The 144179-nt window shown below is 36.3% G+C and overlaps 1 protein-coding gene across 2 annotated transcripts; it reads left to right on the forward strand.

The window, feature by feature from the left end:
• The first annotated feature begins 13776 nt into the window (after window positions 1-13776).
• KIF20B (kinesin family member 20B) lies at window positions 13777-116702 on the forward strand. Of its 2 annotated transcripts, XM_036928789.2 has the most exons (33): window positions 13777-14113; window positions 17005-17152; window positions 22277-22363; window positions 22472-22588; window positions 23043-23181; window positions 23742-23926; window positions 25636-25672; window positions 26155-26382; window positions 27323-27434; window positions 28383-28457; window positions 28550-28696; window positions 29358-29520; window positions 30073-30360; window positions 36114-36253; window positions 36545-36683; window positions 37720-37828; window positions 38692-38744; window positions 44220-44370; window positions 47329-48562; window positions 48905-49043; window positions 52824-52943; window positions 54560-54620; window positions 66748-66873; window positions 67548-67675; window positions 69206-69361; window positions 87478-87654; window positions 89189-89299; window positions 91217-91414; window positions 92206-92274; window positions 93699-93800; window positions 94193-94343; window positions 97507-97649; window positions 116456-116702. In XM_036928789.2, exons 2-33 carry the CDS (start codon window positions 17006-17008, stop codon window positions 116531-116533), a joined length of 5310 nt encoding a protein of 1769 aa, XP_036784684.2. In that variant the 5' UTR covers window positions 13777-14113; window position 17005; the 3' UTR covers window positions 116534-116702. The 2 variants fall into 2 exon arrangements, with proteins under 2 accessions (XP_036784684.2, XP_036784685.2); XM_036928790.2 differs by lacking the exon at window positions 92206-92274.
• Window positions 116703-144179: the final 27477 nt, after the last annotated feature.

The following is a 144179-nucleotide window of genomic DNA, read 5'->3' on the forward strand; positions in this document are numbered from 1 at the left end:
AACTGAAAGCTTTTCCTCTAAGATCGGGAACAAGACAGGGATGCCCTCTCTCCCCACTGTTATTCAACATAGTACTGGAGGTCCTAGCCACAGCAATTAGACAAAACAAAGAAATACAAGGAATGCAGATGGGTAAAGAAGAAGTTAAACTGTGACTATTTGCAGATGACATGATATTGTAAATAAAAAAACCTAAAGACTCCACTCCAAAACTACTAGAACTAATATTGGAATTCAGCAAAGTTGCAAGATACAAAATTAATACACAGAAATCTGTGGCTTTCCTATACAGTAACTATGAAATAACAGAAAGACAAATCAGGAAAACAATTCCATCACAATTGCATCAAAAAGAATAAAATACCTAGGAATAAACCTAACCAAAGAAGTGAAAGACCTATACCATGAAAACTACAAGATACTCTTAAGAGAAATTAAAGAGGACACAAACAAATGGAAACTCATCCCTTGCTCTTGGCTAGGAAGAATGAATATCATCAAAATGGCCATCCTGCCCAAAGCAATCTACAGATTCGATGCAATCCCTTTCAAATTACCAACAGCATTCTTCAACGAACTGGAACAAATAGTTCAAAAATTCATATGGAACCACCAAAGACCCCAAATAGTCAAAACAATCCTGAGAAGGAAGAATAAGGTGGGGGGGGGTTCTCGCTCCCCAACTGCAAGCTCTACTACAAAGCCACAGTAATCAAGACAATTTGGTACTGGCACAAGAACAGACCCACAGACCAGTGGAACAGATTAGAGAGCCCAGATAGAAACCCAAACATATATGGTCAATTAGTATACAATAAAGGAACATGGTTATACAATGGGGAAATGACAGCCTTTTCAACAACTTGTGTTGGCAAAACTGGACAGCTACATACATGCAAGAAAATGAAACTGGAGTACTGTCTATCCCCACACACAAAAGTAAACTCGAAACCTGAATGTAAGTCATGAAACCATAAAACTCTTAGAAGACAACATAGGCAAAAATCTCCTGAATATAAACATGATCAATATTTTTCTGAACGCATCTCCTCCGGCAAGGGAAACAAAAGCAAAAACGAACAAATGGGTCTACATCAAGCTAAGAAGCTTCTGTACAGCAAAGGACACCATCAGCAGACCAAAAATGCTTCCTACAGTATGGGAGAATGTATTTCTAAACTATTTATCTGACAAGAGGTTAATATCCAAAATATATAAAGAATTCACACATCTCAACACCCAAAAAGCAAATAACCCTATTAAAAAATGGGCAGAGGATATGAACTGACAATTCACTGAAGAAATTCAGATGGCCAACAGGCACATGAAAAGATGCTCCACATCACTAATTATCAGGGAAATGCACATTAAAACCACAGTGAGATATCACCTCACACCAGTTAGGACGGCTAACATAGAAAAGACTAGGAACAACAAATGCTGGCGAGGATCGGAGAATGCGGAACCCTCCTACACTGCTGGTGTGAATGTATACTAGTTTAACCTTGTGGAAAGCAATATGGAGGTTCCTCAAAAAAAGTAAAAATAGAAATACCATTTGACCCAGGAATTCCCCTTGTAGGAATTTACCCAAAGAAAACAACTTCTCAGATTCAAAAAGACTTATGCACTCCTGTTTATTGCAGCACTGTTTATTACAATAGACAGGTAAGTGTCCATCAGTAGATGAATAGATAAAGAAGATGTGGTATATATACACAATGGAATACTATTCAGCCATAAGAAACAAACAAATCCTACCATTTGCAACAACAAGAATGGAGCTAGAGGGTATTATGCTCAGTGAAGTAAGTCAGGCAGAGAAAGACAAATACCAAATGATTTCCCTCATTTGTGGAGTATAACAACAAAGCAAAACTGAGAGAACAAAACAGCAGGAGACTCACAGACTCCAAGAAGGGACCAGTGGTTACCAAAGGGGACGGGTGGGGGAAGGCAAGTGGGGAGGGAGGGAGGTGGGGGGAAAAGAAAGGGGGCACTATGATTAGCATGTATAATGTGGGGGGGGCACAGGATGGGCTGTGCAACACAGAGAAGACAAGTAGTGATTCTACAGCATCTTACTACGCTGATGGACAGTGACTGTAATGGGGTTTGTGGGGGGGACTTGGTGAAGGGGGTAGCCTAGTAAACATAATGTTCCTCATGTAATTGTAGATTAATGATACCAAAATAAAAATAAATAAATAAACCTATCTAATCCTTGCTTTTCTTCCACATATTTCTGTTAAGGGCAAACTGTTGCTTTAGAACCAAGGTATTTGGCCTGTGTTGGTATTTTCTGAATTAAATAGAATGGGCAGTGGGGGCAACCGCCTCTGCCCTTTCTGGACTACTATCAAAGAATGCAATGCTCTTGAGAGAGATTTCTATGATAGCAAAGCAAAGACAGCTTTAAAAAAACTAAAGGAAAGCAAGTCTTTTCAGCTTTTAAAAAAAGGACTCATCCTAGCACTTGTCTTTAGCTGGAAAGAAGGGTGCCTCCAAAGAGCCTAAATAGCAGAAGTAGCAATTCTGTTTATTTTTTAGTGTAACTAGAATGTTTTCTAGGAATACCAACGTTTTCAAGAGACACTGGTTAACACTCACAGATAAAAATTTTACAGCATTAGTTGTACATCATCCAATAAGGTGGTTAAAAACTGTTTATTAAATCAGATCATGAAATATTTTTTCTGATTATAGTTGACTCCCATTTTATTTCATATTCTGAGTTACTTAATTCTTACTATCTCCCAGTAACAACAAATTAGTTTGCTAGCTACTGGACCAATTAGTTATTGGCTATATGACAGGTATTGGCTATATGCTCACTAGCCAGGCTTCTTCTTCTTAAGTGTGCAGGAAAACCACATATTCCATTCTCCCTTGCAGTTAGATTGGATTTCTACCAAAGGAATATGAACACAAGGAATGCACACCACTTGCGATCCTAGTTATGAACCCTTCTGCACAGTTACTGAAGCTCCCTCTTTCCCTTCTGCTAGCTTCATGGAGGTCAATATTGCAGATTCACGGTTGAAAGGAACAAAGCCACTGTTTTGAAGGTAGCTGCCTTGGAGAGTCACCCTATTCACTCTGGGGCTATGAAATGAATGAGAAATAAAACAGTGTGGAGGTGTTGTGTGGAGCAGCTAGCTTTAATTACCCTGATTAATATAAATACTATAATATATACCTTTATCTTTTATTAAACACATAGGAAAAATTTGGGTTATGATGTCTAATGCAATTAATGACTTTATCTCTGATTTTTAAGTATGCTTTTTGTTACATCAAAAATTTAATATCTAAGTTCAAATTATATGTGTGTATTTCCTGAAGAATATCACACCTATAATTCATAGGTCTTGCTTCATAAATAACTTCTTCTTTTAGCTGGATACTACATTGCACTATATTGCAAATTAAGTAATGAAAAATGTATTACTGTTTTAATTAACTAGTGTAAAGTTAATTACATTAAAGCTATACCATTTTAATCTTGCTTTTAGAAATATACAACATGGGTTCCATTACAACTTATTTCTCAGTGTTTTTGATACTAGTCCTTAAAATAAATATTAACATATTTATTTGAACTGAAAAATTAGACTTTTTCTGATAGAAGAAAACACGTCTTACTTTTTATTGCTTAGTTTGACAATGAAGACTGGCTTTGCCAATTTTATAAGGTAACATTTTCTCCATAAATTCAATAAATGAAACCCAGATTTTGACAAAAATGTATTTAAAACATATAATAAAAGAAATTAAAAAATATATTGTATTAGCACAGATACTGAAATTAACAGTTCCAATTTTTTCTGGGTATATTGATTTAAATGAAGTGTCAGTGGATAAGAGTGAAAGGTATAATTAAGTCTTTTGTTAATCCTTGAGAAAGCCTTTTTGGTGTGACTTCAGCGATTGCGACGCTAATGTCTGTGTAGTAAAACTCTTTATAAGTCAGATGGTTTCTTTCATAGCTTTAACAAAATTAAAAAGAGGACCTAATTGAATTGTTAGCTGAAACCTTAAAAAATAATTTCAGATAATAAAGCACTGTTGTTTTTGGCACTTAATTTTTGAAAGAAGTTCAAAGAATTTGGTGACATTATTATAATTAAATTATTTCTATTCATGTATTATTGTTTTTGTGTATAAGGTAACATTATGCTTACATATATAAAAATTAAAAACAGCAACAGAAGTGGTACTGTGCCCTATTTTTGACGTATTCTTCCATGAGTACATGAACTACTGGATAAATGAATACCCATTAATCTCAATAAGAGGTACATTGCTGAAAATTTCTGCTTAGATGTTCAGTAAGTATAAAAACTATTTAATATATTTATATTACCTTAACTACTTGTATGATAGTTGTCATGACAATTACAGAAGTGTGTTTTTAACTTAGAGGGAATTTAAAAAAATTAAAATCTGTGTAAGTATTTCTGAAAGACATAGGTGATCTTTATTAAAGCCTTTGAACACAAGTGCTTCTACATTAGGGTAAAAAGATTTTATTAGGGTAAAATTCCAAAGGGCATGGAATGAAAATCAGCTCAAGAAGTAAAAAGAAACACTGCAATTTTCTGATTGCAAAAGGATTGTTCTATGTATTTTTTTTTTAAATGATGAGTGCATGGGCATGTCACTAAAATTTTCCAGAACCTTGGTTTTCTCTCTACTATAAAATAAGTTGAACCAGATGATTAGGCCTCCTTATTTCCCCAATATCGTATGCCTCTGTGACTAAAGATTCAGAACTATTCCTTTAGATGACTAAAAGCAAAAAGTATCTAAATATGCATTTCTTTTCCTTTTTCTTCTTTCTCATTTTCCTTCTTAACTCCCTCTTGTCCTCTATCCCAACAATATTAAGGCCCTGCTGGGATACAGCACAGATCGTATTTCTTGAGGGGTTTATTTAAATTGGTCTCATTTAGCAATTAATTACAGTAATTCAATGGCTTCCCTTAACTAAAAATAATCAAACTATTCATGACATCATTATTTTCACTAGGAAATTAAATCTGAAAAGCACCCAAAAAGATAGTATTTTCTAAAATAAAAAGACCATATTGGCATACCCCTTACTTCCTCCTTCTGAGGAAACTAGAATCTTAAGATAGCTCATCAGAAATAAAATCCTTTGGATTAGATAAATTCCCCAGAAAGTCTATAATTGTAGAATATGTATGAGAAATCCACTAGCACTGCCAAGTGTTATTTACAAAACAATGCAAGAGATGATCTATAAATAGTTCCATTTTGGTTTTAAACAGTTCCATTTTGGTAATAGAATGTGTGGTTTTTTGTTAAAGCAGTGAGAAAAGATCTTGAAATGTTAGTGCTGTGGGTTTCTTTCTTGCCCCACACTTCTAAGCAGTTAAATCCATTAGGTTGATTTTGGGAGAATAGTGATTGTTAGATCAGGGATACAAAGAGAAACAAAGTTAAGTTCGGGTGGTTGCTGGCCAGCCCTGGAGAGCTACTGACAGGCAGGCCAGTGACTGCAGACCATCCCTGCCATCTGAGTGAGCATGCCACCTTTTGTGTAGGTGCTGTTGGCATCACTGTCAGGTCATTCTAGCACCTGTACTCAGCTTCCTGGATCATCCAGGTGAATGATGTCCACTTGTACCCTAAGACTTTGCTAGGCTCCCACTTGAACTGCTCTCTGTTCTGAACCGAGTCAACAGGGCATTCTTTTCAAAAGTGTGAGGTCCTTCACCCCTAGAGAACACTGACGATGAAGGAGCAGCAAGGGACCCAGTCTGGCACTTGGAAGGGTTTGGATGGACAGTGGGAAACCCATTCCTGGTTACATATGCATATATTTATACTAGATAAGTACTAGGGTTTTAAGTACTGGTTACCTTTGTACTATAAGATGAGATGGCATATAAAATAAAAAGACCATATTGGCATGACCCTTACTTCAGTATTCATTTATAAATTTAGTAATAAACTTTTCTTGAATACCTACTGAATATTATATTAGCTCATATTTTGAACCAGACCCTGGGGAATAAAAAGAAAAAGAAGCTATCATCATTGTCCTCAAGATCATAGGATGCTAGAGGTGTGTATGATACCTGCAAGACTTCATTCACTAACAAACATTTATTGAGCACCTTTTATGTGCCAGTCACTGTTCTGGGTACTAGGGATATCAGTGGTGAATAAGATGGATGAGGTCCCTTTCTTGTAAGCTTATGTTGTGGTGGGGAAGACATAGTGTAAATAAATAAATAAGGTAACTTCGGTTATTATATGTTATGAAGAAAGTAAAATAGGCCAGTGCGATTGGAAGTGACTGGTTGGGGGAGAAAAGGGAGCAACTTCAGGTGGCAAGACAACCTTGTTGGGGAGGGTATGTTTAAGATGAACACTGAATAATGAGGAGTTAGTCATGCAAAGAAAGACCTTTGGAAAGAACAGACACAACGGAAAGTGGAGAAGTCCTCAGGCAAGTACCAGTTTAGCGTGTTCTAGAAAGATGGCCAATGATGCAATCTCTGTAGGCTCAGGAGTGGGGGCCTCCTTCATTAAGGAGGTGATGGGGTCTTACAGCTTGACACACAGTGAGTGCTTAATAAAGGAAAGTTTTTTTTCTCTGACCTATTACATTTAAAAATATTTATTGCCAAGTTTATACACTCTCATTCCTACTTCCAAGAGGCAACTACTCTTATTTATTTTTAGTCTTTTTTGGCAGTTACTATACATATCTTAGAACAGAATGGTCCTAAAGTTATTTCTTCATGTATCAACTACAGGTATTATCTATTCACTTACTACAATGACAGATAAGCATTTGGCTCAAGAGTTATGGTTATTTTTTCTTTCTCTACTGGTTACCTTTGTATCTATAAATAATGTACTTAAACTTCAATGTCCTGTTCCTTCAACTATTGACTCTCACATTGTAAGATTGAGATATTCTAGACCCAATCCTTCATGTTGCTTCTCCTCCTCCACTTCTCTGCTGGACACAACCTCCTATGCCTCACAGAACATTATTCCAACTCTTTCTAGCATGTCATACAGGGCCCTTTATTATCTAGGCCCTGCCTATGTTTTCATTTCCTGGCATTATCCACGTTAGCTATACTCACAGTCATAATGAACTATGTACTTAATAGTTTCTAGAAACTTTTGTGCGCTCTTGTGTTTTTTCTCATTGACTCATATGTTTTCATTGCCTGGAATGGTCTCCCTCTGCCAATTCATTGTTAAATCCCATTCATTTATCTTAGCCTACATGACATTTTAAGGAATCTCTGGTAGATGCCATCCATTAAATAAAAATATATTTATTGAATGGCTGGTATGTTCAAGGTATCCTGGACATCGTGGTCCAAGACAGATACTTATGAGTTTGCTTAATAAGCAGACAATAAAAATAACCACCATTATGAAACCTACCATATGTCAGGACTATACTAAATAACTCACATACGCTATTTTAATCCTCACAATTTTGTGAGACTTAAAGAAGTTAAATGTTCTACCTGAGGTTACTTCCTGCAAGTGGCTAAGCTTTATATTCAAATTCAAATATGACTTCAGAGCTGTTACTCTTAAACTACACTCACTCTGCTTCTATTATCCTTGTAACATTTGTCACATTGTTTTGAAATTGTGCATGAAGTTCCCCATGTAAATCACAGAATATAAAAAAAATTGTGTGGCTATTTCTTCAGGTTGGTATATGAGGAGTACAATTCTAGATGCGCAGGAGAGAAATTAATGTACTATATGTAGTGGGTGGCTTAAGGAATTAAGGATTCTCTATTGAAATCTCAGATTGAAAAAGGCTTGTGTTAGACTGAAGTGTTCTTTAGGGTAGAGACATGTGCGACATAGTGGGTACTTCATAAATTTTTGTTGCACCTGTAACTTAAACGTTTGTAATTAATACCTACTCAGTTTTGGGACTGAAAAAACTAATTACGTTAGTCCTGCTTTTGAAGGTAGCTTTGCAGCAGAAGTTAGGTTCTGTCTTCTTTTAATAGCATTCAAGGAACGTTGGGCCAAAACTTTGAATGGTGGTAGAATGCAGTGGTTAATTGCACAGACTTGGAGCCAGACTGCCCAGATTCCAACTTCAATTCCATTGTTCACTATTTTACAAATTTAGGAAGTTATTATTTAACATATGCAAGGCACTTTTATAAGTACTTTACAAAAATTATCTGAATTAAACTTAACACCCCTATGTAGTAGATACCTTCGCTATTCCTTAATAATTCCATGCCTCAGTTTTCTCCTCTGTTGAGTGGGGATAATAATAACAAAAATACCTCAAGAGGATTAATGTTAGGATTCAATGAATGTAATGTGCTTAGAAAAGTATCTGGTCCATAGAAGGTTACTATCAGCAGAGGCTGTGGTCAGGGCAGGAAATCATTTGGATGTAACTTAACAATTTTTTCATTTTATGTTAATGTTCACTTCAAAAGGACAGTTAGAATTATCCAGAAAGGGATCTAAATCTTAAGCATCTCTGGGTCAAATTGGCTCTGTATGTCTAAGGGAAAATTCAGTGACTGGTGCTGAAATGGAAAATGTAGGGAAAACTTCCTTTGAAATCCTTCCAGTTTTCTGCATCTGCTTTGCCATCTCTCAAGTCCACATTATTGTTATCTCTTGCCGGGATGGTTGCAATAGCCTTCTAAGTTGTTCAACAGCATCCTCCTTGGCTGACTCTGTTCTGTTCCATGAGATGGACCCTTTCAAAACACAGAGACAAATTGGATTGCACTATGCTCCTGCTTAACACAGTCCATTGGTTTCTCATTGTTCTTAGAATAAGGACCCAAATCAGTTAACTTAGATGACCAAGTCTTATAGGATCTGGCCTCGGCTCATCCCTCCCCACAGTCTTCACCCCAGCCACATCAGCCTTCATTCATTTTTCAACCAATACTTATTTGATCACCACGTACTTACAGAATCATTGAGAATACATCAGTGACCAAGAGAAACACAGTTCTTGTACTCACAGAGCTTACATTTTAGGACGTAGGGGAACAACAGCAATGACAACAAAAATCAGACAAATATAATACTTGTTGGTTCCAATAAGTATGAAAACGGAATAGAGCCTGCAAATAAAAAAGAGGGCCCATGTGAGATAAGGTGGGCAGGAAGTTTTCTCTATGAAGGTAATATTATAGATGAGATCTAAAGGAGGAAGAGAAGTGATCCATACAATGAATGGAGAGCAGAGAATCCAAGTGGAGGGAACCACCTCTGCAAAGGATAATATTCTGGAAATTCTGGTGTGTTTGAGGTTCCCAGAGCAGATCAACTTACTGCACAAGGTAAAATAAGAGGGAGTGAGTTTGAACGGTGACTGATCCTGCAGGGCCAGAAGCTCATTGTAAAGAATGAGAAAAATTTTCCCTCTTTTTTTTTTTAATTTTAGAAAATCTCAGTTATTTAAAAAAGCTGAAAGAGGTACAATGTACCTTTCATCTAGATCTACCTACCAATCACTAACTTTTTTCCTCATTTGCTTTTTTTGTTCTATTCTTTTGTTTTCTCTCACGTTCTGGGTAAGCCAAGACACTGTAACAATTTGCTACTAAATACTGAAGCAAGTATCTTCTCAAAACAAAACGTTCTTCTACATCGGCACAAATTATCACATGCAAAAAATTTAATACTGATTCAGTATCATCTAGAATGTAATCCATAATTACATTTCTTCAATTGTCCACAAAATATCTTTCAGTTTTTTTTTTAAATCTATAAACCAATCAGGATACATGAACTTCATTTAGCAACAGTTGCTTCTCCACTAAAGCAATCTTCCACTTTGGATTTATTTTCCAAAGAAGAGCCTAGGCCTGTTGTCCTGTAAAAGGTTTTACCTTCTTTTTTCTCCCTAGTGTTTCCTCATGATTAGATTTAGGTTAAACACTGCTGGCACAAATAGTAGCAGGTGATAGACTGTCCCATTATCAGTGATGATGTTTCCTCATTTGGTTAAGGGATGTCAAATAAATCTCTGCATACTAAAATTATCCTTTTCCTTTAGAATTAAGAATTAATCTTCAGGGTGATTCTTTGGGATAGTGTTAACACCCTGTTCCCTGGCAACCTTACAGCCAACGGTGTTAGCATCTGTTGTTTGAGCTACTTGATAATCCTTACCTATGTCAATTTTCACACTGAGAGCTGCAAAATGAGGATTTTCTATTTATTAGAATCCCTCCTGCACTCATTTAACTGGCATTCTTGTGTACAGAACAGCTTTTCATTTTTATTTTTTCTCCCTTGCTCTCTTATGGAAAGGACTTTAAAAGAATATAAATGTTTGGATCTACTACTATCATTACTCTTTTTGATGTTCAAATTGTTCCAAATATGGTCAGTGGAAGACCTGTTAGGCCAGATCCAATGTCCTTTTGATTTGACTCCATTAATCTCTAAGGACTTCTTTGCTTTCTGACAAGAATGTTCCAGGCTCACTTCCTAATCTCCCTGTTTCAGACCTGCAAGCAGCCTTCCCTCTATGGTGCACTGGTTTCTTTTAGTGATAAATAGTATTTAGAAAACATTTGGGTGGCTTGGTGCTGGGTCAGGTATCAAGGTTTCTTGGACTCTAGGCCCTTTTGATGGGCCCAATTAAGATAAAAAAAAATCACGACTGCATTCTACTACCTTCAATTCAAATAAACACCATGGAGTTCTTCCTTACCTTTTATCATTCAATATTTATCTCCCTTCTCCCACAGTGAGAACCTTTCAAACAACATGGCTATATTTACTCATTTGTTTTTACCTATAACACATGCACAATAATTTCAAAAGTACTACATTTTTCACATCAAACCTACGCAGTTACTGATTTCTTTGCACTTCTTTATGCTCTTCCATTGTATCCTACAGCTCTGAACTCCAGTATATAGAGTACTGTGCTCAAGTTAATTGAACAACTCTTTTTCTTAGTACGGTTAAGTTAGCAATTTGACATACAAGTAGGTTCATTTCTTTCTGGTATTAAATTTCAGGGCTTGCTCTTATTTCCATTCTTTTAGATTTACATTTTTGAAAGGGCAAAACTATATTTTTAAAAAGTTTACTCAGAGAAGACACATGCCATCCCCAATCCTTGAAAAACATTCCCACCCCTTATTGGCAACAATTTTTAACTAATTTTGATTTATAGTTTCTGTATTTATAAAAAGTAAACCAAAAAAAGTGTGGTATATATATACATACATATTAATGTATATATATACATATACACATATAATTTCTCATTTATTATACAAGTCAGTGTTCTTTATATATTCTTTCACACCTTTTCCCTTCACTTAACAGTATAAATACCATTTTATTCTAAATTGAAAGGCTTTAAGTCAGGGAGTGCTGTGATCCTTTCCATTTTGAGATTAGTTTGGTAGCTTTATAAAGAACATTCTGGAGGGCAGCAGGACCTTAAGCTGACAGAGAAGCAGGGAGGCTGAGGTGGTCTGGTAATGAAGTGGGGAAGGGATATTGATTTCACTTACATCAGTAAAGCAGATGTATTTGCATGCATTTATTTATGAAATGGATGATGGTGAGGGAAAAGGATTCAAAGATGATTTTTTAATTCATTTTTAGTAGCTGGGCAGATACATGGTGGTGTCATTTCCCCAAAATGGAGATTAGGGAGGAGAGGATCTGGGTTTTCAAGTAAAGAATCAAGGTCCCACAGTGAATACATTAAGTCAGAGATGTCTGCTACACATCCAAGTGGCTACTTATTTGCATCTGGTTGGAGTTCAGAGGAGATGTCTGGGGAGGATTAGGAGTTTAGCAGTCATCAGTATAAAGGCATTTATATGGGAGTTGATGAGGTTGCCAAGGAAGGAGACTGGAGAGAAAAAGGGTGGATCAGGACCATGTTCTAAGGACTCCCACAATTTAGAACTCAGAAGTATTTCAAAATTGAAGGTTTTAACTGTGTGTATGTAACATTCAACTGTGTGGAATGCTTCTGGGAGCTAGAATAAAATGAGAGAGAATCTGTTGGATTTTGTGTTTATCCCTGTGTGTGGTATATGTTTCCTATGCTGGGATGCAACACCTTTTTTTTTTTTAAACCTAGTTAATTCCTAATGACCCTTGGAGATTCAGATCAAATGTATAGTACTGTTGGAATTTCTCAATTATTTGTATTTTTTAACTCGTCTATTCCGTTAGACTGTAGGGTCCTTGAGGTTTGGTCTCTTTTTTGCTCACTGTCCTCCACTGTTCCCTTAAGTCCTAACCTAGTATTTGGCATGTCGCAAGTTTTCAAAAATATCTATTGAACATTAAGTGTAGAACCTGATCGATTTAAGAGCTGGAAATCAGTAACACGTAGTAAAAAGCAATTAAGAGGTATGACAGAAAACTCAAGTTTAGGGGTATGAAGCGCCAATGAAGGAGCAAAGGAAACTGACATGGACACTAAAAGACTTGAGTTCCAGCCTGGGCAGGAAAAGTTATTGTCTTTCTTCCTCTTTTCCCTTTTACATCTGCTTTCCTTGTTCACTGTTACTCCCAGCCCTGCATCCTCTTCTCAACTCCAAACTAGACGACCTCAAATAAGATTATTTTGTGGGGGGAGAAGGCCAACTGAATGAGGAGACGGGGAAGTTAGTGAGAGAAGCAGGAGTCACAGGAGATACACAGAATAAGGGAAGGAAGATAGCAAGCTCACCAAACAAGGTATTCTACAAATGCTACTAACCATGTAAAACAATCAGATAAAAACCACATGTAAGAGGATGGGTCTTTAAATCATGCAGCTGAGTTTCAATTCCAGCTCCGCCATTAACAGCCATACACCTTTGAGCAAATGACTTAACCATGTGAATTGTTTCCTCGGAATTTATAAAATGGAGAAAGTAATAGGACCTACCTCAAAGAACTGTTCTCAGGATCAGTAAGAATCCATTCTATAAGCTTAGCATCATCTGGCACAAAGTAAATGCTCAATTAACGTTAGCAGTTATTTCTTTTTAAAATGAGTACAGTAAATGCTTGTCGTATGAGTGTAATAGCACCAACTCAAAAGAACCACTTTCAAAGCAGAGGATATACTGGCACTTAAATTTTGGGCAAGACCTCTGCTAATGCATGGAATTAAGACTGCCACACTACAGCGCCTTGCAGCGGTAGCTACTTTATATTTTCAAAAAGGCAGAAAAAAAAAAAAAGAAAATGCTTATAAAAATCAATTTTGGGAAAAATTCATTTCGTCTCTTGAGGGCTGTGGACGACAGGCAGGGTCGTGCAGCGAGGGAAGCGACCGCAGCGCTGGTTCTAAGAGAATCTCGGGTACGGAGCCTGTTCGCGCACGCAGGGACAGGCAGCTCAAGTGACTAGCTCCCCATTCCTCGGCTCGTCCCTAGGGCAGTCGCGGACTAAGTGTGGCGGCATTGGCCTCACCTGGGGCCTTCGCTACGTCTTTATTGTCTCCAGAATGGTATCCGAGATGGGCGCCCCAGTCAACAGAGGAAAGTAGCCATCCCAGCTGCGCGAGTTGTAACCACCCCCGCGCGGCGCACAGAGCACCCAGCAAGAGGCTCGGACCGTCCGCAGGCGGGCCGCCCACTAACTCCTCCGCCCATTGGTCGCTGGGCGTTCCAAGACCCGCCTCCCAGATTTGAAAGGTACTTCCGGGAGCAGGTGAGAATCCCACAGCGCGAGCCCTCCGCGCTCCCGGGAGTCTTTACGGAGGCTCCGCCCACTCCCAGCGTTCAGTGCGGTGCCCTGGCCGCCATTGTTTGAATTTAAAAATGTAAACCTCGCGGTGCTGCTCACGGGTTGGGCAGGCCGAGCAACGCTTCCTCGCGGGTGGGGAGGCGGCCCACGTGAAGGTGCGAGGGAGGAGGTTGGGTGCGTGCGCCCAAACCAGGTCTGAGGCGGGGAAGCGGTTCCGGCAGTGAGAGGTGGCACCTTCCGACCGGGCTTGTGAAGCCACTGTTACTCTGGACCTGGGCTGCGGAGCGGTGGGGCGCTTGAGGCAGCTCGAGCATGTGGAAGTGTTGAGCCACACTACTGGGGTCAGGGTTTCAGTCTCGAACTCACCGCGTATTAGCTGAGACGCAAGGCAAGTATTACATCTCTCTGGGGCCTTAGCTTTCTCATCTGTTAAAGAGGGTAGTAGTAGTGTGTATCTCTTACAGGCGCTTGTGAAGATAATATGTAATCTTGTTTAGAAACAATGCGGGTTTATAGTAGGCACTAAGTGTTTGCAATCAATATTTTTATAATTGTTTCTGTTGTCATTGTGGCGCAGGCTGCTATTGTCAAGCCTAGACTCCTGAATCCCGTAGGAGAGCAGTTTGCTTGGCCCGTGACATGGACTCTTTCGGGGAGCCCTAATGTGGCCTTTGGTGTGTTTATTTCCTGGCTGCTGCTGGTGTCAAGGGCTTGCCCTTCTTGGGCTTGGCAGTGGCAAGCGGAAGGGTGTGTGTGTGTGGAGAGTGCAATGACTACTGTCATCTGCCCATTGAGGTTTTCCCCATCTCATGCCACTTTTCGCATCAGTGATTCCTGCTTGGCGCAACTCAGATATATTCTTTGCTGAAGGACTGGTTGACACAAGTTAATGCTGTAAACAATCCTTGCTTAAGGTGGTCAAATTCACGTTTATTTTTGTTTATAAAAGGTAGTATTTTTACTTAGAAGCAGCGTAGCAGTTTATATATTTTATTAGATGTCCAAGACCCAAGACTGCAAGCTGTAAAATAATACAAAGGCTTTATCAATTAGTTGTAAAGACTTTTTGAGGCTGTATTTTGTGGATGCCATTCAGAAACCTGACTCAGTAAAAGATCTGGTTATTTTTCACCAGTCTGCAACAATGGAACGTCGAGGGAAAGATGCAGTTTCTCAGTCGTAGAAACAACCCTCTGAAATGAGAAATGAGGTTTTGAACCCTGCTGTTGCTATAGATAATATTACTGAAAGAGTAGGAACATTTTCGGGGAGGACGGTATAGAGGATTTATTGCCATTTTATATAAGTCACTAGACGGAGATTTTATCACTCATCTCTGAATTTGTTGTAGAGGATACAGGTAATATAAGAGAAGGTCCTTGCCCTCAAGAAATTTCTAGTCAAGTTAGGGAGGCCACACATAAATAGAAGTTAACTAAAAGTACAGGAAGTGACTACATCTCAACAGTTCTGTAAGTGTTTAGAGGCAGAAGTAGCTCATTGAAACCGAACATAAGAACAAGTATAAACTACTATAACCTTACTTTTTTAAAGGAGGTGCAAATATTCATTTTAATTTAGTAATTTTATGTAAGATTTATCATAAAAAAAATTAATTGAGGTAAAAGAATGAAGCTCACCTTCCAGTTTCATCGGTATTTCCTTGAAATCTGAGTTATGAAATGTTAATGTCAGTACTTCAGTGTTTTGCAAACTATTCTTTCATGTTCTAGATCAGTGGTTATTTTTTTACTCTATCAGATACTCTTTTTCTTAATTTTCACTCATAAATTGCATGTTTGAAATATTCTGTCAAACTGCATTTAAGTAATTTTCCCATTTTCATTACATGGATTATGCAAAAAAAGAAATAAAGTTAAACTGGTTTAACTGTCGTTTACTGGGTTTTGTTGAAGTAAATGTATAATTTCCTTAGTCTTGCAATTTAGATAAAAAGAAAAAAACCCCACAACTCTGTTGTATTTGAGTTTGGAGGTTTCAGGGCTGATCAAGGAAAAAGACAGGACCACAGGTGGCAGTAGCACCCAAGGAACTTAATAGGGGTGGCATTTGACAGGATTGCACGTGGAAGTCCCCCAAAGACTGAGACCTTCCGGAGGCTAGAGAGAAGGGCTACCAAGTAGAGGGGGAAGAGAGGGAGAGAAGGGAGAATCAGAGAGGGGCCTTAGATATGGAAGTGATGTTGCTCAGCAGCACAGCTGCAAGTCCTTGGGTCAGAGGACTCCAGAGGGCAGCAGTGACTTGGGTTCTCTATAGCCCTGGGTGTCATCTGTGGCTAGCTGGTGTTGGGCACAGTCTCATGGGATGTGCAAACCATTTAGGCTCTAAATGGCTAAAAATAAGCTTATTTGGGCTATATTCAAAGCAAATGGATATGTAAACATTTGATTTTTGGTTCTTAAGTGGGTTTTTGAACTGATGTTCCTGGCCTGTGAAGAAGAAAGCAGGGGCTGTCTTTGGCTCATTGATATAACACCTGTGATTACCCATTGCTGCTTTCCTGAACCTAGTTTGGGAGTCACTGTTCTGGATCTTTCATAACATTGTCAAAGAGTGTGGCAGCAAGTTCTCTTTCTTTCTGGTATTCTCAGTAAATAATTTGAGTGTTAATATTTTTTCAGTTAATATTGCTCCTAAGTTTACCTTTTTGACTTCATGTTTAATTTAGTTTTAATAGTTTGATGTGTTAATCCATATTCACTTGAGTTGTTAAGACCTACGATGTGTCATGTTTTGAATATGTTGACATGTATTGCTTCACTTCTCATTTGCATTATTTGAAAGAATTTAGTTGAAAGTAATTATACAAATAACTGAGTTTAACTCCTAAATGCTAAAACATTACAAAGTCTATAAGTAACATTCTTCAGAAGACATTAAATAACAAATAACACAAGGGTATAATTATTCAGCCCTTACTATTTGATTTCTGAAAGGGTTTCAGGCAGAGATGGAATGTTTTGTACACTCTTTATGAATTATCTTAACAAAATCTCTTTGGATGAATCTACACATAGGATGGATCATGAATAAAAGTGGTAGTTGTTTCCAACATTATTTGATTCAGAGTCTGTAAATAATTTGATCTTTTGTGTTTTTCATAGATCATCACGTTATACGTGAAGCAGTCTAAACATTTTCCTTCTCTGAAAGTCAAGTAATATAGGGGAAAGTAGTGGGCTGGACTCAAGACTTTTTTAAACGGTGGATGTGCTGATTTGTTAAGATTGTCTAAAGAAATTGCTGTTATTCTTGCAGAATGGAATCTCATTTCAATCAAGAGGGAGTGCCTAGACTGTCATATGTTTTTAGTGCTGACCCAGTTGCCAGACCTTCAGAAATAAATTTTGATGGCATAAAGCTTGACCTCTCTCAGGAATTTTCTTTAGTTGCTTCAAGCGGGAAGGTAAGTACAAAAATGGTATGTTGACTATCATGATTGAGTGGAAATGTGAGTGGCACACACACACCTGCAGATAGGTACAACTAGAGCTTTCCAAACTTTGTGGATTCAAGGCAACCTTCTATCAGTAGTATTTTCATGGCATCTTAAATACATAATAGCTCCTTTTTAAGCACTAGGTCCAAACAACTTAGTAACTTTGCCCTCTTAATAGCCATTTGAATTAACTTAAATGAAAAAATAATTTTTAATGTAACTCATCCTTTTCTATGGTTGTTACTAATGGGATATGTGTGCCTTTTGGACAACTCACAACTTTTCAAGCTTTGGAATCAGATTACCCTCTTTTCCTTTTCCTCATTGCTTTGAGGTAGTATTTGCTGTGTATCACAGCAACCACTAAAAAATCCAGCTTCATGAAGATAACATGTCAAAAGAAATAGTGTAATATGATGTTGAAACTATGAGCTTATAGTTCATGGTGTTCATCATATGTCAATTACTGCTGTGATTCCCTCAAAAATTGTAAAATAACCCACTCTGTACCTAGGGAATTGCAGGCTTTTGTTTTATAATCATACAAATGTTTAAAAATTAAAATAACCCAGTAGTGTTTATTTAAGAAGTTAAAGTCATCACTCTACCTTCTGCCACTATAATGTTTGCTGTGTGGCTTTATAGACTTTTTCTTATTCTTTTATTTTTCAATCCATTTATATTCTATTTTACATTTTATGTTATTAATTTTGATGCTTTAGAAAGGTGGACTAATGCATTTTATAAAGAATGATGGAAGGGGAAAGGGGAATACAGGGAAATAGAAAAGAAGAATAATACTTAATACACATCATGTGCTGGGCTCTTCTACTTTAGCTCAATTAATCCTAAAGAAAGAAAAAGAAGTACTTCTTGGTATATAAGTGGAATCATACATTTTGTAGACTTTTGTGTCTGCATTCTTTAACACAAGGGTGGGTAAATAATGGTCTGTTTTTTGAATTGCTCATAAACTAAGAATGGTTTTTACCTTTTTAAATGGTTGAAGTAAAATCAGAAGAATAATGTTTCATGACTTGTGAAAATTAATGAAATTCAGACTTAACTATCCATAAATAATGTTTTTTTGCTTCATAGCCATATTCATGGGTTTACTTATTTTCTAGGTCTCCTTTTGCATGGCGGAATTGTAGTTGTGGCAGACTATAGGGCCCTTGGAGCCTCAAATATTATCTAGCTCTTTACAGAGGAAATTTCCTGACCTCTGACTTAGCATGATATTTTTGAGATTCATCATGGGTCATGAATCAGTAATTTGCTACTTTTTATCACTAAGTGGTAGTCCATTGTGCAGTTATGCCACAATTCCATTTACTATTTGATGGTTATTTGGGTAATTTCCATTTTTGGACCATTACAAATAATGCTGCTGTGAACATTTGTGTGCAAGACTTTCTGTGAATTTGTTCTTTCATTTCTCTTGGTTAAATACTTAGGAATAGAAATGTGGGTTGAATGGTAAGTGCAAATTTAACTTCATTACAAGCTGCTAAATTGTTTTCCAAACTGGCTGTATCAGCACCAGAAATGTATGCATGTTCCAGTTCCTCTGCCTCTTTGCCAGCATTTGGTGCTGTTGTGTGTGTAGTAGTACCTTATTGTGGTTCTAGTCTGCATTTGCCTAGTGAGCATTTTTTCAAGTATTTCTTGGCCATTCCTATCCTTCTTACATAAAATGTCTCCTCAAATCGTTTCCTCATTTAAAAAAATAGGTTTTTCTAAATGGTTTGTGATATATCTTTATGAATTGTGGCTATATAACCATTATTAGATTCATGATATCTTGATTAGCAGAGGTTTTAATTTTAAAGAAGTCCAGTTTAATTTTTTTTTCTTTTATGATGCTGCTCTTCTGTGTTCTCTTTAAGAAATCTTTGCCCACAGTTGTAAAGCTTTTTGGTACATGTTCTTCTAGAAGTGGTTATAGCTTTTAATGGTTATATTTGTTGTCCATCTTGAATTAGTTTTTGTGTGTAGTTGATGTAGGGTTCATTGATTTTTTTTTAACCTCAATTTATCTAGTTATTTCAGCATTTTGTGTTGAAAAGACTTTCTTTTCCTCATTAAATTGTTTTAGTGCTTGTACTTACAGTCAGGTGATTGGTGTATCTATGTGTGGATCTATTACTGGATTATTCTCTTCCATTGACCCATTTGTCTATCCTTATGCCTATACTTCACTCTCTGTTTCAGGAGCTTTATAATTCTTGAAATCAGGTAGTGTGAATTCTACAACTTTGCTTTTCTTTTTTAGGGATATTTTCTGAGGAAGTGTATTTAGATGCTTTGTATATTCATAAATTTTAGAATTGATTTACCAGTTTCTACAAAACAGTCTATTGGGATTTTTGACTAGGATTGCATTGAATCTATAAATCAACTTGGAGAGATTTGACATTTTAATAATACTATTTTAATCCATAAACATAGTATGTTTCTCCATATATTTAGGTCTTTAAATTCTTAGCCATGTTTTATACATCCTTTCACATCTTTTGTTAAATGTATTTGTATATATTTCATGGTATTTTAAGCTGTTGTAAATTACATTTTTAACAGCTTTATTGCAATATAATTAAGATGTAAAGATACAATAAAAAGTGTCATTTGACAAGTTTTGACATATGCATGTACTCCTGAGACCATCACTAGAATCAAGATAGTGGATATCTCCATCATTCTTAAAAGATTCCCTGTATGTTCTTGTAATCCCTCCCTCCCATCATACCTCCAAGTAAACCACTGTTCAACATTCTGTCAGTATACATTAGTTTTGTACTTTCTAGAATTTTTCTAGAAATGGAAACATAAAGTATGTGTTCTCATTTTTTGGTGGGAAGACCTGGTTTTCATTTACTCAGCATGCTTATTTTGAGTTTCCTCCATGTTGTGTCTATCAGTAGGTCATTCCTTTTTGTCCATTGTATGGATATGAAGTGATTTGTTCACAGTTGATGGACATTTATATTTACAGCTTTTGGCTATTAAAAACAAAGCTCCTAAGAACATTTATATACAAATCTTGGTATGGACATGTATTTCCTTTTTTTTCCATGGGTAAATATCTAGGGATGGAATGGCTGGATCATTCTTGAGAAATTACTTAACTTTTCCAAAGTGATAATACCATTTTATACTCCAGCAGCAGTGTATGGAAGTTATAGTTTTCCACATCCTCACCAATATTTGGTATGTCAATCTTACTTATTTATTTTTAAATAGACTTTATTTTTTAGAGAGATTTTATATTCACAGCAAAATTGAGCAGAAGGTACACACAGATTTCTCTTACAACCTCTGCTCTCACACATGCATAGCCTCCCCTGTTATCAACATTCTCTACCAGAGTGGTACATTTGTTAACAATTGATGAACCTATGTTAATATATCATTATCACCCAAAAGTCCAAAATTTATATTAAGGTTCACTCTTGATGTACATTCTGTGGTTTTGGACAAAGGCATGGGGATAGGTATCTGCCATTATGGTATCATACAGAGCATTTTCACTGCCCTAAAAATCCACTGTGTTCCACCTATTCATTCCCTTTCCCATCTCTACCAAACAGTGATCTTTTAACAGCCTCAATAGTTTTGCCTTTTGATTATCATATAGTTGGAATCATAATATGCAGACTTTTCAGATCGGCTTCTTTCACTGTAATATTCACTTAACTTTCCTCCATGTCTTGACATGGCTTGATAGCTCATTTCTTTTTAGCACTGAATAATATTCCTTTTTATGGGCGTACTGCAGTTTATTTATCCATTCACTTACTGCAGGACATCTTGATTGCTTCCAAGTTTTGGCAGTTAGGAATAAAACTGCATTAAACATCTATGTGCAGGATTTTGTGTGGACAGAAGTTTTCAGTTACTTTGGGTAAATAACAAGGAGCATGATTGCTGGATCATATGGCAAGGTTATGTTTAGTTTTGTAAGAAACTGCTAAACTGTCTTCCGAAATGTCTGTGTACCATTTTACATTCTCACCACCAATGAATGAGATTTTCTATTGCTCTATATCCTCATCAGCATTTAGTATTTTTGTCAGTGTTTCAGATTTTCGCCATTCTAACAGGTATGTAGTGCTGTGTTGTTGTTTTAATTTGAATGTCCCTGATGACATAATAATTTGGGGCATTTTTTCGTATCCTTGTTTGCCATCTGAATATCTTAATTGGTGAGGAGGTGCCTCTTAAGGTCTTTGGTCCTTTTTTTTAAATAAGGTTTTTATGTTCTTGTTGAGTTTTAAGAGTTCTTTGTGTATTTTGGATAATAGTCTTTTATTTGATATGTTTTTTACACAGAAATTCAGTTTCTCATGTCAAAATTGTTTAGAAGTATTCTCTGCCTGTTTTCTTAAAGAGTTTATCTATGATTGTATCCTTGTATGGTTATTGTATGATTATATCCTTAAATGAGAGAATTTGCCAATGAGTTAGCAGGGGATGGAGGATTTTTTTTGGTGGGTTTATTTTGAATGTAAATTGAATTTCTTTGATAATAGGGCTATTCAAATTTTCTAGTTTTAGTGTTTTTTGTAGTGTGTTTTTCAATAATTGTTTCCTTTTTGCTATTAAAAATTATTTTAACATTTCTTTAAAATTATTTTTTGAAAAATTGAGCTAGGCTCATTTCTTCCCCAAAGGAAGAGGTAAAGAGAATGCTATATAGCAAAAAAATCCTAATGCATTATGGAATGGAGCATTTGGGTTAGTAGACTATTCTGATTACTTTACTTGTGATTTTTTTCTAGAGTTCTATGTTCTAGTGACATAGAACTTGTTATATGTATTTAGTTATAAAGGTTAAGATTTTATTGAAAAAAGCTTTTGTAAACTTCAGCTATAAATATAGAAGATAGAGGAAATGGAATCATGTGGTATGTTATTTTTGACATTTGTTTTTCTTCAAACATACAAAATGGTTAAAAACAGAAGAATCACTTTGCTTAGAGGGTCTGTATAATTTCAATTGGTAACAATCAGCCATTTAAAAAAATCAATCTGTGAAAAGCTGTATTTTTAATTTCTTAAATACAACTATTTTGTTATCTTTTTTAAAAGGTAAATGGTTTGGAATCCAAAGATTATCTGCAGGTTTGTCTTCGAGTAAGACCATTCACACAGTCAGAAAAAGAACATGAGTCTGAGGTTCGTGTTGAATTTAATTGGGTTTTAGTATTTTACTTTCATTAAATGGGCAGAATACCATTGTTTTTATTTATTGTGGATTTACATATGTAAATATATGTGTTCTAGGGCTGTGTGTATATTCTGGATTCACAAACAATTCTGCTTAAAGATCCTCAAAGCATCTTTGGTCAGTTAAGTGAAAAAGGCTCTGGGCAGACTGCACAGAAATTCAGTTTTTCCAAGGTAAGTACCTATGTGAAACTAGAGATTTTCGTTTTAAGAAAAGGGGGCTTGGCACAGGCTAAACCGCTACATAATTGTATTTAATGAACTATGTACAATACTATGCTTATAGAACTTATATCTTAGGTGCTGTTTTTTTTTTTCTCTCAGTGATTTCACAATTGAAAGTGAATAAAATTACTGTACAGTTCTTATAATTCTTTTTTTTTTTAAATGTTCTTTTCAGAATTTACATTAAAACTTGATTAACTGGGTCTCATTTTTATCTTGAAAACTTACTGGCAGTAGTTTTCATAGCCGATCATTTAAATGTATTTGTGGCAGTTGGGGATATGGCAACTTTTAAAAATAAATCTTATAAAACAAAACTTTTTAATTTTTAAAACATGAAATAGAGGTTAAAACTCATTGTGAATTTTCTAAGAAGACTTGTTTTTAAAAAATGCTTATTTAGGTTTTTGGCCCAGAAATTACACAGAAGGAGTTCTTCCAGGGTTGCATTCTGCAGCCAGTAAAAGACCTCTTGAAAGGACAAAGTCGGCTGATTTTCACTTATGGACTAACCAATTCAGGAAAAACATACACATTTCAAGGTATGTTGTTTTTGGGAAAGAAATAAGCACTAATATTTGCTCATTTTCATAATACCTTCATGTAGTTATGCTTTCATTACCTAGTACATTTGATTCGTTTTTAATAGTAAGAATAGCACATTGAATGTGCCTTGTTGATGGCTTTTGATTCTGATTGATTTAATTCATTTGTGAAACTAATTTGCTTGTATGGTAGAGAATTAGATAATAAAAATTCAGGAAAAGGATTGATGTGACATAGTGAATTAAGCCTGGATAACCAGGTAAACACTTTATATTTCATTTTACTTTTATACTTTGTGATTATGGGTGATTGCAATCTTATGGCTTGATCTGAATGTAAAATTTCAAGTTTGGCATCAGAATAATAGTTGATAAAATGTGGGTTATACAATGAAGACCACAGTCATGGAAAACTGAGTAATTCTTCAACTTCTCTTACTTTTGTCTCAGCTGTTTACTGTTGCCTGTTGGTGGCATAAGAGGAGTCTTGGTAGGCCAGGAATGTTTCTGCTTTCCTAATACTCTGAGAGAGTATAAAACAAAAATTCTTTTCACAGGTACCGAAGAAAATATAGGCATTCTGCCTCGAACTTTGAATGTATTATTTAATAGTCTTCAGGAAAGACTATATACGAAGATGAACCTTAAACCGCATAGATCCAGAGAATACTTAAGGTTATCACCAGGCGAAGAGAAAGGAGAAGTTGCTAGCAAAAGTGCATTGCTTCGGCAGATTAAAGAGGTGTGGAAGTATTTTAGTATGTAAAATTTATACAAGTAATGACCTTTTATAAGCTCTTTAGTTTGTTTCAGCCTAAATTGGGATGTTTTGTGGTGATCGTTGTAGTTCTTTTTGAGAAAAATATTTAAAGTTTGTTTGAAGACATCTCTTCTTATTTTATATTGAACAAATAGCAGAACTGCCTAAACAATGCAAATGTAAATGGTTCTGAAATCTTTTTTGGTTATTGTAGAAATAACATTGTGCTTTCTATATAATGGTTAAAGATTTTTTTTTAATTGTAAAAGTAGTATGTAGACAAAAAATTTAAAACATGGGAATGTGAAAAATTGTAATTCCATTTCCAAAGAGAAACCACCATTAACAGATTGGGAAGTATACTTTTTGATCTTTTTTTTCTCTATATAAAATCTATGTATGGAGCTTTCTAAATAGGTCTGCATACACATATAAGCAGTCATATGTGTATCTGCATGTATTTCATATCTTTGTATGTAGGATATAGTCTTTTAAAAACAAAAATGAGATTTTACTGTACATACATTCTGTAACTTGCTCTTTTATTTAATACATATTAAGTCTCTTACTACCTTAATTCATGTGTGTTTTATCTGTTGATTATGTATTTACATATTTTTCTTTTTTTAAATTATTTTTTCATGAAACAAATTTTTATGAAGTTATACTTGTCTATTTATTCCTCCTGTTGCTTCTAGATTTTGTACTTTCAGACATTTATCCTATTAAAGATTGTTAAAACTATTAACACTTTTTATAGATATTTTCCAAATATTGATGATATTTTGTTTTTTTTAAGACCTTTAGAAATCAGGTTTCCACATAATAAAAAGTTACTCAGTGTAGTTGAAAGTTCAGATTCCATGATTATGGTCTCTGGAAGTAAAATAGTATTTTAACAAAAATTACAGAGATTAATGGATAATTGCATAGATAATTCTTAGAGGAAAGAATTAATACTGATTAATAATGAAAAGGTTTCTCAAGGTGTCCAGTTAAAATGTTATTTTGCCTATGAAATTATTCAAAAATTTCAAAAATGAGATATACACTTTCATACATTGTAAAATGTGTTTCTAGAAAGCAATTTGACAATACTGTATTAAGAGTGAGAACTGAGTTTCCTATCTTTCTACCTACCAGTACAGATTTAGGTATATATACTAAGGAAATAATTAGAATGCAGAAGAAGAGATAATATATTAAGGTGTTTATTGTAGGATTTTTTATATTAGTGTTATTTTTACTGACAAAACTTTGTAAATCTACATGTTCAAGAATAAGAGAATAATTCACTTCACATCTGTTCAGTTGTGCAGCCACCAAGTGTTTACAAATAATTTTTAATTATAGAAAGATAAAGCTTATAATGTAGTAAGTGTGGGGAAAGAGTAGAAGGGAATATATTGAAATACTGTTATTAATTGCCTCTAAGTGGCATGGATTATATGTGATGATAGTCTTTTCAATATTCTTCTGTAGTTCCCTAAATTTTCTATTATGAGAATTATTATATAATGAGGAAAAAATTAAAGAAGTTATTGAATTGAGTAGATGAAAAGTTGTGGTTTGGTGACTTATATAGATGGGTAATTTATATATATATATATATATATATACACACACACACACACACAAGGTAATAAATCTTAAGAATGATTTTTAACTTAAAAAAAATCCTTCTTTTTTAGGTTGTTACTCATCATGATAGTTATGATACTCTTTATGGTAAGTTTTCCTTTCTTGCCTTTTAAATGTTGATTGCATGAGATATATTGAAAAGCTTTTAATTTTTGAATCCTAGTTATTTAATTTCTTTAATGACTTAGTATTGTTTGGAAAATGGCACATAACTATATGAAATGTCAGTCACTCTAAAGTTTTATTTGGATTTAATAACACAGGTATCCCTTTGACTGTTTATAACTTTCATGCTGAATTCAAGAGAGATTCTGATTTTTCTTTGTCCTTTACATTTAATTTCAATTTGATTCATTAGTATATTTTCAGAAAGAAAAAAGATAAGAGCCATACTTTGATTAATGCAAATAGTATTTACATTGCTTTGGTCCAAAAAGTGTTTAAAGGACTGGTTAGAATATTAAGGATACTTACTTTGTTTTTCAAGTCCAAGGAGTCTTGACCTGTCCTGGTGTCTCATTTTTAGTCAGTTGCTTAATTTTATAATTATCCTTTTTTATTTCTTGCAGGAAGTTTAACAAGCTCTTTGAATAACCCAGAGTTTGAAGAATCCATGAAAGATTGTGAACAAGCTAGTTTGAATATGGTTAATAATATAAAATTTTCTGTGTGGGTTTCTTTTTTTGAGATTTACAATGAGTGCATATATGACTTGTTTGTTCCTGTATCATCTAAATTCCAAAAGAGAAAGATGCTACGCCTTTCCCAAGATGTAAAGGGCTATTCTTTTATAAAAGGTATACTACTGAGTATTTTTTATTATATTGCTCTGAAGTTTCTTTCTAAGTTTTATTGTAACTATTGGAGAGTGAGCTAGTAATTGAAAACTTTTATGCTAATTATTAACATCAAGATAATAAGAGAAATTTGTGCTTTGGAAGTATGTTTTGGTATGTTAATTAAACCTGAATATAGAGGGGTCTATTATAGTATTGAGTTTGTTTGAGTATCATTTGTTAGATTTTGGGGGACAGGGAAAGCTCTGTATGTTGATACATCATTCTCCTGCATTTTAACAGTGTCCACTGAGATATTTAAAACAGATTTTTGGAGCTATGGGAATGTTTTTTTTCCCCATGGTGGTGTTTTTTCATCCATTTTACACCCTATTCACAGAAATACATACATGTTAGTAACATCATGACCTGGTGCCTGCATATGTATGTATGTTTGTGCATATATATTTACAATTCGACAGTTTAATTTTACTCTCCCTACTACAAAGGATGCACTTTGATGTTTTCTATAGTCTATTCATTTTTATAAAATGATGAATATGACTCAATTTTATTTTATGATTCAGTAATGAATTGCAATGTCTTAGAGCTAGGTAATTTTAGGCTTAATTTGTATTGTGTTTTGTCTCCCCCCAATCCCCACATGTCTAATTCTAAGGAATCTTACTATTTTTAATTTTCCCTTTGGCTGACTGTTGAAGAACATTTACTTTGTGTGTTTGTTTAACTTAAATACTGGAAAATCATAATTTCCTCTTTTGTGTACTTCTTTTTTAGTGGAACATGGAATAATTGAGTTGACTCCACCTAGGGCATGTTACTGAAAGAAAAATTTTGTTATATGTCTTCAGGAAAAGAGATTACAAATATTCAAAAACTTACATTGTACAACAAATGCTGTGTGTTTAAAAATTGATATGTGTCCTCTTTATTTTTAAAGATCTACAATGGATTCATGTATCTGATTCCAAAGAAGCATATAGACTTTTAAAACTAGGAATAAAGCACCAGAGTGTTGCCTTCACGAAACTGAACAATGCTTCTAGCAGAAGGTAAGCTCTGTGGCCTAAGCTGGAAGCACCTAGGGTATTCTATGTTAATTTAAATACAACTATTCTAAGATTAAAGTGGACAGTAGGTTCTCTGATAGGTTAAGTGAATTCACAGACATAGAAATATTCTGTAAACTGAAGAGCACTAAGCACATAAGATTATCAGGACTATTTCTTGTTCTAACATAAGATTTACTAGTTTTGCACAGTCTCTGAGATATGTTTACTCTTTATGTGGATATCTAAGCTTGGTATTTTAAGAGTTGCCTACAATGATGGACGACGTTTCTCTGTGTCTTTCTCACCCGATGAACACAGACACTATATGCATACTGAGTGAGGCTAAAAAATCAAGGGGTTAAGGGAAGATATTTTTCATGTAAGGGATTGGAGGATGAGAGCAAGAAGAAATACATTTAAGCAGTGAAATATTTAAAACAGATTTTTTTTTTTTAAGGGGGAAAGAGCCCTGTTTCCTATACTCAGTATGGCATGAGGATAATATATGATCCACATAAACCTATATTTAGGCCAGATGTTTTGCTTTAGTTATTTATTAAAAGATTACCTGTACATAACACCAATTAAAAAATAATATAATCTTTATTCAAAGAATTTTACCTGTAAATAATACCATTTTAACAAATAATGTGTTCTTTATAAGCAAATTGAAACTTTTTAATAAATGATTCCATTAATAGAAGTTGGAATGCTAAGAGGAGTTGACTTGAGGTATTTGGCATTTAGTGAAAGATACTGTAGTTGGTTTAAGGCAGTGAGGTAGGTAGATGATGTAGAACACTGGATTTAAGTATCTTGCAGCTAGTTGGAAAACGCATTGTTGGAACTATAACTAGTATTAGGATATAAGTAAGTGTTGATTTAGATGTTTGCTTACTATTTGGAATGCATAAATAAAATGATAACATTTGATTTTGTGTATTTCAGTCATAGCATATTCACTATTAGAATATTACAGATTGAAGAAGATTCTGAAATGCCTCGTGTAATTAGAGTCAGTGAGTAAGTTGAACATTCTTTAAGTTGTAATTAATTTTGAATTGTTTTGTTTTAAAGAACTTTTAAAGCCCCCCCTTTTTTTTTGGTTAATTCAGATTGTCTTTATGTGATCTTGCTGGTTCAGAACGAAGCATGAAGACACAAAACGAAGGTGAGAGGTTAAGAGAGACGGGGAACATCAACACTTCTTTATTGACTCTGGGAAAATGTATTAATGTTTTGAAGAACAGTGAAAAATCAAAGTAAGTGTTGCTAAAAGTGTTAATAGCATATTAAGATACTTGAACTTTCAACTTGGCTAGTTTTATTTAGAAAGTTCTTTTTTGTTCTTAACCTGCTCATTATGTAATGACTACATATGGATTACAATGAAAATACTTATAGGATTAAAAAAAAAAGTTAGTTGATACCAGTGACTCATTAAGTATAACACAGTATTTTCCACAGCAAATATATACCAGCAGACTTTAGATAATAAACTTCTTGTGATACTGCTTTAGCATTTAAAACCACTTTATTCCTACTAATGAATTGTGTTCTTTAGATGTGATAGATTTCTGCATTAATTAGCATTTTAGGCTGAGTAAATCATAAATCTGCCTTCATCTAATTAAGGTGTTTCATAACATGTTGTATAATTGCTCTGCATTAGAGAATGCAACCCAATTCAATGTGGTTTGCTTACTAACATTTTGCCTACTGGATTATTGTTAGTAGTAGTAATAGCATAGTAATTAAAGCAACATAAATAAATAGAAAATGAGAATTACAGGTGTAACTAATCACTAACCTAGAATTTAAGTCTGTGATTGTGAGATTAATTATTTCTTTGTAAAATTTATTAGTATCCTGACTTCATGAGATTTGTTTTAACTTAAAATTTTTAAAAATCTTTTTCCATAGGTTTCAACAGCATGTGCCTTTCCGGGAAAGTAAACTGACCCACTATTTTCAAAGTTTTTTTAATGGTAAAGGGAAAATATGTATGATTGTCAACATCAGCCAGTGTTGTTTTGCCTATGATGAAACACTCAGTGTGTTGAAGTTCTCAGCCATTGCACAAAAAGTAAATATATTGAAACTTATGCAGAATTTATTGAGCCTCTTATTAGAATATTAGTGATTTTTTTTGGAGTAGGTAATACATTTTGCACTTACAAATGTAGACCTAGGAAATAATTGAAAATTAAAAATGTAGATATTTGTCCAAGTAGGAGGACATGGGAAAAGATTGAAAGTTACCTCTGCTAGGATTAAAATGACACAGTAATGAGTGTTAATAGTGAATACCCATTATAAATTATGAGTATCCTTAATTAATTGTCTGCTCTGCCATTTGTCTGGTTCATCTAGTGGCATCTGTCTAGTTCATGGGGAAGACCCCTACTAGGAGTAGTACTAAGAATTTAGCCCAGTAAAGTAAATTTACTTGTACTATACATGTGTAATTAGCTTTTTTCTTATTGGAATGTTAATTTAAGGATGCTAGTTCCTTATTCTTTGTTGGTTTGTGTAGGTTTTTTTTTTTCACACAAATTGTCTTAAATTTACGAAACTGTTTTTTAGTGGACAGCTCTTGCCTTTTCTGCTTTAAAAGTCACATTGGATATTTTAACAGGTTTGTGTTCCAGATGCATTAAATTCCTCTCAAGAGAAATCATTTGGACCTGTCAGATCTTCTCAAGATGTATCACTAGACAATAGTTCAGATAATAAAATACTAAATGTAAAAAGGTCCATGATTTCATGGGAAAGTGGTCTAGAAGATCTGGTGGAAAATGAAGATTTGGTTGAGGATATAGAAAAAGCTGAAGAAAACCAAAATGTGGAAACTGAACCTACTGATGAAGATCTAGATAAAACATTAGAGGAAGATAAGGCTTTCATTAGCCATGAGGAGAAGAAAGTATGTATTAACAACTCATTTCTAAGCTTGACTTATTAGTATTCTGAAGTTAGGGTTAACAGTTTTTTTTTTTTGAGAGGGCATCTCTCATATTTATTGATCAAATGGTTGTTAACAACAATAAAATTCTGTATAGGGGACTCAATGCACATTCATTAATCAACCCCAAGCCTAACTCTCAACAGTCTCCAATCTTCTGAAGCATAACGAACAAATTCTTACATGGTGAACAAGTGCTTACATAGTGAATAAGTTCTTCCATGGTGAACAGTGCAAGGGCAGTCATATCACAGAAACTGTCGGTTTTGATCACGCATCATAAACTATAAACAATCAAGTCAGATATGATTATTCATTTGATTTTTATACTTCATTTATATGTGAATCCCACATTTCTCCCTTATTTTTTATTTTTATTTTTTTAAATAAAATGCTGAAGTGGTAGGTAGATGCAAGATAAAGGTAGAAAACATAATTTAGTTCTGTAAGAGGGCAAGTGTAGATGATCGGGTTAACAGTTCTTAAGGCTCTCTCACTTCCACCTTTCTTAACAGTACATGAAATCTTTTATATTTCAACTTTGTATTTTGAAAAATTTTAACATAGAGAAACTAGGACAATGAACACTCATTCACACTTCATCTGGATTTGCCTTGTTGACATTTTACCATATTTACTTTAATTCTTTTTCTGAGTATGTAAATACACATTTTTTTGCCTGTACCATTTGAAAACACAATGTAGACATAATGACACCTTATAACTGCTTCAGCTTATATTTAAAAAGAACAAGGACCTTTTCTTCAAGATCACAAGATGTTTTTCATACCTAAGCAATGTAACATTGATACAGTAATGCCATCTGTTATACTGTCTATGTTGAGGTTTTGCCAGTAGTCCCAGTCTGTCCTTTGTAGCCACTTTGTTTTTGATAGACAGCCAGAGTTAACACATTGATTTTGATTGTCATGTTTCTTTGGTTAGCTCTAATCTAGCTTAGATATTTTTGAAAAGTTGAAGCTAGTTGTAGAGAATAGCCTCAATCTGGATTTGTCTGATTATTTCCTCATAATTCAGTATTTTTTTTCTTCAGTGAGCTAACTTAAAAAAAAATTTATTAAAGTATCATTGATATACAATCTTATGATGGTTTCATATAAACAACACAGTTGTTTCAAATTCACCCTTATTATCAAGTCCTCATCCCCTCTATTGTGGTCACTGTCAGCATAGTAAGATGTGATGAGTCATTGTGTTTTCTGGGTTGTACTGCCCTCCCTTTGACCTACCTATATTGTGTTTGTGAATTACAGTGCCCCTTAATCCCTTTCTCCCTCCCCTCCCACCATCTCCATCCCCTCCCCTTTGGTAACCACTAGTCCCATCTCAGTGTCTTAATATCCACTGCTATTTTACCAGGTAGAGTAGTCTTTGTTGGAGACCCTTCTGTGTCATTACATTAAATATATCATGCTACTCCCTTCTGGCCTGTAAGGTTTCTGCTGAGAAGTCTGCTGATAGTCTGATGGGGTTTCCTTTATAAGTGATATTTTTTCCCTCTCAGGCTGCTTTCAGTACTTTCTCCTTGTCCTTGATCTTTGCCATTTTAATTATTGTATGTCTTGGTGCTGTCTTCCTAGGGTTCCCTGTGTTGGGAGATCTCCGCACTTCCATGACCTGAGTGACTATTGCTTTCCCCAGAGTGGGGAAGTTTTCAACAATTATTTCCTCAAAGAGACTTTCTATCCCTTTGTCTCTCTCTTCTGGTACCCCTGTAATACAAATATTGTTCCATTTGGATTGGCCACACAGTTCTTTCAATATTCTTTTATTTCTAGAGATTCTTCTTTCTCTCTGTTCCTCGGCTTCTTTGTTTTACTGGTCTCTAATTTCCATTTCATTCTTCTCTATATCATTTAATCTACTTTTAAATCCCTCCATTGTATGTTTCATTTCAGATAATGTATTTTTCAAAGTTTCTGTCTCTTTGTTGAAACCCTGCCTGAGATCTTGAATATTTTTCTGTAGCTCCGTGAGCATGTTTACGACTTTTATTTTGAAATCTATCAGGAAGATTGGTGATTTCAGTTTCACTGAGTCCTCTTTCTAGCGTTTTTACTTGTAATTTTGTTTGGACCAAATTCCTTCGCTACTTCATTTTTTTTAGTGTTTCCTATGGAATAATAGCCTTGTGTAGGCGGCGACCTCTAGTGCACAGAAGCTCAATTCCCTGTGCGGGAGCCCCAGCTACTGAAGAGCAATGGTTGTGGTGCCTTTCTGCATTGCTTGTAGTAAGCTTTTTGGGGCATCAGCTGATTGAGCGTGCGGGGGGAATACTCTGGAGCTGCCGTGTGCCTGTAGCAGTGGTGGGGGTCACAGGCGAGTGAACCAGTGCCTGCTGGAAGGAAAGAGCTTGGCAGGGAGGGTTTCCTGCCATTGCAGCTGTAACGCCTGCCTCCACTGCTAGGTCAAGTGGGCTGTGCACGCAGGGAGGAGGCACTGTGCTATGCTCCTGTAGCTGCCATGGGTGGGGCCACCCTTCAGCAGGCCTGGTGTGATGGCAGGGGTGGCAGGTGAGTGGGACTGGCGCCTACTGGGAAGAAGGAGCAGTAGGCTTCATACTATAGCTGGGGGACTCGGTGCTGCATTGCCAGCTGGGGATGGAGCGTCTGAAGCCGGTGAGAGTTCCCAACCTGCTGGGGTGAGCATGCTGGGAAGGTTTTGTCTGCCTGCCCTTTGTCCTGAGCAGAGAGCTCTATGTAATCTTTCCCCCTTTAATACTCCTCTTGCTGCTGGGAAGTCCTTCAAATTGCCCACCTTTCTTTTGTCCCAGGGGGCCGGTAGTGCATACCTGTTTTCCACAAGTGGCTAGAATCTCAGCCTCTCCAAGTGTTCTGCCCATCTTTGCTTTCCAGCCTCACCAATCTCCAGAGCACCATGTAATGTGGGTTTGTGCTCGCAGAGCAGATCATCAGGGCCAGGTGTTTAGGGGCCCTTGGCTTCTATTCCCTCCCTGGTCCACTCCTCTTTCTGTCAACCTGTGGACTGGGGTGTGGAAAGGGCTTGGGTCCTGTTGGATTGCGGCTTTGCCAATTTACCCTTTTCTGTGAGGTCTTCTCTTTCCCAGATTTAGGTGGACTGTCTGTAATCTTCAGGTCTCTTTTTCAGGATTAGTTGTATTTGCTGTATTTTTGTGTTTTATGTGATTTTGGGAGGAGGTTTCTGCCTTGCTTCTCACAGTGCCATCTTTTTCCATGCCAGTTCCCAGTGAGCTCCCTCATAATTCAGGTTCAACACTTTAAGCAAGCCCATTAGGTAAATTTGTGAATTTCCCATTGTATCACCTCAGGAAACATGATGTCTGATTTCTCCATTCTTGGTGTATTAAAAGTTTCTACTCACTGGTTAAGGTGTTGTGTTTTCAGATCTCTCTTTGTTGTAAAGCATATCATCTGTGGGATGATATTTTGAGACCATGTGAATATTTATTCCACAGTATCCTTTCACCCAGTGATTTTAGCATACTCTACCAGACTTTTACTTTGCAGTGTTAAGTACAAGTGTTCAAAATATCTACCTAGTACCAATTATTTTATTTCTTCAAAGATAGGAATTGCTTGTTCATCTTATAAAATTTATGGTAAATTAGTAAGATCAACAGTGGTTCTTTTAGCCCGTGTCCAAATACATTTCACACATATATTTAAGTTGTATTTATCCTGAAATTTAGATCATGCCTGCATTAACTGGCCATGAGGGGATCCTCATGGAGCCTTCTTACTGATGTTCTAGGAACACTAGTAACCCTGTGCTCACAGACGGTGCTGTATATCATATTATTTTTTTGATAAAAAGTGATAAAAGTGATAAAAGTCTAAACAGATTGATGATGTATTGGGTTAAATACTCTAATTTTAGTAATTTACTTAAGTGTCTCTGAAAGTCATCATTATACCTGTATTGTTAGGAAATAAGAATGAAGGCTTCATATGCTACTAGTCCCAGTTTATTTGGTTTCTGTGTGATTGGACCTTGTTTACCTTGGGTCTCTAATATAGTACTTCCCTCAGTAACAGATGGGGCCATTAATCATCTTATTTTGTTTTGTACTGGTCTTCTTAAAGCTGAAGTTTATATATAATGTCAAACTTGAAATGTTAGTAAAGTTCCTGAATTTGCTAGGGAAAAATAATGCTGCCATTTGTAATGGATTGCATGTATAAATGTGTATCTTCTTATAATATTGACTAGGTATTTAAAAAATTTCATCAATGTTTTTTCTAATATTTGACTTTTAAAAACAAAAATGATAAGCTTTGCATACTTTATTTTAGCATTTTAATTGGAGAATAAGGAGTATTAAAAATCATTATGAAATAAAATTTCATATTTATACTTAAAATTCATTTAGCTAGAATAACCAACTAGACTTTTTTCAGCAAGAACTTTATCAGATGCTAACAATGATAAAGTAATTGTTTGAGGACTTTAAACAAAATCATGAAGATTTCTCCCAAGTCTCCCACAGCTCTTCTTTAGTTGTTACTTTTTATTATTTTAAACAGTGGGTGAGTATGTGGTGGTTTAAAGTTATAAAAATATTATATAATCAGTGAAATCTGGGTAAAGGAAAAGAGGGGAAAAATTAAATATAAAGATCTCCCATTTTAATGGATTTCACTACACATTACTGTTTTGTAACTTAATTTTTTTCATTTAACAATAAACTGAAAAGTATGTATTACTAATATAAATCATTATTCATTGCAGTAGTTTATGATAGTATTATAATTGAACAAATCTCTTATGTTTGACTATTGAATTAGGGCTCTTTTTCTTTATTTAAATATAACCACTACCACCAAATAACAACACTGTAATAACCATTCTTACAGTGAAAACACTGTGTCCTGTTATATTATTATTTCCTCAGTATAAATTCCTCAAAGTAGAATTCAAAGTCAGCATATCTTAGAAATATTTTCAAATATTAAACTGAGACATTGAAAGATCTGTCACTTTAAGAGAGTCTACTGGTTTAATTATTGTTGAGAAACTTTCATCAGAAACCTTTAAAAAGGATACCAGGCTGTTACCTTAATACTTGAACTTATTTTATTACAAATCTATACTAACCATGTCAAGTGTTAATTGCTTTATTTATTCATTGTCCATATTACATGATTATGTATTTTCAAAAGCTATAAAGTTCATATTGGGTAGTTATAAAAGTTCAGTAAGTTAATGTAACATCTCTGTCATTTTGTTAAGTGTTTGGGGGTTCTTAGTAAGTATTTTGTGTACTTAGGCTTTAGATTTTTGACAGAGTAATTTAAAACTCAACCTTAAACATTTACCACATACCTGGTCCCTACTTTCCCCTCCTAAGAAATGTGGGTGCCACTACCAAGGTCGCAGAAGATTGTGTGGATTGCATGAAATCAAATATGAACTCCCCAAAGTAGTCTCTGTTGGATAAATAGGTGCTTAAATTTTTCTTTCTTTATTTCTTAGTGTAGCTAGACAGCAAGACATTTTATCTTCTGTAAGTCTGTTTCTAAAATGTAGAGCCTCACCTGATTTTTCAGTTTGATGAATTTCTGCAAATACATAATTTTCAGTGAGAATATTATCAGTTTTAAAAGGATGCATAATTATAATCAACTTAATGAAAAGAGTTACTTTTGAACATTTGGACAGTATTTTTCTTGATATGTTTACTCTTATTAGAATTTTAATTTTATATGTTCTAGAAACTGTTGAATTTAATAGAAGATTTGAAAGAAAAACTGATAAATGAAAGAAAAGGAAAGTTAGCATTGGAATTTAAAATTCGTGAAGAGGTTACACAGGAGTTTACTCAATATTTGGCTCAAAGGGAAGCTGATTTTAAGTAAGTTACTTCTTTCATGTCCTGGGAAAAAATTGAGTATTTTATTTACTTGTTTTATTTTTTTAAACTTGTTTACTTATTTTATACTAGGTGGCCTTTGAATTTGCTGACCTCTTTTTCAGAATACAGGCTTGATAATAGCTGTTTCTAATCTCTGTGGTGATTCTGAATTATATTTGAATGATTATTAAAATCTGCTTTTAATTTGTAATGTGTTTAATCTTAGAAATTTACAACAAAAACACAAAGTAGTGCTTTTTCTGTTTCCTAATGGATTAATTTGTTATGAAGGGAAACTCTTCGTGAGGAACGAGAGAGATTAGAAGAAAATGCTGAATGTCGTTTGGCTATCTTCAAGGATTTGGTTGGTAAATGCAACACTCAGGAAGAACCAGCAAGGGAAGATCATGCCGTGAATGTTGAAACCAAAGTAGGTTAACTGAAGTATTAACTTCAGTGAGGTGTCTGCTACCAGGATTTAGTGTACCCATCAGTGATGAGAAACATTAATATGCTTTAGAATTAAAAAAAAAACTTACTGTGTATCTTTATTATAATTAAGCATGCTTTGTTAGGAATGTAAGCACAGGTAGTTTAAATATAGCTATTGGACTTGAAAAATGTGTCTCTCTGTTGCATTTATATCTTACTTTGGTGTTACTTGAGTCATATTGATTATAGGCAGACAGATTCCTTTTTGTCCGGTTATGGGATAGCCCTGTCAGATTTATCTTAAACTTACTAAATAATTTTAATGGTATAAGGGACCTAAAGGGTTATTTACTTCCTGCTCTGATTAAGATAAAAATATTTATATATAAAAAAGGATTGTTCTTGCTAGGTGACTGACCATTCCCTACTGGTGAGGAAACATCTTTTTCTGCTGCTTCCACTAAAGCTGAAGTTGATCATGTCTTTTTGGGGTTACTGCTTGTTTTTTGTATTTTAATTACTCAGCTGAGGATGGTGATGTCCAGGTTCTTGCTTTCAGACATGGTTTGGTTCTTGGTCTGAGTTGTGAAAATGGAGGTTTGTTTCCTCTTGCTTGCCTTTTAAGACACATTATATAACTGAAAGCATACTTGAGCTTGATAATCATAATTGTTCTGTAATGACTTATCATAGTTTATGACTTCTTTTAAAATGTGGAAATATGTCTCATTTTCATAAAATAGAAAATGTGTAATGGAACGCCATACTTTCTATATTATTTATTTAAAAATTTTTCAAGTTGTGAATTTTTTTGCTTTGTGTTTTTTAAACTGTCTAAATGAGATGGTACCACTGTATGAGTGTGAAAGCCACTGTTAATATTAGGCATGTAGTTTTTGCTATTTTTAGGAAGCACATAATTATGTAGGAATTGAAGATATTATTGATTTTCTTCAAGATGATATCACGTCACTGGTATTAAGAAACAGGCTGAAATTGCTCACTTATATATTGCATCTCTTGCTGACCCCCAGGAAGCGATTGCTTATTTAGAAATAAAGTTTAATCAAGTTAAAGCTGAATTAGCTACAACCAAAGAAGAATTAATCAAAACCCAGGAAGAGTTAAAAAAGAGAGAAAATGGTAAGTAGACATATTTACCCATAATTAGATATTATAAATGCATAAAAATATAGTTGGTGAGCATAAGATTAATGCAGCTTATTTATCATAGTGACCATAAAATTCTTTGATCTAGGTATCATTTTTATGGCTTTTTAGTAATTTACTATTTTTTTATAAGTATTTTTTTGCCTTCATTTATTTTTAAACTAGTATTTTTAGGAAATGGATTTCTCAAAAATAAAACCAAACAAACCAAGTTAAGTATTAGCTTTATCAGCAAATTAAGCAGTCTCCTAGGAAATTATAAAGCTATAAATTTTGTTCTGTATTCTGTATGAACTCACCTAGTGTAGTAGATTCTGCCCTGGGCTTGCAAGTTTGGGACAGAGTGATTCCTGTGGAGTGGTCTTGAGAAGTCTGTTAGATTGGTGCTTCATTCTGGCTCCAAGAGCATTACATATATATGTATATATACACATGTGTATCATCCCATTTGTGCTTAAGAGAGTTGGAAGAAATACTCTGCTCTTTTCTGTGTGAGATGAAATGGGTAGATAATAGCAGGTAGGTGGTGCATCTACATTATGGAGTGGATTAGAAGGGTACTAGCTCCTTTTCTTCTCTGAAGTTATACCAGAAAAATTTTGACTATTTAGTATACAGTATTCATTTTTCCCCTGAGTGTCAAAAGTGGCTTTTTCAGGAGCATTACCCCCTCTCGTGGTAGTATTAGTAGCTAAGTGCTGTCAAAAAATCCTTCTTCCTGAATGTTAACACTAGTTAAAAGTTATCTGCTATAGTAGCTCATGTTTCGTGATTATTCAATGGTGTATTTTTTTAGATGCTTACATATTTATTTTCAATATTCTTATTTTTTTCAGAATCAGAAATTAAGTTAAATTCATTGGTTCAAGAGCTTGCGAAATCTAATAAGGTAATATGTTAAGCTTTATTTTGTCTTGATAAGAAACTTAAGTAAGTGAAGGGGCATGAATTATAACAGTGTACATTTATTTTTAAAATTATTAAAGAGTAATAAAGGAATGTGATTTTAAAAATATTGAAAAATATAAGAGCCTTCAGCCTTACACCTCTTTTCAGTGATGGCTATTGGGAAATTTCCTCAGTCCTCCAGAAAATATTTATTTATACAGTTCAGTCTTGAACAACATGAGTTTGAACTTCACAGTCCACTTATATATGGGTTTTTTCACTAAATATATTGGAAAAATTTTTGGAGATTCGTGACAATTGAAAATTATTTCCTCTAGCTTTATTGTAAGAATATAGTATATAATACATATAACATACAAAAAAATATGTTAATTGACTTTATGTTATTGGTAAGGCTTCTGGTCAGTAGTAGGCTATTAGTAGTTAAGTTTCTGGGGAGCCAAAACTTATATGTGGATTTTCTACTGCTCACAGGGATCACTGTCCCTAACTCTTGGATTGTTCAAGGGTCAGCTATATATAGACAATGCATACACACATATATATACCCTTTAAAAAGTTTTGCAAAAGTAATTGTAGTTCTGTCTTGCTTTCTTCCCTCAGAAGAGGGAATTCTACATCAGCACATACAGATCTATGTTATTTTTTTTACTAGATGTATGGTGTCAATTAGATATATTTAAATGGTGTTTATTTTATCTGAAATTACTGACTTTCAGAATATGAAATACTGCCTTAACAGTGTGCTGATCAGAGTTCTGAGATCTCTGGTACCTTGTACCTTTGATCAGATAATTATTCCAAATGTTTGTAGATCAATTTGACATTGATACAGTTATAAATATAAAACTTCAAATGTACATAGGGGCGATATGAATTTAGCCCTCTAAACTTACTATTTTTCCTGACCTTCTCTGGCATGAATCTTCTTATTTTAACTTGTATTTATTCTTCTAAAGAGCTAAGTATTTTAAAATATGATCAGATATAAATAATTCAAGATCTTATATCTATTATTCAATATTTAAAGAAGTAACTAAAATAATGTACTTAGCAGAGGACTCTACAGCTACTCTTTAGACAATTCCTAATTGTTTCCTTTATTTTTTCTAGTTATTCAAATAGTAGGTGCTAGTTGTAAAAATTCAGTTATATTAAACTATGTAAATCAGAAAATGAGTACCCTGTAATCTTCCTCCTAAATTAAAGTGAAAATCAACAAATTAGTTTGGTAGCTCTTTTATTTACTTCATATATATTTATGTTTATAGAATACTTGCTATGTACTCTTCTAAGTGATTTACATATATGAACTCATTTAAATCTCAACAGCTTTGTAATATATGTTATTATTTTTTATTTTTACAGAGAGGTAAATAACTTGCTCAGGGTCACAGCTTTAAGGTAGAGTAGCTAGGATTCAAAGCCAGACTGTGATTCCAGGGTCCTCTTACCCAGTATGCTATATTGCTTCTCTTTCCTTTGTTTATATAAGCATGTTAATTTTTAAACAAAGGTAAGGTTATGCAATGCAAAGTGTTTTACTGCCTGTATTTTTGCTTAGTCTTAAAATGTGAAGGAATTCTAAAACTGCATCACATTTACATTTTAGTTATTTTAAAATATATTTACTAAACATTGCTATTTTTCTTCTTTCTCAAGAAAATAATTATGCAGAATCAAATAATTCAAGAGTTGATAGGTATAATTGATCAAAAAGGATACTGTCAACACATTTCAGAAACTAAAGATTTGTATGGAAAGTACATTTAAAAGCAGTGGAAGAATTTAACTTTGCATTACAAATTATATTACAAGGTCTATTTTTGTTCAAAATAAGATAATTTAAAATAGATTATATAATTTAAGATTAATTTACTAAGCATGTTGGATTATTCTGGTGTGAAATTCAATTTACTGTTGTGCAAATCTGGATTCTTAAGAATTTACAGGAGGGCATTTGATGTCTTTGAACATAACCCACAAACTATGCTGACAGTGCTTTTCACATAAGAGGGAGGAGAAAATGTAGTCTTTGGAAGGTTAAGCTTCAGCTGATTGGAAGGGGGCCTCTGGGTGAAGGGAACTTAGATGTGCTTAGGTATCCACAGATCATAAAGCTATCTATCTGTCCATATCCATATAGAATTATAAATGAAATTGAGTGGAATTAGATTTTCTTCTTCAGAGGCTTGTTTATTATATGCATTTGTGTCACTATTCACATGCTTTTAGTATACTTAATAGACTGGATTTTTTTTTAGATTACATTATGTACTGTGGCATGTAAAGCCTTTAAGCGTTTCATAAATGCAGATCTAAGTAATTTCGTATTTATTTGGTTTAGGATGATCAGTGCATCTTTAAACAATGGTTTCTGGTTTCCTTGTTTTTATTGTAAACTCGTTTAAATCATTTTTTGAAGTAGAAATGGTAAACACATGGCAATAACAAGAGTTTGAGTAAACTGATAACCAATCCTCTTCACTTTCTTTAGAGGTGATTTTGTTTATCTTTTCTCTGCACCAGAAGCAGCAAGAATGGTATCTTGTATAAAATGACTGTTGACCTTTCTTTTTTGTAGCTTGACAGTCAAACTGCAATACACCAATTCTGATGATTCTCTGAACCATCTCAACATTAGATGGCTTTTGATACTACAGGGGTAAATAAGAAACATTCTAGAAGAATAGCTTATCCTTTGGGTTTTTTTTTTTTCTTTTTTTAGTTAACTTTTGTTTAATTTCTGGTAGCAGACCTCTCTTTGGACATTTACTAGATGTGTTATTCAGTCTGTCTGACTTTTTTGTACCCGAACTGGGAGAACCACCCTTGTAATAAAGGTAGAGAGTAAGGATGAGAAGCGTGAAATAGTTTATTTCAGTCATTTCATTGAGTGTCTGCCATGTTGCCAGGTACTGTGCTAGATAGATTCTGGGAGTTACATGAATTAATAAAAACTAGTTCCCTTAAGAACTCCCCAGTAAGAGAGAAACCACTTTGACATAATTATAATGAAATAATGTGGTGGTAGTCAGTATATGCAAGAAGCTGAGAATAGGAGGGAATTTAGGGGACACTTTCTGGAGATGGAAATGATTAAGTTGAGCCTTAAAGGGTGATTAAAACTTAGCCAATTGAAAGTATGGGGAGAGGGTAGTTCGAAGATGTGAGGGACAAAAAAGATACTCTGTTCTTCCAGGTATAGGAATCATAATGCACAGTCATGGAAATGAGAAGCCTTTCATTCAGTGTAGTCAGTGTAGGAAAGTACAAGCAATTTGTTGTTCAAGAAGAAAGTCTGAAGCAAGGAGAGGTGAGAAAATGAAGTAGGGAATAAAGAGGTTGGGGTACAATGGTGGAAGGCCTTAAATACTGCATTAAAAAGTTTGGATTTTATTCTGCAGGCAGTGAGAAGTCATTACTTTTAGGGAGAGGAGTACTAGAGTTGAGTTTTTATTTTGTGTGGTTGTTTTTGGAGACTTGGAGGATGGGATTGAGATGGAATTACACTGGAGGAAGAGAGACCAGTTAGGAGCTTCTTGGAAGAGTTCAGGTGATAGTTGATGAGGACTTTGATTTAGGGTAGTTGGATGGTGGTGCTGGAGATTAAGAAAAGCAAATTGATTTCTGAAATAAGGAGAGAGAAGACTTTTTTGAGACTTGGGGTTGACTTTTGCCAGTAACTGAATTGCTGGGCCTCCAGTCCCTCTGCACTTTTATTTGGTTATTCACTCCATTCTCTGATAACTTGATTTGGATTTTAAGTCTGGCCTTTGGTTTGGTAAAAATGAGGAAAAGAAAAGCTAGAGACAGATCACTCTGGTGACTACAACTTCAAAGAAAATTGTTGGAAATACAACAAGGAATTATATTTATTTTTGTAGTATGTTTGCATACTGTAACGTGTTAGTAACGTTTAAGTAAGCAATAGTAAAAAAGCAATATCCATTAGGCAGTATACCTAGTGTAATGGTCCTTGCTTATAAATAAACTTTTTACATAGGCTCTAGACCTTACTGTCAGCTAACTTAAAACTGTACGAAATTGAATTGTACACATAAACAACTGTGAGATAACTTGGAACTTAACCTGACTGTGCTGATTAACTGTTGGTCTAGGCTGATTAACTGTTGGTCTAGCAGATTCTTTCTAATGATGAAAAAGTTTATTTTGAATGGTGGTTCTTTATTGTCCTTCTAACCAAGCATACCTTAGAGGCAGAAACATTCCTTTTAGTAACTGTGAGTTGTGGAGGATAGATTTTTTTTGTTTTTGAAGATTGTATAGTTTGAAGGAGGAAAGTATTATCAGGTCATTCTGAGAGGTCTAAGAGTGGCGAAGGAGACAACTTGAACCTGTCATGGAGTGTTTGAAAGTTCTCACGCTCTATCAGAGGTGTGATCTGCCTATCCCAGGATTTTGTCATTTATTGAATGACACCTAGGGAATAACTGTAAGAAAACATGGAGTTTGTTCTTCCTGACATCCTCCATCTAATACCTAAAAAAACTTACTAATAACCCATTATTTTATGACTTAAAAAAGTCATTTCTCCTATATCTCCTAAGAATGAAACATTTGCTGATTTTATAATGTATAATGGCATTTTGTTTTTGCATACAATTTTTTTTTCTCCAAAATGGATTGCTTCCAGTATGCAGAAAGTTAAATAATCTCTGTATTAAAAAAATCCCTGCCTTTACCATACCTTTGATTACTCCATAGACTTACACTTACCTGCTGAGTTTCACCTTTACCCTTTCTGGATAATACTATATATTGTACCTTTTTTCTGTTTGCCTTTTAGGGAGACATAGTATTTGCCTTAAAACTTAAAAATCTAAATGATTTTTGTTACTTAGATAAACAATTTTAAAGCTGTATGTAAACTGTGTATCTTTGAATATATACGTAGGCTAGAAGCTAAAGTTAAAACTTTTTCTGAAAGTTGTTAAAATATAAGATGATGCCACTTATTTTTGAGAGGCTTTGGTCACAGAAGAGTTGCTGAGTTTCTAGAGTGGGACCTCAAGATTTTAAGTAAAAATATTTATAAGAAACAGTGTCGTTGCAGTGTTTTTGTATTTCTCTTTCCAAAACCCATTTTGAATGTAACTTAGAGTTAAGTATTTATTTTTCTGCGGTTATATTCAAACAAGTCTCTAACCTACGTGATCACCTTAGGAAACTTAATATGAATTTATTTTTGGGTATCAGGCTGAAGCTACATGCTTGACTGATTTTAGGACAAGTTTTTTTGTTTTCCTTAGTGAGTGTACAAATTAGTTAATATCACTCATTTGCCAGAGCCATCAGTTATTTTGTGGGGAGACATAAACAACTTAGAAAAGGTTTCAATAAATTTTTATGATACACTACTGAAATAAAATTTATGTAGTTTTTACATTTCCTATAGCTTTCTATATGTGAATTAATCTTTGTTTTACTTTAGGATGGGGCCGGTACATCTTTAATAATAAACAGTGAGTTGACTTGTAATCAAACAGTTGAAATGCCTGAGGACAACAAAGCTAAAGCATATTCAGGAAGAAAAAGATTAAGTGAAAATGAACTTCAACAAGATGAACCCCCAGCAAAGAAAGGTGCTACTTCATTTGCCAGCAGGAGACCTTAAGAAAGCTAATTCCTAAAGCAGTAAATAAAAAAGTTACAAGTAGGAGAAAATTTACTGTCTGAGGAAAAACCTGACGAAATCTAAACAGAACTGATTCTTATTCTAACATGTGATCAACTGTCCAGAGGATGGGCATATTTAGAGCTGTCCTTTGTTTTGATAAATATGTTTTTAGATATTGTGCTTTTATCACTTTTGCATGCCTATAATTCTTTTTACTTCTGTGCTTATAATGGTTATAACTTCCCACTTCAATTTTCATAATTATAGTAAAATTTTCATAATTTTTCTGTAAAAGTCTCTCCACACTGTTTTCTTCCTCTGAATTCTGTATTCACTGGGAGACAAGGACATTTGCAGGTAAGACTTTGAGCTGAGCATTACTAAAGACAAATGTGCTTGAGTTGTGTTTACCACAGAATTACTAAAACAAGTGGATGTATATGCTGTATCTCCCTATTTATGTGGAAGAAATACCAACTTTTACATTCTAAATTATTCATTATTTCTTTTGAAAGACTTCTGTGGCCAGATAAAGGGAGATAGGGCTTTCTAACATAAAGATATATTAGCTTTAGAAACCCGTCTAGCTGCTTAACCTTGAAAAATGGATGTTGTAAATTACTGAATAGTAATTTTACTAAAATAAATACCTGCCTCGTGAGGTTGTGAAGGATGAAAACAATTGGGTACTGCACCCATAAGCACCGTAGAACTTGAGTAAAATAATATTTTCAGAAGTAGATGCCTTAAAGGATAGTATAGCATTAGATACATGGTTCGTGGAATGTACAGTGCTTGTGTGAGCTAATGGATTGAGACTAATATGCATATGCCTTCTGTCATCCATTGAAGGAGGGGTGTCTTTGCTCCTGGGAGGATAACCCTGCTGTGATTTCAGTAGCATTGTCCCTCTCTTTCCCCTTGGTTATTGCCATAGATTAGTTGAGAATATAGGGTCAGTAGATCACTAGGAAGTGGAATTGGCTGGGAGCAAGTGATGTACACAGTGTGACTAATCCTAAGGGTACCCATTCATGAAGATGATTATTTAAGAACTATAGTTGTTAGCTGTAAATAATTGGAAGTGGGAAGATAAAAGTAAGTTTAAGTAAAAAAATTCTGCTTAAATTGACAACCACTTTGGCTATTTCTCAGTGATTCATGTTATTAGAGCCTAGAGATTACATATGGGATCATGTGGAAATTATAAATATAATTATCCTCTTTCCCGTCTACCTACTATTAAAAAATCTCTGGAACAAAGTATGTGACTCCTATAAGCACTGGGATAGGATCAGAGTTTTGATAGTTATCGTAGGATGCATGTTTTCTTAAAAGAGGGTACAAAGCCATTGCTATGGACTAACACTTTAATTTCTCCCTGACAAGGCTGTCCTGAATATGTTCTATAAAACTTTAGACACAGTAAAAATCTGTGAAAAAATTGTATGAATATCTGAAAAAATCAGGTACAAAAAAGATGGATTTACCTTGTATTATATAATTATTTACTATGAAATACAGTAAATTATGAGAAGATTTCTTGATCAAAAAGTTCTGTTGAACTTTCTGTGTTGACTTAGGGGTTTAGGGGCTATGTCTATATAATATGCATGACTCAGATTTCTTCACTCAAGAAATTCAGGGTCTATTTGTGAGCCCTGAATTTGTGATTGTTGTTTTTAACTTGCTGAGTTCTTAATCTCTCTCATTGAGATTCAGACATTTTTATAACTTGTCTTTTCAAAAGGCAAGAGGATTCTTCTTCTCTTTTTTTTTTAACATTTTTAAGTTACAAAAAAAATCAAGGACTCTTTTAACATCACTGTGTAGTTTTCTCGATTAGTCATTTCCATGATGAAGTCATAGGTGTGAGAATAGCGTCCTAAGTAGAGAATTGCATTTGGAAAGTAGAACAGGAATCTGAACCAGTGGAGAAGACTGGGTTATTCGACAAATAACCCAGTTATGAGGTGAGTTCATTTGTCAAATGAACGTTAACAATTAAGTTTTAGTAGTGCATCTATTCTGGGCATAGCTTAATCTATACCAACTATAATTGTTAAAGTTCTTATATTTGTATAACATTTACAAAATGCTTTAACATATATATTAGCCAGTTGGGCCTCTTAACACTATCCTGTAGGGAAGGTAGAAATACCTTATTCTAGAAATGTAGATACTGAGCCTGAAAAAGGCAAAATTTTACTTAGTTTTAATAGCTGAACTCTTCTGTAAATATTTTTAGGTTCTAATAATGCCTAACTACATCTCGTGCCCAATTTTCTAAACTCATTTATCATTTTGATATTCACAGTAACTTTGAGATAGGTGATATTATGTCCATTTTACATTTGAGGAAGTATTTATAGGGTTAATCAGTTTATTGACAGTTAATACAGCTAGTGAAGGGTAAAGCTACGTTAGACTTACCAGAATTTCAACCATTTTCCTCCTAATTTTACCTATGAAAATTTTAAGGTACTCAGTTTTCAAATTACTAATTTAGTATATCTGTAATAATTGTACTTTTAAACTGTTTTTTAGGATTTGGGATTCTTGCCTTGGGGTGTCTCAGTGAATATGATCTTCCCTCTGCCCCGTATTGTAATGATAATAAAGATTTATGGTAGAAAATTCACATGATACTGAGTTATGAAAAGAAAGTAGAAATAACTGGTAATCCTACTCAGAGGCAGCTACCATCACTTTGGTGTTCTGCCGCTTGCTAACTCTGCATTAACTTATGGAGCTATAATTTTAAATGGGCTTATGTCATGTGTTTTGCAATGTATTTTTTCTTTTTTACTTTATATCGGTTTTTCACTGAAAGTTTGCTGTCATATGTTTGACAATTGGCATGTATGGTAGCTTTTTGGTTTTACTAAGGATCGCCAAATTAATAATTTTCTTATTTTTAAAGGACCTATACATGATAGTCCAGCTATCACTGAAGACCAGATGAAAAATGAAGAAATGCAACAGAGCATCTCAGAAGATAAGGAAGACAGAGTTTTACAAGAAACTAATGAAGAGTCAAAAACATGTTTACTCATTGCTGAGAGTGAACTTAAAAATGAAAAGGAAGAAAAAGCAGAATTAAATAAAAAGATTGTTACTTTGCAGCAGGAACTTTCTTTTTCTGAAAAAAAGAGTGTGGCTTTAAGTATAGAGGTCCAAAATATTCAGTCAAATTATGATAAAATAATTTCTGAATTACATGTGCAGAGAAGTATAAATCAAGACCAGGGGGAGGAGATCATGAAATTGTCAAAGGAACTAGAAACAGCTAGAAGAAACATCACAAATAAAGTTTCACAAATAAAATTAATGCAAGCAAAAATAGATGAACTGCGTATGCTTGATTCAGCTTCTCAGATCTCAAACATAGATTTACTCAATCTCAGGGATCTGTCAGGTGGTTCTCAGGAGGATAACTTGCCAAAAACACAGTTACACCTTTTGGATAATGATTATTTGGTAAATAAGCAAGTTCAAGACTATCGTATTCAGGAACTCAGTAGGGAGAGTGCTTTCCACACTAGTATTGAAGCTATTTGGGAAGAATGTAAGGAGATTGTAAAGGCCTCCTCCAAAAAAAGTCGCCAGATCCAAGAACTGGAACAACAAATTGGAAAATTACAGGCAGAAGTAAAAGGCTATAAGGATGAAAACAGTAGACTAAAAACACAGGAGAGGGAGGAGAAAAATCAAGGTGACCTACTAAAAGAAAAAGAAAGTCTTATACAGCAGCTGGAAGAAGAGCTGCAAGAAAAAAACATTAGTCTTGAGGTTCAAATGCAGCATGTAGTTGAAGGAAAGAGAGCACTTTCAGAACTTATCCAAGATGTTACTTCCTATAAGGTGAAAATAAAGGAACTTGAGGCAACCTTAGAAACTCAGAAAGGTGACTGTAGTCATTTGGCCAAGTTAGAAAAAGAAATTTTGGAAAAGGAATCTATCATTTTAAACCTAGAAAGAAATCTGAAGGAATTTCAAGCAAATCTTCAGGATTCTGTCAAAAGCACCAAAGATTTATGTGACAGGGAAGTTAAGTTGAAAGAAGAAATTGCACAATTAACAAATAATTTGCAAGATGCAAAACGTTTACTTCAGTTAAAGGAAGAAGAAGAAACCAATTGGCAAGAAACAGAAAAGTAAGATAAATATTAATTAAAATGTTCTAAAATATGCAAAAGCATGTCATTGATTTTCCTGAGTAACTTAAATAATTTAGGTGGGCATAACTTAATCTGTTAAAGTGTAACATGTATGATGAGTAAAGAACTTGAACTTTGTGCATGTAAACCTTTGGAACCAAAAGATAGATGCAAAGATCTATTTATAAAAACATACGAAGTCCTCTCTGAAGGATTCATTTATGGCTTAGACATTTTGAATTTGTGATAGGTAACAGTTTTGGAGATTGGTAATAGTTTACACAGGTGATCCTGAGTGATTTGGTGTCTTAATATAGAAAAGTGATTTGTGACTTCTAGATTGAAAGAGGAGCTCTCTGCAAGCTCTGCTGTTAACCAGAATCTGAAAGCAGATCTTCAGAGGAAGGAAGAAGATTATGCTGAGCTCAGAGAGAAACTGGCTGATGCCAAAAAGCAGATTGAACAAGTACAGAAAGAGGTAGGTTATTTGAAAAATTGTGTGGCCAATTTAAACAACAAATACTGTTTTCCTTATGTATCAAGTTTAGATACTAATTTTAGGACTGAACAGAACATTTGTCAACTCCATTATTTTTCTTAAAATGAGAAGCTACTTCACAAAAGAAAATTTAGCCAGTGTAAAAAAACTGAAGACTTTCCAACATTAAGAATAATATGTGCCTCCTCTTGCAGTGTTAGAATCTTTTCTTTCTTTGACAGACTGCCAGGTTCAAGTTCCCCCCAAAAATTAAAAAGCAAACTTTTGTTTGCAGATAGTATTTAGGAAAGTATGCTGTGCAGTTTGAACAAGTTTTTATTATAGTTTAATTTTAAAATAGGAAATAAAATCACATGATTCCAAATTAAAAATATATAAAAGTTTATTTAGTGAGGAAAAAAACTCCCACCCCTGTCAGCCATCAAGTTTCCCTCCAAGGCATCAAATGTTACCAATTATTTTCTCTTCTTTGTCCTCTCTATCCTTTCTCTTTCTTCCTATTAAAAAATGGAAACACCCTGTGAACACTGTTGTGAATCTTGTTTATAGTATGTCTTGGCTGTTATTTGATATCAGGATAAAAGGAGACTCCAAAATGGGCTATTTGATGACTGAAATGTATTTACCATTAGTTTAATTTATCTCCTGTTTGTTGGACAGTTCAGAAAGTTTCCAGTCTTCTACTGATTGAAATTATGCAGCAATATCACTTTGCACATTTATAAGTCATTCTTTGATATAAATTGCTGTAAGTAGAATTTTTGGGTCTTTAGTTTGTACATTTGTGATTTTGGTATTCTCCTTAGATGTTATGCCAGTTTACATGCCAAAGTAGTGTATGATTGTTAAGAGTTTTTTCTGTACCCTTATCTACGAAGTAGTATTTTATCATACTTTTTTGATATTTGCTAATTTGACAGATTGTATATTTCACTGTAAGTCTAACTTGCATTTCTCTAAGTAATCGTTTTGTTTAAAAACCGTTTGTATTTTTTTTTCCTGTGAACTTCATATTCTTTTCCTTTGCCTTTTTAGTTTGGGTTGTGGAGGTTTTTTTTTTTTTTCATTGCTTAATAGGACCTTATTACATATTCAGGAAATTAGCCTTTTAAGGATATAAATTGCATAACTCTCTTCCCCCATTGCCAATTTTCTTGACTTTGATTAGAGATCTTTTTTTGCCTTGGAGCAAATTTTGATTTTCATAAATTTAAATTTATTTTTCTTTTATGGCTTCTTGATTTTATATTGTACTTAGACTTTTTCTAAAAGTTGAAATAGTATTAAGGAATTATTTTTTATTACTTTGAGATAGTTCCAAAAAAATACTTAAATGGGTATAGTCTGAAAAAATTGATACAACTGCATGTGGGGCTAGTCCCACAGCAGTTACTCTACTGAATGTTTTATGTATCTTTTTCTTAACTTTTAAAAATATAATTTAAAGCATGTTTGTCATTTATCTCCAATCAGTATATTGTATTCTTCAGAGATTTTTATTTTTCATATCATATTCCCAAGATTCATTTATATTTAGTTGTAATCAATTTCACTGCTGTATAATATTCCATTGTGTATACTAAAATTTATCCATTCTCCTGTTGACTACTTAGATTTTTTTTTTATCTTATTGTGTTCCTGTCTTACACATGCCTGTGGTACACTTGCACAAGAGTTCATATTCCAAGGGGTGGACGTACTGGGTCAGAGGATGTGAAAAGGGCTATCTCATTGTGACTTGAAATAGCATTCTTCTGATTACTAATGAAATGCAGCATCTATTTGTTTTTATTGGCTATTTGTCTATTCTAGTTCCACTGTGTAAAATCCTTTTGTTCTTATCTTCTCTTTATTTTGCTATCCTTTTTTTAAATTTTTTTATTAGTGTGTAGGATTTCTTAATTCTTGATTTGAATTCTTCATCAGTTAAATATGTTACAAAGGCCAGGTGACAAATATTTTAAGGGTAGATTAGATTAGAAATATAAGCTGGCAAAGCTGACCTACACTATAATTAGGCAATAGGAAAATTTTTAGTCAAAGCAGCAAGTTAAAAGCAGTGCTGCATAATTTGGAAAAAGCAGTTGTTTATCACTCAGAAGACTTGGATTGTTTGCTTTCTAGGCATGTAACTTCCAGGTTTAAGATACTGTTTCTGAGCACCATGATTATCAGTAATTATTATCAAGCATGGTGTAACTGACTTCCGTTCACATGGATCCAGTTACTCAGTTCTTAAATAATTGCTTCTTTTTCCAATAAAAACTTTTTATTGTAATGCATTAGGAAATGTTTTTTAAGGAATGAAGATACAGGTGAAAAACCTCTTCCCAATCTCATTTCTTTCTTTTTTAAAAATATAACCACTCTTGACAGTCCATCTCTGTTCTACATCTTTTTATATGCTTTAACATAATAAATGTATATAAACAATTACTGTATATATTTGTGTTTTTAATTTTTATAAATGGGATTATATATACAATTGTTGCTTATTAATTTATGCTATTTTAAATATTTTTTCATACCACTATTGATAGAGGTATCTAAGTTTTATTATAGAGATAACCAACATTACTCTGGTGTTATTAGGAGTATTTTCTTTTTCTCAAAATAAGCAACGTGTAGTGTCAATAACAATAATAACAATAGTAGTTTACTCTGGGTCAGTTATTCTGAGTTTACATGTATCATCTCATTTAATTCTCAGACGACTATTAGAGGTAGGCATTATTTCTAACTTCCACTTTATGGTTAAGGAAACAAGGTACACCTTGTCCAAGTACACATAGCTGATAAATGGTAGAGCCAGGATGGAAACTTGAAGAGCCCTTAAGTGCATCTCTTGGTGTGATGGAGTCTCTATTATTGGCTGAGTTTATATCTGTAAAATTGATGAGGATGGTATTTTTTACTGAAAGTCTCATATTTTAAAACAAAGTAAGCAGATCAATGTAGATTTTATTAATGAATAATTATAAAAAATATATATTTATTGTAAATTTTGAACATAAAGTCTAAAAAGGAATCTAACAATCCCCTGAAACCAAGAACTACTATTATATGGCACTTCATAGCTTTTATGATGGGGAACTTTTTCAAATAATTTCCTTTTGGTTTTGAGATCTCTAGGGTTTTGTATGATGAAAACTGGCTTAAAGATGTCCATAGATTACCTTTCCTTATTTTTTAATTTTTTTTCATTGGTGAAGATTTGCATACTAGTTTGCAGTGTTTTTGATTTCTCTAACAAGTTTGTGGAATTAGGTTACCAGTAACCACCCGAATCAGTTGGCCTTTGCCCTTTGATCTTATAATTGTTCCATTTTCATCCTCTACATGCTGTTATTAGCTTTTAAAGTGTTTCTTGTTTTACTAGATCACATCACTTCATAAACCTTAGAATTCTGAGCCAGTGTTTTCCCCTTAGCCATATTTCTATTGATTTTCCCATGATCATGATTTTGCTGTTCATGCAAGGTACTTTGTTGATTCTTTTTTGAGAGCACTTACAGAGTTCAGGATTCTTAAAATACTGGAAGAAGAAAGTGATCTCTTCATATGCATTCTCCTTTAGAGTATATAAGGAAGTTTTCTGACACTTTGAAGCCTTACCATATAGTATGTTAGACTCTCTAGTTTTTCTAATGGGTTTTAAAGGATATGAATCTTTGGACCAGTGCCCATGAATTTTAAACAATAAAAAGCAATTAGTATTTTAAAAAATACTTAACTTGTTTTACAAACATTACTTTGTAGGTATCTGTAATGCGTGATGAGGATAAATTATTAAGGATTAAAATTAATGAACTGGAGAAAAAGAAAAACCAGTGTTCTCAGGAAATAGATATGAAACAGCGAACAATTCAGCAACTCAAGGTAACAGTTTTGTTTCTAAAAGTGGTTTAAGTAGATTCTGTTGGTATATTTCAGTGTCTAATTAAATGAGTTCTTTATAACAAACCCTCTTTTGACCTTTCTAGAATCTAAAAATAAATAGCATAAAATTAAATAAGGCCATAGTGATTTGCATCTAATGAGTAAAGAGCAACTTTACAATGGAGAAACCTGGCAGATATTACCTTAACCAGGTGTTTAAAAATAGTAGCATCACCAGTAGTAAGTGATATTGATGCTACATACTTCCTAATTTGATGTGACCAGAAGGGCACATATCTTCTGTACACAGTATTCTTCCCCCAAGTTCATAACCATAGTGTCATAGTGAAAACAACAGACAAAACCAAACTGAGGATATTAAAGTGTCAGGGCTATTAAAGAAAAGGATTACTGAGCAACTGTCATAGATTGGAGGAGATTAAGGCGAGATGATAACTAAATGCAGTGTTGTATCCTGTATGGGACCCTGGAACAGAAAAAAGGACATCTGTGGAAAAACTGGTAAATCCAAATATAGTCAGTAGTGTTATTAATAGTATTATACCAATGCTAATTTCCTTTTTCCATATAAAGATGATTATTTCCATGTTCTAAATAACAGCTACTAGACTCAACTGCTAATTTTTCTGTGTCCAATGTTAGTTTCTTGATTTTTAAATAAATAATACCATGGTAATATAAAACGTTAACATTAGGGTAAGCTAAGTGGAGATTATACAGGAAATCTCTGCCATCCTTGCAAGTCCTTTGTGGATCTAAAATCATTTCAAAATAAAAAGTAGAAAAAATGAAGCTCAGGTCTTATAAAATTGTGTTTTTAAAAGGATACTTAAAAACTACAATCTCTTTATAAGTGTTTATATTTTGCTTGACATTAATTAAATGGATTAGGCACCAATGAAAAAAATAATAATTTCCTGTATTCTTTGCATGTTTGCTTTTAAATGAAACAAACTAATGTATACTCACATGTAAACATATGATTTTAATTTCAAACTGAAAATGTTCTTAATAAAACAATCTATACTTTCTTAATACAATTCCAAGATTTCTAGGTTGTGTAATGATTCATTCTAAGGTTTACAAAGTGAGGGGATAAAAAGTGAAGTTAGATGAGATAGGGAGTGAAGGTGGATTGCCTGGCAGGTTAAAGCTAGAAGTGGAGGAGTTTCAGTGCCCATAATTTAATGCTGCCACTTAAGACTCCTGTTATTTTTTTCAAACCTCCCAATTACTTTCTATGTAGAGGGGATGGAGGGCCCCCTTTTTTTTTTTTTTTCATTTTAAGTTTACTGATGGTGAACTTTAAGGTTTTCTTTGTTCTTTCTATGTTGGACAGATAGTAAATCTCCATTTCTCCATTTCTGCTTTTTGTCATGTGTAAGAGAATGTGGTAACTTAAAATACTGAGTAAGTGAAATGACCGGACCGTAACTTTTAGGTAGATTAAAGCTATAACGTTGATACTAGTAATCAGCCTTGTAAGGATTTAGATTTCAAAGCTGATATTAAACTCTGTTTTTAGGTACCACTATTAAATATTGCTGTGTGTTTAAGTTATATTTGCATTTAACTCATATTCTTTCATTTTTCAGGAGCAGTTAAATAATCAGAAAGTGGAAGAAACTATAAAGCTGTATGAGAGAGTATGCAAAGGTCAGGGACAAACCTCTATTTTCAATACTAAAATGACTGCAAAATAGGTAGTTGCAATAACAATTGGGTTAGCATTTTCCTTTGAAAATTATAAAGGTCAACAAAAGGTGTGACTTTATCAGAAGAGAAAAGCATTGATTCTAGTGAGTAACTTAGCAACATCAAGTTTATTCTTAGAAAAATAACACATTAACAAATCCTCAGTCATTGATTTCCAGGTAATGACCATTATTTTGTGAAAAATAAAGTCAAAGTTACATAGGTCACAATGAGTGAAATAAATTTCTAAACAAAATCATGTGAAGAAAATACATCAAGTAGAATATTTTAACATTATTAAAAAATATTTTTTTTTAATTAAAAAAAATACTAAAGGCTCAAATCTTGTGCTAAATTATGCTTTTTTTAAAGTCAAATTGTATTGATATTTTGAAATATAAAATTACATTTGTACATAAACTATACATACTTCTGTTCATAAAATTATGCATATTCCTCTCCTCCCTCTCATTCACCCTTTAATTTCTTAGTTGAGTAGTAGAGCTGGGATTTGAACCCACTCTTAAGTTTCAGACTTTCCTCACTAATTCATGCTATTTGTACTCGGCCAACTAAGACAATCAGATTATTTATTTAAATAACTTGGACATTTGTGGGATTAACTTGGATGTGAAAAGTATATCTCTACATACAGTCCTACTTTCTCCTGCTTTTCTTAGGCCTTTTTCCCTTCACATCTCCTGTTTCCATAATCTTTTTAGGGATTTTCTTTACTTTGTTTGTTTCCTTTGTTAATGTTGGCAAATGTGAACCAATCTTAGCTATTCTGAAAAAGCATGCGTTTGTAACACAATATAGTTTCTATCATGTTTAAATTTTTCCTTTGTCAAATATCAAGAAGTGTGGGCATATGCGCACTTTCAGTACTTTGATCTGACTTGCATCTTCTCCATGCTCTTGAAACTTGCTCCCAGGCACTTGTAATCTACATAAGAAGTCTGTTAGTTTTTTGCAATCCCTACTTCCCTTTGTTTTTTGTATTTGACATTATTGTCCATGCTCTTTTCATCACTTTCATTTTTATATAGTATTTAAAAATTGTGTGTGTATTTTTTCTAAATATAAAAGTAATATTATTTTACCCCTTTTTGAAACTATTATAGTTTTCAGCTTTTGTGATCTATTCTCCACCAGTTACTTACTGCCTTTTTGTCAGAGTGAACCACAGCCACTTTGGCAACTTTCCTGATTAAGGTGGCATCAACTTTTCACTCTTGTTTCGTCCTTTGAGAGTTCATTCCCAAACAAATAGGTTGTTGAGGGTTTCCCTGGCTTCTACATTTCTATTTAAATATTGAGTGTTATTCACTTAGCTATTTTAGTAATTCTTTTTTTAAATTGAGATATAATACATATACCATAAAATTTACCCTTTAAAAGTATACAGTTTAGTGGGATTTAATATATTCACAAGGTTATATAATCACTACCACTAATTCAAGAACATTTTTGTCACCCCAGAAATAAATCCTGTACCCATTAATAATCACCCACTAGACCCTGTCAGGTAATAATCTACTTTCTGTCTCTTTGGTTTTGCCTATTGTAGACATTTCATTAAGTGATTTATACAATATATGTCCTTTTGAGTCTTACTACTTTCACTTAGCATAATGTTTTCAAGTTTCACTCATATTGTAGCAAGCATCAATACTTGATTCCTTTTTATGACTGAGTAATATTCCATCATATGAGTTAACCACATTTTATTTATGTATTAGTTGATGGACATTTGAATTCTGCTCTTTGGCTTTTATGACTGTGTTCAGGTTTTTGGGTGAACATACGTTTTCAATTCTCTTGGGGTTATTTATCTTAGAGTGTAATTACTGGGTCATATGGTACCTATATTTAACTTTTTGACAAATCATCAAATTTTCCACAGGGGCTACACTATTTTATATTCCTCCCAGAAGTAAATGAAGGCTCCAGTTTATTTTTCACTTTTAAAATTATAGCTATCTGTATTCGTTTTCTAGGGCTGCCTCCACAAACTACCACAAACTGAGTGGTTTCAAACAACAGAATTTTATTCTCTCACAGTCCTGAAAGGTAGAAATCTGAGATAAAGGTATTGATAGGGCTACACTCTTTCTGAAGAGTTTAGGGAAGAGTCTTCCCGTGTATCTTCTAGCTTCTGATGTTTGATGGTAATCCTTTGTTTCCTTGGCTTGTGATAGCATAACTCTAATCTGCCTCTGTTTTAAACTGGCCATCTTTCCTCTGGGTGTGTCTCTATCATTGTCTTACTCCTATATGTCTCTGTCTAAATTTATCTCTTGTTATAAGAACACTAATCATATTGGATTTAGGGCTCACACTAATCCAATATGAACTCATTCTTAACCTTATTACGTCTGTTAAGACCTGATTTCCAAATAAAGTCATATTCATAGTGGGTGGACATAGAGATTTTGAGAACACCATTTAATCTAACATCTTGGTAAGTAAAAAATAGTATGTCATTGTGGTTTTGGTTTGCATTTCCCTAATGATTAGTGATATTGAGCATCTTGTCTTCTGCTGTTGGCTCTTTGTGTATCTTCTTTGGAGAAATGTCTGTTCTAGTCCTTTGCCCATTTTTCAATTGGGTTGTCATTTATTATGGAGTTGTAAGACTTCTTCATATATTCTGGAGGCTAGACCCTTATCAAGTAATTGATTTGCAAATGTTTTTCTCCCATTCTGTAGGCTGTTTTTCACTTCTTGGATAGTGTCCTTTGATGCATAAAAGTTTCTAATTTTGATGATGCCCATTGACCTAGTTTGTTTTGACCGCTTATGCTTTAGGTGTTATGTTTTAAAAGGCTGTTGTGTAATGCATAGTCATGTAGGTTTTCTTCTAAGAGTTTTACAGTTTTAGCTCTTATATTTAGGTTGCTTATCCATTTTAAGTTAATTCATTGAGTATAATTTTGTACATTGTATGAGGTAGGTGTCTGACTTTATTCTTTTATATATGGAAAACAATTGTCCCAGCACCATTTGTTGAAAAGAAAACACCATTTGTTGTTATTCCCCCCTTGCATTCTCTTTACACTTTTGTCAAAAATCAGTTTATTTATAGACAATTCTGCTTCATTGGTCTGTACGTCTGTCCTTACTCCTGTACCATGGTGTATTGCTACTGTAGCTTTATAGTAGGTTTTGAAATCAGGAAGTATGAATTCTCCCACTTTTGGTCTTTTACAAGATTGTTTTGGCTATTTTGTGTCCCTTGTGTTACCACATGAATTTTAGGACCAATTTGTCGATTTCTGCAAAAAAGCCAGCTGAAATTTTAGTGGGGATTGTGTTAGTTCTGAGGATCTATTTAGGGAAATTGTCAACCTAACAATGTGGAGCATGAATGTGGGATATCTTTTCATTAGGTAGCCTTCTATAATTCCTTTTGGTGATGTTTTTAGCTTTTGGTGTGTAACTTTTGTACATCTTTTCTTAATTTATTTCTAAGTATTTTATTCTTTGTAATGCTAGTGAAAATGGAATTGTTTTTTTAATACCATTTTTGGATTGTTTATTGCTACTGTACAGAAATACTGTAGATTTAATCATGTTGCTTTTGTATCCTGCTACCTTGCTGAACTAGTTTATGAACTCCAATAAGGTTGTCTTCTTCTTTCTTTAGACTTTTTAAATACAAGATCATGTCATCTGCAAATAGCAAAAATTTTACTTCTTCCTTTCTATTCTGATTGTCTTTTATTTCTTGTTCTTGCCTAATTGCCCTGGCTAAAGCCTCCAGAACAATGTTGAATTAAAGTGTTGAGAGTGGACATCTTTGTCATATTCCTAATCTTAGGGGGACGTTTTTATTCTTTCACCATTATGCATTATGTTTGGAGGACAAGGGGTTTGTAGATGCCTTTTATCAGGCTGAGGAAATTAGTTCCCTTATGTTCTTTTATCATGAAAGGGTTTTGATGCTTTTTTCCACCCCTTTTAAGATGGTTATATGGTTTTGTCCTTTTATGCTATTAATATGGTGTTTTGCATTAACTGATTTTTATACGTTGAACCAAACATGCGTTCCTGGGATAACTCCCACTTGATTATGGTTTTTCGTAAGTTGGTGAATTCAGTTTGCTAGTATTCTGTTGAAGTTTTGCATCTATATATATAAGGGATATTTGTCTATAGTTTTCTTTATTAAGTGGTTTTGGAGTCTTACTAAATTCTGAACCTGAATGTCTCTTTCTACCCAAACTGTCTTAATTTTCTGATCCCTGTCTCTCATCTCTGCTGTTCCTAATGTTTAGACCATGGATTAGTGAATAGCTGCCCTCTGACCAAATCCAGCTCACTGCCTAATTTTATAAATAAAATTTATTGGAACATAGCAACATTCTTTTTTGTATTGCCTGTGGCTTCTTTCACATTACAATGACTGTAGTAAATAGTTGTGACAGGCCTTAAAATACTTCTATCTGACCTTTCACAGAAAATGTTTGCCAACCCCTGTTTTAGACTTCAAATAGTGTTTCCCCTCACCCTCAGACCCAACACCTAAATTCTATTACTTCTTTTCCCTAGTGACTCCTCATATTTGTTCTGTCTCATTGCCAGGCCTATGTCAAGGGCATTCTCCTGTGTAGCCACACAGCTGGACTAAATGTTTCTGAGGTTCTTCTTTCATTTTGTCATTTTTCTATTAACAATTTTCAGTCATTTCAGAAACATTGCCCACACAATAAACTTTCACCCTCTAGCTTGGCATTTCAGCTTGCTGTTTTTTAGCTTAATGCTGTATAACTTTTCTTTTTCTGTCCAGACTAATTTGTATTCCCTTATCTTGTCCTGCTCTATTTTGCCTCTTTCTGTGATAAAGAAGGCAAATAAAAGATCACATTTCTTTTGGAAATGTATGATCTCAAGAAAAAGACCCCAGAAGAAATTACTAATTAAAGCAATGAGTTTCTATATATTTGGGAAATTTTGAGAAATTTTTCTCTAAAGTCACATACAGCTCTACCTTACCTTTTTTTCCCTCTTTATAAACTCTTTCTTTTTTTAAAGACTACATAGTATTCCATTTCATTAGTATTACTCTATAACAATTTATTTAATACCTTTTTGTGTATGGGGGAGAAAAACATACATTCTCTTATAGGAAAGCCTTGAATGATGTACCAAAATTGATTAGGATAAAGAAGATAAAGCTAATTTTAATATATACTGAAGAGAATGCTATTGCAAGGAATAGAGTCCTTCATTTGACCGAAGACATGGTGTTGATCATAAATGAAACATAATTTCAAATTCCAATAGAGAGAATATTATATGCTAAGTTAGGTACAATTTCAGTTGCTTGTTTTTCCCAGTTGGGTGTTGCCCCTATTTTCCCAAATTTTAATTTAACAATAAATATTTGCAAAAGAGTCAGAAAGAGTCAGTAAGAATACTTACATACCTTTTATTAGATTCACTATTTTTAATTTTTCATTTCTTTTTGTTAAGGTATCATTGATATACAAGTTATGAAGGTTTCACATGAGCAACATTGTGGTTACTACATTCACCCATATTGTCAAGTTTCCCCTCCCCCACCGCATTGCATTCACTGTCCATCAGCACAGGAAGCTGCTATAGTTACTGCTTGTCTTCTCTGTGCTATACTGCCTTCCCTGTGCCCCCCTACATTATGTGTGCTAATCATAATAACCCTCAATCCCCTTCTCCCTAACTTGCCACCTGCTCTACCCACCAGCTTTCTCTTTGGTAACCGCTAGTCCCTTCTTGGAGTCTGTAAGTCTGCTGCTGTTTTGTTCCTTCGATTTTGCCTTGTTGTTATACTCCACAAATGAGTTAAATCATATGGGCTTTCTGCTCTTAGCTTATTTCACTGAGCATAATACACTCTAGCTCCATCCATTTTGTTGCAAATGATAGTATTTCTTCTTATGGCTGAATAATATTCCATTGTGTATATGTACCACATCTTTATCCATTCGTCTATTGATGGACACTTAGGTTGCTTCCATGTCTTGGCTATTGTAAATAGGGCTGCAATAAACATAGGGGTGCCTATGTCTTTTTGAATCAGAAATCTTGTGTTCTTCTGGTAAATTCCTAGGAGTGGAATTCCTGGTTCAAATGGTATTTCTATTTTTAGTCTTGAGGAACCTCCATATTGCTTTCCACAGTGGTTGAACTAATTTATATTCCCACCAACAGTGTAGGAGGCTTCCCCTTTCTCTACATCCTCACCAGCATTTGTTGTTGTTTGTCTTTTTGATGTTGGCCATCCTAAGTGGTCAGAGGTGGTATCTCATTGTGGTTTTAACTTGCATGTCCCTGATGATTAGCTATGTGGAGCATCTTTTCATGTGCCTGTTGGCCATCTGAGTTTTCTTTGAAGAAGTGTCAGTTCATATCCTCTGCCCAATTTTTAAACCCATTTTTTATTTGCTTTTTGGGTGTTGAGGTGTATGAGTTCTTTATATATTTTAGGTATTGACCCATTATTGGATGTGTTGTTTACGAATATATTCTCCCATACTATAGGATGCCTTGTTCTACTAATAGTGTCCTCCTTTGCTGTACAGAAGCTTTTTAGTTTGATATAATCCCATTTGTTCATTTTTCCTTTGGTTTTCCTTGCCTGAGGAGATGTGTTCAGGAAAAAGTTGCTCGTGTTTATATTCAAGAGATTTTTGCCTATGTTTTCTTCTAAGAGTTTTATGGTTTCATGACTTAGATTCAGGTCTTTGATCCATTTCGAGTTTACTTTTGTGTATGGAGTTAAATAGTAATCCAGTTTCATTCTCTTACATGTAGTGTCCAGTTTTGCCAACACCAGTTGTTGAAGAGGTTGTCATTTCCCCATTGTATATCCATGGCTCCTTTATTGTATATTAATTGGCCATATATGTATGGGTTTATATCTGGACTCTCTATTCTGTTCCATTGATCTATGGGTCTAGTCTTGTGCCAGCACCAAATTGTCTTGATTACTGTGGCTGTGTAGTAGAGCTTGAAGTCGGGGAGAATAATCCTCCCAGCTTTATTCTTCCTTCTCAGGATTGCTTTGGCTATTCGGGGTGTTTTGTGGTTCCATATTAATTTTAGAGCTATTTGTTCTAATTCATTGAAGAATGCTATTGGTATTTTGATAGGGATTGCATTGAATCTCTGTATATTGCTTTAGGCAGGATGGCCATTTTGACAATATTAATTCTTCCTATCCATGAGCACAGGATGTGTTTCCATTTGTTGGTATCTTCTTTAATTTCTCTCATAATGTCTTGTAGTTTTCAGAGTATAGGTCTTTCACTTCCTTGGTTAGATTTTTTCTTAGGTATTTTTTTCTTTTTGATGCAATTGTGAGTGAAATTGTTTTCATGATTTGTCTTTCTTCTAGTTCATCATTAGTGTATAGGAAATGCAACAGATGTCTGTATTAATTTTGTATACACAGACAGCTTTGCTGAATTCAGGTATTCTAGTAATTTTAGAGTGGATTCTTTAGGGTTTTTTATGTACAATATCATGTCATCAGTAAACAGTGACGGGTTAACTTCTTCCTTACCAATCTAGATGCCTTTTATTTCTTTGTGTTATCTGATTGCCATGGCTAGGACCTCCAGTACTGTTTCAAATAAAAGTGGATAGAGTGGGCATCCTTGTCTTGTTTCTGAAATTAAAGGAAAAGCTTATTGCTGTTAAGTGTGATGTTGGCTGTAGGTTTGTCTTACATGGCCTTTATTATGTTGAGGTACTTGCCCTCTATACATTTCATTGAGAGTTTTTATCATGATTGAGTGTTGAATTTTGTTGAATACTTTTTCAGCATCTATTCTGATGATCATGTGATTTTTGTCCTTTTTGTTGATGTGGTGTATGATGTTGATGGATTTTTGAATACTATCTTTGATACTATCATGAAAAATTTTGTACCAAAGTCTTTGTGCATACGTGTAATTATATTTGCAGGAGGAATTCCCAGCAGTTTAATAGCTGGCCTTAATGATGTATATTAAAAATTTTGATAAATATTGCTAAGCTGCTCTGCAACATGGTTATACCAGTTTATATTTATAGTGTAAAATAGTGTACAGTACAGTAGTGTACAGAGTGCTAATTTCCCCACAGTGTTGCCCATATTAAGTGTTTTGAAGCTTTAAACTTAATGCCAGTGTGATAAGTGAAACATAGTATCACATGGCTTTAAGCTTTTGTACTTGTTTTACATGCATCTGATATATGGAAATAAATTTGCACTATTACTGAGTATTTCCGGTATGCTGTTGTAAAGACATTTCTGTCTCCAGCTTGGGTGATATTCCTTCTTTTCACTGCCTGCCTGTTCTCGAATGTTGTGCTTCCACCTCTCCTCCCAGACGCTTCCCCAGGACATTACAGCACTCAGTGATGCTCTGCACTGAATGTTAAACACTTAAGTGCTGGTTTATTTGACAGTCATTTATTTAGTTATGGTAACTTATAGCTTATAGCTATCTTTAGATAGCTATGATGAGAAATTTTGTCTGTTTTTATGTTGCTTCATTTTTTTAAATTTCTTGCATATTTCTTGATTCTTTTCTGAAATAAAGTGTAAATCACTGGAGTCTGACTGAAAAAAAATTTTTTTTTTCCTTTACTGCTCCTGCTTTTCAATTAATAGTTAGCTAGCCATTAGGGAAGTTATCTGTGGTATCCTAGGACTTTCCTAATTGACAATTAGGTACTTAGACTCTTTTTATCTCTAGAGCAAAATACAGAATGAAAGAGGAAGGAGATTCTTTGGATAAACTTGTAATTAATTAATTGTATAATCTGAATGTATTTGCTTTTTGAAAGAAAGAATTTAGATAATACCAAGATTCCTTTAATCATAGGAAGAATTTTGTTTTATTCAATTTTTCTGTTTTGTTTGTTTTAAGCTTGCTTTATGTGTGTATTGAGGGAGACATCTTTTGAGATTTTTATCATTTTCAGTGTCACCTTTAGTGACCTGAGGTTGAGTTATACAGGCATATCTTGGAGATACTGCAGGTTCAGTACCAGATCACTACAATAAAGTGAATATAAGGTGAATAAAGCAAGTCAAATGGATTTTTTGGCTTCCCAGTGCATGTAAAAGTCATGTTTGTACATATCGGTAGTCTATTATGTATGTGATAGCATTATATCTGAAAGAGCCATATACATACTATAATTTAAAATATTTTATTGCTAAAATGCTGATCATCATCTGAGTTTTCAGTGAGTTATAATCTTTTTGCTGGTGGAGGGTCTTGCCTCAGTACTGGTGGCTGCTGACTGATAAGTATGTTGGTTGCCGAAGGGTGGAATGTCTATGGCATTTTCTTAAAATAAGAACAATGAAGTTTGCTGCACCAATTGACTTTTTCTTTCATGAACAATTTCTCTGTAGCATGCAGTGCTGTTTGGTAGCATTTTACCCACAGTAGATCTTTCAAAATTGGAATCAGTCCTCAAACCCTCGTGCTTTGTCAGCTATGTTTGTGGAATAATCTAAATCCTTTGTTGTCATTTCAACAATCTTCTCAGCATGTTCATCAGGAGTTAATTTCCATCTCAAGAGACCACTTTCTTTGCTCATCCATAAGAAGCAACTCCTCATCCATTCACATTTTATCATAAGATTGTAGCAATTAAGTCCATCTTCAGCCTCCACTTCCATAGAAATTCTAGTTCTACCCACCACATCTGCAGTGACTTCCTCCACTGAGGCCTTAAACCCCTCAAAGTCATCCAGAGGGTTGGAGTCAATTTCTTCCAAACTCCTATTAATGTTGATATTTTGACCACCTCCCATGAATCACCAGTGTTCTTAATGGCATCTAAATTAGAATGGTGAATCCTTTCCAGAAGGTTTTCAATTTACTTTGAATAGATCCATTAGAGGAATCACTATCTATGACAGCTATTGCTTTACAAAATGTATTCCTTCAATAATAAGACTTGAATATCAAAATTTTTCCTTGATCCAAGGGCTACAGAATGGCCGTTGTGTTAGCAGGCACGAAAACAGCATTAATCTCATTGTCCACCTCTATCAAACCACTTGGGTGATCTGCTGCATTGTCAATGAAAAGTAATCTTTTGAAAGGAGACTTTTTTCTGGCAGTAGTTCTCACCAGTAGGATTAAATACTCAGTAAACCATGCTATAAACAGATGTGCTGTCATCCAGTCTTTGCTATCCCATTTATAGAGCACAGACAGAGTAGATTTAGCATAATTCTTAAGGCCCCTAGGATTTTTGGAATGGTAAATGAGCACTGTCTTCAAAGTTACCAGCTGCATTATCCCCTAGCAGAAGAGTCAGCCTATCCATTGAACCTTTGAAGACAGGCATTGACCTCTCCTCTCTAGCTATGAAAATTCTAGATGGCATTGTCTTTCCTATATAAGGCTGTTTTGTCTGCGTTAAAAATATGTTGTTCAGTGTGGTCTCCTTCATTAATTATCTTGGCTAGATCTTCTGGATAACTTGCTGCAGTTTTGACATCAGTACTTGCTGCTTTACCCTGCACATTTATGTTATGGGTTCAGCTTCTTAAACCTCATAAACCAACCTGTGCTAGCTTCAAACTTTTTCTTCTGCCTCTTTCTCATCTCTGTTGGCCATTACAGAATTAAAGAGAGGGAAGGACTTGCTCTGGATTAAGCTTTGGCTTAAGGAAATGATGTTTGATTTCCTGTCCAGACCACTGAAACTTTCTCCATATCAGCAGTTTGGCTGTTTGATTTTCTTATCATTCATGTGTTCTCTGGAGTAGCGATTTTTTTTCCTTCAAGAACTTTGCCTTTGCATTAACAAACTTGGCTAACTGACACAAGAAGCCTAGCTTTTGGCCTGTGTCTGTTTTTGACATGCCTTCTTCACTGAGCTTAATAATTTCTAGCTTTTGATTTAAAGTAAGAGATGTCTGACTCTTCTTTCACTTGAAAAATTTTAAGCCATTGCATCATTATTAATTGGCTTAATTTCAGTATTGTTGTCTTAGGAAATAGGGAAGCCTGAGGAGAGGGAGAGAGACAGGCGAACAAGCCAGTTAGTGGAGCAATCAGAACACACAATATTTCTTGACTAAGTTTGCTGTCTTCTATGGGTGGGTTTTGTGGTGCCTCAAAACAGTTACAATAGTGATGTCAAAGATCGCTCATCAGAAATCGCCATAACAAATACAATAATGGAAAAGTCTGAAATATTGTAAGAATTACCAAAATGTGACACAGAGATGTGAAATGAGCAAATACTGTTGGAAAAATGGCGCTGATAGACTTGCTTGATGCAGGGTTGTCACAAACCTTCAATTTATAAAAAATGCAATATCTGTAATGCACATTAAAGGATAGCACAGTAAAACAAGATACACCTGTATGTATTTGTTGGTTTATCACTTCTGACATCAATAATAGTTTTGGTAAGAAGTGTCTGAAATGAGCTCTACTACTACTCTGTGGCTATCATCAGAAGCAACAAAGTAATCTTTTCTCTATCTCTTTCTACCAGATAGAATTAAATTAGAATGGTTTTATAAGTCATTATTGTAGTCATTTTTCAAAGGCCAGAAACAATTTTTTTAAGGCTAGTAGCAGAGTCATTCCTGAGGAGCTAGTTTTAAAAACACTGGAAGTAAACATTTGGTTTTGAAATTTTTCTAAAAAAAATAATTACTTGAAATAAAAAAAAAATAAGTCAGATTGGGATTGAGCCTTTTTTTTGTTTTTGAAGGTAAGAATTTTAGTTTGAGTTTGAGAATATTAACACTAAAAATGTTTTGCCAAATAACATTTTTTCTAAATCCCAAGATTTGTGTTTATTAGTATTAATTTAATATTATGTAAAAATTGTTAATTTTATGTGAAAAGATTCCTTTTCCACCCTTCCATTCTTGTAACCATCTGAGCATCCATCTGTGTATCAGATACCTATTACTGTTCTAGGCATGCAGAGACAGCAGTGAACAAGACAGTATTTTGTATATGAAACTTATACTCTATTACGGTATATTTTAATTTTAGAAGAACTCAAGGAAGGTTGGATATCTAGATGTAGATGTTAATTTCTAAAATGTTCTCCCCAAATATTTTAGATCTTAATGTGAAAGAGAAAATAATTGAAGACATGCGAATGACACTGCAAGAACAGGAACAAACTCAGGAAGAACAAGATCAAGTGCTTGAGTTGAAATTGCAGGAAGCTGAAAGGCTGGCTACAGGTAGAACAAGAAGTGCTTAAATATCTTGAGATATACTCTTCCGTTTTCTTTATTTTCCTACATTTCTTTCCTTTGTGAAATGCTTGTAGTATTTATAATAATTCACAGTGAAAAAGTATTTGGTGAGTTTTTGGAATGTCTTGTCACTTGCCACCTTCCAACATGATGAAGAAAAATTTTTTAATCTAATTGAAATTGTATCTAGTAAAAAGGAATAAAGAAACTTTCATAATAACTGGATGGTAAATTGCAGTTTTCCCACAAGTTAAGGATAAACTTTCAACTGAGTTTCTTCTCTTTTCAGCTTTTATTATAATCTTGTACATTTATCTCAATACTCTGATTCCATCCTTCAGAAGACCCATCAGATTTTTTTTTAATAGCATAACATAGAATATCCTTTATAATTAAGATTGACATGCATTTATACTTTGTATTCTGTATACTATTCACTGTGTTCCTAAGAGATCCTTGTTGTTCCTCTTTCTTTTGTAAGAATTTGGTAAAAGCTCTCAGAAGTAGAGCTGTTGGATTAGTCACACTTCTCTCTTGGTCTTTCATCTTTTGGGTCTGATTCTTGTCTGTCCTATACAACATGTATCCTCTACATGGTATAATTTTTGCATGTGCTTTTAAAAACTAGTTTTATATTTAATTTTATGTTTTCAAATCAGAATTGGAAAAATGGAAGGAAAAATTCAAAGATCTGGAAACTAAAAGTAATCAAAGATCAAATAAAGAACTTGAGGATAATATAGATGTACTTAGTAGAAAGCTCAGTAAGCTGCAGGATGAGTTACAGGTATGATTTTGTCTTTGTATATATCTGTCCATTGTTTTTCTCATGAGAGGAGAATTAAGTAAATATTTTGTAATTAATTTAGATATGGGTAAAACAACATCTGTGAAATATTCATATATAGATATAAATTTTCAGTGTATGTTAAAGTGAGGAAATTCCCAAGATACAAACAACTGAGTGCCAATGAAAATACATGGTTAGATCTTCAATTTTATATTTTATTATATATTTAATTCTTAAATCACCACTTCATATATCTTTGTACCTATTTTTCTACTTAATTTTTATTCATCAAATGCTGTTGTGGGGAAGATGACTATTAGGAAGCTTATTTTGATTATTATAAGTAATCTTTTTAATGTTTAATAAGTTGGAAGGGAATACAGTTGTTATTTGAACCCTGGAATATATTTGAAACCATGCTATATAGAAGGTACTCTGTTGATGTTTGTTTTTTTCCATGTTCAACTCTCACTATGTACAGAATATAGTATATGGGGGAAATATTTTTTAAATGGAATTTACCAAATACCACTTATAATGTATGTTTTACTAGAAGTTGCATTCATAACTTGTTTTGAAATTGAAGAAACAGTGATTTCGAAAAGTTTACTGCATCTAAATTATTTTTTTTAATTCAGACTGTGTATAATCAGATACAAAAAAATTAATTTATTTTGTAACTGTTAATTATATATGCTAGAATTTACCCTTTCCATTGTAAAGCCCAAAGGCAGCTAGAACATAGTAAATACTCCATTAATTATGAAAAAAATGCATTAACTATATTGAAAATGTTCAAGAGTATTGGTACGTTTTACATTGTTCTAAATTGATATAATTATCCATCTTAGATTATAAATTTTATAATCTTAGAATGTACTGCCATAGTTTATCCAGTTTAGTGATTTTATAATTTTTTTTAGCTGTGGGATGTATATTTATATGTATATTTTTAAGTGTACTTTTATTTTTGTTTCAAATGATGTTTTATTTGGAATTTGAATGCATAAATTAGATGCTTTTAAACCCAAAAGATCTATGGAAGCCACTTTGAAAATTACTGATCAACTATATTCTGTTCCCAGTGTTCCTTAAACTAATAAACTGTTTGTCCTGTTGCACAAGGTATTCTTTACTTAGCATCCTGTATACACAGGAATATTTTACTTTTGGAACTGTGAAATTAGAAATGACCAACACAAACCAAGCCTTTTTGTTCTGGCATTTTAGGAAGACTTAGGTCTCTGTAGCTCAGAAATTTAAATTGTTTATTTCTTCTTAACCTCACTGATGAAGGAAAGTCCCTAAATGGACTTCATAGCAAAATTAAGTTTATAAAGGAAGGAAATCAGCAGTGTTCATTCTATAATCTGAAATAAACTCTGGTCTTGTATTGTTTAAAAAAGAACACCTGTTTTTAAGTTTTCATAAAGGTGAAAAGTGATGGGTTCTATGACAGTGTTATAAAAATAGGTTGATATAGTACTTCTCAAGCAATTGGTAGTTACTTGTACTATTTATACATAGGAATCTGAACAGAAATACAATGCTGATAGAAAGAAGTGGTTAGAAGAAAAAATGATGCTTATCACTCAGGCAAAAGAAGCTGAGAGTCTACGAAACAAAGAGATGAAAAAATATGCTGAAGATAGAGAACGTTATTTAAAGCAACAAAATGAAGTGGTTGGTGACAATTATACTTTACCTTTGATGTATTTCACATGCTTTGGTTTGTCACATTTATCCTTGGAATTCTTATCAGTCTCTACGTGGTTGCCTGTTTTTGTTCTTGTTTTGTTTTTAGGGCAGTTTGTCTATTTTGTGAGATGATTTTTCTGTTCCATTTTATCTTAGAGTTCATTCATTTTTATTTTAACTTTTTTCAGTCCACTTAGCAAGTTGGGAAAATACCTAATTACATCTCAGTATCTAGAAGGGAATGTAAAAATCTCTTCTTTTAACTGCCACAGAGAGAATGTTGTATTATTATATTGCAAAACTTTTGCATTTCGAACTGTAGATTCTAACATGGTGTGTGTAAGCCAATTTTATCAGGTCTCTGAAAAGTCAACTAGTTTCTATAAGACTATAGGTAGAAATAACCTTCAGTTTTACATTGACTAGCTGTAGTTCTTATTGCAGTTTTATCTTAGCTTGTTTGTCTTCATCCTATTTTAATTGACAACTTAGCCTGTTTGACATGCAATGTTGCCAAACAAAAAAAAGTTAAAGGCATCACTGATCCTAGGAAAACTATTGAGGGACATATTAACATTATCTTTAAATGGAAAACTTGTTCTCTGTTTGCAGTAATAGTAACTTGACAGTATCACATTGTTATCTCTTGTTATTTCCTTTATTTATGACTGCTAATCTTTCCTGTTAAAACAGGAATGTTAATTTTCAGTAACTTAAGGATGATTTTCTCCCTGGCTTAAAACAATATTTTTATGTTTTTATTTTGAAATCATTTTATTTACAGAAAAGTTGCAAAACCTAGTACAGAGCTCTTGTACACCTATCACCTAACTTCTCTTTCTTTTATGTAACAACGGTACAATGATGAAAACCAACAAATTAATATTATAATACTACTAACTAAATTATGGACCTTATTAGAATTTACCAATTTTCCCACTAATGTCTTTTTCTGGGTCCAGAATCTAATCCAGGATACTACGTTACATTTAGTTGACATGTTCAGAGTCTTGACTCTTTTTGTCATATGCCATGTCTTGTGAGACTAATACTTGTCATTACTAAAGCCCTAAGATAGCAATGTTTTATTTCATGTGCCAACTTTTGTAGTTGGAGGTACTTTCAGGAAGTGTTGAGTTGAGCAGAAATCTGTTGAGTAGATCTGTCTTACTAGGACGGGTTGCTGCTGGTTCTCTGTTCCTATTTTATGCCCATCAGATCTTCATGGGCAGTAGTAAGAGACAAGAAGTGAAATTAAAACTGTTGGCTGTTAGTGCAGTTCCAAACCAGGAATGGAGCTGCTCCTTGTCAGTGGCCTTTTGGCAGTGATGCCAGCAAGCTAAACCTGCTTTGAGTTTTTAATTATAGAGAAAGCTAGCATCCTCCTTTCTCGTGTATATTTCTTTATAGTCATACCCAGGGTGTATGTGTCTGCCATATTTACAAAGTAAATTGTTGACTCCTTTTTATTAGTAGTAAATTGTTGAATTTTTTAAGCTTTTTAAATTGTAACACAAACACAGTAAATAAACAAAGCAGATACATAGTTCAGTGAATTATTGTACAGCCAACACTGACTTAACCATCACCCAGTTAAAGAAGTAGAACATTCTAGCACCCCAGAGGCTCCCTCTTCTATTGCTTTCCCAGTGGCAATAACTATTCTGTTCTTTAATATTATACTTTAGTCTGACAACTTTTGAATTTCATATAGATGGAAATAAACAGTTGAATGAACAACACAGATTTGACCTGTGTGGGTACACTTACATGCTGATTCTTTTTCAGTAAATACAGGACAGAACTATAAGTGTATTTTCCTTATGATTTTCTTAATATGTTCTGTTCTGTAATTCATTTTGTTGTAAGAATACAGTATTCTTACAATACATGTAACATACAAAATATGTGTTAATCAACTGTTGATGTTACCAGTAAGGCTCAACAGTGGGCTATTGGTAGGTAAGTTTTGGGGGAGTCACAAGTTACACGTGGATGTTCAACTCTGAGTGGTTGGTTCTCCAAGCCCCCACATTCTTCAGTGCTCAACTAACTATATACAGAATTTCATTTGTGTGTGTGCTGGCTTCTTTCACTCAGTATCATATGTGTGAGAATCACCTCTGTGTTGTGTATAGCTGTGGTTAGTCCACTTTCATTGCTGAATATTTTAATGTATGAATACACCACAGTTTATTCATTTCAGTGTTGAAGATAGTGGGTTGTTCCCTGTTTTGGGCTGTTAAGAGTAAATTCTCATATCCATTTTTACACATTTTTCTTAGTGCACATGTGTATGCATTTCTGTTGCATATTTAGCCAAGAATAAAATTGCTAGATAGGGTATATCTATGTGGAACTCTAGTAGAATGCCAGAATTACTGCTTTTCAAAGTAATCATACCCATTTATACTCCAACTAGTATTGTAGTTGCTATATATACCCACCAACATACTGTTTTGTCAGTCATTTTTTATGGTTCTAATGTGCTTTTCCTTGATTACTAATGAGGTTGAGAATCATTGCATTTCTTTATTAGCTCTACCTATTTTCTGTTAGACTAAATAGCTTTTTCTTGTTAATATGTAGTTCCTTATCCTTGCTGGATAGGAACCCTTTGTCTGTAATGTGTTACAAGTACCTTTTTGCAACCGTTAGTTTTCTTTTTCACTGCCATATTGCTTTTCTATGAATTATAAATTCTTAAACTCATTTTAGTTCATTTTCCCAATCTTTTCCTTTATAAACCTAAAGGAATACTATTCTCTTACATTATTTCCTGTTTAAGGTTTTACTTTTCTTTTTTTTTTTTTTTTTTTTTTTTAATAATTATTTTTTATTGAAGGGTAGTTGACACACAGTATTACATTACATGAGTTTCAAGTGTACAACACAGTGGTAGAACATTTCTATACATAATTCTAGGTTCCAGCTATCACCCTACCAGGCTGTTACAATATCTTGACTATATTCCTTATGCTATACATTACATCCCGGTTACTAATTTATTTTACCATTGGAAGTCTGTCCTTCTTTTTTTTTTTTTTTTTTTTTTTTTTTTGTGAGGGCATCTCTCATATTTATTGATCAAATGGTTGTTAACGACAATAAAATTCTGTATAGGGGAGTCAATGCTCAAGGCACAATCATTATTCCACCCCAAGCCTAATTTTTGTCAGTCTCCAATCTTCTGAGGCATAACAAACAAGTTTTTACATGTAGAACAAATTCTTACATAATGAATAAGTTACATGGTGAACAGTACAAGGGCAGTCATCACAGAAACTTTCGGTTTTGCTAATGCATTATGAACTATAAACAGTCAGTTCAAATATGAATACTCATTTGGTTTTTATACTTGATTTATATGTGGATACCACATTTCTCTCTTTATTATTATTATTTTTAATAAAATGCTGAAGTGGTAGGTAGATACAAGATAAAGGTAGAAAACATAGTTTAGTGTTGTAAGAGAGCACATGTAGATGATCAGGTGTGTGCCTGTAGACTATGTGTTAATCCAAGCTAGACCAGGGCAATAAAACATCCACGTATGCAGAAGATTTCTCTCAGAACGGGGGGGTGAGGTTCTAAGCCTCACCTCTGTTGATCCCCAATTTCTCACCTGATGGCCCCCCTGCGACTGTGCCTGTCTTAGGTTGTTCCTCCCTTGAGGAATCTTACGCGTCTCTGGCTAACCAGTCATCTTCCGGGGCCATACAGGGAAATGTGAAGTTGGTAAGTGAGAGAGAAGCCTTATTGTTTGAAAAAGTTAGCTTTTTACTTCTTTGCATATTTGTGCCCTGTGGCTTCTATGCCCAGCATTTGTCTTGAGATATCTTTACCACTTGGAAGAATTATGATATTCGGTAAATTTGATATGAGGCACGAATTCTATTTAAGGGTTGTAATTAGGAAGGAAGAAGAAAAGCTATAGAAGTAGCAGGCGGAAGAAAACATGGGAAGATTGATTATTTCTTTGATATATCTTCTTGTAGAGTAACTTTAGCATGTATAGGTTTTAAGCTACTACTTAAATTGCACACACACATTAACATAATAGGAGTATAGTTACATAACCAAAGCATATCTGTAATTACCAGCCATCTCCAGTGAAACCAAGAAAACCAGTTAGGCACCTTAGGCATTTGTGAAAACTTATCTATGATATGGTGGATATTGTCCAACTGAACTTGAACAGTCTGAGAGAAATCAGACAAATTAAAACAACCCATTCCTGGGGACTGTTCACATGCCATATGTTCTTTTAACAGTAAATAGTTTGTAGTTGTAAGACTTTGGAGCGCTACAATTTGCACTTCTCCAAATTCTTAGTTGAGTTCCAACAGTATAGATCCAGTCCAATTTTGTTGTTTTACTGTATGCACAGGCCGGCTTATATATCTCCTTCCTCATTCCCATGGCAAGTCCAGGAACTGGTGGGATGAGTGCATCTACAGCTGTAGCAGTGCGTGGATCTTTGTTGGGGTTTTTTGATGATCATCTTCTGGCATGAGTCTTCCAGAGAGTGCAGATGTTGGAAGTTCTTTTTCATATCGTATCTTAGTTCATTTTCGGGGTAGCCCAATTAGGCTTTGATCCTCTGTATAAACACAAACAGACCCTTTGCCTACACTTTTATATGCCCTTTATACCCTTGTGTAGAACTCGTTGGAGGTTACCACACAGGAACTGCCCTTTTTTTTTTTTTTTTTTTTTTTTTTGCTATCACTAATCTACACTTACATGACGAATATTATGTTTACTAGGCTCTCCCCTATACCAGGTCTCCCCTATAAACCCCTTTACAGTCACTGTCCATCAGCGTAGCAAAATGTTGTAGAATCACTACTTGCCTTCTCTGTGTTGTACAGCCCTCCCTTTTCTCCTACCCCCCCATGCATGTTAATCTTAATACCCCCCTACTTCTCCCCCCCTTATCCCTCCCTACCCACCCATCCTCCCCAGTCCCTTTCCCTTTGGTACCTGTTAGTCCATTCTTGAGTTCTGTGATTCTGCTGCTGTTTTGTTCCTTCAGTTTTTCCTTTGTTCTTATATTCCACAGATAAGTGAAATCATTTGGTATTTCTCTTTCTCCGCTTGGCTTGTTTCACTGAGCATAATACCCTCCAGCTCCATCCATGTTGCTGCAAATGATTGGATTTGCCCTTTTCTTATAGCTGAGTAGTATTCCATTGTGTATATGTACCACATCTTCTTTATCCATTCATCTATTGATGGACATTTAGGTTGCTTCCAATTCTTGGCTATTGTAAATAGTGCTGCAATAAACATAGGGGTGCATCTGTCTTTCTCAAACTTGATTGCTGCGTTCTTAGGGTAAATTCCTAGGAGTGGAATTCCTGGGTCAAATGGTATGTCTGTTTTGAGCATTTTGATGTACCTCCATACTGCTTTCCACAATGGTTGAACTAACTTACATTCCCACCAGCAGTGTAGGAGGGTTCCCCTTTCTCCACAGCCTCGCCAACATTTGTTGTTGTTTGTCTTTTGGATGGCAGCCATCCTTACTGGTGTGAGGTGATACCTCATTGTAGTTTTAATTTGCATTTCTCTGATAATTAGCAATGTGGAGCATCTTTTCATGTGTCTGTTGGCCATCTGTATTTCTTTTTTGGAGAACTGTCTGTTCAGTTCCTCTGCCCATTTTTTAATTGGGTTATTTGTTTTTTGTTTGTTGAGGTGTGAGAGCTCCTTATATATTCTGGATGTCAAGCCTTTATCGGATGTGTCATTTTCAAATATATTCTCCCATACTGTAGGGATCCTTCTTGTTCTATTGATGGTGTGTTTTGCTGTACAGAAGCTTTTCAGCTTAATATAGTCCCACTTACTCATTTTTGCTGTTGTTTTCCTTGCCCGGGGAGATATGTTCAAGAAGAGGTCACTCATGTTTATGTCTAAGAGGTTTGTGCCTATGTTTTCTTCCAAGAGTTTAATGGTTTCATGGCTTACATTCAGGTCTTTGATCCATTTTGAGTTTACTTTTGTATATGGGGTTAGACAATGGTCCAGTTTCATTCTCCTACATGTAGCTGTCCAGTTTTGCCAGCACCACCTGTTGAAGAGACTGTCATTTCGCCATTGTATGTCCATGGCTCCTTTATCAAATATTAATTGACCATATATGTCTGGGTTAATGTCTGGATTCTCTAGTCTGTTCCATTGGTCTGTGGCTCTGCTCTTGTGCCAGTACCAAATTGTCTTGATTACTATGGCTTTATAGTAGAGCTTGAAGTTGGGGAGTGAGATCCCCCCCTACTTTATTCCTCTTTCTCAGGATTGCTTTGGCTATTTGGGGTTTTTGGTGTTTCCATATGAATTTTTGAATTATTTGTTCCAGTTCATTGAAGAATGTTGCTGGTAGTTTCGTAGGGATTGCATCAAATCTGTATATTGCTTTGGGCAGGATGGCCATTTTGATGATATTAATTCTTCCTAGCCACGAGCATGGGATGAGTTTCCATCTGTTAGTGTCCCCTTTAATTTCTCTTAAGAGTGACTTGTAGTTTTCAGAGTATAAGTCTTTCACTTCTTTGGTTAGGTTTATTCCTAGGTATTTTATTTTTTTTGATGCAATTGTGAATGGAGTTGTTTTCCTGATTTCTCTTTCTGTTGGTTCATTGTTAGTATATAGGAAAGCCACAGATTTCTGTGTGTTGATTTTGTATCCTGCAACTTTGCTGTATTCCGATATCAGTTCTAGTAGTTTTGGGGTGGAGTCTTTAGGGTTTTTTATGTATAGTATCATGTCATCTGCAAATAGTGACAGTTTAACTTCTTCTTTACCAATCTGGATTCCTTGTATTTCTTTATTTTGTCTGATTGCCGTGGCTAGGACCTCCAGTACTATGTTAAATAACAGTGGAGAGAGTGGGCATCCCTGTCTAGCTCCCGATCTCAGAGGAAATGCTTTCAGCTTCTCGCTGTTCAATATAATGTTGGCTGTGGGTTTATCATAGATGGCCTTTATTATGTTGAGGTACTTGCCCTCTATTCCCATTTTGCTGAGAGTTTTTAACATGAATGGATGTTGAACTTTGTCAAATGCTTTTTCAGCATCTATGGAGATGATCATGTGGTTTTTGTCTTTCTTTTTGTTGATGTGGTGGATGATGTTGATGGACTTTCGAATGTTGTACCATCCTTGCATCCCTGGAATGAATCCCACTTGGTCATAGTGTATGATCCTTTTGATGTATTTTTGAATTCGGTTTGCTAGTATTTTGTTGAGTATTTTTGCATCTACGTTCATCAGGGATATTGGTCTGTAGTTTTCTTTTTTGGTGGTGTCTTTGCCTGGTTTTGGTATTAGGGTGATGTTAGCTTCATAGAATGAGTTTGGGAGTATCCCCTCCTCCTCTATTTTTTGGAAAACTTTAAAGAGAATGGGTATTATGTCTTCCCTGTATGTCTGATAAAATTCCGAGGTAAATCCATCTGGCCCGGGGGTTTTGTTCTTTGGTAGTTTTTTGATTATCTATTCAATTTCGTTGCTGGTAATTGGTCTGTTTAGATTTTCTGTTTCTTCCTGGGTCAATCTTGGAAGGTTATATTTTTCTAGGAAGTTGTCCATTTCTCCTAGGTTTCCCAGCTTGTTAGCATATAGGTTTTCATAGTATTCTCCAATAATTCTTTGCATTTCCGTGGGGTCCGTCGTGATTTTTCCTTTCTCGTTTCTGATACTGTTGATTTGTGTTGACTCTCTTTTCTTCTTAATAAGTCTGGCTAGAGGCTTATCTATTTTGTTTATTTTCTCGAAGAACCAGCTCTTGGTTTCATTGATTTTTGCTATTGTTTTATTCTTCTCAATTTTATTTATTTCTTCTCTGATCTTTATTATGTCCCTCCTTCTGCTGACCTTAGGCCTCATCTGTTCTTCTTTTTCCAATTTCGATAATTGTGACATTGGACCATTCATTTGGGATTGCTCTTCCTTTTTTAAATATGCTTGGATTGCTATATACTTTCCTCTTAAGACTGCTTTTGCTGTGTCCCACAGAAGTTGGGGCTTAGTGTTGTTGTTGTCATTTGTTTCCATATATTGCTGGATCTCCATTTTGATTTGGTCATTGATCCCATTGATTATTTAGGAGCGTGTTGTTAAGCCTCCATGTGTTTGTGAGCCTCTTTGCTTTCTTTGTACAGTTTATTTCTAGTTTTATGCCTTTGTGGTCTGAAAAGTTGGTTGGTAGGATTTCAATCTTTTGGAATTTTCTGAGGCTCTTTTTGTGGCCTAGTATGTGGTCTATTCTGGAGAATGTTCCATGTGCACTTGAGAAGAATGTATATCCTGTTGCTTTTGGATGTAGAGTTCTATAGATGTCTATTAGGTCCATCTGCTCTACTGTGTTGTTCAGTGCTTCCGTGTCCTTACTTATTTTCTGCCCAGTGGATCTATCCTTTGGGGTGAGTGGTGTGTTGAAGTCTCCTAGAATGAATGCATTGCAGTCTATATCCCCCTTTAGTTCTGTTAGTATTTGTTTCACATATGCTGGTGCTCCTGTGTTGGGTGCATATATATTTAGAATGGTTATATCCTCTTGTTTGACTGAGCCCTTTATCATTATGTAGTGTCCTTCTTTATCTCTTGTTACTTTCTTTGTTTTGAAGTCTATTTTGTCTGATATTAGTACTGCAACCCCTGCTTTCTTCTCACTGTTGTTTGCTTGAAATATGTTTTTCCATCCCTTGACTTTTAGTCTGTACATGTCTTTGGGTTTGAGGTGAGTTTCTTGTAAGCAGCATATAGATGGGTCTTGCTTTTTTATCCATTCTGTTACTCTGTGTCTTTTGATTGGTGCATTCAACCCATTAACATTTAGGGTGACTATTGAAAGATATGTACTTATTGCCATTGCAGGCTTTAAATTCGTGGTTACCAAAGGTTCAAGGTTAGCCTCTTTAGTATCTTACTGCCTAACTTAGCTCGCTTATTGAGCTGTTATATACACTGTCTGGAGATTCTTTTCTTCTCTCCCTTCTTGTTCCTCCTCCTCGATTCTTCATATGTTGGGTGTTTTGTGCTGTGCTCCTTCTAGGAGTGCTCCCATCTAGAGCAGTCCATGTAAGATGTTCTGTAGAGGTGGTTTGTGGAAAGCAAATTCCCTCAGCTTTTGTTTGTCTGGGAATTGTTTAATCCCACCGTCATATTTGAATGATAGTCGTGCTGGATACAGTATCCTTGGTTCAAGGCCCTTCTGTTTCATTGTATTAAATATATCATGCCATTCTCTTCTGGCCTGTAGGGTTTCTGTTGAGAAATCTGACGTTAGCCTGATGGGTTTCCCTTTATAGGTGACCTTTTTCTGTCTAGCTGCCTTTAACACTCTTTCCTTGTCCTTGATCTTTGCCATTTTAATTATTATGTGTCTTGGTGTTGCCCTTCTTGGATCCTTTCTGTTGGGGGTTCTGTGTATTTCCGTGGTCTGTTTGATTACTTCCTCCCCCAGTGTGGGGAAGTTTTCAGCAATTATTTCTTCTAAGATACTTTCCATCTCTTTGCCTCTCTCTTCTTCTTCTGGGACCCCTATAATACGGATATTGTTCCTTTTAGATTGGTCACACAGTTCTCTTAATATTGTTTCATTCCTGGAGATCCTTTTGTCTCTCTCTATGTCAGCTTCTATGCGTTCCTGTTCTCTGATTTCAATTCCATCAATGGCCTCTTGCATTCTATCCATTCTGCTTATAAACCGTTCCAGAGTTTGTTTAATTTCTGCAATCTCCTTTCTGGCATCTGTGATCTCTTTCCGGACTTCATCCCATTTTTCTTGCGTATTTCTCTGCATCTCTGTCAGCATGTTTATGATTCTTATTTTGAATTCTTTTTCAGGAAGACTAGTTAGGTCTGTCTCCTTCTCTGGTGTTGTCTCTGTGATCTTTGTCTGCCTGTAGCTTTGCCTTTTCATGGTGATAGGAATAGTTTGCAGAGCTGGGACGCGTGACCGCTGGAAGGACTTCCTTTCTTGTTGGTTTGTGGCCCTCCTCTCCTGGGAGAACAGCGGCCTCTAGTGGCTTGTGCTGCGCAGCTGCGCGCAGACAGGGTTTCTGCTTCCTGCCCGGCTGCTATGGAGTTAATCTCCGCTGTTGCTGTGGGCGTGGCCTGGCTCGGGCAGCTACTCCAAAATGGTGGAGTCGCGTTGGAGCAGGAGCTGCTGGGAGGCTATTTATCTCCGTAAGGGGCCTCCCTGCTCCCTGCAGCCCAGGGGTTAGTGTGCCCAGAGATCCCGGATTCCCTACCTCTGGATTAAGTGACCCGCCCTGCCCCTTTAAGACTTCCAAAAAGCACCCGCCAAAACAAAACAACCACCACAAAAAAAAACAAGAAAAAAAATTTTTTTAATTAAAAAAAAAAAAAAATTTTTAATTAAAAAAAAAAGGTGGTCGTTCGTTTTTCTTTATTCTCCGGTGCCAGCCTCAGGCCTCTGCTCACCGGTCTTTCTGCCCTGTTTCCCTAGTATTGGGGTCCCTGTCCCTTTAAGACTTCCAAAAATCGCTCGCCAAAACAAAGCAGCAAAAAAGCAAAAAAAAAAAAAAATGGTCGCGCGCTTTTCTTATGTCCTCTGTCGCCCAGCCTCCAGTGCCTGCTCACTGTTCTTGCTGCCCTGTTTTCCCAGTATCGAGGGCCCTGCACTCTGGCCCGGATGGCTGGGGCTGGGTGTTCAGCAGCCCTGGGCTCCGTCTCCCTCCCGCTCTGCCTACTCTTCTCCTGCCGGGAGCTGGGGGGAGGGGCGCTCGGCTCCCGCGGGGCCGGGGCTTGTATCTTACCCCCTTCGCGAGGCGCTGGGTTCTCTCAGGTGTGGATGTGGTCTGGATATTGTCCTGTGTCCTCTGGTCTTTATTCTAGGAAGGGTTGTCTTTGTTATATTTTCATAGATATATGTTGTTTTGGGAGGAGATTTCCGCTGCTCTACTCACACCGCCATCTTCCGCCCCTCCTACTTTTCATATTTAGAACCTAGAATGGTTTTTGTGTTGGACTGAGATGGGGTCAAAGCTTGTTTTTTGTGTGTGTGTTTTTTATGTGGATTACCAGTTTTCCTCATAGTATTAATGGAAAAAAAACTGTTTCCTTCCCACTGCTTTATTTTCCACTTTTGTCATAGATCAGTTGTCCAAGATTTAGAGATTTTGGTGTGAGATTAGGGTTGCAGTTCTTTTTTTTTCCCTTCATTTGGCTATTCAGTCCTTCCAGCACCCATTGTTGAAAAGACTGTCCTTCCTTCCATTGAATTTCTATGGCACTTTTGTACCGTGTCAATTAACCGTATATTTGTGGGCCCTCTACTTTGTTCCGCTGATCTCTCTCTCTCTCTCTCTCTCTCTCTCTCTCTCTCTCTCTCTCTCCTTAAACCAGTATCACAGTCTTGATTATTGTAATGCTTGAAATGACATAGTGTGACTGCTCCTACTTTATTCTTCATTTTAAAAATAATTTTGACTATCTTAGATAATTTGCATTTCTGTAAAACTTTTAGAGTCAGCTTCTCCATTTCTACACACACACACACACACACAAGCCTGCCTGGATTTTGATTGAAATTACCTTGATTCTATAGATTTATTTGGGGAGAACAGTCATCTTAACAATATTAAGTCTTTTGAGCCTTGAACACACATTATCCCTCCATTTAAGTGTTCTTTAATTTCTTTCAACAATGTCTACATTTTACACAAATTCTCTTTAATGAACACTAACCACATTGTGATTTTTGAACCCATTGAAAATGGTATTTTAAATATTCATTTCTCTGTTTTTTGTTGCTAGTAGTTTTGTCATTTGTTTTACTTTAATTTTGCCCTGTCATTTTCCAGATTGGCGAAAATGCTGGTATTAGTTTAAAAGCTATTAATTGCTTACTGAAAGAAGTGACCAATAAGTTGATTTTTTTAAGGTATCATTGATATACACTCTTGTGAAGGTTTCACAAGAAAAACAATGTGGTTACTACATTCACCCATATTATTGAGTGCCCCCCCCCATACCCCATTGCAGTCACTGTCCCATTAGTGTAGTAAAATGCCACAGTCACTACTTGTCACTACTTGTCATCCTGTGCCACACTGTCTTCCCCATGACCCCCCCACCCTGACACCATGTGAACGAATCAATCCCCTTCAATCCCCTTCTCCCTCCCTCCCCACCTGCCCTCTCCCACCCCTCCCCTTTGGTAACCACTGGTCCCTTCTTGGAGTCTGTGAGTCTCCTGCTGTTTTTGTTCTTTCAGTTTTGCTTTGTTGTTATACTCCACAAATGAGGGAAATCATTTGGTATTTGTCTTTCTCTGCCTGACTTACTTCACTGAGCGTAATACCCTCTAGCTACATCCATGTTGTTGCAAATGGTAGGATTGTTTGTTTCTTATGGCTGAATAGTATTCCATTGTGTATATGTACTACATCTTCTTTATCTATTCATCTACTGATGGACACTTATCTGGACTATTGTAAATAGTGCTGCAGTAAACATAGGGGTGCATATGTCTTTTTGAATCTGAGAAGTTGTTTTCTTTGGGTAAATTCCTAGGATGGGAATTCCTGGGTCAAATGGTATTTCTATTTTTACTTTTTTGAGGAACCTCCATATTGCTTTCCACAAGGTTAAACTAGTTTACATTCCCACCAGTAGTTGTAGGAGGGTTCCGCTTTCTCCAATCCTCACCAGCATTTGTTGTTTCTAGTCTTTTCGATGTTGGCCGTCCTAACTGGTGTGAGGTGATATCTCACTGTGGTTGTAATGTGCATTTCCCTGATAATTTAGTGATATGGAGCATCTTTTCATGTGCCTGTTGGCCATCTGAATTTCTTCGGTGAATTGTCGGTTCATATCCTCTGCCCATTTTTTAATAAGGTTATTTGCTTTTTGGGTGTTGAGATGTGTGAATTCTTTATATATTTTGGATATTAATCCCTTGTCAGATAAATAGTTTACAAATATATTCTCCCATTCTGTAGGATGCCTTTTTGGTCTGCTGATGGTGTCCTTTGCTGTACAGAAGCTTCTTAGCTTGATGTAGACCCATTTGTTCATTTTTGCTTTTGTTTCCCTTGCTGGAGATGCGTTCAGGAAAATGTTGAACATGTTTATATTCAGGAGATTTTTGCCTGTGTTGTCTTCTAAGAGTTTTATGGTTTCATGATGTACATTCAGGTCTATGATCCATTTCGAGTTTACTTTTGTGTGTGGGGATAGACAGTACTCCAGTTTCATTTTCTTGCATGTATGTAGCTGTCCAGTTTTGCCAACATGAGTTGTTGAAAAGGCTGTCATTTCCCCATTGTATATCCATGGCTCCTTTATTGTATACTAATTGACCATGTATGTTTGGGTTTCTATCTGGGCTCTCTAATCTGTTCCATTAGTCTGTGGGTCTGTTCTTGTGCCAGTACAAATTGTCTTGATTACTGTGGCTTTGTAGTACAGCTTGAAGTTGGGAAGCGTAATGCCCCCAGCTTTACTCTTCCTCTCAGGATTGCTTTGACTATTTTGGGTGTTTTGAGGTTCCCTATGAATTTTAGAACTATTTGTTCTAGTTCATTGAAGAATGCTGTTGGTATTTTTTTTGGTAGGGATTGCATTAAATCTGTATATTGCTTTAGGCAGGATGGCCATTTTGACAATATTCTTCCTATCCATGAGCACGGGATATATTTTCATTTATTGGTATCTTCTTTAATTTGTCTTGTAGTGTCTTGTAGTTTTCAGGATATAGGTCTTTCACTTCCTGGGTTAGGTTTATTCCTAGGTATTTTTTTCTTTTTGATGTAATTGTGAATGGAATTGTTTTCCTGATTTATCTTGCCACTAGTTCATTGTTAGTATATAGGAATGCAACAGATTTCTGTGTATTAATTTTGTATCCTTCAACTTTGCTGAATTCAGATATTAGATCTAGTAGTTTTAGAGTGGACTCTTTAGGGTTTTTTAATATACATTATCATGTCTTCTGCAAACTGTGACAGTTTAACTTCTTCCTTACCAATCTGCATGCCTTTTATTTCTTTATGTTGTCTGATTGCCATGGCTAGGATCTCCAGAACTATGTTGAATAAAAGTGGGGAGAGTGAGCATCCTTGTCTTGTTCCCAATCTTAAAAAACTTTCAGCTTCTCACTGTTAAGTATGATGTTGGCTGTGGATTTGTCATATATGGCCTTTATTATGTTGAGGTACTTGCCCTCTATACCCATTTTGTTGAGAGTGTTTATCATGAATGTATATTGAATTTTGTCAAATGCTTTTTCAGCATCTATGGAGATGATACTTGGTTTTTGTCCTTGTTTTTGTAGATGTGGTGGATGATGTTGATGGATTTTTGAATATTGTACCATCCTTGCATCCCTGGAATAAATTCTCCCTGATCATGAAGGACGATCTTTTTGATGTATTTTTGAATTTGGTTTGCTAATATTTTGTTGAATATTTTTGTGTCTTTGTTCATCAGGGATATTGGTCTGTAATTTTCTTTCCTTTGTGGTATCTTTGTTTGGTTTGGTATTAGAGTGATGCTGCCCTCAAAGAACGAGTTTGGAAGTATTCCCTCCTCTTTTACTTTTGGAAAACTAAAAGGAGGATGGGTACTAGGTGTTCACTAAATGTTTGATAAAATTCAGCAGTGAAGCCATCTGGTATAGGAATTTTGTTAGGTAGTTTTTTGATTACCAAATCAATATCATTGCTGGTAATTCATCTGTTCAGATTTTTTTGTTTCTTCCTGGGTCAGCCTTTGAAGATTGTATTTCTCTAGAAAGTTGTCCATTTCTTCTAGGTTGTCCAGTTTCTTAGCAAATAATTTTTCATAGTATTCTTTAATAGTTCTTTGTATTTCTGTGGTGTCCGTAGTGATTTTTACTTTCTCATTTTTGATTCTGTTTTTGTGTGTAGACTCTCTTTTTTTCTTGATAAGTCTGGCTAGGGGTTTATCTATTTTGTTCTTCTCAAAGAACCAGCTCCTGCTTTCATTGATTCTTTCTATTGTTTTATTCTTCTCAATTTTATTTATTTCTGCTCTAATCTTTATTATGTCCCTCCTTCAATTAACATCAGGCCTTATTTGTTCTTCTCTTTCTAGTTCCGTTAATTGTGAATTTAGACTGTCCATATGGGATTGTTCTTTCCTGATGTAGGTCTGCATTGCAGTATAGCACGGCCTTTGCTGTGTCCCACAGATTTTACAGTGTTGAATTATTGTTGTCATTTGTCTCAATATATTGCTTGATCTCTGTTTTTATTTGGTAATTGTTCCATTGATTATTTAATGGAGCATGTTGTTAAGCCTCCCTGTGTTTGTGGGCTTTTTCATTTTCTTTGCGTAAGTTATTTCTAGTTTCATACTTTTGTGGTCTGAGAATCTTGTTGGTACAATTTCAGGTTTTTTGAATTTACTGAAGCTCTTTTTGTGGCCTCGTATATGATCTATTCTTGAAAATGTTCCATAAGCACTTGAGAAGAATGTGTATCCTGCTGCTTTTGGGTGGAGTGTTTTGTAGATGTCTGTTAGGTCCAACTGTTCTATGTGTTGGTCAGTACCTTTGTCTCCTTACTTATTTTCTGTCTGGTTGATCTATCCTTTGGAGTGAGCATATAGACGGGTCTTGTTTTTTTATTCATTCAGTGACTCTATCTCTTTTGATTGGTGCATTCAGACCATTTACATTTATGGTGATTATTGATAGGTGTGTACTTACTGCCATTGCTGGCTTTAGATTCGTGGTTACCAAAGGTTCAAGGGTAACTTCCTTACTATCTAACAGTCTAATTTAACTCAATTAGTATGCTATAACAAACACAACATCAAGTTTCTTTTTTTTCCCGCTCCTTTTTCTTCCTCCTCCATTCTTTATATATTAGATACCATACTCTGTACACTTTGTCTATCCCTTGACTGATTTTGGGGGTAGTTGATTTGATTTTGAATCTGCTTAGTAATTAATTATTCTACTTCCTTTTCTGTGGTTTTATTTATTCTGGTGACAGTTATTTAGACTTAGGAACACTTCCATCTATAACAGTCACTCCAAAATAAACTGGAGAGACGGTTTGTGGGAGGTAAATTCTCTCAGCTTTTGCTTATCTAGAAATCGTTTAATCCCTCTTTCAAATTTAAATGATAATCTTGCCAGGTAGTGTATTCTTGGTTCAAGGCCCTTCTGTTTCATTGCATTAAATATATCATGCTATTCGCTTCTGGCCTGTAAGGTTCCTGTCGAAAAGTCTGATGATAGCCTGTTGGATTTTCCTTTGTATTTGATCTTTTTTTTCCTCTTTGGCTGCTTTTAAAAGTCTGCCCTTGTCTTTGATCTTTGTCATTTTAATTATTATATGTCTTGGTGTGGTCTTCCTTGGGCCCTTTGTGTTGGGAGATCTGTATACCTCCATGTCCTGAGAAAGTATCTCCTTCCCCAGATTGGGGAAGTTTTCAGCAATTACCTCCTCAAAGACACTTTCTATCCCTTTTTCTCTCTCTACTTCTTCTGGTACCTCTATAATGGGAATATTATTCCATTTGGATTGGTTACATAGTTCTCTCAATATTCTCTTCATTCCTAGAGATCCTTTTTCTCTGTGTGCCTCAGCTTCTTTGTATTCCTCTTCTCTAATTTTTGTTTCATTTACTGTCTCCTCTATTATATCTAATCTGCTTTTAAATGCCTCCATTGTATTTTTCATTTCAGATATTGTATTCCTTAATGATTGAATCTCAGTCCTTAATTCTACCCTGAGTTCTTGAATATTTTTCTGTACCTGCAGTAGCATGTTTATGAATTTTATTTTGAACTCTCTTTCAGGAAGATTGATGATTTCAGTTTCACTTGGTCCTTTTTCTGTCTTTTGTGGGATTTTGGTTTGAACCAGGTTCATTTGACATTTCATATTTTTATGTGGCACCCTCTAGTGCCCAGAAGCTCTACTCTCTGGAGCTGCTTAGCTCCTGGAGTGATGTTGGGGGTCATAGGGGTGCGGCACTGTTGCCTGAGGGGGAGGAAAGAGCTGTTTATTGCTTCCCGGCTGCTGTTCCTGTCTCCACTGCCATAACCAGTGGGCCAAGTGCACAAGCGTAAGCCTCTCTATGTGTTTGTAGCTGCTGTAGGTGGGGTCTCCCACTCGCTGGCCTGATGCCTGGGCAAGGGCTGCCAGTTTGCAAGCTGGAGCTGGTCCAGAGGACGGCACAGCAGTCTGCGTATCACAATAGGGGCCTGTGGAGCTGCATAGCCAGTTAGGGGGATAAAGCACCTGAAGCTCCTGAAAGTTCCCAACCTGCTGGGCAGAGTGCACCTAGACAATATTGTCCACTGCCCTTTCTCCTGAGCAGCAAGCTCTGTGCAATCCTTGCCCCTTTTGCAGCCCTCTCACTGTTAGGAAGTGTCTCTGAGACTGTCTGCCTTTCTTTTGTCCCGAGCATCTGGGTGTGGATCCCTTTTCCACAAGTGGCTGGAATCTCAGGCTCTCCAAGTATTCCATCTGTCTTAGCTTTCCAACCCCACTAATCTCCAGAACACCCTGAAATATAGGTTCATGCTCCCAGAAGAGATCTCCAGGACTGGGTGTTCAGCAGTCCTAGGTTTCCATCCCATCCCTGCTCTGTTTCTCTTCCTCCCACCAATGAGCTGGGGTGGGGAAGGGCTTGGGTCCTGCTGGATCACAGCTTTGGTACATTACCCTGTTCCATGAGTTCTTTTCTTTTCTCCAGGTATATGCAGTCTGTCTCAGCCTTCTTTCCTATTGTTCTTTAAGGATTTGTTGTATTAACTATATTTTCCTATAATATGTGGTTTTGCAAGGTGGTCTCTGTCTCACCTCTCACGCCACCATCTTTAATCTGAGGACACTAATAAGTTGATTTTTGGATGAAGTCAGATAAAGATAAATATAGAATATGGACATTACAAATAAAGGCATGTGTTACCTAGGTTTGACTATGTAATTTGTGAATATTTTATCTAGACTTGACTATGTAATTTGTTACAGATCTTGTTCACAGTTGTATTTATTTTTTATTTATAATAAAATATATTTTAATTCTAAGATTCATTACTCTTTTAAGGTTTAACTTTAACATTTTCCTATTTTGTGGTTAGGAAATACTTAGAGCACAGCTGGCAGAGAAAGACAGTAACCTTCAAAATTGGCGAGAAGAACGGGATCAGCTGGTTGCAGCTTTAGAAGTACAGTTGAAAGCCCTGATCTCCAGTAACGTACAGAAGTATAATGAAATGGAACAATTGAAAAAGATCACATCAGAAGCTTCTGGAACAGTCAGTAGAATCCTAGTCTTTCTGTCTTTTTACATATGGAATTTTTAAAAATTATTTAATTGATTTACTAAGGATTAAAGCTTAAGTTTCAGTAGATCAGAAGGGATTCAGAGTTTCAAAAATTATTTGGATATTTCTCATGAATTTTGCATTTTCCGAATTTATCATTATGATTGATTTGTCAATGACTAAATGAGAAGTAGGACTTTCTCCAATATTTTGGTCATAGATCCCAGGTAGAGTAATTGAAAATAAGCAATTTGTGATGTAGTCCTTAATCTGCCTTTAAAATGTGGAAATGTGATTCAACTTGAACTCTTGGTGATATTTAAATACTTGGACTCACCCTAAGTTTACTGATTGAAGGATAAATTATTCTGATAATAAGCACAGTGGTGAGTCATTCAAGAGTTACTTTTGTAATACTACATTAGGGCTGGGCACCCTATATGAAGGGAGGATTGCATTTCACAGATAACTCCTTCCCAGTTAAAATTGAATCAGGATACATCTGAAGAATTAAATGATCTATACTTAAAAATCTGCTGCTTTATATAGCCTTCAGACAATAGGAATATAAATGCGTGTATATGTGTGTGTGTGTGCACGTGCACATGCGTGCATGTACATGGACCTACCTGTCTCTCACATCAAAAGACTTCCTGATTCTAAGAGAAAGACTGCTCAAAAAGAGGTGGTAGCATGTAGTCTTAATGGCAAAGGTTAGAAAATTGAAAAAATTAGATATCACTGCTGTTACTGTGGTTTTGGGACCTTTGGAAAAATTACTTAACATTTCTGAACTTTAAATCAGAGATAATAATTCTTCCTAATAGAATTATGAAAATTAATTGAGAGCATTTGTGAAATAGCACAGTTTTTACCACAGTGGAAGTCAGTGTATTACTTTCCTCATGAATTAAATAAAATCTTTCTTGTTTGGCAACAATGGGTAGATGACATAAGAGATGAATTTGACTTTGTATTTTGATGGCAGTGGTGAGAAGGCCCATATTGAAATTTATCAAGTTTAAAACGTTATCTGATATTTTTCTACAGATCCCTTAAATAGGATTTGGGTCTAGAACATACCCTTTGACTGAGAAAGTGGGATGAAGAGTGTGTGGCAAGAAAAAAGTTTTCACTATCAATATAATGTTTTCTACACTAATGCTATATAGTTGCATTCCAAGGATTTCTCTGGTTTTTCCAGATGGAAAAGTAGGAATAGCAGTTCTAGCCAAATTTAACTCAGAGTTGCAGTGAAAGTAACTTGAGAGAATATATGTAAAACACCTTGAAAGTTTGAAAATAATCTTTCAGATCAGACCCAGAAGAGACTGGAAAGATTCCCAGTCTTTCCTGACTCTGAGGATGAAATAGAAGAGGAAGAAGGGTTAGGTGGTTTTGAAGAAGTCTTTAATTACTTTCATTATTTAATCCACCCAAACCTTGATTTTATATTCTTTGGATGAAGTTTTTAAAAATATTTTCAGTTACAGTGGATTGTTGCTTTAATGTTTCCTTACTTTAGGAAAAACAAACCATGGATGTCAAGCCCAGTAAAATGAGTTCATTGGATCCTGGTGGAATTGAAACCAAGCCTCAGTCAACAAGTTTTGAAATTTCTAGGAATGAAGTAGAGGTGGGCATTGGTTCTACTTTTTCACTTTCTTTACCAGTGACCATTAATTATGAAATAACATTTGCATGTATGATTTAATCAGTTGTTGTAGGTACCTTGCTCTACAGGTAACTATGTGCTCTGAGTTGTGGGAAGGAAAACTAAAGGGTTTTGAGGAGAGATGAAATTCTTTTGGGAGATTAGGTTCCTAAATGATGTTAATTTTGTATTATTTGACATTGATCTCAAAATGACATTGATCTCAAACAGCAGGTTTATTAATATAAATAAACTTGGTTGTCAGAAATAGAAAATCCCACAAAAGATAAAATGGGTGATTCTTTGCCCTCTAAGAGGTCCCTTTATTGAAGATGCTGTTAAACAGTATTTTTTTGAAATTGTGGCCATTTAATAACTTTGTCACCAAATTTCAATAGCTCACAGTGAGTTTCCTTAACTTGCCCTGGGCCTAGAGTTCTGTGAATCACTTTGGTTAATATAGGGATGCTCAGGTTTTGTATGGAATAGATAAAAGTTCTATGTCACTTAAAGGTTTAAAGATAAAGTTACTTTTCAAATTTTGTTTTTTTAAACATGGGGAGCATTTAGCACTTAGTGTTGGGAATATTGCCAACACTGAGGATACAAGCATAAATAAGACATGATCACCATCCTCCAGAAGTAAAGAATCTAATAAGACAGATACCTAAATTAAATGACTGCCTTATTTGAGTTTACCATATGGGTTAAATGTTTCAAAGAGAATGCTGAGAAGAAACACTGAGGAGGTTATGAATTTCACCTCCGTGGCTGTGGGTGTGGATTAGAGAGGGTAACATCATAGTAGGTCTGGAAGGTGAATAGAATTTTACCAAACAGAACAAGAATAGAAGGACATTTTAATCTAGGAAAAGAACACAAGCCATTCCTTTTACCTTGGCCTTTCCTGATAGCTTTTGGTAGAAATACCAAATAATTGGTATTGGCCTTGGAGACTAATACAAGTCATGTTGTTTCTAGAAAAGTTTGAAGTTGATCCATAAACAATATTAATTCTTGACTTCACAGGCAATTGCATGGAGCATTTTTTTCTTTATAAATTTATATTTACTATCCTAAAGTCTCCTGATTCTAATTTTCTATTAAAAATTGTAGCAGTTATTGTATATTCCATAGCATTGGAGAATTGCATTGTTAGACTATTTTGTATAAATTTTTTGCATTTGTGAAATTGTGCTTGACTGGGCTGAAAGTCCAAATTGATGCATTCATGTAGCTGATAGTTGGTTGATTCTGGGTACTCAGCTGGACCTACATGTTGGCCTGTCCCTGTGGCTTGGGTTTCTCAGAGCACAGTGGCTAAATTCTGAGGTGGGACATTTTGAAGGGGGAACGTCTTGAAAGTTAGTGTTAGAAGAGGAGAGGGCAGAGGTTACATGGCTTCTTTTGACTGAGGCACAGAAAAACCCTGATGTTACTTCCACCACATTCTCTTGGACCTGAAAGTTGTTCTGACCAGCCCAGATTTAGGAAATGGGAATGAGACTCCATCTCTCAAGGTAAGAGTAGCAAGACTTTGCAGCAAAGTTTAATATACCATAATTAGAGTGGTTACTAAAAATCCTACTCTTCCCTTGGAAATTTCTGATTTAGTAATTTGTAGTAGGGTCTAAGACTCTTTAAAACAAATTCTCTAGGTAGTTCTTATGATCCTAGAAGTTTGGGAACCACTAATCTGTTAAGTTTCCCTGATTTTAACATACCATGTGTAAACTTGGAGAGAGTAGATGTAACTCAGTCTTTCTGTTCTTGCTCTGGCAAATTTTTATCTTTTGTAATTCATTATCTTTAATAGGTATCTTGGAGAATTAATTCCTTGTGATTTATAAATTAATATTTTGTAGATAAGACTTGTTTTCTTTTTAAATTCTGTTGTAGGATGGATCTATAGTTCTTGAATCTGGTGAAGTGTCAACAGAAAGTAATCAAACTACTCGATTCCCAAAACCTGAGTTAGAGATTCAGTTTACACCTTTACGGCCAAACAAAATGACAGTGAAGCACCCTGGCTGTACCTCACCAGTAACAGTTAAGATTTCCAAGGCCCGGAAGAGGAAGAGTAATGAAATGGAGGAGGTAAATACTTACCTGATAAAGTGATTTTAACAAGGAACCCTTATGATGAAGCTCAGTTACAATATATATAAACAACTGTTACATTGCCATCCTGATTATAAGCACTGTTTAGAGACTAAAATCACAATTTATGGCATATTTCATACTCTTTTGGAATATCACTGTAGTTTATAGTCCTCAAACAGAAAGTTTATGGATATAAAAATACATAGTTTATCCTTTGCTTCAGTGAAGCTATGATAGATCAAGTGATGGTGGGTCATACTGGAGAGCTATTTTAATATACTCATCTTGTTCAGACTTAGTCACTTTCCTTCCAATGGGTAAGATAAGGGTTATAAAGAAATTACAGAAACTGGAGCTAATTTTACTTGAATATAATGTCATTTAACTAAAATCTTAGGTCTGTGTGGTCATAGCAGGTTTTAGAAGAAAAATTCTTTTTTTTTTTATCAGCCAGTGTATTAAAATTAGGGCCTCTGTATAGTGGTAGGCTAAAGACTATTTACTTCCTATTGTAGCTTCCTGGTTGTAGGGTCACCAAACCTTCTACCATATCTGAGTCATGCAGGTTTGACATGTTACATGAACTTTCTGATCCTTAAGTTTCCTACTTTGGGAAATAAAAGATTAGTTATATGTTTAAAATGCTTATTAGCTTTTGCTACACATGTGGTAGATACATAATAAATGGTAATATTTATTTTAAAAGTAATTTAAGTTTAAAATTAATTATAAACTCCCTAGCCTAATAACTTTTTCTCCAACTTCTTGTTTTTACGCCTTTAAAGAGTAGTATATTTTCAAGCTGGTGGAAGAGCAGAAATAGTATTAACCATACACCTGAGGCTCTCTGTCAGGTAATATATTTGCTAAATGAATATTATTTAGCATATTTCCTCCTATACCTAGAACACCTTTAGAGACTTTTGTAGAGCCTTAGTTAACCTTTATTATTTATTTATTCAATTTATATTTAATATATTTTAGATACCATTAAAATACTAAGTATTTTAATCTCATCATCATCTATGTTAAATTGACTTTTCATTGATTCATTTTTTTCAAGAGGAAAGAAAAAACTGGTTGTATACTCAGAGGGTTAAAATACAATTATTTAGTTTATTGTTGGCATATACTCACCATGTGTATTTCAGAATAGATATATAGATTGTTGCAGGTAAATCGTGTAGTGACTTAAAAATTTTAGCTGATTTTGCTAGCTCTTTACTGCCATAATTAACTGAGTGTTGTAAGATCCTCATGAAAATCATTTATATGGTGCTATATTCTAATCCAGTGAAGACTCAAAGAGCTGTTTATTGAATACTACAAGTGTGATGGAATTAAGTCTTTTCATTTGCTTCCCATGATTAGCGTCTGTCTTCCCCTTTTCAGGGGCAACTTCTTATAACTTTTATAGCTTTTACTTTGTAACTTGAATTCTGGGGTTCAGTTGTTATCCTTTCTTTGCTCCTCTTCTTGGCTTTTTTTCCCATGTATGCATATAATCTTTGGTTTAATGAGGATTTGTACCAGTTCAATTCAGTTAATATAGTACAGAAGGGTTTGTCCTAAGTGAGGGTATGGGTATAAAAGAGGAATAAGATGTCCTGCCTATATTGTAGGGAAGATAGATTATATTTAACTTCCACAGTTTACCTGTGTTTTTACTGAAGATTTTTGTTTTTGTTTTATTTTGTTTTCAATGCTGCCAAATTTCAGAGATCTTAAACATAGATGCTCTGCATGATTTGAGAGTTAGGGAAAGATAGGTATATTGCTGTGATGTATGTTAGAGATGAAATTCAAATAAAAGATATTACGCCTTCTATTTTTCATTTAGCTCATATAATTTCATTATGTTGTGTATGAAAAATTCATACTTTCATTTTGCTGTATGTATTAAATCCTCACATATATCTTAAACTTAGTATGTTATATGTCAATAATATCTCAGTACAGTTGGGGAAAAAATTTTATACCTTCAGTTAGGGTTTCTCAGCTTTAGAACTATTGACATTTTAAACTAGATACTTCTTTGGTTTGGAAGGATATCCTGTGCATTGTAGGGCTTTAGCAGCATTCCTGGCCTTCACCCACTAGCTGCCAATGAAACCCCCCTTTCCTCCAGAAATGACAACCAAAAGTATGTCCAGATATTGCCCGTTATGCCTGGGGTCAAAATCGCCCCTTGGGCAGGAACCATTCTTTTTTTTTAATAAGTACAGAGAAAGGAAATATTGTCAACAAATTAACAAGTGCTGTAATTGATTACTTTTAGAGCTTGGTGAAATACGAAAATAAGAAGAATGCTACACCCAAAACTAATTTGAAGTCCCCTGTTTCTGAGCATAGAAATTCTCCTCTCAAAAAGGAACAAAAGGTTTGTCTTTTAATTTGTCCAAAATTGACCATTTTATAATTTACCTTTATAAAGTAGAATATAAAAATAAGGGTGTCCAATTTGATTAGTAGTTATCCAGAAATTCAGTTTTGTCCAATTATAACTCACTTATCTTCTGTTTCCTGTTCATCTAATTTAGCAATTGGCCAGTTTCAGGCTCCTTTTGATGTGTTCACTTCTGACTTAGCACTCTGTCTGTCACACTAATTTTGCCAATCTCTGGCACTTTCATCCCTCTTCTTACATATTTAATCCCAAGTTTCTGCCTGAGAATTCATAACCTGGGTCTGGCCTCTGTAATTCAGGTGTGGCTATAACTATTTTCTTCTGATCTTCCTCATCAACAGTAACAAAAATTATGTATTTTTTAGGTTTCCACACGTCCATCATCTAAGAAAACATACTCTTTACGGAGTCAGGTATCCACAGTTAGCGTAAACTTGGCCACTAAGAAAAAAGAGGGAACGCTACAGAAATTTGGAGACTTCTTACAACATTCTCCAACAATTCTTCAATCAAAAGGTTAGCATAAAATTAATTAAATGACCTTTTATGTTAGGCATAGGGTGTTTTCTAATATCTGATTGATGTATAAACTCAACAACAGTGATTAGTCTATTTCAAATAGACATTATTCTGTATCAGGTATTGTGAGAGGAAATATGAAAAGATAATAAGGTTGGGTGTTCACTGTGAAGTGGAGAAGGACCTATATTTAAGTAATTGATCCAGAATAGGCAGCTTAATGTAATTATAGAAATACAAGCAAAGTACATTGGTAATATTGGAGGGAAGAGAGCTATTCTGATTAGGGAGCTATGGAAGATTTTATAGAAGAGATGGGATTTAACTTGGGTATTGAAATGTTTGGCAGGATTACACCCTCTAGAGGTAATTACTGTTAGTATTATATATTATTCTAGTGTTTTTCTATGCATAAATATTACCTATTTGTACATAATATATCATAAACAGTTTATATAGTTTATAGTTTAGTTGCTTAATGCTCTTTAAAATGTAACCATATTAATACCTATGTATTAATGTATATTAAGATGTATATGCTCTCTATATACACATCATAAACATACATATGTATGTATACAAACACACATGCATATCTACCAGAGGGAACAGTTTGAACACAAGTAGAGCACCAGGGAGTGTAGGGAATGCAGGTAATTCAAGGTAGCAATATGTATCTGGTATGTAGAATGTAGAGAGATTATTGGGGGGAGGGAGCAGATGGGAGAATTGGTTTTCATGAGATTATCTGAGTGGTAGCAATAGGATAAATTGGAGACCAGAGGTGAGGACAGTGGAGAGGGAAAGGGATGAAAAGGGGGAGACAGTTGAATTGGGTCAATAGGTTGTGTAAAAATACTGTGTGTGTGTGTGTGTGTGTGTGTGTGTGTGTGTGTGTTTGTGTGTGTGTGTGTGTGTAAAAACTTACCACAGAGGCTCCCAAACTTAATAGAAACATCTAATAACCCACTCATTAGTACTTAAGGCCAAACAACCACTGAAAATTCAGCTTTTGGAACTATGTCATCATCAAAAGGAATATAATGTGATACCATTTTGAAACTGAACTACTTGAGCTATTTTCACTGTTCTTGAAATTTTAGAATATTGAGTTTGCTTTGATACATCTTAGAATTATGAGTTTGCTGTGACATGTCTTAGTACACAGTTTGGGAACTTCAGACTTATCAGATCCATTAGTATATACTTCCTGAAATATACATACTTTTTTGAAAGATAGAGTTTGTATAAACAGAAAATATCTGGTGGGACAAACGACAAATTGTTAAATGTCTAGACTTGGAGGTGGGACTTGTTATTTTATCTTCTTAGGTATTTTATTTAAATTATATTGACTATCATATATTAAAAGGAAATATGTTTTCAAGGAGAGGGAGGCACCCATATGGTCGTTGACTCACTTAGTTGACTCAGTTCTTTAGTAGCTTCCCTACCTATACATCTGGCATAGATATTTTCTTAAACTTATTTCTAGGATTATATTTCAATTTTGGGTCTAGTGTTGATCAGTTGGAAACAGGGAAAAAAGAAGAAAATAGAAATTAGTTCTTAAAATTCTGCTGCTCTGATAACCACTGTTAAATCTATTACTCAGTATCACTGGTCTCTCAACTTTTCCCTCTTGCCTGTCTCATATCCATTCAGTTCATGGCAGCCAGAGTGACCTTTTCAAAATGCAACTTAAATTATTTACTATAATTTTTGTTTGTTATTATCTTTTTCACTAAAACATAAGCTCTACGAGTGCAAAACATCTGCGTAATTCACATCCTAAGCTCTTAATATAATGGCTGGCATAAAGTAGTGAAGAGTTTGGTGGCTCTAGGTCACAATCCTATGTGTGATTATTTTATTTCATTTTAGGCTGACCATAAGCAATTATAAAGGCTTTATCTGTTAGGCTCCATGGGGGAATCCTCCCCACAACAAACTTGGTACACAACCAATGCATTGCTGAAGGGAGTTGCAGTGAAGGACTCAGGCCCCCTGGCTGGCCACGCTCTTACACACACCTGCATTCCTAGCCTCGGTGCCTTCGTTTTGAGCATCTTTATTGGGGCCTTCAGCAGAGAACTTCCTCAGGCACCTCTGCTAGGGTAATGGGGAAGGGGAGGAAACCTTGAAGACACTTTTCTCCACTCTGATTCTACTTTTCCATTCCTAGCCATTACCCCTGGCCTCTAGCCCCAAGGTCTGTAAAACTGTAAGAGCCTTTTATTCCGGGCTCCCTCAGCAGTGAGATGCCCCTGACCTCTGTGCTAGCAGATCGTCTTGACCTAGACCACACCATTCCATGGGGAAATATGAAAGGCAGGGAGGTGGGAGTTAGCTCCTTCTCAGGTTTAGTCTTTTGCTTATTTATTGTAGTAAGTGGTTAGAGGCTTGAGTGTTACTTTCATTTTGGTTTGCTCTTTTAATTGACTGTTCTGACATCTGGCTGCTCAGCTCTCAGGCTCAGCTTAACCCTTGACAAGTAGACATTCAATTTAGTGTATTTCCTTAAATCTTTATTTTATTAAAAAAATATATATAATTGGTTCCATATATATATATTGTTTTTCTATCTAGGAATTTTCCCAAATGGAGATATGTTTTCTAGTAAAATCAACATGTGTCTGTTGAAAAACTGAAAACCAATGCACAAAGTAAAAAATTAAAAAATTCCTATTCCAGTTCCCATAATATGGTAATCAAACTGCTAACAGTTTTGTTTCTAACAATTTGGTATGTGTTTTAACTGTAAGTAAAGGGCTCACAATTACAACTCTTTTCACTTGATATTCATTGTAGACATCTGCATGTGAATATCAAACTAAGTCTACCACCTTATTTTTAATGCTGTGTAGTCCACTATGTATGTATACTACTTTTTTGTTTCACATAGCATAAACCTCTTTCAAGTCGTTAGACACCTGAGTTTTATTGGTTCTCTTGTAATTTACCAGATCTTTTCAATATTTCATATGTTTGTTAGGTATTTAGTTTTCTTTATGAATTGTTTATTCATGTCCTTTCACCATTTGTAAATTGCAGTGCTTTTCTTTTTAGTTTGGTATATTTTCTTTATTAAGGATTTCAAACCTTTGCAGTTTGAAAGTTATTTATTTCAGGATTTTACTAGTGTATTTTTTTTTCACAGCAAAGAAGATAATTGAAACAATGAGTTCTTCAAAACTCTCAAATGTAGAAGTGAGTAAAGAAAATGTGTCTCGACCAAAGAGGGCCAAACGGAAATTATACACACATGAAATTTCATCCCCTATAGATATATCTGAGCAAATGGTAAGCTATTATCTCACTTTTCTTGAAGGTAGAACTGTTCATTTTCTTTTAAGTTTTGAAGGATTCATAGGAGTTTGAATTTTGTAATTTTTTTCTCTTTATATCAAATCTCTTAAAATGCTTTAAATGTTACACACTTTTGGTATCAGTTAAATGTATAGTAATTAAATATAAATGCTGCATTAATGTATACAAGTGTCATATGCATTTATGTTTGTAAATTCATGAGAGGAATTTTAATTCCATCAGTAGAACTAATACTATTTAGTAATTTATTTGCCTCTAACCTAAATTTTTTTGTTAATATTTATCACAAGAGTTATACAAATCTGGGCCTAAGTGTGCCTGGTAAAAATACAGAATTAACATTTGGTCATTTCCCCCTGCCTTTCGACTGAGCCTTCCAGATTCTATTAAGAAAAGACTGTAGTTTGTTACCCTGACTCTCTATGACCTATTCTCCACCTCAGAATAAGCTGTGCCATTAGAGGGAAAGTTCTAATTTTCTATCATGCTCACATTTGTCTGGTAGATTAAAGTAAAGATGAAAAGTAATTAAAGGAAAAGCCTTAAACTGGAAATGGCCAAGAAAAGTCAGGAGAATCCTTTTGCAACCATAACTATCAGATACAAGGTAGACATTTAAAAACAAGTGGTAAAGAATTAGGATCAACTAGGATATGCTGTAGGTAGTACTGTTCTCTTGGTCATTTTTCACCATTAGTCTGTTAAGTATATAATCTCCTCCCTTGGCTCAAATTATTTATTTTCTCAGTTGCAATATAATGCACTTTTTACTTTGTATGTTATATACTGTAGTCCCGCCTTATCCACAGTTTCAGTTACCTGTGGTCAGCTGAGGCTGAGAAACAAGTCTTCCTTCTGACATATCGTTAGAGGTCATTAGTAGCCTAACACTTCATTTACAATACCTACATCATTCATCTCACTTCAACTCATCACGTAGGCATTTTATCATCTCACATCATCACAGGAAGAAGGGCTTGAGTACAGTACAATAAGATTGAAGGAGACCGTATCATAAAATTTTTGTTAGTTCATTATTAAAATTGTTTAATTTTTTGTTATTAATCTCTTACAGTACCTAATTTATAAATTAAATACTTTATGGTAGATATGTCTGTATATAGGAAAAAATAAAGCATATGTAATATTTGCTAATATGCTAGTACATGCTAATGTGGTTTCAGGCATCCACTGGGGGGGTCTTGGAGTATATCCCCTGAGGATAAGGTGGGGGACTACTGTACTTGTGAAAACCATTTCTGAAAAATTATTTGAGGCACTTGACTTTAAATATTTTAATACTATGTATGTCCTATATTTAATCCAAAGTATAGATTATTTTAATTTTAGAACTAGTGTTGAAAGATTTAAAAAATCTATTATTTTAGGCATGCTTATTTTGTAACTGAAAGTTTGTACTTTTTAATCTCCTTCATCTGTTTTGCCCATCTCTGACTCTTTTCCACACTGGCAATGACCAGTCTGTTCTTTGTATTCATGAATCTGTTTCCATTTGTTAGTTTTGTTTTTTACATTCTACATATAAGTGAAATCTTATGGTATTTGTCTTCCTCTGACTTCTTTCAGGTAGCATAATACCCTCTAGCTCCATTCTTATTGTCACAAATGGCGCAATTTCATTCTTTTTTATAGCTGAGTAATGCGTTGTTTTCTTTATCCATTCATCTTTTGACTTTATACATCTTTACCCACCCATCTATCTATTGACACTTAGGTTGTTTTCATATCTTGCCTGTTGTGCATAATGCTACAGTAACATAGTGTTGCATATATCCTTTTAAATTAGTGTTTTCATTTTCATGTAAATACTCAGAAGTAGAATTATCAGCTTGCATGATATTTCAATTTTTAATTTTTTGAGGAACCTCCATACTGTTTTCCATAGTGGCTGTACCAATTTACATTCCCACCAACGGTGCATGATGGTTCCTTTTTCTCCACCTCCTTGCCAATTTTTGTTATTTGTCTTTTTCATACTAGCCATTCTGACTGGTATGAGGTCGTTTCTCATTGTAGTTTTGATTGCATTTCCATGTTGATTAGTAATTTTGAGCATCTTTTCATGTGTCTGTTGCCCATCTATATATCTATTCTTCGGGAAAATGTCTATTCAGGTCCACTGCCCATTTTTTAACAGATTGTTGGTATTAAGTTGTATGAGTTCTTGATGTACTATGGATACTAATCTCTTACTGGATATATATATATCATTTGCAAGTATATTTTTCTATTCAGTAGGTTGCCTTGTTGTTTTTTTGATGATTCTCTTTGCTCTGCAGAAGCTTTTTTGTTTTAATGTAGTCCAATTTGCTTATTTTTGTTTCTGTTGGTTCAAAAATACTTTCCTTGAGACAGATCCAGAAACATACTGCTAAGACTGATGTTCAGGTGTTTACTTGCCTATGTTTTCTTTTAGGAGTTTTATGGTTTCAGGACTTGGCATTTGTCTGTAATCCATTTTAAGATTTTTTTTTTTTTTTTTTTAGAGGGCATATCTTATATTTATTGATCAAATGGTTGTTAACAACAATAAAATTCTGTATAGGGGACTCAATGCACAATCATTAATCAACCCCAAGTCTAATTCTCAACAGTCTCCAATCTTCTAAAGTATAATGAACAAGTTCTTACTTGGTGAACAAATTCTTACATAGTGAATAAGTTCTTACATGGTGAACAGTGCAAGAGCAGTCATCACAGAAACTTTCGGTTTTGATCACGCATTATGAACCATAAACAGGTCAAATATGAATATTCGTTTGATTTTTATACTTGATTTATATGTGGATCCCACATTTCTCCCTTATTATTATTATTATTATTATTATTATTTTTAATAAAATGCTGAAGTGGTAGGTAGATGTAAGATAGAGGTAGAAAACTTAGTTTAGTGTTGTAAGAGAGCAAATGTAGATGATCAGGTGTGTGCCTGTAGACTATGTGTTAATCTAAGCTAGACAAGGGCAATAAAACATCCACGGATGCAGAAGATTTCTCTCAAAATGGAGGGAGAGGTTCTAAGCCTCACCTCTGTTGATCCCCAATTTCTCACTTGATGGCCCCCCTGTGACTGTGCCTGTCTTAGGTTGTTCCTCCCTTGAGGAATCTTACCCGTCTCTGGCTAACCAGTCATCTTCTGGGGCCATACAGGGAGATGTAAAGTTGGTAAGTGAGAGAGAAGCCATATTGTTTGAAAAGGTTAGCTTTTTACTTCTTTGCATATTTATGCCCTGTGGCTTCTATGCCCAGCATTCGTCTTGAGGTATCTTTAGCACTTGGAGGAATTATGATACTCGGTAAATTCGATATGAGGCACGAATTCTATTTAAGGGTTGTAATTAGGAAGGAAGAAGAAAAGCTATAGAGGTAGCAGACAGAAGAAAACATGGGAAGATTGATTATTTCTTTGACATATCTTCTTTAGAGTAGTTTAAGCATGTATAGGTTTTAAACTACTAATTAAATTGCACACACACATTAACATAATAGGAATACAGTTACATAACCAAAGCAGATCTATAATTTCCAGCCATCTCCAGTGAGGCCAAGAAAATCAGGCACACAAATTTGTGAAAATTTGTCTATGATATGATGGATATTGTCCAACTGTACTTGAACAGTCTAAGAGAAATCAGACAAATTAAAACAGCCCATTCCTGGGAACTGTTCACATCCCATATGTTCTTTTAACAGTAGATAGTCTGTAGTTGTAAGATTTTGGAGCACTACAACTTTCACTTCTCCTAATTCTTGGTTGAGTTCCAACAGTGTAGATCCAGTCAAATTTGTTGTTTTACTGTATGCACAGGCCAGCTTAGATATCTCCTTCTTCATTCCCATGGCAAGTCCAGGAACCTGTGGGATGAATGCAGCTACAACTGCAGCATCGCCTGGATCTTTGTTGAAGTTTTTTGATGATCATCTTCTTCTATGACTCTTCCAAAGAGGGCTGATGTTGGAAGTTCTTCTTCATATCGTATCTTAGTTCATTTTCTGAGTAGCCAAATTGGGCTTTGATCCTCTGTATAAATACAAACAGACCCTTTGCCCACACTTTGATCTGCCCTTTATACCATTGTGTAGAACTCATTGGAGGTCACCACACAGGAACTGCTTTTTTTTTTTTTTTTTTTTGTTATCTTTAATCTACACTTACATGAAGAATATTATGTTTACTAGGCTCTCCCCTATACCAGGTCCCCACTATAAACCTCTTTACAGTCACTGTCCATCAGCATAGCTAAATGTTGTAGAATCACTACTTGTCTTCTCTGTGTTGTACAGCCCTGCCCTTTCTCCCACCCCCCCATGCATGCTGATCTTAATACCCCCCTTCTTCCTCCACCCCCCCTTATCCCTCCCTACACACCCATCCTCCCCAGTCCCTTTCCCTTTGGTACCTGTTAGTCCATTCCTGGGTTCTATGATTCCGCTGCTGTTTTGTTCCTTCAGTTTTTCCTTTGTTCTTATACTCCACAGATGAGTGAAATCATTTGGTATTTCTCTTTCTCCGCTTGGCTTATTTCACTGAGCATAATACCCTCCAGCTCCATCCATGTTGCTGCAAATGGTAGGATTTGCCCTCTTCTTATGGCTGAGTAGTATTCCATTGTGTATATGTACCACATCTTCTTTATCCATTCATCTACCGATGGACATTTAGGTTGTTTCCAATTCTTGGCTATTGTAAATAGTGCTGCGATAAACATAGGGGTGCATTGGTCTTTCTCAGACTTGATTGCTGCATTCTTAGGGTAAATTCCTAGAAGTGGAATTCCTGGGTCAAATGGTAAGTTTGTTTTGAGCATTTTGATGAACCTCCATACTGCTTTCCACAATGCTTGAATTAGTTTACATTCCCACCAGCAGTGTAGGAGGGTTCGCCTTTCTCCACAGCCTTACCAACATTTGTTATTGTTTGTCTTTTGGATGGCAGCCATCCTTACCGGTGTGAGGTGATACCTCATTGTAGTTTTAATTTGCATTTCTCTGATAATTAGTGATGTGGAGCATCTTTCCATGTGTCTGTTGGCCATCTGTATTTCTTTTTTGGAGAACTGTCTGTTCAGTTCCTCTGCCCATTTTTTAATTGGATTATTTGAGTTTTGTTTGTTGAGGCGTGTGAGCTCTTTATATATTTTGAACGTCAAGCCTTTATCGGATCTGTCATTTACAAATATATTCTCCCATACTGTAGGGTTCCTTTTTGTTCTATTGATGGTGTCTTTTGCTGTACAGAAGCTTTTCAGCTTAATATAGTCCCACTTGTTCATTTTTGCTGTTGTTTTCCTTGCCCGGGGAGATATGTCAAGAGGTCTCTCATGTTTATGTCTATGAGGTTTTTGCCTATGTTTTTTTCCACGAGTTTAATGGTTTCATGGCTTACATTCAGGTTTGATCCATTTTGAATTTACTTTTGTATATGGGGTTAGACAATGGTCCAGTTTCATTCTCCTACATGTAGCTGTCCAGTTTTGCCAGCACCACCTGTTGAAGAGACTGTCATTTCGCCATTGTATGTCCATGGCTCCTTTATCAAATATTAATTGACCATATATGTTTGGGTTAATGTCTGGAGTTTCTAGTCTGTTCCACTGGTCTGTGGCTCTGTTCTTGTGCCAGTACCAAATTGTCTTGATTACTATGGCTTTATAGTAGAGCTTGAAGTTGGGGAGTGAGATCCCCCCTACTTTATTCTTCTTTCTCAGAATTGCTTTGGCTATTCGGAGTCTTTGGTGTTTCCATATGCATTTTTGAATTATTTGTTCCAGTTCATTGAAGAATGTTGCTGGTAATTTGATAGGGATTGCATCAAATCTGTATATTGCTTTGGGCAGGATGGCCATTTTGATGATATTAATTCTTCCTAGCCACGAGCATGGGATGAGTTTCCATCTGTTAGTGTCCCCTTTAATTTCTCTTAAGAGTGACTTGTAGTTTTCAGAGTATAGGTCATTCACTTGTTTGGTTAGATTTATTCCTAGGTATTTTATTCTTTTTGATGCAATCATGAATGGAATTGTTTTCCTGATTTCTCTTTCTATTGGTTCATTGTTAGTGTATAGGAAAGCTACAGATTTCTGTGTGTTAATTTTGTATCCTGCAACTTTGCTATATTCCGATATCAGTTCTAGTAGTTTTGGGGTGGAGTCTTTGGGGTTTTTTATGTACAATATCATGTCATCTGCAAATAGTGACAGTTTAACTTCTTCTTTACCAATCTGGACTCCTTGTATTTCTTTGTTTTGTCTGATTGCCGTGGCTAGGACCTCCAGTACTATGTTAAATAGCAGTGCGGAGAGTTGCCATCCCTGTCTAGTTCCCGATCTCAGAGGAAAAGCTTTCAGCTTCTCGCTGTTCAGTATAATGTTGGCTGTGGGTTTATGATATATGGCCTTTATTATGTTGAGGTACTTGCCCCCTATTCCCATTTTGCTGAGAGTTTTTATCATGAATAGATGTTGAATTTTGTCAAATGCTTTTTCAGCATCTATGGAGATGATCATGTGATTTTTGTCTTTCTTTTTGTTGATGTGGTGGATGATGTTGATGGATTTTCGAATGTTGTACCATCCTTGCATCCCTGGGATGAATCCCCCTTGGTCATGGTGTATGATCCTTTTGATATGCTTTTGTATTCGGTTTGCTAATATTTTATTAAGTGTTTTTGCATCTACATTCATCAGGGATATTGGTCTGTAATTTTCTTTTTTGGCGGGGTCTTTGCCTGGTTTTGGTACTAGGGTGATGTTGGCTTCATAGAATGAGTTTGGGAGTATTCCGTCCTCTTCTATTTTTTGGAAAACTTTAAGGAGAATGGGTATTATGTCTTCTCTGTGTGTCTGATAAAATTCCGAGGTAAATCCGTCCGGCCCGGGTGTTTTGTTCTTGGGTAGTTCTTTGATTACCGTTTCAATTTCTTTGCTCATAATTCGTTTTTTTTAACTTTTGTGTTTCTTCCTTGGTCAGTCTTGGAAGGTTGTATTTTTCTAGTAAGTTGTCCGTTTCTTCTAGGTTTTCCAGCTTGTTGGCATATAGGTTTTCATAGTAGTCTTTAATAATTCTTTGTATTTCTGTGGAGTCTGTCATGATTTTTCCGTTCTCATTTGTGATTCTGTTGATTTGTGTTGATTCTCTTTTTCTCTTAATAAGTTTGGCTAGAGGCTTATCTATTTTGTTTATTTTCTCAAAGAAGCAGCTCTTGGTTTCATTGATTTTTGCTATTGTTTTATTCTTCTCAATTTTATTTATTTCTTCTCTGATCTTTATTATGTCCCTCCTTCTGCTGACTTTAGGCCTCATTTGTTCTTCTTTTTCCAATTTTGATAATTGTGATGTTGGACTATTCATTTGGGATTGTTCTTGTTTCTTCAAGTGTGCCTGGATGGCTGTATACTTTCCTCTTAAGACTGCTTTTTCTGCGTCCCACAGAAGTTGGGGCTTTGTGTTATTGTTGTCATTTGTTTCTATATATTCCTTGATCTCTATTTTAATTTATTCGTTGATCCGTTGATTATTTAGGAGCATGTTGTTAAGCCTCCATGTGTTTGTGAGCCTTTTTGTTTTCTTTGTAGAATTTATTTCTAGTTTTATACCTTTGTGGTCTGAAAAGTTGGTTGGTAGAATTTCAATATTTTGAATTTTGCTGAGGCTCTTTTTGTGGGCTAGTATGTGGTCTATTCTGGAGAATGTTCCATGTGTACTTGAGAAGACTGTATGTATATCCTGTTGCTTTTGGATGTAGAGTTCTATAGATGTCTATTAGGTCCATCTGCTCTACTGTGTTGTTCAGTGCTTCCGTGTCCTTACTTATTTTCTGCCCGGTGGATCTATCGTTTGGTGTGAGTGGTGTGTTGAAGTCTCCTAGAATGAATGCATTGCAGTCTATTTCCCCCTTTAGTTCTGTTAGTATTTGTTTCACATATGCTGGTACTCTTGTGTTGGGTGCATATATATTTAGAATGGTTATGTCCTCTTGTTTGACTGAGCCCTTTATCATTATGTAGTGTCCTTCTTTATCTCTTGTTACTTTCTTTGTTTTGAAGTCTATTTTGTGTGATATTAGTACTGCAACCCCTGCTTTCTTCTCGCTGTTGTTTGCTTGAAATATGTTTTTCCATCCCTTGACTTTTAGTCTGTACATGTCTTTGGGTTTGAGGTGAGTTTCTTGTAAGCAGCATATAGATGGGTCTTGCTTTTTTATCTATTCTATTACTCTGTGTCTTTTGATTGGTGCATTCAGTCCATTTACATTTAGGGTGACTATTGAAAGATATGTACTTATTGCCATTGCAGGCTTTAAATTCGTGGTTACCAAAGGTTCAAGGTTAGCCTCTTTAGTATCTTACTGCCTAACTTAGCCCGCTTATTGAGCTGTTATATACACTGTCTGGAGATTCTTTTCTTCTCTGCTCTTATTCCTACTCCTCCATTCTTCATATGTTGGGTGTTTTGTTCTTGCTCTTTCTAGGAGTGCTGCCATCTAGAGCAGTCCCTGTCAGATGTCCTGTGGAGGTGGTTTGTGGGAAGCAAATTCCCTCAGCTTTTGTTGGTCTGGGAATTGTTTAATCCCGCCATCATATTTAAATGATAGTCGTGCTGGATACAGTATCCTTGGTTCAAGGCCCTTCTGTTTCATTGCATTAAATATGTCATGCCATTCTCTTTTAGCCTGTAGGGTTTCTATTGAGAAGTCTGATGTTAGTCTGATGGGTTTTCCTTTATAGGTGACCTTTTTCTCTCTAGCTGCCTTTAAAACTCTTTCCTTGTCCTTGATCTTTGCCATTTTAATTATTACGTGTTTTGGTGTTGTCCTCTTTGAATCCTTTCTGTTGGGGGATCTGTGTATTTCCATGGTCTGTTCGATTATTTCCTCCCCCAGTTTGGGGAAGTTTTCAGCAATTATTTCTTCCAAGATACTTTCCATCCCTTTTCCTCTGTCTTCTTCTGGTACCCCTATAATAAGAATATTGTCCCTTTGGATTGGTCACACAGTTCTCTTAATATTGTTTCATTCCTGGAGATCCTTTTATCTCTCTCTATGTCAGCTTCTATGCGTTCCTGTTCTCTGGTTTCAGTTCCATCAATGGCCTCTTGCATCTTATCCATTCTGCTTATAAACCCTTCCAGAGTTTGTTTCATTTCTGTGATCTCCTTTCTGGCATCTGTGATCTCCCTCCGGACTTCATCCCATATCTGTTGTGTATTTCTCTGCATCTCTGTCAGCATGTTTATGATTTTAGTTTTGAATTCTTAGTCAGGAAGACTGGTTAGGTCTGTCTCCTTCTCTGGTGTTGTCTCTGTGATCTTTGTCTGCCTGTAGTTTTGCCTTTTCATGGTGATAGAAATAGTTTGCAGAGCTGGTCTGAGTGACAGCTGGAAGAACTTCCCTTCTTTTTGGTGTGTGGCCTTCCTCTCCTGGGAGAACAGCGACCTCTAGTGACTTGTGCTGGGTAGCTGCACGCAGACAGGGCTTCTGCTTTCTGCCCGGCTGCTATGGAGTTAATCTGCACTGTTGCTGTGGGCGTGGCCTGGCTCGGGCAGCTACTCCAAAGTGGTGGAGTCACGTTGGAGGGGGAGCACCCGGGGGGCCTATTTATCTCCGTAAGGGGCCTCCCTGCTCCCTGCAGTCCAGTGGATTAGGGTGCCCAGAGATCCCCGGATTCCCTATCTCTGGACTAAGTGTCCCGCCCTGCCCCTTTAAAACTTCCAAAAAGCACCCGCCGAAACAAAACAACGACCACAAAAAAAAAGAAAAAAAAATGGCCGCTCGTTTTTCTTTATTTTCCAGCGCCAGCCTCAGGCACCCGCTCACCAGTCTTGCTGCCCTGTTTCCCTAGTATTGGGTTCCCTATCCCTTTAAGACTTCCAAAAAGCCCTCGCCAAAACAGAACAGCAAAAAAAAAAAGAAAAAAAAATGGCCGCTCGTTTTTCTTTATTTTCCAGCGCCAGCCTCAGGCACCCGCTCACCAGTCTTGCTGCCCTGTTTCCCTAGTATTGGGTTCCCTATCCCTTTAAGACTTCCAAAAAGCGCTCGCCAAAACAGAACAGCAAAAAAAAAAAGAAAAAAAAATGGCCGCTCGTTTTTCTTTATTTTCCAGCGCCAGCCTCAGGCACCCGCTCACCAGTCTTGCTGCCCTGTTTCCCTAGTATTGGGTTCCCTATCCCTTTAAGACTTCCAAAAAGCGCTCGCCAAAACAGAACAGCAAAAAAAAAAAAAAAAAAAAAAAAATGGCTGCTCGCTTTTGTTTTTTCTCCAGCGCTGGCCTCAGGCACGCACTCACCGGTCTTGCTGCCCTGTTTCCCTAGTATCTTGGGCCCTGCGCATGCACTGTGTCTGTGCTTTGGTCTGGATGGCTGGGGCTGGGTGTTTAGTAGTCCTGGGCTCCCTCTCCCTCCCGCTCTGCCTGCTCTTCTCCCGTCGGGAGCTGGGGGGAGGGGCGCTTGGTTCCCTCCGGGCCGGAGCTTGTATCTTATGCCCTTCGCGATGTGCTGGGTTCTCGCAGGTGCGGATGTGGTCTGGATGTTGTCCTGTGTCCTCTGGTCTTTATTCTAGGAAGAGTTGTTTTTGTTATATGTTCACAGATATATGTGGTTTTGGGAGGAGATTTCCGCTGCTCTACTCACGCCGCCATCTTGGCTCCACCTCAAGATAATTTTTGTATATGGTATAAGAAAGTGGCCCAATTTCATTTTTTGCATGTAACTGTCCAGTTTTCCAGCACTGTTTATTGAAGAGACTGTCCTTTCCCTATTTTATATTTCTTGCCTCTTTTATCATAGATTAATTGACCATATAAGTTTGGGTTTATTTTTGGATTCTCTAGTCTGTTCCATTGAACTGTATGTCTGTTTTTGTGTTAGTACCATACTGTTTTGATTACTATAGTTTTGTAGTATAGTTTGAACCCTGGTATTGTGATGCTTCCAGTTTTGTTACTCTTTCTCCAAATTCCTTTGGCTGCTCAGGGTTTTCTGTGGTTACATACAAATTTTAGGATTATTTGTTCTAGTTCTGTGCAAAATACCTTTAGCATTTCTTTTTTATTAAGGTATCATTGGTATACAATCTTAATGAAGGTTTCACATGAACAACATGGTGGTTGTAACATTCACCCATATTATCAAATCCCCCACCACACCCCATAACAGTCACTGTCCATCAGTGTAGTAAGATGTACAGTCACTACTTGTCTTCTCCATACTATACTGCCTTCCCTATGACCTACCTATATTGTGATTGGGAATTATAGTGACCCTTAATCCTCTTGTCCCTCAACATCCATCCTCCCCAGCCCCTTCCCTTTGGTAACCACTGGTTCCTTCTTGGAGTCCATGAGTCTGCTGCTGTTTTGTTCCCTCAGTTTTGCTTTGTTGTTTTACTCCACAAATGAGTGTAATCATTTGGTACTTGTCTTTCTCCTCCTGCATTATTTCACTGAGCATAATACCTTCTAGCTCCATCCATGTTGTTGCAAATGGTAGGATTTGTTTTCTTCTTATGGCTGAATAATAGTCCAGTGTGTGTATGTACCGCATCTTCTTTATCCATTCATCTAGTGATGGACACTTAGGTTTCTTCCATATTTTGGCTATTGTAAATAGTGCTGCAATAAACATAGGGGTGCATATGTCCTTTTGAATCTGAGAAGTTGTTTTCTTTGGGTAAATTCCTAGGAGTGGAATTCCTGGGTTAAGTGGTATTTCTATTTTTAGTTTTTTGAGGAACCTCCATATTGCTTTCCACAATGGTTTAATTTACATTCCCACCAGCAGTGTAGGAGGGTTCCCTTTTCTCTGCATCCTCACCAGCATTTGTTGTTTCTTGTCCTTTGGATGTTGGCCATCATGGTGTGAGGTGATATCTCATTGTGCTTTTAATTTGCATTTCCCTAATGATAAGTGATGTGAAGCAGCTTTTCATATGCCTGTTGGCCACCTGAATTTCTTCTTTGGATAAGTGTCTGTTCATATCCTCTGCCCAGTTTTTGGTAGGGTTATTTGCTCTTTGGGTGTTGAGGCATGTGAGCTCTTTATGCATTTTGGATATTAATCCCTTACTGGATAAGTTGTTTGTGAATATATTCTCCCATCCTACAGGATGCCTTCTTGTTCTACGGATGGTGTCCTTTGCTGTACAGAAGCTTTTTAGTTTGATGCAGTACCATTTGTTCATTTTTGCTGTTGTTTCCCTTGCCCGACGTGTTCAGCAAAAAGTTGCTCATGTTTATATTCAAGAGATTTTTGCCTTTGTTTTCTTCTAAGAGTTTTATGTTTTCATGACTTACATTCAGATCTTTGTTCCATTTCGAGTTTAGTATAGTGTATGGGGTTAAATAGTAATCCAGTTTCATTCTCTTGCCTGTAGCTGTCCAGTTTTGCCAACATAGGTTGTTGAAGAGGCCGCCATATCCCCATTGTGTATCCATGGCTCCTTTATCCTATATTAATTGGCCATATGTTTGGGTTTATATCTGGGCTCTCTATTCTGTTCCATTGATCTATGGATCTTTTCTTGTGCCAGTACCAAATTGTCTTGATTACTGTGGCTTTGTAGTAGAGCTTGAAGTTGAGGAGCTAATCCTCCCAACTTTAATCTTCTCAGGATTGCTTTGGCTTTTCGGAATGTTTTGTAGTTCCATATATATTTTACAACTATTCGCTCTAGTTTGTTGAAGGATGCTGTTGGTATTTTGATAGGGATTGCATTGAATCTTGATTGCTTTAGGCAGGATAGCCATTTTGACAATATTAATCCTTCCTATCCATGAGCATCGGAATTATTTCCACTTATTGGTGTCTTTAATTTCTCTCATGAGTATCTTGTGGTTTTCATGGTATAGGTCTTTCACCTCCTTGGTTAGGTTTATTCCTAGATATTTTATTCTTTTTGATGCAATTGTAAATGGAATGTTTTCCTGATTTCTCTTTCTGGCAGTTCACTGTTAGTATACAGGAATGCAACATATTTCTGTGTATTAATTTTGTATCCTGCAACTGCTGAATTCAGTTATTCTAGTAGTTTTGGTATGGATTCTTAAGGGTTTTTTATGTACAGTATCATGTCATCTGCAAACAGTGACAGTTTAACTTCTTCCTTACAAATCTGAATGCCTTTTATTTCTTCATATTGTCTGATTGCTGTGGCTAGGACCTCCAGTACTATGTTGAATAAAAGTGGGGAGGGTGGGCATCCTTGTCTTGTTCTGGTCTTAGAAAAGCTTTCAGCTCTTTGCTATAAAGTATGATGTTGGCTGTGGATTTGTCATATGTGGCCTTTATTATGTTGAGGTACTTGCCCTCTATACCCATTTTGTTGAGAGTTTTTTGTCATGAATGGATGCTGAATTTTGTCAAATGCTTTTTCAGCATCTGTTCTGATGATCATGTGATTTTTGTCCTTTTTGTGGATGTGGTCTATGATGTTGGATTTTCGAATGTTGTACCATCCTTGCATCCCTTTAATAAATCCCACTCGGCCATGTTGGATGATCTTTTTGATGTATTTTTGAATTTGGTTTGCTAATATTTGTTGAGTATTTCTGCATCTGTGTTCATCAGAGATATCGGTCTATAATTATGTTTTTTTGTGGTGTCTTTACCTGGCTTTGGTATTACAGTGATGTTGGCCTCATAGAATTAGTTTGGCAGTATTCCCTCCTCTTCTACTTTTTGGAAAACTAAGAGGAGGATGGGTAGTAGATCTTCACTAAATGTTTGATAAAATTCAGCGGCGAAGCCATCGGGTACAGTTGTTTTGTTCTTAGGTAGTTTTTTGATTACCAATTCAGTTTTATTGCTGGTAATTGGTCTGTTCAGACTTTCTGTTTCTTCCTGGGTTAGTCTTGGAAGGTTATATTTTTCTAGAAAGTTGTCAATTTCTTCTAGGTTATCCAATTTGTTAGCATATAATTTTTCATAATATTCTCTAATAGTTCTTTGTATTTCTGTGTTGTTTGTAGTGATTTTTCCTTTCTCGTTTCTGATTCTGTTTGTGTGCGCAGACTCTCTTTTTTTCTTGATAAGTCTGGATAGAGGTTTAACTTTTATTTTCTCAAAGAACCAGCTCCTGGTTTCATTGATTCTATTGTTTTATGAACCTCAATTTTATTTATTTCTGCTCTGATCTTTGATATGTCCCTCCTTCTACTGACTTAGGGCCTCATTTGTTCTTTTTCTAGTTTCATTAATTGTGTGTTTAGACTGTTCATTTGGGATTGTTCTTTTTTGAGATAAGCCTGTATTGCAGTATACTTTCCTCTTATAACTGCCTTCTCTTCTTCCCATAGGTTTTGGAGTGTTAAGTTTTTGTTTTCATTTGTCTCCATATATTGCTTGATGTATTTTTATTTAGTCATTGATCCATTGATTATTTAGAAGCATGTTGTTAAGCCTCCATGTGTTTGTGGGCTTTTTGTTTTCTTTGCATAATTCATTTCTAGTTTCATACCTTTGTGGTCTGAGAAGCTGGTTAGTACAATTTCAATCCTTCTTATTTTACTGAGGCTCTTTTTGTGGCCTAGTATATGATCTCTTCTTGAAAATGTTCCATGTGCACTTGAGAAAAATATGTATCCTGCTGCTTTTGGTGGAGTGTTGTGTAGATGTCTGTGAGGTCCATCTATTCTAAATTGTTGTTCAGTGCCTTTGTCTCATTATCTGTCTGGTTGATCCATTCTTTGGAGTGAGTGGTGTGTTGACGTCTCCTAAAATGAATGCATTGCATTCTATTTCCCCCTTTAATTCTGTTAGTATTTGTTCCCCATATTTCAGTGTTCCTATGTTGGGTGCATAGATATTTACAATAGTTATGTCCTTTGGTTGGACTGACCCCTTTATCATTATTTAATGTCCTTCTTTGTCTCTTGTGACTTTATTTGTTTTGAAATCTATATGATACAGGTACTGCCACTCCTGCTTTTTTCTTCCTAGTATTTGCAGGAAGTATCTTTTTCCATCTCTTCACTTTTAGTCTGTGTATATCTTTAGGTTTGATTTGAGTCTCTTGTAGGCAGCATGTAGATGGGTCTTGCTTATTTTAGAGACGGGGTCTCGCTATGTTGCCCAGGCTAGAGTGCAGAGGCTATTAACAGGCGCGATCCCACTACTGATCATCACGGGAGTTTGAACTGCTCCATTTCCGACCTGGGCTGGTTCTTCCCTCCTTAGGCAACCTGGTGGTCTCCTGCTCCTGGGAGGTCACCAGATTGATGCTGAACTTAGTACAGATACCCGATCGGCATAGCGCACTACAGCCCAGAACTGGGCTCAAGTGATCCTCCTGCCTCAGCCTCCTGAGTAGCGCCACCGCACCCAGCAAGGGTCTTGCTTTTTTATCCATTCAGTGACTCTGTCTTTTGATTGGTGCATTCAGTCTATTTACATTTAGGGTGATTGTCAGTAGAAATGTACTTATTGCCATTGCAGACATCTGATTTGTGGTTACTAAAGGTTCAAGGGCAACTTCTTTACTATCTGACAGTCTTACTTAAGTCGCTTATTACACTATTATAGACACAATCTGAAGATTCTCTGTTTTTCTTTCTCCTTTTTCTTCCTCCTCCATTCGTTACATGTTAGGTGTCTTATTCTGTGCTCTTTGTGTATCCCTTGACTGACTTTTGTGTAGCTGATTTAATTTTGCATTTGCTTAGTAATTCCTTGGTTTACTTTCTTTACTGTGGTTTTATTTACTCTGGTGACAGCTTTTTAGCTCTAGGAGCACTTCTATCTAGAGCAATCCCTTTAATATACACTGTAAGGACTTTTTGTGGGAGATAAATTCCCTCACTTTTTGCTTATGTGGAAATTGTTTAATCCCTGCTTCAAAGTTAAATAATAATTTTGCCAGGTAGTGTATTCTTGGTTGGAGGCCCTTCTGTTTCATTGCATTAAACATAATCATGCCACTCCCTTCTGACGTGTAAGGTTTCTGCTGAGAGTCTGATGATAGCCTGATGGACTTTCTTTTGTAGGTGAACTTTTTTCTCTCTTCGGCTGCTTTTAATATTCTCTCCTTGTCTTTGATCTTTGCCATTTTATTTATTATATGTCTTGGTGTTGTCTTCCTAGCATCCCTTATGTTGGGAGATCTCTGCACTTTCATGACCTGTGAGAATGTTTCCTTCCCTAGATTGGGGAAGTTTTCAGCAATTATTTCCTCAAAGAGACTTTCTATTCCTTTTTCTCTCTCTTCTTCTTCTTGTACCCCTATAATGTGAATATTTTTCCTTTTGAATTGATCACACAGTTCTCTTAATAGTCATTCATTCCTAGAGATCCTTTTATCTCTCTGTGCCCCACTTTCTTTGTTTTTCTGTTCTCTAATTTCCATTCCATTTATAGTATCCTCTACCATCTATTCTTCTTTTAAATCCCTCAATTGTATATTTCATTTCAGATACTGTATTTTTCAAAGTTTGTCTCTCTTTCTTGAAGTCGTCATTAAGATCTTTAATATTGTTCTGTAATTCTGTGAGCAAGTTTATGATTTTTATTTTGAAATCTTTATGAAGAAGATTGGTGATTTCAGTTTCACTGAGCCCTCTTTCTGGTTTGAATGATTTCATTTGAACAAGGTTCTTTTGCCTTTCCTTATTCCTACTGAACAATATGGAATTTTAACTTTCTGTAGTCATTGCCCTCTAATGCCAGGAAGCTCTACTCTCCAGAGTTGCCCAGCAGCTGGAGCGGTGGCGGGGGTCCTAGGTGTGTGGTACTGGTGCCTGCCAGGAGGAAAGAACTCTTCCCTGCTTTCTGACTGTAGTACCTGTCTCCACTGCCAGGCCCAGTGGGCCAAGCGCTTAGGTTGGAGCCTTTTTGTTATATAGCTTCTCTAGGCAGGCCACCCTCTAGCTGTCCTGGCACGATGGCAGGGGCAGCCGATGTGTGGACCTGTGCTTACTGGGAGGAAGGAGTGGCAGGCTGCATATCACAGTGGGGGGCCTCAGTGCTGCATTGCCAGCCAGGGGGATGGAGTGTCTGAAGCTCCTGGAAGTTCCCAGCCTGCTGGGCTGAGTGTGCCAGGACAATTTTGTCCACCTGTCCTTTCTCTTGAGCAGCAAGTTCTGTGTAACCCTTTCCCCTTCTGCATCCCACATTCTGTTGGAAAGTCTTCCAAAGTGCCCACCTTTCTTTTGTCCTGGAGCAGCCGGTTGTGGGTTCCTATACTCCACAAGTGGCTGGAATCTCAGTCTCTCCAGGTATTCTGTCTTTGCTTTCCAACCCCTCTAATCTTCAGTGCACCATGTGATGTGGGTTCGTGCTCCTGGAGCAGATCTCCAGGGGTGGGTATTTAGTGGTCCTGGGCTTCTACTCCCTCCCTGCTCTTTTTCTCTTCTTCCTGCCTGTGAGCTGGGGTGGGCAGAGGTTTTGGGCCCCACCAGATCATGGCTTTGCTGCTTTATCATTTTCTATGAGGTCTTCTCTTTTCCCCAGATATAGGCAGTCTCATCTGCAGTCTTTGGTTCACTCTTTCAGGATTAGTTGTATTTGCTGTATTTTTGGGTTACATGTAGTTTCGGGAGAAGGTTTCTCCCTTATTTCTCCTGCCACCAACTTCCTCCCCCACATCTATTGATATTTTGATAGGGATTGTATTGAATCTGTAGATTGCTTTGGGTGGCATAGACATTTAAACAATATTCTTCCAATCCATGAACACTGAATAGCTTTCATTTATTTGTGGCTTTTCCAATTTCTTTTGCCAGTGTTTTGTAGTTTTTGGTGTACAGATCTTTCATATCCTTAGTTAAAGTTTTTCCTAAATACTTTATTCTTTCTGATGCTAATATAAATTTGATTTTTAAATAATTTCTCTTCCTGATAGTTAATATATGGAAACAAAAGATTTTGTGTCTTGATTTTGTATCCTGCAACTCTACAGAATTCTTTTATTCTAATAGTTTCTGGTGGAGTCTTTAGGATTTTCTATATGTAAGATCACATTATCTTCAAATGGACAATTTAATGTCCTTCTCCTGATTTGGATGCCTTGATTTCTTTTCTTGACCAATTGCTATGGCTAGGACTTACATGCAGTACTATGTTGAATAAAATGGTAAGAGTGAACATCCTTATTTTTTTCCTGATCTTAGAGGTAAAAATTTGATCTTTTTACCATTGGGTATGAATAACCTTTATTATGTTGAGGCATGTTCTTCCTACACCCTCTTTGTTGAGAGTTTTTATCATGAGTGGATGTTGGATTTGGCCAAATGCTTTTTCTTTGTGTATTGAGATGATCATGTGATTTTTGTCTTTCATTATGTTAACGTGGTTGATCAGTTTGTACATATTGAACCATCCTTGCATTCCTGGAATATATCCCACTTGATAGTGGTGAATGATCCTTTTAATGTATTGTTGAGTTCCATTTGATAATATTTTGTTGAGCATGGTTGCATCTATGGTCATCCAGGGATATTTGTGTGTAAATTTTTTTTTTTTGTAGTTTTTTTTGTCTGGTTTTAGTATCAGGGTAATTCTGGTCATATCAAATAAATTTGGAAGCATTCCTTTCTCTGAAGTTTTTTTGGAATAGTTTGAGGATAAGTATTAACTCTAAATGTTTGGTAGAATTCACCTGTTTAGCATGTGCTTTATGTTAGATAGTACACCTACAGTTCAAGAGGACAAAATGTATTATAATGTACCTATTATTCAGTTAGTAAGCTCATGAATATATCTTATTCATTATAAGTAAGTTTTCATTTGTTTCTCATTTTTGAAAAAATTGTCAAATTAATTGTTAATTTCAGATTTTGATGGACCACCAAATGAAGATGAGTGATCATGAGATTCTCAAACGACGACTTCGAAGTAAAATGGCTAAATAAATCTCTTATGCAGAATGTTTTGTATTCATAATCATTGTAACTTGCATCCTGACTTTCTAAAGATAATTGTATATATTATTACTATGTGTTAAATCCCTCTGTATAAATTTTATACATAGTAAAATTTTAATTGAATAAATAAATCATAATAAATTTACTTGTCAGCTTTTTTACAATAGCTTCTTTTCAACCTGGATGTATTTCTTTATTATCCCAGGCATAGAATCAGTGAGGAAAGATGTGTTGTATCTGTTTCTTTTGTATACATAGATATGATAGGTCAGATCATTTGGCTTACTATATTTACCAGGGTCTTAAGAATTCTTTTTATTGTATGTGTTAGGAGATACAACTAATTTTACATATCTGTTGGATTATAGCTAAGATCCAGGGAATAAGTGTGGACAGCTGTCCTATGCCATTATATGTACACACATAATTTAGAACATATTTCAAGTTTTTAATTGGATTTTTTAAATAATACAATAGAGTTGTTGATTTTTTCCAGACACATAACGTCAGAAGCAGAAAGGCATAGAAGATAGCATTTAAAAGCCAAAAAACACTGATATCTAGAAGAGATAGAATTTTAGACCTAGAGACATCTTAAAAATACATTTTCTTTATTTTAAAGATGAGAAAACTGAGACCCATAAAGTTTACTTCTTCAAGATCATACATCTAAGGTATATTGACCTTGGTTTGAAAACATACTAGGTGTAAGATAAATTTTAGCCGAAATAAGCAGGCGAAGAGAGGCAACAAAGGGCCAGGTAGTTTATTTGAATGCCACTCCCAGGTGATGTTCCGCAGTCTGGGTATTACAGGCCAGGGAAGTCACACCCGGTCAGGGAGGTGAGGGCTTATAAGGGATTACGAGGGGGAGGAGTGGGCAAGATATCCTAGGGGGCGTGGAGAGGTATGATTGGCTAAAGGTGACATAATAGACAACTAGAAACTTTTTTCCTTCCAAGAAGGAGGAGGCTGACATCTGGGTCTTAGTTGGCACATCAGAAGGATGGAATTCAGAAAGAGCTGTCCCCTTTCCATATAAGGCACGGACCTTGGAGTCTGGTCTGTTCTCCCCCTATGGCATCTCTCTGTTCTGTTTGCATGTCCTTGTTTTTCCTTCCTCCAGCCTAACACTAGGAAGGAACAAAAAACAAAGCAGAGGCCCCCAGAGTTGTTGCTAACTGGGCTTTTAAATCTGTATCTAGTTTATATATCTAAATTTTGTATATGTAAATCTACAGTTTATCTATATAATTAATCTGTATCTAATTTATATACCTAAAACTATAAAAGCCATTGGATTTTAACACTCTTTAATTTATAATGATGCCCCTGTACCAGGAAGAAAGGTTATCTTTGATAATCTTGTTTAGGAAACACGTATAACATATTTAGGCAAAATTTCCATCAAAGTAGTTAATTGAAACTTAACCTCTTTAAAGTTCAACATGTTTTTATTATACTACCTGGTTGCATTGTGCTAAAAATATATACATAGTTGGTACTCAGTATCTATAGATTCTGTATTTGCAAATGTGCTTACTTGCTAAAATTTATTTGTAACTGCAGTCAGTACTTTAGACCCTTTTTCTCACACATGCACAGACTGGCAAAAAATTTGAGTCATCCAACATGCATGGTTCTAGCGGTGGTTGAATAAGATGATACTGCATTCTTGTTTCAGCACTCGGACTGTAAACAAATGTCCACATCCCTGAATATGAAATGAAATCAAGCCTCAACAAGACTAGCAATGGAGACAGAGTTTGCCAGATTAGAATGGCTTGAGAAACACCTTGGGCTTTCCACAGATTCATACAAAGAAAGCATAAAACCAAGAATATATAAGTTGAAAGTAATCAGTAAGTAATCAAAATGCCTGCTAGAACAAACGTCCATTCTCCCAAGAAAGATATTATACAGATTCTCTAAAACATATTTTTTGTAATGTGTGACATACAGTCAAAATTCACTACATATGAAAAGAAACAGGAAGAGGAGGAGTCCAATGATAAGAAAAAAACAGCAATCAAAGAAAACAAGCATTGACATGGTGCAAATGTTGCATTCTGAAAAATATTAAAGCCCCTATTAAGGAAGTCAACAAGCCTTGAGAAAACATTGCATACAAGCCACTGACTGGGAGAAAATACTGCAATACATACATCAAGGACTTACATATAAGAATATGTAAGAAACTCTTAAAATTGTAATGACTTGAATAGATGCTTCACTAAAGAATATAATAGGCAGTGGTTAATATACATATGAAAAGATACTCAAGGTCATTGGTTATCATGGAAGGCAAATTAAAGCCACAGATAGACACAAAATTATAGTGAGAGAAGGAAGATTGGTGATTGTTTTGAAGCTGGGGTCAGGAGATGGGATCAGAGAGCATGAGGAAACTTCTATGGGTAATGACTGTTCCATACCTTGATGTGTGTTCTGTATACAGTTGCTAAAAATAAAATTTTCTGTTTGAAATGAAGAATTTTATTGTATGAAACATTAGCTCAATAAAAATCTTGGCACAATAATAATAAAAAAGGAGTACAGAATAGCCATAGTTAGAAAGACTGACAATTCCAAGTGAATTTTGTGGCTTTTAACATACATTAAAAAAATATTTTTTTCCTGGTGTGGAATAATTGTATTTGTTTTTGATTGTGGTAACATTATGTTTTGGAGGCAAATTTTGACAAGAACTGTAATGTGTGATTAGTTAAAAATAATGGTTATAATTGAGCCTTTTTATTAAACCTCACTTTAGAATACAAGTATTAATTCCACTTGAAGTGGTTGATAGAAACAGATTTGGGGTACAGTATAAAAATCTGTAGATGGTATTCAAATGTAAGATAAAGGTAAGTTGAATTTTTAATTCTAAATGCTGTAGGGGAGATCATTAGTCAAAGGAATCTTGTGAAGCCTTTTGTAAAGGAAATAAGTCAATACTTACAATAATTATTTTCTAATCTATGTTTTACAAGTTTAAAGTTTTATTTTTTTCTTACAGAAGGCTATACCTAACTTGAAATTAATTACAAGTCAACTTAGCAAATGCTTATCAAAAATTGATTATGGTAAATACTATTTAAAGCACATGAGAAGAAAGCTAAATATTATGTATATGAGAATGGAAAGAAGGCAATATACTATTGAGTTCTCTTTTTTATTACATTTATTTTGGCCTTCGATAGCACTCAAGATAAATTAGACTTTAAAAATCAAGAAAACAGCTTCAGAGGTCTAGGAAAATATTATTGGCAGGCATGCATGTTAAACAAGCCTGAAAGCCAGGTGCCTGTGGCTTTGTGGACATTCATCATTTGGTCCAGTTGTACCAGTTCTTGTAAATTCACAGTCTGAATGTTCTCACTGATCTGAGTCTCTCACCTCAGCTGAAAGGAGAAGCCCATAAACATAATGTTCTGGTTACCCTAATCCACCATGTGAAATTGTGCTTCACTTCGCAGCTGCCTGGCTTCCCTAACCATACCTTCCATCACTACCTTGGAGCAAGATAAAAGCACCTCAGCTGTTTGATCTCTGCTTATGTCATAACTGCAGCTGTAATTGCTGTGATAGCAGTTTGATCAGGATGGTCATTTCCCTCCCTCTCCACATATTTTGTAAAGAATAGAGGCCATCAGTGTATCTGCTTTGACAAAATCCTTTAGTGAAAAATGATCAGACTAGGCACTAGCCTGGCATTTTACTTAGCTAATATTCTTATAAACCTTTGTGATATATATATATATTCTTTAGCACCTTTGCAATGTAAAATAACAAATGGGCCTCATGATATGGACTCAGCCTGATTAAGTTCTATATACAATCTAAATTTAGATAACATAATAGATGTGCAGTTTGTATACCAATTCAGCAACCTGATAATTGATGGTTGCTAGTCCCATGCAATTGTAGTATAGTTAGGCTGGTGATCTAGCAGTGCGGTGATCAAGAATGCAATTTTATACCCAAACTTAGTCCCCCTGTATTATCATCCCCATGTAAATAACATTTGTTTTGGGGCTCTTTTTGTCCTTAGATGACTGCTTTAAAACTCACCAAAAATCACATAGAAAGTATGAACATGAATTATTGGTCAAACCTAAAAAGAATTTTTGAAATTTTAATAAGAAATGAGAGATTTAAAATGTTTTCTCAGATAATACATTGGTGGAAATTTTTTAAGACAAGATGCATTGTTGTTGACTGATAATCCAGTTGACTGGTGGTCTATTTGTTAGACCACAGCCAGGCTCTTCATGTTTGTATTATCTATAACTGCATTGGTTGAGTGGTTGTGACAGAGGCCCTATGGTCTACAAGGCCTGAAATAGTTCCCATTTGGCCCTATACAGGAAACTGTTGGCCACTGCAATAGGTAAACCAGTGGAGTTGTACCAGTTGCCAAGTGGTATTTACCCAGCAAGGTGCTAAATATTTGTGTTCATCAAGTGATATTTCCTGCCACTTTTTGGCATACTCTTCAGGAGTAAATGTAGTGTCACAATGCATAGCCCATAGCTATATATTTGAGCACTTACTATTTTTATTTACTAAAATATAAAATTGTATTAAATTTTATTTAATTATTTTTATTTTTTACTAAATAAGTTTACAGCACACTTGTTTCCATTATAATGATTAGCATTTTTATTGTGACCATTTTTTCATGTTGTAGATACAGGAGATTCTGGGGCAACAGAGAAGGAAGGAAGGGAAGGGAGGGGAGGGGAAGGGGGAAAAGAAACATCACCCAGTCCAGCTTCAACATCCTCAAAGGGTATCCCATGCAGGGGGATTGATTTTTGTTCACGCGTATTTCTAGATCAGCCTTGGAACTGCGCTCCTTGCTTTGGGCCAAGGTAGGGCGGCCTGTCTGATGGAATTTCCAAGTCCAACAAGGGGTCTGGACCTGGCACAACCTGGATCAGATGGCGGATGTGGAGGAGCCGCCTCTCCCACAGCACATACCCCTGGAGCAGGGACGTCCGTCATGTCCACTCCCCTCTCCCACCCTGCACTAGAGTGCCACTGTCCTATAATACATTTATTTTTATGAGTAAATTATAAATCGAAGGGACTAAAAGGGCTTCATATTGTTTTTAAAGTAAATTTTGGTTAAAGTTTTAGTATTAATAACATCTATAAATGATCTGCAAAACAGTATATGAGGAACGTAGTTTGGGAAGAGCTGCTCCCAATCCTAGCTACTTAAAGTGGACTGGCAACATGGGCATCACTTGGGAGCTTGCTAGAAATGCAGAATCTTGGACCCCACCCTAACTCCTGGGTAAAAGCTGCCTTTTAACAAGATCTGCAGATGAATCATGTACAGTAACCCTTGAGGAGTACTGCAAGTTACATCTCATCAATTAACACTTCCCCACTTAAGGTGAAAATCCTTGTTTTTAAAAAACAATGTGAAATATACAAAAAGGTATCAATGAATGATCATGAAGTGAACACATGTATTTAATGATAACTCAGCAAAAGTTCACTCCCCTGAAACTGATACATCATATGTTATAGATCAATAAAATAATTCTGTCATTACTCCTTGCCCATTCCTAGTCACTGCCTCTCTGTATTACCAAAAGGTAACCACTATCTTGATTTCTAAGAGCATAGGATGCAAAAATGTATGCATTTGTTGTGTCTGACAACACTTAAATTATATTTGTGAGATTTATCCATGTTCTGTATAGCTTTAGGTTTCCCCTTTTAATTACTGTATAGTATTCCATTGTGTATCACAATTTATGCATTCTACTATTGATGGACATTTAGGTTTCCAGTTTTTGGTTATTTACAAATAATGCTGGCATAGCATAAACACCTATGCATATCTGTGGGGTATACCTGTCCAGCTGCCTCCTGCTTGTCTACACTTGGATTTTAGCACAGTCGTTTCAGACTCACCATGTCCCCAACTTTTTCCAATATCTTCCTTTCTCATTGTATATATTTTTGAACAACTTTTTTCGGTGGTCTGTGCCACTCGCTGTGCTGGTGTTGGTGATACAAAGATGAGCAAACCCAGACATGGTTCTGCCCCACTGAGCTTTCACTCTAGAGGAGTAGACTGCCACTGCACTAATGAGTGCACAAATAATAATGATGCTCAATCCGTGATAACGGAGGCGTGGACACAGGGTGTCATCTGAGAGTCAACAGAGAAACTGCATGTCTAATGAGGCAGACTATTACCCACCTAGTCACCCAAGCCAGGAAACTGGGTGCCACGCTGTCCTTTCCCTAACAGTTCATATATATTCGTGTGCTACATCTTGCCTGTTTGACCTCCTTATTATTTCTCAAGTCCAGTTTCTCTTTCCCTGCCTCGTTACTCTGGGTGAGGCTGTCTGTCTTCTATAAGGACCATGCACTACTCTTTGATACCAGGCTTTGCACTCTTTCCCTTGCCCTTCCTGTGTGCCTTTCCACACTGCAGACAGCTGTATCCAAAACCTATATTTGACCATGTTGCTTTCCTGCCTAAAGCTTTTCTTTCTGTTTTTCTATTTTATGGTATAAAGTCAGCTCACGTTTTTAACCTCCTTGTCATTTTCTTCTTCCTCTTGAACTTTGCACTAGAGCAACACTGAAACTATTCATAGTTCCTTGAACACATTATGGTATTTCATGCCTCTTATCCTTTGGTCATGCTGTTCTGTCCTTGTGATGCCACCTCATCCTCTCATCTCTAACTTCCAATTTGCTTCTGTCTCACATGCCCCTCGTGTGCTCATACTGGTTTATGCTTATTGACCTTCATTATAACGCCCAGCATACGTACACGCTATATGTGTGTGTTTCACGTCAAGGAGGGAAACTTACTTTACTCCTCTTTATGTCCACCAGTGAGCTTAGCAACTACAGTTTGTAATGGAGCACATTATGGGATGGAACCAGAAGTGAGGAGATACTAGCTTACCTGGGAGGAAATGTAAGGTGATGCCTAAGACAAGGAAGCAATTGATGATTTACTGTTTGTCTACTTAGCCCCAAAAGTCAACAGCACAGATGTTACAACTCTCTTACACAGACACAGGTTTTCATCAGTCCCGAGTGGGCACATCCTCTTGATCCGCTAAATTGTAGACATGTGCAGGGCATTAATTTTAAGGTAACATGGGCCAATTCTGTCTTCCATTTTCAATGGGAAAGCCTTCATTTTACCCTAATGAATGGTCAGGATTGTTCTGGCAATGGCTGCTTGATCTTGACTGTCCATAATAGCACACTGGAGAGTATGATTTATGGGCTGGGATTTTTACTATTCAAACTGAGAGTTAAAGAATAATTTCTTAATAGCAATACACTGAAAGCTTAGGTGCTGCAGGAACTTGCAAGATGCACTTGTGGACCCTGGTGTCCAGACAGCTGTACAATTGCAGTTGTATTTGAGACATACTAAAAAATTTTTGTGGTTTATCTGATATTCAAATTTAACGGGCATTGACTGTTTTATCTGGCAACTCTACACTGACGTGACTTGAAATATACCCCAAATTAAGGGCTGTTTGACTTGTTAGGAAGAACATTGGTAAAAGCATCAGAAGAAATAGTTTTTAGCCACAGCTTTACGTCTTTGAGCTGCTATGTCCTTACCTTGTGAAAGGAGAGGGCTTCAGATTCAATGGTTTTCAGATTTTGCTTAGTTTAAAAAACTGCACGAATGAAATTTTATTAGAAAGCCCAATTATAAAACAGGTAAAAGCTGAGTTGCTCTGATTGAAGTTGAGTTTGGAACACTCCCCACCCAAAGTTGGTAGATCAAAGCACAGCTTGAAAACCACTGGACTTGATGATTTCTAAATTCCTTCTACTTATGACAGTCTATGAGTCCAAGTGAATTCATCTCATGGGAGTAAAGATCCAGTTTGTGGTTAATCATGCCTTGTCCTTTCCTGTTTACACTCGGAAAGGCTGGAGAGATAAGAAAAGACAAGTATTATCAATAAACATGGCATTTAGGAAAGGTAGAATAGAATTATTAACTGCATTTATTCAACAGATGTTTGTTGAGCACTTACTAAGACACTGCAATAATGTATTAGGCACTTTGGAACAAGAATAATAAGAGAATCTTTAGAAGGACCTCTTATTGTAGTGGAAGAGCTAAAACTTGTGTCTGAGTGATTATATCAAGTATTATGTCAGCATTTATTGAAATTCAGCATGTGATAAACATGTTTTTGCTTCCAAGTTTAAAAAATATTTCAGTGCACATTGGTCCAACTCACAATTCTCATTCCTTTCTGTCTGCTCTCATCACAGCCCTATTTCCTTTCAAAGTTTTTCCAAAATGTATAATGAGATGATTCCTCTGCTTGTTTTACTCTCTGAATTTGTCTAGCTTGTTAAGGGTATTTCTATTTGTAGGGAGCTCTACCTTTGCTAAGTGTAGGATGATAAAGTTACACTGGGTGCTTTTCCCTGAAAGGTGCTCCTGAGCCAACCTCCTCCCACAGCCTGATGTGTGCCCGGGTCCAGAGCAGATGGGGTCATTTTGGACATCATTCTCATTTGCACCCATCCACATGCTGAGGCTGTTATCAAATTTTGCCATTTCTTGGTCTGCAGATTTTCCCTTGACATTTCTCCTTTCTTTCTTTGCCATACCTGATTCTCCATCTAAGCTCTGGTGCTCTCACATCTCCCACACTGCCATTTTCTCTTCCAATCTCTGTCGCCCTCCCTTTAGACTCTGCCGTAGCTCTTCTTAGCCCCCTAAGGCGCACAGCAAGCTCCCTGGACCGAGCGCTTTGGCCTTGTCTTTCTGCCATTGAAAATTCTCAGGTGCATGTTTGAGCAAATGTCAACATTTTGACATGGCTCTTGAAGTCCACTTAATATTTTTTCATTTGCTTTTGGCTTTTAAAAAACACTCTTGTTTTCCTTCCATGGATTACAAAATACTGTCTGTTGATAGAGTTTAAACATATGCAGATTTTTTAAAAGTAGATGAAAATCATATGTAATTCTACCTCTCAGAGTGGTGGTGGTGGGGTAAAGCATCTGAGATACTTCCTTTTGGATATTTTTCTGTGCCAGTATATTTTTTCATTAACAAAAGTAGAAGCCAATAATGTTATGTACTACTTTGTGGCTTGGACTTTCACTTAACAATTATAGTGAACATCTTCTAATCTTATTAAATATTTTCCCTCCATATCTTTAAAGACTTGTGTAATGTTCTGTCAGATGGCTGTGCTATAATTTATTTAACCTGCCCTGTTTTGTTGGTCATCTAGGTTTCTCAGCTTCTCCCTGTTAAAAGCAGTGCTGCCCTGAACAGTACTGGGGCTCAGTTTAAGCATCGGTGTTTTCTTTCCCCTGAGGTCAATGCTTAGAGAAAATGCTTACACTTAACCCATTAGTGTTGCCAGGTTTCACTTTGTGTTTGGCCAGACTTCCTCCGGGCGCGATGAACCAGCCCCTTGCTCTCTCCCTCTCAGTGTCTGAGACCTGCTTCCTCCCCTGGCCTGGCCCACTTCCCTCCCCTGTAAACCACAAGGGTGCTAGCGGATTTCACCTGGTGAATGCGACTATGTTTTCAGTTCTGCAGGTGGAAGGAAAGCAGAGCCACCCACTCCTTTCTCTTTCCAATGTTGCTGTTATTTCCATCTCTCGAGAGCATAAAAGGATGAAAAACTTCCCTAACTTGAGCTTCACATAACATCGTGGTGGGGGAAGCCTCTGCAATCACACACACACATACACACACACAAATGAGCACACACAGCACTCCTCGGACCCTGGCCTCAGCGCCAAGTTCCAGATGAGGGTCCTGCACTGAGAGTCTAGATCAAGAAAGTCTGGCACTAAGCAGTGTCATTTCGGGAAGGCTAAGGGCTCAGTTTATGTTATGACATAAGCATTTGTTAGAGGAGGAGGGAAAACTGTTTTTTCAAGTTGGGTTCTGTGAGTCCCTAAGGTACTGCTACCTCAGTGTCCTGGGGCTCATCCCAGATGGGGAGCAAGAGGTAGACATGATCGAGGGGACCCAGTTGGCCTGTCTTGTCCTGCAGGAGAAGATATAAAGAGTCCTGGGAGGAAGTGAGGAGCTTTCTGCAGTAAGCAGAGTCCATGTCTCAACCCCGTGTTCCTAGTTTTTTGCCTTTCTTTTTCTGAGAGAAGGTGGCTGCTGGACCTGGGATAGGGCCCAGGGAATCTCCCAGAAGTTGGAGCCGTGGGCTGGTGCTTGCTTCTCATCTGAATCCCTGCAAGTGCTGAACAGGGAGGACTGTGCAGAGGCACAGCTGAGAGCAAGGGATAGAAGGAAGGGGACAGCCATGTCCCCTGCATGGCATGGCATGGCAGACACACTTGCATTTTCCTGTGAGCCCTGAGTGAGCTGGCAGTGAGCGGAGAGCAGGGACTGTTTTGCCACCGTAACCACTGCTGGAGGTCTGTGCTGTCGGATGGTCAGGCCATTGCTACTCACAGGGTCTGATGGGGGAGGAAACAAGACTATCTGTACAGGATCTCCTGTGACACCACAATCTGAGGAGTAACGTCTTTATCACATCTGTGCATCTAGACATTCGGGTTGTCCCTGCACGAGACAGACTTGTGGGTCAAGCGTCGAGTGTAAGGCTCCCTGGAAACTGCCAGACTGTTAGGTGTCCGGTGCTGCGAGTAGAGGTCTTAGGCCTGCATGGGGACTGATGATAATGATGTTCCTTAAGAAGGTGACATTTTGAACCTGAAATGATAGAAAGAAATTGCTAGATCAGGCCTTGTTTTCCAGATTGGTTTAAATTTAGCTTTGTCATTTCCGAAATGAATGAGTACTCATAAAAGAAAAATTCAACTATTTATAAAAATAAAATGATTTTTATTCTTGCACAAAGATTATTTGACTGTTTAAATCACATCTGCTATTCTATTTTTCAAGTGAGAAGTTGGCCTAGTGAAAGGCAGTGATTTATCCATGAATTTAGTTATTACACAGCCAAGGTGGTCCTGGAACCCATTTGCTCATCACTCTGTCAATCCCCTCCAGTTGAAAGCCACCCGTTTCCAAACAGAATTGGGTGTATTCGTTTGTAATGAGAAAGAATGAATGTCATACAGAATGATGGCAGGGGCAAGGAAATGGAATGTTTTAGAATGGACTTGTAGGATTCAGGCTTATGGTAGGTGATTTGGGGGCAGGTTTAGGGAAGTGGTTCTTTGCTCTGAATGGGATGTTGTCTGAAATAAGACATTGCTGTCCAAGAGACAGATGATGTATCTGAGGAAGCAATCTACAGGTGCAATATGCTTTGGGGCATCTTCTGCTAACACAACCAGCTCAAATAAAAATAGACCTAAAATGAGCAGCAGATAATTTATAGCAGACTTGTAATTTGATGAAATTGTTTTTGCCTGGTGTTTGAGGAGAGGAAGCCAGGTTGCTTCTTAGAAATTTGAACAATGTGTTTTAAGAGTTAGATTAAGCTTGACATCTTGGTTCCAGCCTTAATATGTTATCAGAGAGAGTAAACTGTCCATAACAAAGAGATGTAAAATACTTGTTTTTCCTCTGTTTTGCCAGTAGGGATTTTTCCTGTCTTTCTCTTCTGTGGCCTTCACAATATAAGAATCTGAAAATTTCTGCTAGCCACCTGGTTATAATGCCTGAGACCAACCTGCACAGGAAATAGACTGTTAGAATAAAGAGCTTGTGCATACATTTTAATTGATTGTAACCACAGTTATGATTAAATTTTCCTACTCACCAGGGGGCAGTAACCAGATACTCAGAGCTCCTGGAAATGCCATTTGCATTATGCCTCAGCTTTTAGGGAAGAGGGATATGAGACATATGAAGTAGAAATGGGGACTTTTTCCAGGTTTCTTAGTTGGTATCTTAGTTTGGCCTCTGGCTGGAACAGGATGAGCTCTGTGGAGAGAGTGTTAATGAACCGTAAATTTCAGAGCTGTTGGATAGAAACTCTACTTACTGAAAAGCGAGTGCTTCGGGGTTGCATAGATTAATTCCTGCCTAAACTCTTGGGCCTGATGAACAATGCATGGCCTGTGAACTAGAGGTAGACTGGCCAACCAGCTTCTCCATACAGTAATGTGGAGATCCTCTAAGTGAACAACGTGAGGTGAAGAGGAATCATTTTAGCAGCTGAAGCATCTAGGAAAGCTGCTGGGAGGGCGAGGAGGAGACGGGGATCCACAATGGGAAGCTCACCCTGTGACAAAGGCAGCGTGGAGACCCTCCCAGAGGCAGAAAGCAGTGGGGACAAATGGGCTGCTTCTTTTGAGACAGAGTTGAGAGTGTGTCTGCCGGCTGTCCAGCTGTGCAAGAATCCAGGTACTGCTCAGAGGAAGTGGGAGATCTGGGAGCTTCTGCTGCTAAGATATGTGGGTTTTAAAAAGCTTTCTTGCCTGTTCCATGTTAATCAGACCAAATGTGGGAGAGGAGCAGGGGTTCTGGGGAGAGAAACTGTTGCTCAGAGCACAGTCCATTTCTGCTGGCCTGGGCTCTGCTCCATACCTACTAGCTGTGTAATCTGGACTATGCTACCTGAAGTCTCTGTGCACTGAGTTCCTCATTTGTCAAAGGAAATTGTACATGCCTTCTTTCTAGGAATGATTTGAGGATGAAGGGAGGTTGGGCTTTCAAATAGCTATGGCAGGCCTAACATTCAGAGCGCTCTCAATGATTATTGGCTCATTTCTTCCTGAGCAGGAAGTAACACATTCCCTCTATGCAATCTAGCAAGCCTGGGGTCAGAGGGACAGGACTCAATTTGGAACCAAAAGGATTCACATACAGGCTCTTCCTAATTCTTGTTTTAATACAGATTACAAGAAACAGAGCAGTTTTCTGCAGGAGGCCTGTCATTTGGATCTGTTACAACCCCTTAAGCCACAGGACTGAAGACACATTACCCCTAATTATATGGATCCAGAAACAGGTGGGTCTGATTGGTTTAACTGACAACACTTATGACTGAGAACTCTGGGTTATTAATTATTCTCTCACCCAAAACAGCATGAGCATCATGTAGAACTTGGCATTTCCAAGTCTCTGTAGGCACCCAGCAGCTAAAAGTGACAAGAGTTTCAAATTCTAGTTAAAAGCCTTGTTCTTGTTCCTGTTTCCATGGATCTGTGTGGAAGTAACATGGATAAAAAGAAAGAAGGCTTAGAAATAGCTGGGCTTCCACAGGGCATAAATCTGCAAAGAAGTAAAAAGCTAACCTTTTCAAACAATAAGGCTTCTCTCTCACTTACCAACTTCACATTTCCCTGTATGGCCCCGGAAGATGACTGGTTAGCCAGAGACGGGTAAGATTCTTCAAGGGAGGAACAACCTAAGACAGGCACAGTCGCAGGGGGGCCATCAGGTGAGAAATCGGGGATCAACAGAGGTGAGGCTTAGAACCTCACCCCCCCGTTCTGAGAGAAATCTTCTGCATACGTGGATGTTTTATTGCCCTTGTCTAGCTTGGATTAACACATAGTCTACAGGCACACACCTGATCATCTACATTTGCTCTCTTACAACACTAAACTATGTTTTCTACATTTATCTTGTATCTACCTACCACTTCAGCATTTTATTAAAAATAATAATAATAAAGAGAGAAATGTGGTATCCACATATAAATCAAGTATAAAAACCAAATGAGTATTCATATTTGAACTGACTGTTTATAGTTCATAATGCATGAGCAAGACCGAAAGTTTCTGTGATGACTGCCCTTGTACTGTTCACTATGTAACTTATTCATTATGTAAGAATTTGTTCTCCATGTAAGAACTTGTTTGTTATGCCTCAGAAGATTGGAGACTGACGAAAATTAGGCTTGGGGTGGATTAATGATTGTGCATTGAGCATTGACTCCCCTATACAGAATTTTATTGTCGTTAACAACCATTTGATCAATAAATATGAGAGATGCCCTCACAAAAAAAAAAAAAAAAAAAAAAATAAGCCTGAAAGTATACTTCTGAGACCACAGCCCCATTGCTAAAATGTAGATTTGCCTTCATAAGCAGGAGTGAGGTTCAAGTATGAAAAGAACATAGTGTGCTTGAGGCCATGACACAGAAGGAAGGATGAGCAAGAAGTAACAAGTAGGCAGGACAGAGAGAGAAAATAGAGGATGAAGTTATCGTCGGTGCCTATACAGTGAGTGTGTGGGAAAATGACTCGGGAATGAGGGTCAGAAGTCATAGATGAAAGAAGTTCCCATAAACCTCTAAGTCCTGGGCCAGCTAGGACAATTGGTCACCCTATTGGAAAGACCACAACAAATCATTGAGAGATACCCTCAATAAACTCTGCAGCTATAGACTGGGATCTGTGAGAAGGGAAGTCTAGGTAGGGTGTTAGCTGCTTAAAGTAGGTCCCTAGTGTCACAAACTAGAACTATTCAATTACTAGGAGCTGGAGAGGTCACTGAGGCCACTTTGGATAACCAATAAGTGAAATAACCAAATGCCACAAAAACACAGAAACAAAATTTACTGCCCACCCTGAATTGAAATGTGAGCCAGCCTCAGACAAGGTCCTTCCTTGGGACTTAGGGTGGAGGAAATGAAATTGCTTTCTAGGGAACTGGTCTGCAGAGCAGGACTCATCAAAATCACCTGGGGCATTTTCTAAACCATTTCCTGGAACTCACCCCAAATCAACCAAATGTAATGATTAGGGGCAAGGACTGGGAATCTGTTTTTTTTTTTTTTATATGAAGGTATCATTGATATACAATCTTATGAAAGTTTCACACGAGCAACACTGTGATCACTACATTCCCCCATATCACTGAGTACCCCTCACACCCCACCACAGTCACTGTCCATCAGTGTAGTAAGATGCCACATAGTCACTACTTGTCTTGTCTGTGCAACATTGTATTCCCCGTGAAACCCCACACACCATGTGTGCCAATCATAATACCCCTCAATCCCCTTCTCCCTCCCTCCCCACTCTCCCTCTCCCACCCCTCCCTTTTGGTAATTGCTAGTCCCTTCTTGGAGTCTGTGAGTCTTCTGCTGTTTTGTTCCTTCAGTATTGCTTTGTTCTTATACTCCACAAATGAGAGAAATCATTCGGTAGTTGTCTTTCCCCAGGTGGCTTATTTCACTGAGCATAATACCTTCTAGCTCCATCCATGTTGTTGCAAATGGTAGGATTTGTTTTTTTATGGCTGAATAATATTCCATTGTGTATATGTACCACATCTTCTTTATCCATTTATCTAGTGATGGACACTTAGATTGCTTCCATATCTTGGATATTGTAAATAGTGCTGCAGTAAACACAGGGGTGCATATGTCTTTTTGGATCTGGGATCTTGTTTTCTTTGGGTAAATTCATAGGAGTGGAATTCCTGGTTCAAAAGGTATTTCTATTTTCAGTTTTTTGAGGAATTTCCATATTGCTTTCCACAATGGTTGAACTAATTTACATTCCCACCAACAGTGTAGGAGGGTTCCCCTTTCTCTGCATCCTTGCCAGCTTTTGTTCTTCCTAGTCCTTTGGATGTTGGCCATCCTAACTGGTATGAGGTGGTAGCTCATTGTGGTTTTAATTTTTGCATTTGAAATCTGCCCTTTTAATAAGCCCTTGGGGGACTCCAGTGTGAAGTGAGGTTTGGAGACAATTTACTCTGGGGCAGTCATCTTCAAAGGTGTTTGAGCACTTACCCCTACCAGTGAAAAAAATATTTTTAAGTATGTATCTTCAACATATGTATATGCATGAATGTATAAAGTTTTCTCTCTTCATTACTTCTACTCATCGTTTAAGTTTCACATTTTATAGCTTGAGGAATGGTTAAATCAGCTTGGTTTATATTCTTACCGTACCCTGGATCTTTTGGACCATACTCCAGTCTGCTGGACTGGCAAAAGACTAGGGCTATTTTACTCATCTCTGTATTCACAGCAGCATAATGCTTGGCCCATAGTACACATTCAATAAAATACTGGTTTGAACTGAATTTGGGATTCCTTTTTAAAAGAGAGAATGGTTGTCCATGGAAAGGTGCTGGTTAATGCTAACACTGCATGTCCAAACTGCTTTATGTTTCCATGGGAACATAGCCAGTAGTATGTGTAGGCACCTCTACCTGTCAGTGCCAGGTACCCAAAGAGAGTTTAAAACCCCATTTCCTGGTCTCCAGCTGGTTTTCTCCCCTAGTGGCAGGAAAAAGGACCCTTCTCTGAAAGAGCAGCAGGAGAGATCAGTAAGAGCCTTTCAATCCAGTCAAGAGAGGAAGGGAGTAGAGCAGCTTCATTCTGCAAACAGTAAGTCCCCTCAGGTGGCGTGACTCAAGGGGAAGCCTCCTCAAACAGGAAGCTAGAGAACAAATCCACCTCACTCTCTCCAGGCCTTGTTGTTCAGTTCCAGTGATTGCTAACATCAATTGTGCCATCACTATTTAATAGCTCCTTTGAAAATAGGGATCGCTGGCTTTGGAAAAACCTGATCGGTTTCTTTATCTACTATTGATGGAAAAGATCAATACCAAAATGAAGACTGAAAGACACAGAGTACTTTCATGATTGTGTAAATGCTTCCAGGCATGGGAGGTAGATGCTGGATATAGTTTAGGTAAACTGTGAACAAGAATGTTGTAGCTGGAGAGATCTTTGAGATTCTGACCCTCTATCTGTATCAGCACTGAGGTCTATGTTGTGGAGTGACCCAAACTAATTCACGTATGTACAAACTGGGCTCTTTTTTGCAAACATCAGTAATTTTTAATGATTTGAAGCTGGTGAGGGTTATATGTTCCTGCTTACAACTAGATTATGATAGAAGCAAGTTTCAGGCCAAATCCTGCCACATACTTATATGTAATAGCAAGCAGTCCCCAAAATATGATCTTTGAGACCCTCTGACCATATAGTTAAAGAAAAAATTATCCATGACACTTATCAAAGCAGTAAGGCAGCTTTATTCAGGACTATTGAGATAGGTATATGGGCTAATGCAATGGGGTTTTGCTATAGGAGAAAGAAACTGGGCTCAACTCCTAAATGTAGCAAGGAAAAGTGGAAATTTATAGGAAGGAGCAGCATGTATGTGGGCATGGTGGCAGGGAGGGGATATGTGTCAGTGGATGGAAAATTATTAAGAGGAAACATCAAGGGTAAGGGAGGGATTCTGGTTAAACTGACCTGACAGGATTCTTGCTGAAAGCAGGCCAGGATGATTAGACATCACCTGGGGGATGGTGGAGGCTGATGAACCCAATCAGATGTAGAGAGTGAGCAGATGGGGATGATGGGGGGGTTCTGGCTGAACTGACTTAGCAGTATTCTTGCTAAAATTGGGCTCCTGACATGCCCAAGGATGGTGCTTAGTTGAAAAAGGGCTCAGAGGAGCCTGACTGGAGTTTGGTCAAGCAAAGAATCTTTGTCACCATTCCTGGTATGAAAGATGCATGAGAGGAAAATGCAACAATATTCTAGAAGCTAGATTCTGCTAACCTCATATAGTTGGATACTGATATCAGGAAGCACTTGAATCAGTAGCTTTTCTGTCTGGCATTAAGCCTGGGGTACATGTAAGAATGTAGACTGCTGCACGTGCTAGGTTTGTTTACCCTTCTTATGTCAAAGCAGGAAGAGCCTTTGTAATGCTTTTAGCCAGACCACATGTTTTGAAGATTGTTCATACTGGTGAAAAACCATAGCTCATCACCACTACTTGGTGTTGATAAAGATAGTTGAGACAGTTGTAGGAGCCACCTCTGAAGTGTGGCCTTTTAAGCACTAGCTACCCCGTGTGGTGTGTGTTCCTCTAACAACAATGGACCACTCCAGGAGTGTAGACTGGGACTAGTAGACTAGGACTAAATAGTCAGTGTGAAAATATTTAATGTAAATTACAGACTACAGGATTGTGCTACTCAGGATTAAAAAAAAATCTGTAATCTGAACAAAACAAGGTGTTCTTGGGCTTCTTAATTATGTAGAGCATGGGTTATATATAGGGATGATCTTAAGGAAGCCCACATCAACGACAAAGGCAGAATTTTAAAAAATTTACTCAGCCCAATGATGTGACAAAGAACATTCTTAATATATAGCAGAACTTAAAATATTTGTCCCAGTCTTTGCCTCTCTCAAAATATTCCTCATGGACGGAGCTGCTTCCAGAAGTTCTCATTTTCTCCCAACTCTGTTCTTCCAAACCCATTTTCTCTCCTCTCCTCAGACTCTTAATTACTTTTCCCTTTTCATGTGGATATCTAGGCTTGCTTTCTGATTCCTCCCCATTCTCGCCATCTGCATAATAAAGCCCAGAAGTGAGAGGTGGGTGGGAGTTCGGGGAGGAATGCAGGGCCCACATCGGAATTGTGGGAGGAGGGAAGAGAGTGTGAATATTGCTTCTTTTCTCCCTGTGACATAATTTACTCCAGTACTCCAAACCCCAGGTTCATGGATGAGTGTATGTCTAGCAAGGGATTATTCATTTCAGATCTCTTATTTCTCTTCATCACTCCCTTCCCATTACTACACATACTACTACTATTGAAAAATATTTTTATGTTTGAGATTTACTCTAGCAATAATGTATGTGCCAAAGAAATTATTACAAATTTGAATCACTAACGGAATTACTGTTCTTCTTGTGCTTAGAAATGATAGCAATAAAAATTTATTCTCAGCTCTACCACTGCAATCTTTAAACACATAGAAAATGATAAATAGAGCAGCAGGGGTCTGTAGCTATCTATGTATACAGATGTGTCCTCCTCAGAGAGAGCTGGCTTTGGTCCCTCTCTGGCAGTGGGAGTCTGGTTATTTGACCTGGTAATCAGTGGGACACAATCTTTGAGAATCCTTGGTCTCATTCTACTTTTTCACTACTCTGATAAAAGAATATCCAGAGAAGGATGAGGGTTTTCCTAAGGTTAAACTAGCTGGTTAGCAGCAGAACCAGGACCACAACGTGGTGCTCTTTCCTCTTTCATGCTGTCTGTCTGCCAGATCTGGGCTGGCAGAAAATGGTTTGTTTTGACTGGGATGTAAGAAAGTAGAAATGGAAATTTATTTCTCTGCATGCACCGAATTGAGCTTTGGGTAACTGGGAAATTTTGGGTGGATAGAAATAAAGGAAGAATGCATCCTCATGTGACATAATGCAATTTGGCCTCTGTTCTCCAGTTTGTCTGCTCATGAAAAAGAAACTCAAGCACATCTCTTAGGCTGTTGCTGCTAGTTATGTTGCAAAGTAGCAGCTGGGAAACTTTGTTATGACTGACACTTTTCATGGCCTGCTGAGAACAGGTGGGGCAATGCCCAGAGCCTCCAGAGAAGAAAGCCTGCTTAAAAGAGAAGGCATTGTCAAAAAAAAAACTGCGCTGGATGGAGTTAAACAGGCAAGGAAGACTTTGTTCAGAACTGTTGCAATAGCGATCCAGACTATGCAGTAGAGGAGTGAGTGAACTCAACTCTCATGAAACAGAAGCCCAGAGGACTTTAAAGATTGAAGTCAGCTAGTGGAAAAGAACCTGAGATGTTAGGAAGGAGGGAGGTCAATGTGATTAGGCCATCTGTGTTTGTTAATTGGTGGACCCTACTTATCCATGCAGAGTCTGGGAGACAGGGGACTTACCTTTCTTGATGATTACATCTCAAAAGGGCTGGCTTCCAGGTCCTAGGTTGTAGAAGATTACATCTCAAAAGCACAGAGAAAGAATTTACAACTGCAAATTTTCTGAAGTTAATGCTGTAAGAAGAGGATGGTTATTGGGGGATCTACAATCAGAAAGCAGCAGGTCTAAAGCCTAGTTAGGCTGAGGGGCAGGTTAAGGCCCTCTTTGTCAGAGGGTTAAGGCCTGCAAGCAGGTAACTTCAGGTGTGTCAGCTGAGGTACCCTGGGTTACACTGGGAAGAGACCCTGTTCAAAAATTTCCCATCACTAATGCTAGAAGCCATACCAGAAGTGGTTTATTCTTCTGATGTAGTTTACTCTCCCAGCTTAGTTCAGTTTTTAAATGAAGCAGTGACTGCACCCAAGGGAAAGTGGAGAAAGAGCCCAAGAGCGGCCACCTCAGCAGAGCTGGAAGTGAAAATGTCTGAGATAGTCAGAGAAGATGGTTTTTAAGCGTTTTTGAAGTACGATCTTACTGAAAGTTTACTCTCAATGTAGTGAAATCCAGAACATTCCAGTTTTGAATACGTGCATGCATATCCAGTGTACCTCATCCCAGCCCAGATGTAGCTCCCTGTATTCCACAGGCACAGTGCTCAGCACCTGGCAGTGCAGTCAGTGGCCACTGTACTGCTCACCCCAGGGGCCATTCCTTGTACTGACATAAGGGGGTGCCATGGACATAGAGTACAGCATTAATAGTGCCCCCTGCTATTGTTCAGGGTGGAGGCTGTAGCTCTTTATCTCTCTCTTTTCAAAGACTACCTGCTTCAACCTCCTCCTTCTCTTTGGCCATTGGGTGTGTTCCCTGCATGGTCAAGAGGGTGTGGAAGGCAGGCCTGTGCTCTCCCAGCTCTCTTTATCTCTGAGGTGGGTGGTCTTTCTTCATCCCAGGGTGACTGTCAAAAGCTGTTTTAGAGGCTAGATTGGGAAGGATTCAAAAGGGTACCCTCTGCTCAAGAAATTTCCAGTGCGTCTTGTTCTCCTTCACCTTGAAAACTCTTAGTCATCCTTCATGACTTACCTCAGGTATTATATCCTCTGTGACATTTTCACCTCTTCCCAGGCAGGGTTACAAGGCTGTCAAGGGTGGTCCCCTTCCTCTGGGCTCCCATAGTGCATGGGGTATGTTCTCTAACAGGAATGACCACATATATTGAACATATCCTTTGTGTTAGGTGTCCTCCTGGGTGTTTTAAATGCATAATCTCATTTCATCATCTCTAGAATGCTCTGGAGAATGCCCTGAGGTGACGTTATTTTTAATGTGTGAACTGACCTCGGGAAGGTAAGGTTAGCCTGGGGTCACCCAGCCGGCAATGAATGGAGCTCGGATTCCAACCCAGGCTAATTTGACTCCAGAGTATGGATGTGCTTTTTCTACTAGGCTTCATGGGTCCACACTGTGGCTTCTGCATCACTCTGCACTGCAACTGGCTATTTGCAGTCGGCACATGACCAGGTCTGTGAAGTCAGAGACCTGTGCTTTTATGTCCGAACCTTTGAGTCTCAACATGTTGCCTGACCCACACTAGAGACCTTCAGTAAATGCCCACATTGTCACTAATTAGTAATTCAGTTGCATTAATAAGCAAATACCCTGGAGAAGAGTGGAGTCTCAGGGAGCTTGTTAATCTTCATTTAGTGTGGAATGACAGCCAAGTTGCTAAATCCAATTGTCAGTGCTCGGTCCTCATCTTTTTGACCCCTCCCATTTGAATCAGGGAAGGGCTCCCTCCTCTGATGCTTGATGCTGTGCTCTTCTAGACTGCCTCCCTCGCCGGTCACTTCTTGGTTGGTTTTCTGGCTCCTCTCCTCCCCTGTCCTATTCCTGGAGTGTCGTGGGCTCCACTGATGGTCCTCAGTCCTCTTCTGTCTTGTTCACTTACTTGGGGATCTCAGTCCACCTCTTGCCTTTAAATCTGGAAAATCTTACTTCTCAATTTATATTTCCAACCCTAATCTCTCTGCTGAATCCCGACACGTATACCCACCTGCCTGGCACACGTCTCCGCTCAGGAGTCTAGTAGATGCCTCAGACACAAATGTCAAAAGCTGACTTTCTGCACTGCGGCCGAGCCCCCATTACCTCTTTCCTGGACTAGGTGGCAGTAGCCTCCTAAGTGCCGTCGGGGCTTATCTTGGCCTACCACCCACCTCGCAAAGTTTTCTGAACATAGCAAGAATAATCTTCCCTCACAGATTTATTAAGATGTAATTGACATATAACACTGTGTAAGTTTAAGGCCTACAAGGTGCTGAATTGATACTCATATGTATTATGAAACGATTACTACAATAAGGTAGTTAATCCCTCCATCACCTCATATAAGTACCTTTTTTTTCCTTTGGTTATAAGAATATATAAGATATATTTTCTCAGCAACTTTCAAGTATATAATACAGTATTGTTAATATAGTCACCATGGTGTACATAGATTGCTTGGAATTTATTCATCTTATAACTGGAAGTTTGTACCCATTGGGCAGTATCTCCACATTTCCCTCACGTCTCCACCCCTGCCAACCACCATTCTACTTTCTATTTCTATGAATTTGGCTTCTTTGGATTCTACATACAAGTGAAGCCATATAGTATTTGTTTTTCTCTGTCTGACTTATTTCACTTAGCATAATGCCCTCAAGATCCATCCATGGTGTTGCAAATAGCAGCATGTCCTTTTCCTGGCTGAATAATATTCCTCTATATATATTCCACATTTTCATTCATCTCATCCGTCATTGGAGACTTGGGTGCGTCCATGTTTTGGCTATTGTGAATAATGCTGAATGAATGTGAGGGTGCAGATATCTCTGTGAGAGAGTAATTTCATTTCCTTTGGATATATGCCCAGAAATGGGGTTGCTGGATAATACAGTAGTTTTATTTTAAATTTTTTTGGGGAACCTCCATCATGTCTCCCATAGTGGCTGAACCAATTTACATTCCAATCAACAGTGCACAAAGATTCCTTTTTCTCCCTGTCTTCAACAACATTATCTCATGTCTTTTTCATAATAGTCATTCTAACAGATGTGAAATGATATCTCACTGGTTTTGATTTGCATTTCCCTGAGGATTAGTGATGTTGAAGATTTTTTCATTACCTGTTGGCCATTTGTATGTCTTCTTTGGAAAGGTGTCTACTTTAAGTCTTTTGCCCATTTTTAAATCAGACTATTTGTATCCTTTTGCTGTTGAGTTGTATGAGTTCTTTTGCATTATTGGGTACATGGTTTGCAAATATTTTCTCCCATACCATAGACTGCCTTTCGATTTGGTTCATTTTGCTGTTTAGAAGCCTTTTAGTTTGGTATAGTACCACTTGTTTAATTTTGCTTTCGTTGCTTGTACTTTTGGTGTCATATCCAGAAAATCATTGCTACGACCAATGTCAAGGAGTTTCTTCCTCGTGTTTTCTTTTAGGAGTTTTGTGGTATCAGTTCTTGTGTTGATCTGGACTGTTGATGATTGTCAGAGGGCACCAGGAATTTTAATGGCTCTCTTGGAAGACAAAAAGATACCTGAACCAAAGCCTCTGAGCAACAAAGCATTAGAAATATTACCTTTGGTCCTATTTCATTTAGTGGATTACCATGGCATTCAGTTCTACTTGCAAATTAGTTTTGTGTGTGAAAACTTCACACAGAATTGGATTTGAACTACGACTGCCTGATTCCTGTAGTGTGGGAAACTCAGTGTTCAATATTTCCTAAGATTCTGGTGCCCAGATACTTTCTAAAATTTTCAGTTCCCTGAGCACCTTGGTAGGGGCCATGGTTCCAGCTACTGGAATCATAGGTCCTGGTTACAAAGAAGTTTTATAATAATAATCAATGCTGTTTATTATTGAATATAAAAATGATCAATTGTAAAAGAGTACAGAGAAAATTGCAAGAGTGAAATAATATGTATTAATATTTCCTTGCCAACAGGTAGTTATTATCACCCTCATTTTACATGTGATTAAACTAAGGCTTAAGGTTGAAAACCCAGGTCTGTCAGGTTGCAAAACCTACATGCAGAACCGCTCTGCTGGACTGTTTCCGATTCTTAATGTTGTCACATGAATTCTCACGGGCATTTCCTTCAAGCACTCTGACTAGTATAAAAGAGGCTACCGCAAGCCTGGTGTGGGAAGGAATCTTTTTTACAAGACATAATTTGTAACCTTCCCACTAAAATGCTTAAGTAACATTCTGGTAAAAGTTAATGGAACAAAGCCTTGTTCTGGGAAACCAGTCACCTATCCACCCTGCTGACTGACATTCAACAATCTTGTGACTTTTTAACAAGCATTCTTTTCTTTTTGTATCTCACCATACATTTTCCTATAAAGAATATATTTTTGGTCACCTTACCAGAGACTTTTGCCTTTGCAGAAAGATTGTAATAAACCTTGACAGTGCTCATAATTAAACAATCTGAAGAGTTTTCATGAACACCCTTGACTCACATCTCTGCTGTGGAATCTAGTTTTTTTATTATAAATCCAAAGGATGAGGATCTGCTCAACTGCCTGCTGTGTACTAACCTCCTCCCTGCTTTTCCATTGTCCCTGCCACCTCCCCAGGGTTTCTGTTCCTAATTGGGCTGCACTGGAGACACTAAATTGGCCTAGTTCCTACCTCTGTTGGAGCCTTGTCTTGGAGCACCTTTTCTCTTGAATGATTATGAGCCTTACACCAAACACCAAGTGCAGATTTTCAGGAAAGGTGTCATGGGAGGGATGCCTCATGAGGATAAGCTTAGCTGTCCAACTTCCAGCCTGGAAAGAGGAGAGGTCCACTGGGAGGTAAACTCGCAGCCAACCTGTAAGGTGAGCAGTCTAATCTGGATACTAATAAAGACTCTTCCACCAAATCCTGAACACAAGAGAGAGCGTGCTCTAGTGAGGCAAGCTTATGAGAGATAAAAGGAAATACTATTTCTTTTGGTGGATAGAAAGCCAACAGAAATACTATGAAATTAAAAATATTTTCATACATCCATGAATAAAGAGAGTCATGATTAAGGGACCCTGAAATGAACTGCTTGGTAAAGGATGTTCCTGTTAAGATTGTCATCAGGGTACAATTACACATCCCAAATGTATTGTTGGAGATGTGGGACAACTGATCCAATCCAGAAGAGACATCATTTATTGTTTTTGTTTTGATTGGAAGGTTTCATTTTTATCATTTTTATAAAAACTATGGAGAAAGGGGCATACTTATTTAAGATTCTGCTAAATTTCCCTGTGATAAAGGGAAGTGGAACAGGTGGCACATGGGGATTCAAATAGCATTAAACACCACTTCTTCAGGTTTTCACCATGAAGAAGGTTGAATAGTGCAGTAGCTCAGAGTTCAGCCTTGGGATTCTGGATCCTACCCATGTACCACACATGAGTTTTTCAGCAAGTCCCTTAACCTTGCTCAGCCTGTTTCCTCCTATGGAAAATGGGAGCTGTAACAGTACCTTCTCCTAGTATTTTTGAAGTTACTTGCTCCTGTTTGGTTTTTCTTTGCATCCCTTTCTCCTTTGGGTAATAATTTCCCTTTAGGAATAGCATCTTAACTTTGGTCCAAATAGTTCAAGACTGATCTCACATACCACCTGAAATGGTTGGAAGATGACTGAGGTTGGACAGAGATAGTCCTCACCACAGTGACTGGTTCAGTGGTGGACATGTGACCTGAACAAGGCCAATCAGAATCAATTCTGGGGCTTTTCTGGCAATTTTGCAGTTATTGGGGAAGCGTCTCTAAGGGTTGTGTATTAGTTAGCTGGGCTGCCATGACAAAATATCACAAACTAGGGACTTAAACAACAGAAGTTTATTTCTTACAGTTTTGGAGACTGAGAAGTCCAAGATCAAGGTATCAGTATAGTTAGTTTCTGGTGAGGCCTTCTCCTGGCTTGTAGGTGGCTGCCTTACCTTTGTTTGCCTATATGACACAGAGCACTCTCTGGTGTCTGTTCTTAGAAGGACACCAATCTCATTGGGCTAGGTCCCCACCCTTATGACTGCATTTGATCTTAATTACCTCCAAAGGGCCCTATCTCTAAACACAGTTGCATGGGGGTTAAAGCTTCAACATATGAATTTAGGAGGAGCACAAGTCAGTCTGTAGTAGTTTGTTGTGTTGGTAGAATGTATGCATGGAGCTAATTCATGTTGTAATAACATTCGGAGAGCTTGAAAATAAAGAAATTCAGAGAGAAGAGCTGAAAGAAAAACTATGTCCTGATGACGTTGTTGAAGACTACAGATCCATCCATGTCTTTGCCCAGGTGTATTCCAAGACTTCCAGGTGCATGAACTTATTCCTCCTTTATTTTTACTTATAACTTTTTGAGCTGGATTTTTGCCACTCACAACTAAAAAATCTTTTCTCTTAGTGGGTTATGGGGAAGATACAATGACATTACACATATAAAATGCTTAATACTGCACCTAAGGAGAGTAAGAGCTCAATGAACAGAATGGTTATTGTTATTACCAGTGATTTCATCAATGACAGAGTCAAATGATTCTAGATTTTCTGAGACATCTAGCAGAAACATGGAACAACTTATCTGAAAACTATTCTGAGGGTAATTTAGAGAACTTCAACTTTTGTGGCAAATCATTTTTGAAGGGCAGGGTTATTGGACACATTGCTCTCAGCAAAAAAAGAAACAACCACAGCCGCACACACTTCGTGACTTTTAGACAATGTGGTTTGTCTTTCTGTTGAGTTGAAGGAAAGGTCAGTGGAGATAATTTTAAAACAGAGCTGAAGTAATAGAAGGTGACTGATTTTTGTCTTTGAATCAATTCAACAAAGTATGATAAGTAGAAGGGGAAGAAAAATAGGAAAATATTTAATAGGATACCAACCATTTAGCTCTTTGAACAAATATGGAACAAACTTAATGGTCTGATATGTTGGTTTTCATACTTGCTGAGATATTATACTGATTTTTTAAAAACCCTCATGACATCAGTTTTGTCAAATGATTGACTTTCATTAACATAGTGGATTTGTTTCAGTGGCAGAAAATAAAAATTATTTTGCTTATGGAAATATCTTCTACCCAGGTCTTTTCTAAAGACTCTATATTACATTTAAAATTTCTATTCTGAACATTACATTTTAAATTTAAACTAATTCCTCTCTCTCTCCAACCCCCACCCCCTTTCTCTTTTTCTCCCTCTCTCTTGGTACAGGTGGAAATTTTTTAAATCTAGAGTTTAGATAACTCTGAAATGCTTAGAGATATTAATAAGACTGCAGTCTTCACAAAGTGAAACAGAATATGTGTGTGTGTATGTGTGAAGGTGGATGTAACTATTTTCAAAGCAATGAAAATGTGTAATGGCATGTATAGGAATTTAATTTTTAGAAGTGACTCGGCCCCAGCACTGTGTCAAGATATGAGGCCCTGGACTTTAATAGAGTCTCTAGTTTTCAAACCCACAAAAATAAGAAAAAGTTTAAACTCCTTCCATTTCAAGGAATAAGGAAATATAAAACAAAAATGAAATATCTGAACAGTATAGAGATGGTTATTTTGTATCCTCATTTTAAATTACTGACATAAATTTAAAATTTCTGTTTTGTACTATGCATCATATTTGATAGGACAAAAATATTCAGCAATGTGATCTGAATTTATTTTTGATGTTGCCGTTGGTAAGGACAGGTTGTTTGTGGAAACGTGTGTTTTGGATCCAAGGCCACTGACAGTGAGCTGCCTGACTCCTTGAGAGCAGAACAAGAATGGCACAGATGAAATGTTCTTGTATCCTTCTCAAAATTGTCAACATTATAAATATATGATTTTATTTTCCACTTAGTCTATTAGTAGAAAAGAAGGTGGAAGCTTGCTTTAACATTTCAAGTCTTGTGTTAAATTTGCTCAATGTTTGATGTGCAATAATTACCAATTAGCTGCTTCCCCACATTTATTTTCCCATAGTATCTGATATTTAAAAAAAACCCAAAGGAAAAAAAAAGACAATT

This window comes from Manis pentadactyla, chromosome 8 (assembly GCF_030020395.1).
Source record: "Manis pentadactyla isolate mManPen7 chromosome 8, mManPen7.hap1, whole genome shotgun sequence".
NCBI classification, from domain to species: domain Eukaryota; kingdom Metazoa; phylum Chordata; class Mammalia; order Pholidota; family Manidae; genus Manis; species Manis pentadactyla.

What these genes read in the sequence shown, in the direction of transcription:
- KIF20B (XM_036928789.2), top strand. Translation starts at nt 17,006, where the DNA reads ATGGAATCTCATTTCAATCAAGAGGGAGTGCCTAGACTGTCATATGTT. An exon ending in TAGTTGCTTCAAGCGGGAAG is followed by an intron (nt 17,153 to 22,276) that starts GTAAGTACAAAA and finishes CTTTTTTAAAAG; the next exon opens with GTAAATGGTTTGGAATCCAA. An exon ending in AGCTGCAGGATGAGTTACAG is followed by an intron (nt 67,676 to 69,205) that starts GTATGATTTTGT and finishes ATTTATACATAG; the next exon opens with GAATCTGAACAGAAATACAA.